Genomic DNA, 144179 nt, shown 5'->3' with positions numbered 1-144179 from the left:
GGGTGTTTCGGTGCTGACCGAAATAACGATGCTGCAGCGAGGCGGGACGCTCACTTGATCTTCGAGCACACTCAAGGCGTAATGACTACAAGGGCTCTCCGGCGGCATTGCCTTATCTTCCGACAGCGTTACTGACTTCGACTTCAGGTTGATGATTGCGCCGTGTTGGTCCAGGAAGTCCATACCGAGAATGACGTCGCGTGAACACTGTTGGAGGATAACGAAGGTGGCAGGGTAAGTCCGGTCATGAATGGTTATTCTTGCCGTGCAGATCCCAGTCGGCGTGATGAGGTGTCCTCCAGCGGTGCGAATCTGAGGGCCTTCCCATGCGGTCTTAACTTTCTTCAACTGGGCGGCGATGTGTCCACTCATTACGGAGTAATCGGCCCCTGTGTCGACTAAGGCAGTGACTGCGTGGCCGTCGAGAAGCACGTCGAGGTCGGTTGTTCTTTGTCTGGCATTGCAGTTAGGTCTTGGCGTTGGATCCCGGCTGCGTCGTGTTGAACTGAGGTTGGAACGTCGCGTCGTCAAGTCGTCTTTCGTCGGTGTAGTTTTGGCTTCCAGACTTCGTCGGGACGGCGGCGTGTCGTTACGTCGTCGAGATGGTCTCTTCGTCGTCTTCGTCGGCGGCGGAGGATCTTCGTCAGTTCGACGAACAGCAACCGCACCTCCATCGGTTGCTGCTTTTAGTTTTCCGGGTATGGGCTCGCAGAGCGGCCCCGGGCTGGGCCAGTGTATGGACGGCCCTGCGGCGACAGGTAGCGGCCTGGTGACGGCGAACGGGACGGTCGTCGAGAGTTCCACTGAGTGGCGGCTAGGTAATCGGCAATGTCACGTGGGCGCTCCCCAAGCTGTGGACGCGGCGCGTTGACGGCGAACCCTCTCAGTCCCATGTCGCGGTATGGGCATCGGCGGTACACATGGCCGGCTTCTCCGCAGTGATAGCAGAGCGGGCGGTGGTCGGGGGCTCGCCAAATGTCCGTCTTCCTCGTATAGGTGCGCTGGGCGACGGGTGGGCGCGCTGGCGGCGGCGGTGGTGGACGACGGAATTGCGGTGTTGCAGGACCTTGGCGCGGTCGCGCAGGGGGGCCTTGACGGCGGGCGACGGCGGCGGCGTAGGTCATTGCTTCCGGCTGCGGTGGTTCTGGTTGCACCTCAGAAACTCCAAGGGATCGGTGCACCTCTTCCTTCACGATGTCGGCGATAGAGGCCACTTGAGGCTGCGACGAAGGCAGGACCTTGCGCAGTTCTTCGCGCACAATGGCCCTGATGGTCTCTTGAAGGTCGTCCGAACCTAGTCCTTGGATGGCATACTGCGGCGTGTGCCCCTGGCGGTTATATTGCCGGGTGCGCATCTCCAGAGTTTTCTCGATCGTCGATGCCTCTGCAGAAAACTCAGCCACAGTCTTCGGTGGGTTACGAATAAGTCCGGCAAAAAGGTCTTGCTTGACGCCGCGCATCAGGAAGCGAACTTTTTTCTCCTCCGACATTTCCGGGTCGGCGTGCCGGAAAAGACGGGCCATCTCCTCCGTGAAGATTGCGATCGTCTCGTTTGGCAGCTGTACTCTGGTTTCTAGTAGAGCTTGGGCTCGCTCTTTTCGCACGACGCTTGTAAACGTGTGCAAGAAGCCGCTTCGGAAAAGGTCCCACGTCGTTAAGGTGGCTTCCCGATTCTCGAACCACGTCCTGGCGGCGTCTTCCAATGCGAAATAGACATGCCGCAGCTTGTCGTCGCTGTCCCAACTGTTAAACTTAGCGACCCTCTCATACGTTTCGAGCCAGGTTTCGGGGTCCTCGAATGTTGATCCGCGGAACGTCGGAGGTTCCCTGGGCTGCTGCAGCACGATGGGGGATGCTGGGGCTGCCATTGGGGTTGCCTTGTCCACAATCTTCTTGGTCTTCTCAGGTAGAAGTCCGTGCTCCGGGGGCAGCTGTTGAAGACGGCGGCTTGCTCGATGTTCCGGGACGGCGCTGGTGTTGTCTTTGCGGTCCGGACTTGTATTACGGCTTGTCGGGGGCGTCCGGTACATGGACGTAAAGCACCTCCACCAGATGTCACGTGGTAGTGACGGCGAAGAAAGAAGCAGTACGGTGGAATACAAAACTAGCTTTTATTGGGCGAACCTGTGCCCACAAAACAGGCTACACTTATAGCACAACGAAAGCGGCGAACACAGTCGGCGATCGTCGAAAATCTCATCAGCGGGTCAAGCGCGTCGGCTTTTATACAGCAGTGATCGAATGTTCCAGATTAATCGTTGGGACCCGCATGCCTTCTACAAAGTTCTACACCATTCGTGTCAAGCGATGAAATCAGATAACACAACGTTCGGCGACAACAGACAGCGGATAGAAGCATCGATAACTTTCCAGAAACTTTGGATACATGCAGGCGCGTCCCGCGCTGTGCGATAACATTTGTTAGGCGACAAAACTTGTCGCCCGATAAAGACAAGTACACGTGTCAATATATTTACCCAGGCAGCAAAACTTCCCCTATCTGCACTAGATTGGTTCCCTGCGCCGATAGAGAGCAGCGATGAAGGACTTCTTACTTTTCGGCGTACTAAGATGTGCTCGTAGAATGCTGTCGACAATGTCATAGTAGGCCCAGATAGGCTTTGGCTTTGCCGTCTTTCCTAGGAGCTACACTTTAGCAGACATTCTTTTTCTCATGTGATATCTTGAGCCAGCGGTCACGAAAATTCTTAAATTTCACCACTGCTTGCTCGCGCCCATGGTATGTATAATCACATCTACACGCCAGCACATGTTCTGGCAACAAAGCATATGTTCCTTGAACGCGCAGAACATGCAGAACATTTCATGTATTACTCACATGTCATGTCAGATTGTTGTCCTATAATGTTCCATTGGTTGGCGCGCAACTCCTTGTCCTAGGAATCGACGTTGCATGTCTCATATATACAAGCACACATACCCGCGGACGGTCTCTAAAAACGCTTTCATTGCGAAGCCAATTCTGTCTCGATGGCGGTATGAGAACGCTTAGGAAAAGATATAACCTCTGAGATCTTACGGCGTGCCTGTCACTCCTCGATCTCATAGGGCTTCATTTTGGTTATTTACTTGTGAGACAGGTGGCGCCACAACTGCACTGCTCGCTTCTGATTGGCGTTCGTTTTGCTGCTGCTGCGAAAAATGGGTCTCGCACCCATTCGAAGAATTGCCGCGCATTGCTGTCGCCTTTCGTGAATTTTGCGGTCACGACAGTGTCGTTGGCCGCGCGCGCCGTGTCGCGCGCGTTTTGTTGCTAATGTGGACGTACCTTCACAGGACTGCCTCGCCGACGACAAGCCGTTCTACCGCGCCCCGCAGCGTCGGGTCGCCACATATAAAACCCCTTAAACTTCGTAAAGTAGCGACACTCTCCTGCTCCACCTTCACTCCTCTTCGTTTCTCCTCTCTTTCACGCTCGCTCCACGACCAGGGCGCCGCCTACACTGCTCGAGCTTAGCAACGGCGATACGCTCCTTGCCACTCCGTAGACGCTTCACGAACGAAAATGGCGCTAAAGCACGGCGCGAGGGCCACGTGATGCTATTAGACCAATAGCTACGTGGCGTCGGCCTCTGCCAGAGCACGCGAGGAGGACGCGGCATTCTTCAAAGCGTGACAATATGAAGTTTAAGGGACTTTAGCCGCATCTGCTCCTTGTTGGCGAGCACTGACGTGGCGTCGCGGCGATCCCTTCTCTCTACACGCAACACGCTATCGTGAGCTCTGCTCCATCGAGGCACGCCCTTGATGTGGCGTCACAGTGAATAGAAATTTAGGTGCTCTTTCGCGGCTACAGACGCCAGCTTTCTCGCTCATTTTGCCATTTTATATTTTCGCATAAATAAACGAGTTGCGTAGGCAATGTAATGCGTAGGAGAAATATTGGGTGGTCTATTACAGTTACATAACGCATGCCAAGTGAAGAGAAACACAGCTGGAGTACAGCAGAACGTAGGAGCTGATTTTATGAAATAAAAAACGTTTCAGACATGACATGGATCAGCTGGTTTAAGACAGGGATACCTGGAGAAAGTGGGGTGACGCTTTCAACCTGCAGTGGAAATAAAAATAAGCTGATGATGATTGCCCTGTTGCTCCACGAGATGGTATCCAGCTGGTCTGTCATGACTGAATGACTGAATAACTGAACTGAACTGACTGAACTGAATGACTTGCGTGTAATATTGATGTGGTCATTGCCTATCGAACACGTGCCTGATACCTGCTATGGAGGGTTGGCCAAAGAATAAATGGATCATTCCAACATATAGATAAAATAAAATTTTCCTCTTTCCCTCTCCTCCTCTTCCTCCTCCTGCTCGACGAGCACTGAAGGATATCAGTTCTTCAAGAGAAAACATGGATGGATGAAGCCGGCAGACGACAAAGGATTACATTTCCCAGAAACTACAACTAGTGAGCAATTTGTGTACTTAGCCGTGGTAACATAACCCGAAGTCGCCATTGAACTTCTCAACACTTCGTGTCGATACATCATGTCACTTCTTTTCTTCTGAACAACAGATAAATTTCAATCACCATTGAAGCCACCGGCACGTTTTCGCGCGCCGCTCTCGACACAGCCAGCTGTCGTCTCCGCTGCAACGAACCTCGCTGCTCCTCTCGAAGATTTACGCCCTACACGGGGGGACGCTAGGGGGCGCGATGTAGCGAAGTCGCCCTCACATCGAGCTCTGACGTAAATGTCCATATCCTCGGAAGTTTGAGTCCTACAGCGAAAATTCAAAAAGGAGAAGAACCGCGAACACCAAGGGATCACGGAACTACTGCCATCACCACGGTAGGACCACTTCTCTAATCTCTTCAAGAGTTTGCATTTTCGAGGCAATAACGCCGCCAGCTAAGCTTAGCACCGAGGGAACGCAACGGCGTAGCAGCTCGCATACCTGCTCCGCCGACGCAAGCATGATGCAACCACGGACAGCGGTTGCAGCGTCGGCGGAGACGCCGGCAGAAGAAATAAACGCCAAAGGAACGCAACGGCGTAGCATCCCGCGCAGCATACAGCGCAGCTGCTGCGCCGGCCCAAGCATGAGGCAGCCACGGGCAGTGGTTGCAACGTCGGTGGAGATGCCAGCGGAGGAGCGAAGAAGCGGAGCCGCAACAGCTACGGCAACTGCCGGAGGGAATGTGCAGCCAACGTCCTCGGATAGAAATATGCAGAAAGACCTCACCACCCTGGAGAGCAGGAAGGAGAAAAGATGGACATTGGCGCTTTCGCTGATACAGAAGAAACCCAAGAGAGCTGGTGCTGCTCCATAGGCGGCAGAATACGCCCCGGAATAGAAGGTGGAAGGAGTATTAGAAGAAGAAGGGCACGAAAACTCTCAACCCTGAAGAAAAACAACGCCAGGGCAGAGGGGACGGTAAACAAGCTTCAAGTTCGCCTGCCATCGGGCACAGAGAAGGTTATCATCCGACCAGCAGGAGGATTCGACAGCATAAAGAAGAAGGTAGGGGTTCTCGCCGGAAACGTCATCCTTGAGGCGGCCGGGCTACCTCCCCCCCCCCTGGTAATGAGGACATTATCTTCAACAAAAACAACCAAACGGTCCGAATATCAACCCCGAACAAAGAAAGGGCAGAAGCTTTCGCCAAAATCAAGAACATCCGAGCCGGAGAAGAAGATATCGAAATGACTGCCCAGCTGTCGATGCCGGAAGGGGGCAAAGGCGTCATCTACGGGATTAACCTGGAGCTGACGGAAGAACAAACACACAAGGCGTTGGATAACACACGGAACCCAACGTATGTGGCAGTAAGAAGACGAGGAAGAACATCCGAATCTGTCATCATTAAGTTCAAGGATCTGAAAGTACCGAAGGTCGTAAAACTTTTCAGTCAATGGATTCCGTGTCACCTGCATAAGAAAAATTTGAGGACGCTTAAGCTTCGCCTTCAAGAGTGGGACGCGACAGCGTTCCCGTCGACCCGCCAAGGGGTATAAGACAATGCGCTACGGCACAGCAATCACTTACGATGCGCCCCGCATCGGACTTAGCGCCCACCTATCACGCGGTGAACGTCGAGCAACGCAGCGTTCGGCGCGACAACGAAACGTGCGCCTGAGCGAACGAAACGAACCAAAGAACTCGGTGTCTCGGAGGGGAAACGATCTACGCCAGCCAAACGTCGTGATCGGCACGGGCAGAGAGATAGATAGTAATCTAAACCGGGAGCACGGCGAAGCGTCGTCAGGGGAGAGGGAGTCCCGCGACGCGCCTGGCAGCGGTCCCAATGCGCGCGCGGCGCGCCTCCTGTCGGGGCAGCGCCTTACATTGAGAGGAGGGGGTCTTCTGTGTTTGCCGCAAGATGGCTCTGCGTGTGCGGAAAGCGCAAAAGAAATGCAGCGGAAACGCACTTCGCAACTCGTGTAATTGTGACTTCTGTACGTTACATGTTCATAATTACCGATATACACCGCAGTATAACTTTCCACGGCTGGTTTCGAAGGCAACACCGCATTCACTAGAGGCGCGTTTGCACCGCTTGGAAGCATCGAACTCGTGGCTGAGTGGTAGCGTCTCCGTCTCACACTCCGGAGACCCGGGTTCGATTCCCACCGGGCCAATCTTGGAAGTTGCTTTTTATTTATGAAGCGCCTGCCGTGATTTATCGCTCACGGTCAACGCCGCCGACGCCGACACCCGACGACACCGGCTTTTCTGCGACACGAGCTCCTTAACGCTATCGCGTAAAATTACGATTGTGCTACGCAGCGGCAAGATTGGATACAGGCAAGACGTTTGCGCGGGTCCAAGAAGCACCCGCTACAGAGGCTGCGAGCTAAGAAATCAGGCGGAGGAGCACGCCTGCGAGCCGAGGTCTCTCCTCTGCGGGAAGAAGCACCAGTTAGGGGACCGGACATGCAGGGAACTCTACAGGAAGCCCCACTGAGTTAAACAAGGCGAAGCGGACCGGCCGAGTCCAGGGCCGAACAAGACAAGCGAGGAGAGACCGTGGATGGAAGCAGGCCGACAACGAGGGTCACGCTACCGCCTACGGCCAAAAAGCAGCGATCCGAGTCCAGGGACGGACGTGCATCCAAAGGCGCGATAACGTAACTCTATTCCAAACAAAAAGTATTCCAAACTCCGGACGTCAAAATGACGCGACAGTTTCTGCGTATGGGGGCGGGAACCAGCGACGTTTTTCAATCTGCCCGATCAGCAGCCTCCATCGTTGCCGGAAGCATGTTTTGCTTGTTTTTTATTTGCGGAGGGACCGTATAGCAAGTGACATTTAGATATAAACGTCTGATAAAAGAACAATTGCGTGTCGCTGAGAGTGAAAGTGTTTTGTAATCTTTTAACGCAAGAGAAGTTGAAGCGCGCTTGAAAGGAAACACAAATATTTTAATTTTTCGAGTCATAGCCACAAATGTGCCAATTCCGCATCCAATCCATTTTGCTACGCACACTTAAGATGGCGGCTACGTGAAAACAGCTGATCGGTTCTGTGGGCCGCTCTTGGTGTATTTTTATCCGTAACGCTGCCTGATTAGATGAAATCTCGGCGTACGAGGTACTTTCGCCCGAGAAGAATTCTGGAAGCTGTGAACATCATGAAGACTGAAAGCGTAGTGCTCGGTGAGTAAACACATCATTCTTTCTTCTGCTTAGTGACTGAGCAGTAGCATCTGAACATCTGCGGTGATCGCATGGTGTTCACTTTTGCTTTTATTCGCATAGCATACAGAAGAATCGATGAAGGTTGGAAGGCATCTCAACAGATAGCTGGTAAGTAAACGTTTTCTATAAACGATCGCAACAATCTCCGAATGTAGGTCCTGATTTAAATCGAGGGTAGTCTGTAACAGAGGCTCATTTTCTTTTTCTTTGCCACACACTGCTGCGCAGTGATCCCTTCCCCCGTGCGGGCGGTACAGATACTTCTGCTGGATATAACTTGCTCGAGAAAAGTTTTTTTGTTGTTGTTTTTCACTTGTGTTAAATTTAACGTGACATTTATGGCGTGATAAAGTAATAACACATTAAATGAATGTAACCATTATGTTTTAACGGCATAGTGATACCTGAAACGGTACGATTTCGTGGTATTAATTTGCAGCGGTCCGGCGAAAATTGAGCGCGAAGAAGAAATGGCGGATCAACGAAAAAGCGCGCGCGTTTCGGCCGCGCAGGCCGCTATGTTGGTTCAGTTCATAGAGCAGCATCCATACTTGGCGAGAGGCGCCACAAGCTTCTCGCCAAGTATGAGTGCTGCTCAGAAAAATACACTGTGGGAGGAGATTGCCGCTGCTTTAAACGCGATCGGACCGGCAGTCAAGGCAGCCCGGCGCTGGCGCCTCTATTGGGCCCAGCTGTGCTATGGCTGCCGGAAGGTCGCGGCGCAGGTCGGCGCCGAGAAGAGGTGAGCCCGCGACTAGCAACATCTTCGGAACGTATAAGCTGACGGTGTTCATGCATTTGCAGGAAGACGGGAGGCGGGAAGCTGGGCGGCCTGGAGGGCCGCGTGCTCGCCGTGCTTGGCCGAACCGGCCCAGCTTCCGCTCCTGTGGAGTTTGTCCGCGACGACTCCGAGGTGAGTAGCAATGTTCATTGCTATGTGTACCGATGTCGGGAAGTTACACCGTGGTGAATATTTTGCCGTTGTGTGCTTGTGTGTGTTTGCTTACAATTCAACACACATGCCAGCACATGATATCCGTACTTTGCAAGAACGGAAATGCTGCCCCACTGCTGTTAAGAAACACCTTGTGGTGGATTTCATGGCTCGTTAATCCGAAAAGCATTAGCAACGAGTTGTGAAAGCTCCAAGTCACTAGTATGTCGCATGCTGGATTAAGAATTTTCTTATTTAAAAACTATAAATGAAATAGACATCGCAACCAGTTGATGGACCTTAATCACATTATGTCCTGTACTTTACTGTTCCAGCAAGACACTTCCAGTGAGGAGGAGCCTGCACCTCGGACCCCTGCCCCACCAGCAGCTGCCCGCGTGTCTGTAGGGACGGAGCCGGGAACAAGTGGCACTGCACGTAAGGCACTTCAGCAGCTATTGCAATACGAACACATCACTCAAAGCTACAAAGCAGTATCTGTCAAGACCTTTCAAACAGAAATTGTGTATTTATATTATATACATGGCAAAGAAAAAGTGCCTGCCTAAATATCGCTGCAAAATGGAACAATAACCTGTTTGACTATTAACACCATTTGTAATGCAGCTTGTGCAGCATACAAGCTGAAAGTACTATCAATGTAGTATTTTATGATGGTGTAGTGCCTTTGTGTTTATGCAAATTTACTGTTCATTTTGTGAACGGTGTGTTGCTGGAATTATTTTTCTGGGCTCCCACCTGATAATGAACCAGTAAAATGTCTACGCAGGATGGAGCGAAATTTTTTGTTTAACCTGTTTACTGATTTTATTTTTACGGGCCATCAGCTCGGCAGCAGCCGCGCAGGCCACCCCGCCAACAGCTGCTGGAGGACGCGGCCTGCAGTACAGCCACCGAGTATGCGCGGCAGGGGCAGCAAGCCGTGGCGGCAAATGCGGAGGCCGCGAACTTCCATCAGCTGTTGCTGCAGCAAAATAGGCAAGTGCGTACAACTTGGCCGGGTCATTTTTTGAAGAGGTGATTAGTGCACATGGTCATAATGTACATTACAACCATGTTACACATGAGAGGCATCTATAGTCATTTGGCTCATTGGCTCATGCACGTTTATACATTTCCTTTGAGGTGTTCTTTAACACATAGCAACTTACAAAACATTTCCATGGTTGCATGTATCACCACAGCATGATCATCATTTCTTTAACAATTCAACTAGTCACCAATACTGCCTTCTGAGAGGCAGAGGCAGGTTGGTAGGATTTGCTACGTTTCACACGTTTTTAACATAACAGACCATGTACGTTTGCACTGCTATTTGTCATGTCATATGTAAATGATCTCGCTGCCCTGAAGAGTAACCTTGCTGAAACTTCAACACTTGCAAACAGTGCAAATCGAGCATTTACATTGCATAACCTGTAGCTAACTAAGTGAATTTGTTTCGCAGCTGGTGGAAGAACAGAGGGCGACGCGGCAGGTCCTGCAGCAGCTGGTAGCCGAGATGCGTGGTTCGCGAGAGGCGACTACTCTCATCGCAACCACGCTGCGCCAGCTGCTGGCTGCCCTCACTCACCTGCGCGAGCCGCCTCAGCCATAAGGGACAGCTTTTTTTTTTGCCATATCATCCTTCAGTGCTGTGTAGGTACAAGTGTTGCCGATCTTTCCGTTCAAATCACCGCTGCAGCATTTGGTGGTGGTGCCCATACGTCCTCACAAGCCCTTGTGCTGCCAAGTTGTAGCCAGTCTTGTGAACTGATGTGCAGGTCATGCGTGACCATGGCAGCGAAGACTGACAGTGCTATGATGTCACTTGAAACACGAATGCATGTTTTTTTTTTGTATGTAGCACTAAAGGATGATATGGCTATTTTCCGTACATTTCTGTCCCTAATCATATTTTTTTTGCAAGGTAATTTCTCTTATGTTTATTTTCATTTGTAGTGCAAGTTTGCCCAAGTGAGGCATTATATAACTTATATGTAGAACTTTTGCGTTTCTGTTCGTAACCGTATTTTTTCCCCAAGTTCATTCCTTTTCGTGTGTACTATTATTTGTCCAAGTGAGACGGTATAACTTATATGTACAATTTTTGCCATATTTTTGCGTTTCTGTTCCTAACCATATTTTTTCCCCAAGTTCATTCATTTTCGTGTGTATTATTATTTGACCAAGTGAGACGGTATAACTTATATTTACAATTTTTGCCATATTTTCGCATCTCTGTTCCTAACCGTATTTTTCCCCCAAGTTCATTTCATTTCGTGTGTATTTTTATTTGTCCAAGTGAGACGGTATAACTTATATGTACAATTTTTGCCATGTTTTTGCGTTTCTGTTCCTAACCGTATTTTTTCCCCTAGTTCATTCCTTTGCGTGTGTATTATTATTTGACCAAGTGAGACGGTATAACTTTTATTTACAATTTTTGCCATATTTTCGTTAGGTGTTGTTCAGTTTTGTTTTGCTGTTACTGATATCTTTCAATGTGCGCCGTTCTTCCACGGAAGATACACTATGCAATCACGTTTACGGCAACTAAGACATTGTCTCGCACACATACAGGTGCACTTATTAACTACAATGCTGTGATAACTGGAAATCAATTTTCATGCCATATGTATGTCATGTTTGCAATGTCAAACCATTCGTGCCTACGCAAAGGGGCCGAATTGGTATTTTTGTTGACACCAAGTGTGGACAGCCGAGCAGCAGGAAACGAAAGAGCGCTTTATTGCGAGAAGCATGTGTGTTTATACACAGGCAGGCCAGGCTTGCGCGTGCGTATCAAGATATTCTTGATGACGTAGCCACTGGTCACATCTTCCTTCCTTTGAGGAAAAAAAAGAAAAAAGGCAAGATTGTACGAAAGATTGCACAACCAACTAATAGGTCAATTTGCACAGCTTCCACTGAACTGTCTATGCGTGGCGTTCTGGGAGAGGATACCGTTGCGGCTCTCTACGCTGTCGTGTGCTTCTACGTAGCGCCTCCTGAGGTGCTTGTTGCTCGGTGTTGCTCGGCTGAGGGGAGGACTGAGGGGTCGTTGTTGTACACTCGTTCTGCGGGGGGAAAGCTTGCCCTTCTGTTGATCTCAGGTGCTCCCTCGTGCGTCGTAGACGCTGCCCATTCTCTGTTGCAACGAAATAAGAGCGCGGTATACTTGCCGGGCCTATGACAACTGCTGGTGCCCATGTCATGTGTGTCGTATCATAAACAGTGACCTTGGAGCCCCTGTGAATATCTGGGTAGACTTCGCCTTGTTCTGTTGTAGAATACACGTTGTTTGCGCCTTATTATGCGAACCATATTACTAGAGCTCAACCCAGCTCCGCGGAGGTGTCGCCTTCAATACCACGTGACACCGTGACGTCACGACAGAGGAGAAACGGGGCTCCAACTCGCGCCGTCGCCTTCAAGGCTGACCACGTGACACCGTGACGTCACGACAGAGGAGAAACGGGGCTCCAACTCGCGGCGTCGCGGCGGTATTGGCGGCGAGGAGTTACGGAGTCGCCATCTGTCGGAAGCGCCTCGCTGGCGTAGTATGAGGGATCACGTGGCGCGCTCCTCGTAGGTTTTGCTGTGAGCGCTCACTGAAAACACCACGCGCGAGCTCTCCCGGACATTTCTTTATAAGTACTTTCGAAACGAGAGAAGTTTCTTACTGTCTAAATAATAATCTTGGGCAAACTGAAAGCACACAATCGTTTACAGACTCTATCTCTTTACCGAATACGTACAGTGAACGCCACTGCGCGTGGTCGCCGCGATGGAGTCTCCCGAACCGGCTTCTTGCGTGAAAGGTAGGTAAACGCCGAGAGCAAACTATGTGAAATATGTTCTTATAGCGTTAGTATAACTAAATGGAGTGTAATAGAACGAAGCCTCAATGCAGCGATCGCGCAGATTCGCAGCGACCGACTGCGCGTCTGCATGCTTGTGCGCGCTGTTTCGCTTTCCCCGCGCGCGCTTGCGTTTTCACACCGTGCCATGAGCTTTAGGCCGCAGAATATGAGCATTTGACAGTATACAAGCAACCATTGTTGCGTGGGCGCTATCACAGCTGTTCAAAAATAATTTCATTGTAGAGACTACAACGCCTACGGGGACTGTGATGTGCCGTCGCGACGATTCAATCTTTTTTTTTCTTCTAAATTCTTTGACCTTTCAATACTATTTCTCGAGTTGCGTCGCACTGTATGTTTATCGGTGTTCTCAGCGTGCAATTTCCCGCTGCTCCTTTTTTGTAATCCAGTGCATTCATTCATAACACAAACATTAGCATATGCCATGCTTTGTTTAAATGTGCTTCTTACCGCTGCCTTTCCACTCCACTGAACTTACCAGTATCTATAGCATCGACAAGTTCATAGACCAAACTGTCACGACATTAGTCGGGCAGCGGACTCGGGCGAGCGTCTCTGTGCGCGTTTTCAGAACATCGCAGACCGGGCGCCATAGCAGAAATCTTCCTCGCGTCTGCTTGCTGCATACCCGAGTTGTAGCCGATGACTGTTTGCCGGTTTTATGTTTCGCGAGCCAAGCTTCACGCAGTTTCTTGTCCTGCGGCTACGTGTGAATAAGGCTGACACCAGCCTCCGTTACGTGCGTCCGGCCCTGCGGCACCGAGCACTAGCCTACCATGTTGCGAGCCTTCAAAGGCAGCCACTACATATTGTAGTGCTTTCAAGCGTTGTAAAGGAGACACTCAAAGCGGGAAAATTTCGCCACTAAATGAGGACCGCAGCGTACGAGGGAATTTAAACTCGTTTTCAGCTTGCTTCGGCGCGCCCGAAGCAGCCGACGCGGCCGCTATGTCCACATGATCTCTCCTACACGTCACGCCGACGGTGGCGCCAGCTTTTCCAGTGGTGGAGCTCGAGGCCAATATAAGCAGCTGCGCTTGCCTCTGCTAGACACTCACGAGGTGAGATGCCTCCTGGAGGCTGAGCTGCTCGTAGGAATGAGAAGCGAAGGTTGCGGCGCGCTACAGAGACTGTTTCTAGGTGGCTTTGCTACGGCGCAGCGACTACGCGCCCCGCATCGGACGCGGTGAGCGTCGAGCAACGCAGCGTTCGGCGCCTGAGCAAGCGCCGCACGCCTGAGCCGACACCGGCTTTTCTGCGACACGAGCTCCTTAACGCTGTCGCGTTAAAATAAAGGCTAGTATGCTTCGCATCCTGGGGACGTATTCTGAAACGTTCGCCGCGGCGAACGTCACATTCGATAAGCCGACCGCTTGCTCACTCGTGACATCAGCGCGCACTACCAGCGCGCGCTCTCGAACGCTTCACATCGCGCGAGAGATTGCGCCCGGCGAGTGTAGAACGACTCGGGTGTGTCGTAATCGAGTGCAGTGGTTCTGGGCACTGGCCACGGTTGGCTCCGGTCGCTTTATGTAAAGGAAATGAGAGAAAAAAGTGAGAAATGTTATATTTCAATGAATAAATTGTGCTACACCTGACAGTTGGGAAGCAACGTTTGGGTGATATCATAAACCGACGGTTTTTGTTTCTACGTGTGTATGTCAGTCATCAAGCACCGCCAGAGGGGCGTCGTGTCAACATGGCGCCCTATTTTGAAAATGGGTAGAGCTGAGCAAACACGAAAGGAACCGGCGTAGCGCGTGTGCGAGTTTTATTGTGGCTGTTTCATTTTGAGAATGGGTGTGTGCAATGTTTTCGCGCACCGCCAAGGTCATGCAAAGAATGGCAAAGCTTCAGCGGAGCCCTCGAAGAAGACGCGCGGGACCCCGCTGTATAGTCGTCTGCTGGCCTTCTGCTGCCGTCCGAAAATTTGGTAAGTGTGCGTTGCAAGCGTTGAGTTGTGAACAGACGGCAGTGTGCAAGAGCGTTGTTTTTCTACGAAATTGCAGGTTTCGAAAGAAGAAATAGAAGGAGGCTAATTATTTGTCGGAAATAAAGGCTACCATCCCAGAAAATGTGTTCATTTACTTGGCGGTCTTGCTCGCGCAGACGGCCAGTTTGCCTGTGTTTGTACATGAACGAAGATCATCACAGCCATGCCTGCGCGTCAAATTACCATTCGGCAGGAGGAAATTATAGTAAATTTTATGGAAAGTAACCCCCGGCTTGCTAGTAGGTCGGGGGAATTCGGTGGGGAATTTTAGGCCGCAAAAATGCAGGATTTGTGGAAGCAACTGGCGGCACTTCTCAGTGCAGAAGGGCCGCCAGTTAAGACAGAGTGAGAGTGGAGGCTGTGGTGGTGCAAGTTTGTGTACAGATGCAGGCGTGACGCGGGGAATCTTTCGGCCGAGCAAAGGTGAGTGAAAAGTAGGCTTTAATGAATGCGGTTCGTATTCTTACGAGCGCACTGTTTCCTTGCAGGGCAACTGGCGGCGGCCGACTGGGCGGCATCCGCGGCCGCGTCCTTCAGCTTGTTGGGAGCGGTGCCACCAGAGGCCTTGCAGAGCCCTTCTTCATGTCGACCAGCAGCTCGGAGGTGAGGATACTATTTTGCAGGTGTACTCTTGCGTTTTGCTTTTCGATGGTGATGCCAGTGCCTAGAAGGTCAGAGAAGTGCACCGTGGTTGCACTTAGCAGGAAATACACAGGAGCCTGAGGTGTGCACATTATGCCATCGTGGTGGACAACACATGCCCTGCGTAGTGCCGTTTAGATCCTCTTAACTATTCGACCAATGAAGTGGTAGTGCAGGGTGAAGCAACTCGACCCTGTGTTGAAATTGAAATTGTGTTGTGTGTAGCTGTACACTTTCCAAGAGAGGGTGCTGGTGTTACACAGTGCAAAGTAGTAGCATATCGCATCTGAAAGGCAGTATACAGTTGTTATAATGTCTCCTTCCTTATGTTGGCATATTACTAGGCCAGCCAAACACCACTCGTGGCGCCGGTGAGCACAGCTGTAGAGCCGCAGCCGGGCCCCAGTGGGGCTACAGGGAGGCGTGCCTCATCAAGACCCGCCCGGCCACGAAGGTCGAGGCCCAGCGAGGGTAAGCCACTATACGTATCACTTGTGGACACATGCAATGAGCACAACAAGCGTAGGTGTCGTATGCATTTTTTTTTGCCAGGCCACGCCGTAGGGTGCGGTTTCGCGAGAGGAGAGCTTATGGTGATGTCCGCACAATGCGTTACACCAAATGTACGCACAGTGTCGTGCATGCTCCAGCAGTGCTTGATGCCGGCAGGCACGACTAACAGCTGCATTGTTTGGAGGAAAAGCCTGAAAGGGTAGTGATGTTGAGGAAGTTAAAATGATGCAAAAAGTTTTGCTTTAGCAATATGTCTAGTTGTTGACCACTGTCCAAGTTGAGGTAGGTGCAAACCGAAGAGTGCACACAAAGTATAAATTGGAAGCGTTTAAAAGAATGGACATTGCATCCAAAGGCTCATACTGGTGCCGCTCACATCGTGATAATCTGCTAAATGCAAAAAATGAAGTCTTGTATAGTGTACATTGTGTAGCGTGGAACTGGTGTCTTCAGAAACGCTTCAATATTACACACTGTTAATTGCAACAACGCAGACAGTCTATGGAGGAGTAACTGTCGGAGTTACCTGAGCCTCGTTAGCTTTGCACAACCACCACTTAATGAAAGAACCTGTGTAGCAGTGCAGATGACACAATTTTCTGGATACGGAGCAATGTGCAGGAACTGCCGCTGTTGATTACATTTTCGCTTTCCGACCGCCTGGACAGGCTAGAAAGAACTGAGCCGAGGCACAAAATGATTCGCTGGTGTCGCGCTTGCAGTAGAAGTACACTGTAAAAAAAGTGTGTAAAATTACAGGCGTTTTTGCAGAAATTTACTGTTGCCGCACGGAAAAAATCTGTTACTGGAAAAAACAGAAAGGTGATCAAGCAAAAAAACAGACATTTTCTGCTTTTGACCGCCGTGGTCTAGTCACGTGCGTCTCTATTAAGAAGTAAGCTACGAATAATGCACCTGAAAACCTTAAAAACATCCGTTTATTTTTTAAAGCCTAGAGTGTAGTAAACTAAATTTTTCGCACTACTAGTACTATGTGGTTGCTTTTGATGCGGAGCTGCACTTCGCAAGATGGCTTCCGCATGAAGAGAGGCTTGGTGTCTTCGTGCGTCGTTTTATTCGTTTCATTTGGACAGGTGAGTGAAAAAACAATCTTTGCCGCTTGATACAGACAGTGTGATTTGCTTTGTGTCACCGGTGGAAATCTCTAAACTATATTGTAGATGCGGCGTGCGATGGCGGTGGATTACTGTAGCGAAATATTAAGGCATGGGCACAGAGCTCGGATCTCACTAAATAGCGAGAAAGCCCGAGCCCTGTGTAACTTTTATCCACCGCCTTGCGGTTTCAAGCTGCCTACGCTCCGTAAACTGTTCATGGTGAAGGTGCAGCTTTGACACGCAGTTAAAAGTTAAAACGAACAGGGCGAGCGCTCACGCGCGAATCACTTGCCGCCGCCGCCGTAGCGGCAAGCGTCTTGTGTCTGTTCCATATTTCCATTGTGCTAGCTTCTAAATCGTGCCGCGGCCTCGCTACCGCAACCACGCAGCTTTTGATTTTCATCGCATTCACGATTGCCTCTAAAGGCTATTTGAAATCTTTGCAACGTGTTTTAACGCGGTGTGTGCATTAAATTTGAGATCTGCCAGGGCTCGGGTTCCCGCTTGAGCTTGGACTCGCGGCATTGGCCGCCGCGCCGACTGTCGTCATGCGGCCGGCGCACCGGTCACTCGCGTGAGCCGAACTAGTCCCTTGCCTAGCTGTCGACAAGCAACGTCGACCCGGAGGTGGATCGTTCGCTTCCCAGTTTGCGGTAGCTGCGCGGCCTGCGCTCCCCCGTGTATTGCGGTGGAGCATGTCTTCGCCTCGGTAGGCTCGGCGGCCTGGTCGCCGCCGCTGTATCGGTATAAGCGTCAAATAGATTCCACACGGCTTTTGCTATGGCTGTGAAATATAATCTGAAAATTGTAATGTTGAATATGCTGTTTGATCTGTTTGTCGGCTAATGAGACTACCATATTGGACTATATCACGTATTACGGACAGTTCTGGACGGTGAGATGCATGTTATGCGGGGAACGGGCCGTCGGTCACCCGCACGTGTCAGTTCTCTTCGGAGGCTGGCGCAGAATTGCAAACGGCGTAGATGCTTGACAGCATGCTTAAATTACGCGCAGATTGGGGGCACAGGTTACTAGACTTCTTATTAAGGGCTAAGCTTGGGCTTCGAGCGAACGCGGATCTGTGCTGACGTAGTCCCTCACGTCACCTGTCGCCGACGCTTGCATGCAACCTGGTGCGAGTTAACGGCGCTTGCATTAATAAAACTGAAAAAAAAATTCTTCAGCACACAGTTCAGTAGTCTTGACTTGGGGTCATTAGATTACGCCACAGTATCTTACGCTGCTCGTGTGCTGCTCTAGCTGTTCCCAAATAAAACTGTCGTTTCCAGGACAGATGGCATTGCGTTTTAGGTGCGCCCGTTGCGTACGCAAAGCTTTTGTGGGCGCACACCTGTAGCTGTTTGTTACCAGAGCCTTCAAGCTATTGAAAGCGTCTACTATCACGTATTGGACGAGCGGCTGCGTTTCAAGTTCATGCATGTGTGAAATCACGTCCTGACCAGTTGTCAGTGGCTTATAGGATTATGACACTCTCCTCCACGTGGCGCTTTCCTCCTCGTTTCCCCTCGCACGCCGGCTCCCAACGCTGCACACAGCACGCTTTTTGGCCAGGCAGCCGTAGGCCATCCGCGGCATTGAATTCTGGCGCGTGTTTTGGGGCTGGCGGGGGCCTCACTGAGTTAACTAATCGTCATAGATGGTGGTAAAAGCAGTGGTAATGCTGAAAGTGATTTTGTGGGTAGTTTTGGTTTTTTGCATCCAAAAATATTCGAGGCATTGAGCGAAGCTGGCCATTTCTGTTTCAGGCAAAGCACCTGACCAACCACGTAAACATCTTGCTAGGCTCGAATGTTGCACAGACTTTTGATGACCGACTAAAGACTGTTGGACGGCAAGTTTTTCGTTACGCACACAGCCAAGTAAAAAAAGAATGTGTGAAGTCTTGTCTCCAAGAAATAGAAGCTGCCAAAACTAACAGGAAGTCAATGGCAGTTGAATACGAAGCCATGCCACTACTACTGCTCGCAATCTTCGGAGAAGACAAAGAGCTGTTCCACAAGCTAACAGAGGTAAAAACTGACAAATGTAGTTTGCATTATTTCCTTGCAGTCGTCGCACGTTAATGCACAATGTGAAGTGTCCCATTAATTTATTCTTCCCAATAACCAAGTCAGCACTGCCTTTTATAACAGTAGTGCAGTGATTGTTTTAATCCCACGTCTCTAACATTTGTACAGAGATAACAGAAAAATCTGGAAGTTTTATGTCAACCTTGCCCATAAACAAAAATTTATCCTCAAAGCCAGCAGACTTGCTGCGGTGTGTTTTAGCGTGCGACGCAATGGTAGTAACTCATATTAAGTGAAATGGCGTCTGTGTTGAGGACTTAAGGAAACATTTTTCTTTTATTACATCCCATTGACCGATCCTAACGCTAAAGCACATGTGAATTGTATTTTTCATGTAAGGAGACGGCCAGCGACGATGACTTGGGGGATCTGCCAAGCTGTCCTTTCATCTGCGCGAAAGGTAAGATTCTGATGACTGACTAAAGAGGCAGTTCATAAAAAAATTGCTGAAAAATGCACTAAATGGTGCTACCTTGTTCGAAATGCAAATCTTTATTATATTAGACAAATGTATGCATTTTATTAAAAGACACTTCCCCCTGATTGAAATGCTTAATGAGTATTGTTGGCTCGATGTGCCTATCATGTGTAGGCCAATGCAATCTTCGTCGTTATACCTTCCTCGTTTTTCACTTATCTTCCTAAACCTAATGGTGATGGACCCACCCCTCTGAATAAAGAGACTGTACGCGTAACTGAAAGACATAATGGAAACAGAAGGACAAAGCGAATAATAATTCTTCCTTCCAACTCTTTTCCAGGATGGACTTTTCTCCCTGCTAATTCATGCATCGCATGCACTTCATGCATCGAAGCCAGACGAGGCCTTCAAGCTGCTGTTCTTCGCCCACTTTGCTTTTAACATCCAGTACCAGAAGGAGACGAGCCTGTGCTTGGAATTCACACAGCGGTAAGAACTGAAGCCAATGTTCACTCACTTGTACACTTGCCTGACGTAACAGCACGCCCTGCGCAAATTCATACTGCAGTCCGCCAATCTTCCTAAACCTTATTTAGAAAAGTGGTTACTACGCTGCTAAACTGGCAGTATGCGAAGAAAATGCAGTTCAACTGAAAAGCTTTTTGAACAGTGTGCGTGTTCATCGAGAATATCATACTGTCAATGAAGTTTGCTTATAGAGGTGAAAGTTGGCATTTCTTCAGTTTGGCATTGAACTATCACTGGGACGCAGTAACGCTAAAGATATTTGTTAGTGTGCTGTAGTATAGGAGCAGCACCGAAGAAAATTTGCTTTAAGGTAGGGAGTTTTAGCAACATTGTACTACAAGAAATTAATAATTGATTTACCATTGACTGACGTAATAACATGCCCTCATTATGCAGTCTCATTTTTGAAAATATGTGTCAAACAGCGAGACATCATAAAGAAACCTTTTGTGTCTTTAGTTAACAGTACAGCAGCAGCTAGGGATCACGCCTGTGTGCGGTCTATTAGTTCTGCTGGGAGGCTAATGCAAGAGCATACAGTCAAGGATGCATTCTAGTAAACGTGAAGGTCTGAGATCAGGTACTTTGTTGTTTTGTTATAATAAAGCGCAACACCAAAAACAAAGCAAGTGACAAGCATGGAACTGTATTATAAACGTTCATTTTTTTAACCTTTGCAGCCTTCTATTTTAATAAGTGTGGGAAATGCGCCGATGCTTTCTATTGTGCTGGATTGTACTGCAAAATGGACATTATGTGCCTCATAAGGATGAATAATTAGACGATTCATCGGCTTAAATTAGGTAACAAACTTTACTATTTCTGCTTTAAAGGGAAGGTTGTATCGCAAAATTTATCTGTCAACGTCGAAGGTTAGGCTTATTTTTAAATTTTGTTACTCGGCAATATATTTCGAAGTATCGAAGGAAAGCTTGTTCAATTGGATGGCCCACTTTACTTAACTATACAATGCCGTAACTGCTCATCGTATTCCCGCCGAAATCTAGTTAACTTATTCATCATAAAAATACACTAACTGCGTCTGTACTTGCTGCATGTATTAGAAGTGCGAGAAGCGATTTTTCTATGAATATGCAATGGTGGAAAGCTGACTCAACGAGCTTTCACATGTGTATTTTTGTTGGTCGATGTCTCGAATGATACTGCCATTTAGGAATATTTAAAACAGCTCATATTCAAAGTTGACGACCATCAATTTTGCAACATAACCTACCTTGCTTCTGAGATGAAAAACAGAAAAGTCAGTCAAAGTAATTATGTAACTACAGATACATTTGAGGTACCTAATGTCTGCCTTGCTGTACAGTCCAGCTCGACCACACCGACGTAGCTAAGTATTTAAAACAAATATCTTCAAAAGTGACAAAAATCACCCTGTATATAAAATATCAATCGGACGAAAAAAATGTCTCTCCCGCTCTTTTTCTGCCGCATTTCACACATACACACTTAAGGTAATGGAATCGGGGTACGGATTCCAGGCTGTTTTTTATGGGAGAGGGGTGCGTTCTGACATGGCAAACCGTTGTAGCAAGGTAAGCAAAAGAGACCTAATGTTTTATTAAAGCACGTTTCTCCTTGTTTTATCCGTTCACGCCTCCTCATTCATAAGGCCACATGTACTGTAGTGGCTATGAGTTCCTAGGGCGCATAAGCTACGAACGAGTCCGACACTTTTATCATTACCCACTGGATCAAATCCTCACTTGTGGACATGAAAATCGATCTCAAGTGATTTAATATGTGGTAGTAAAATGAAGTGATCACTGAGAAGCAAGGTACTTAAATGACTTCACTAGCATCCTAGATACTTCTGTTTCCAGTGGCATCTGTATGACCGGAAACTCCAACACATGCCTCGTAAACAATGACATTGTAGAAGCATCGTATGCTCTTTCCGCCTAGCAGTGCCTGTGAGTCATGCTGATGTGCGGTTGTTGATAAAACGAATCTTGCTGCTTTATCGCTATGAGGAGCTTGACAAGAAGGTTTGAGCAGCAAAGTGACGCCTCACAAAGCTAGAGTTTTATTTCTGGGTGGGAACAGGTAAGATATTAGTGCTTTTCTTACTTAGCCTTTACCCCTCAGAACGTAGCGGATCATATATGAGACCTGATTTCTTTAACACATCCGCCCTTGTCAGAATGGTTGTGCAAGTGTAGAACGAATATATTTTTGTCTTTCAACTATAAAAATTGTTTTTGTGCCTGGTCGTTAGTGATAGCTCGTGGCTCTTTGTTTCAGGGCTATTGCAGGTATTAATCCTGCAAGAGGAACAAAGGTGCAAAAGAATGGCGGGAAGCAGCACTGCCTGTCACCAAGAGTGGCTGCACTCGTAACGGCTTTGAAAGACTGACTTTTAGATTTTTAGTTTCCGTTGCTTGTGTTGTATAACATTTTATTATGTTGAGCTCAGAAATAGTTTTCGAGCTATAGAAGACTGCTGATGTGACTTTCGTTTTAATAAAGTGTTCATTCATATCAAGCTGCTTGGCTTTTGGTTCTCGGGCAATGCTATACTGATGAAAATCAGTGTGTTGTGCAGACGTTTCATATTTAGATATTCTTAAATTACTACAGGCAACTTCCCTCGAGCAACGAATTATGTAATATCACACTTTCATTGGTCTAAACGATGCAAAGATCGTATTTGTATTTTAATGAGCCCTTGTGCTTGCACAGAAACCGTATTTTGTGCGGGGAAAAAAATTGGAATAAAAGGAAAACAAATAGGAAACAGAACTTCGCAGGAATTTCAAATATATTTTCTGCAAACCAAAAAGAAAATTGTGTGTAAATTAACAGGGCAGCCAAAAACAGACAACTAAACTCACTTTGCATTCACAGATTTTCTGTACATGATAGAAAAGAAACATTGTAAAATAACAGAATAACTGAAAACAGAAAAGTGAATTTCACAGATTTTCTGTACATGACAGAAAAGAAACACTGTAAAATAACACAATCACTGAAAACAGAAAAGTGAATTTCACAGACATTTTACAAGCTTTCAGTAAATAATGAGAAAGGAAAACCTGAAAATCACAGACTTGCTTCGAAACAGAAAATGAAATTTCACAGAAATTTTACAGGGATTTTCGGTAAATGATAAAAAACTAACGTTGTAAAATAACCGAAAAACTGAAAAACGGAAAACAGAACTGTACAGACTTTTTCTGGCAGGACAGCTGCCAGAAAATGTCTGTTTTTTTTCGAAAAAATTTTTTACAGTGTAATGCACATCGACAGTTGGAAGGATTATATGTCCTGTCACTGTGCGAGCCTGTGATGTGCCACGCATGCTCATTCTCCCTGTATTTGCAAGCATTCACCACATGTTTCACCATTTCTTTAAAGCAGCTGGTGCACGGAGCAGGCCACCGCGCTCCGAGGGCGAGCTGCTCGAGCAGGCAGTGCTGGATGGTGAGCGGACTGTGCATGTTGCGCAGAGCCAAGCCACCATCCAGCGCGAATTGCTTGCAGAGTCGAGAAAGGTATGCACTTCTCATGACTAATGGTTCATTCAGTATAGTCAGCCATCATAAGCAGTGCTTTCGTTGGGTGCCTGCCTTGGGCACAATTCTTTAAGGGAATGTGTGCTGGAAGGAGGATGGCAGTGTAGTGGTTGGTAATGAGCAGTAGTAGTGCCGTAAAGATTGGTAGCTGGTGCGACCAATAGGTTGTAGTGGCATTCGGCAAGTGAAAGGCCACAGGGACAGCAGTAAGATGTGCTCTCATCGTGCAGTGTTTAGCGGATCTGTGAGGTTAGTGAAATTGCAGGCACCGAAGTATGTGCGTGGATGAGAGGTTGGATGGCTGGATGTGCTGCAGTGTGAGGACGACACTGTTATTTTGCTGCATGGAATGAATGCATAAGGCAGTTAGTTGCACTGCACGATGAGCTTGTATTGCTGTTTTATGCTTCCCACAAGCCGTACACTTGTGAGCACGTTATGTAGACTGCAGGATACATCTGAGGGCAGCGCCTGAATGAGTTTGTATTGTTGTGGTAGAGTGGGGTTGGTATGTGCGATTCACATTTGGACGAACGCTGTTGTTGCAAACGAAACAATAACATGACATATAATTCTGTACTAGCGCTCCTTTGATATGCAGGTCCCCCATATAACCAGAACTACTGGCCGAAGTGTGCCAGACATGTTGAGCAACTTACATTGGCAGGTGTGGTCCTAGACGCAACTAGCTCAGTGAAATATTGCGATGCGGGTCTGTAAATGTGGCACGAATAAATTTTGTGTTAACCTGCTACCTTAACCTGCGTACCGCTTAGGAGAACGCACTGATATCCATACAGCAAAAACATGTCACTGAACGTTCACACTGGCATTTCCAGAAGTACACCCACTACGACACGTGTAACATAAATGTGAGGCTGCAAGAGGGAACAGTGCAAGTTGGTTGTGTGTGAATGCAACAAATCGGACAAGGGTGACTTCAAAGTGCATGACGTAACATTACATACGTTCTGCAAACCAAACGAACACAGCAGTGAACCCGCGTGAGGACACACCGTATGTGAAGTGCCTTCTTTCCCCCCTCCTCTCACAGCAAACCGCCGCGATGGAGCGCATCGCAGAATCACTGGACAGACTGGGCAACATCCTGGGGCGGCAGGAAAGTCACCTCCAAGTGCTCCAGGAGCAGCTCGCCCCAGTGACCACGCTCGCTGCGGCACTGACGGTTTTCCTGCGGCAACAGAACCTGCCGCAGGGGAACCAGCCGCAGCAGCCCCAGTGATTTTTTTTCCGTTGATTCCTCCTGCGTCAGCAGGACCTGACGCAGGAGGCCATTTATTTATTTATTTGCTTTATTTATTTATTTGCCATTTATGTGCCAATTCTTGTAACCATTGTATCGAAGCGCTTTGTTATGTATTTATTGATTGCTTATTTTTTGTATTCGTTCCGTGTTACTTGTTCCTTGTTCATTGCTTGCGTGTTCGTTCGTTCGTTCATGTACCACATCGAATAGGCCTGTACTGTTTCTATTGTTGGAAAGACGTTAGTGTTTGTTCTTTACTATAAAGTGCTTGGATGAGTCTTTTCGCTGCACAACAGCGGTGTGTGTACGCAGCAGTGCAACATATAAAACCGATGATGCCCTGCCCAAAGACAAATGCACTTGTCGAAATGTTGGCTTCCACTTTCAACATATGTGTACTGGAAGAAATTGCTGTGGCTTAGCTAAGGTTAAGCCCAGGATGCGAAGCATACTAGCCTTTATTTTAACGCGACAGCGTTAAGGAGGTCGTGTCGCAGAAAAGCCGGTGTCGTCGGCTCAGGCGTGCGTCGCTTGCTCAGGCGCACATTTCGTTGTCGCGCCGAACGCTGCGTTGCTCGACGCTCACCGCGTCCGATGCGGGGCGCGTAGTCGCTGCGCCGTAGCCCATTGTCTTACACCCCTTGGCGGGTCGACGGGAACGCTGTCGCGTTCCACTCTTGAAGGCGGAACTTAAGCGTCCGCTTTGCAGCTGTTATGACGTCATATGGTAGCTACGCGGCCGTGCGCGGCGCAGCAAGGAAGAGCGTGGTTGTGCGGCTAGTATGCTTCGCATAAAAGACGTGGCCACTTGCCAAAATGTTGCCTCCTGTGCTCACCTTGTTCTCATTATGCTCATTGAAATGAATGTCCATGTCTCGCGCTGACCCTGTTTTTGTCATGTTAGTGTGACAGCATTACGAGATTTCCGTATAGAGGTATGCAGATTCGTAATGAATTGTAAATGCACAGACACGCCATATTCGCGGCCAAGAGGGTCTGCGATGTGTCATGCCATGTAACGCTTCATTTATTGCGTGTGCACATTTTTTGTGGAGGCACATTTTTTGTGGAGGCACAGCAGTGGAAACGTTTCGTGCTGCAGGAACATGTCTTTCGTACCGTGCGCAACGTTTGGTGTGTATGTTTTTTTTTTTTGCAATGTACACACTGCTCAATGACATTGCATTACTGCACAACAAGAACGTGTTAACGTGTATCGCTGGTAGGCGTTGTTCTGCAGTGCGCCGCAGAAATGCAATTATTTCTTTGTGAATGGAATCAGCCTTCACCTTACAAGCACGTGTGTGTGTAGCATCTGCACGGGACGCTTTGGAGCACTTCGCTGCACTTTGTAATTATTTAGTGAAATTTCCATCCATTAGCGCCCACTATTACACACTGTGCGTACTGCTTTTAACCCTTGCATTTCTTATCGACACTATGCATCAATGCAAACCACGGTGCCTATACTTGTGCTGCAGTGAACACATATGCACACATATTCACATGTCGCAGGAGGTAGCAATTTTGCTTCGGCAGCATTTTGAAGTCAGACGTTCGCTTACCACGTAAGTGCACAGATGCATGCAAGCAGTGGGGGTGGCAGGATAAAAGCAGCATAATGTCACCTTGATTGGCCCCACCTCCCCGTAAACAGCGCGGCAAGGTGGGAGCAGTCATACATCATCTCCTTTGTGCGTTTCGCATGACCGGTGGACGTTTCTGGTTGCATTAAGGACGGGTTTGCGTCTTGTTTTGCAATGACCGACAACCATAAAAATTTCCTTCTCTGTCCTGCTTGGACAGCTGTATCCTGTTGCATGCACGTATGCAGGGCGCGCCATGTCCATGTGTGTTTACATGAAGCTGCACCACCTCTGAACATGTTGATGATCGCTCTCCGTTAACACAGACTAATGAGGTTTCATTGGCAATGTCATGCATCCTGACCATTGTTCTGTCCCGTTCGCATAACACATAACATCATGATACGTTATCCTTGTGTGATCCATATGCATCGACACTGTACGGTTTCGCAATGAACGGGTGGTGGTCTCCGTTGCCAAGCAATGGTAACTGCATATCAGATGAACTGCTGTCGATAACTGTGTACATCTCTCTCAACTTCTTCAAGGCAGGTCTATTGTGGCTAAATGTGTAATGCCTATGTGCAATTGTGTTTTAGTTTTGTGAAGCGTTTCCTTAACAGCCGAGTGTGTGAGTTAGTGCGAGTACTGCAATCATTAACAGAGCGTTCCACATATGCACAAATCCGTGTAACTTGTGTCATGCCATTGTCCAATATGAATTATTAGTCATGCAGACAATGCGACGCATGATTTGGGATTATTGTGGGTGCATTGCGAACGCAGCGTGTACGATGCAGTGTGCATACACATCGATGTGGTGAACTGTTTTGTTCGAAATGTGCCTTATTCCTCGATCATTTGAAGTAGTGCATATTGAGGTAGCGTGCTTACTGTGACAATGAGGTGAACGGCAACTCATGACTCGATGTGTTTAAGCATTTGTACTCAAGTAAACACGTGTGTCCGCAGGAGGTGCTGCAAGCACAACAAAACTTACATCATTTGAACACTGCACACATGATTACGTGCGGGAGGCAAGGTTAACTTATTGTGGTCGTGTTGGTATCAGCAGAACGAGTAACAGTTCTACATATGCGCGCATGCACAGGCCATAATAAAGAAGCAATAACGTAAAAGACGCACCACAAAAACACAACACTTGCCACATGCACGAGTACAAGGGCATAACACACGGCACTCCAGCAAACAGCACAGAAAACAACAAAATCAGAAAAACACAATGTCTTGGCATTATCCTGAAATTGACACTGCTCAGCAGTGCATCGATCCTCAGCTCACCTGCGTGGCTTTACCACACGACAGATAGAATTGTGCGCCACTGTTGGAAACGTACTAAATGAAATATATTGAATAGAAATGCCACAGTCCCAAGCAAAATATATGTGTACACAGAGAGGCACTGCACGTGTGATATTGAATTATATCACGGTGAAAGTGACATTCTGCGAGACAGCAAGCAACATAGCCGGTACGAAATGCAATGTGGCCATTCGGAGTGTGCGAACCCCATTAATGACAAAGGCGTTACGAGAAATGCGGAATCTTGCACACTGGGATGCGAAAATGCGAAGTGTGTTACGTTGCTGAACACTTGTAAACGGAAGGCATGTACCTGGGTCAATGTTTAACATTCCGCATCATTGCCACTTGAATGTGCCGAATGATGTGAGACTGTTTACAGGCTGTGCTGTAACTGCACTGTGTAGCTGTGACATCAAAGGAATGCCTATCGGCTTTCCATGTGCCGGATAAGCTAGTTATTTGAGAACACTTACACCTATAGCCGCAGACTGCTGCATGCTCATGAAAACTATGTATGCATGTGGCAATTCGTTGGTCGACCACCTATCAAGGAAAAGGCGGTCACAGCTCAAAAATGGAAGTGTACAGAGTTTGACGCAGAAAACGAAACGCCATGCAGTCCTCCTCACCGTGGCTGCATACCGCAGCAACTGGGAAATTGCTACCTCCCTGAATGGAGCGAAGTCTCGCTTGGAAGGTTCGGACAGAAGTGTGTGTCATTACAATGGTGCGGCATTTGCGGCTAAAAGAAAAAGCACAGAGAGTGGTCAGACCCTGCCAGAACCACGGATTCCCTCTGGCGGCTGCAAGTTATCGCGAGTGACCACCCAGGGAAGAAGATGCAAGACACTGCAAAGGAACTCCAGGTGGCACAGTCGACTGCCAGGCTCGCTGTGCACGACAGCATGCGGTACCATTTATATGCGATGATGAGGGGGCAACTTACGTCCATTAAGACTCGGGAGGGTCACCTACTCGGCTGTGTTCCTAACGATTGCTGATCAAGCTGGAGAGGCCCGAGTAGCCGCAAATGCTGCGGTATTTATTTTCCGATGAAAAGAACTTTGAGCACGACCGAAAACTTTCCTGCCGTAATGGCAGGTCGCTTTGCGCAAGTTCCAATGAGTTAGCTGCAGTGTTCTACACGGAATTTCCATCATCCACAACAACGGTAACACAATGCCGGCACGCTGATTTGCAGAAGGTGTCCGCGTTAATGCTGCCGCGTACGCAGAGGTGCTCATCACTGCAACGCCCTGGACAGAGACTGTTTCTAGAGGAAAATGTTACGACGGTCAGCAACACCAAGCCCTCGCTCACACCGCCTGCATTACACAGGAGTGGTTTGCCGACAGCTTCCATGACCCTGTCATTTTCAACTGGAGACTTCGTACCTCTCCACATCTCTATCCACTCGACTAGCTCATCTGAGGCGGCATTGCGAGAGGTGCCAAGAAACAGCCAAATAATACGAAACGCTCGCTGAGGGCTGCCATAGCTGCGTGAATGCGAACATTTGTAATGGCCCCTTAACCCCTTCACGCTGCCACGTGCGCAGTTGAATGTGTCGTTGCTGAGGACGGTGAATCCATTGACCAATTGTGGGAATAAAGCATTACGGAAGTATTGCCCACAATTTCGTAAAAAAAATCTGTGTTTTGCTATAGATGCTCTCCTGTGCGTGAAGGCTAAAGTGTGCTCTCAAATACCTCGCGAACCCGGTACATATACATGCTGTTGAAAACGTTGCATACTTGAAGACGTGCATGCGCGGAAGGGTGGCACAATCGGGGAAAATAGTATGTTTTCAGAGGATAACAATCACATATGTTTTTAGGTACTGCTTGTAAACTTAGCAAATTGTGAAGACTGCAATGTTGTGCATCACGTGCATGCAGCAAATGTGAATGTGTAGAGCATGCAACACTACAACAGAGTGTTTGCACATTGCTTGTAATTGGTGTTGTCTGATCTGACAGACTGAAAATGGATAACAAAGTGCTATGGTCATTTCTTATGCACGTGCTCATTGTGTGTACCTCATTGTGGTCACATCAGGTTCTTGCGCTTCATTGCATGTTGAGACCCATCATGACATTGCTTTGTGCCTGTACTGTGATTGCACTGCCACGTGTTCGGGGCGCATTTTAGGTTCCGTTAAGTGCTCCTCCACACGTGGTGTAGATGCTGGGTAGGAATGGAACCTGCCGAGAAGTCAAGAGACTGCAGCTGTGGCGGGGTGATGGCGCGCTCCGGTCGCGTGAAGAGGGGTCGGCTGTGGGTTCGCTTTCAAAGGTGTCCGGCGCCATTCGCAGAAATTCGTGGTCGGCAAGGCGCTAGCACATGCATATAATATCAGCAATGCAGGTAGGATCCTTGGTGGCCAACACATTCAAGGCTGCAGTCACAATGCCTTTGAGTACAAGGCGTACTCTGTCGGTTTCCATCATCGAAGCGTTGACATGTCGGCGAAATGAGAGGACATCATCTACATGCGAGGTGTAGGACTTGCATAGTTGCTGCTTTCGAGTGCGCAACAAACTGCCGGAGGACGAAAACCTTCTTCAAAGAATTCCAGTCGGGGAAGTCGATCTTGTGGTTGAATGAAGAAGCCTTCGCTACGCCCTTGAGTTAGAAGTTTGTGCGGCATAGCCTAATCGCCTTGCCCCACCGGTTGCGTGAACTTACCCGGGCGCAGTTGTCAAGCCAATCCTGCACATCTTCACTGTGAAGGCCAGCGAGCAGACGGGGATCATGCAAGGGCCCAGAGATGATCCAAGGAGAGCATGTGGCAGACGTAGCCGAGATTGTAGATGTCGATGTGTGTGATGGAGCGTCTTGCAGCTTGAGGGCGATTAGCTGGCACAAACGGCTACCTGAGCGAAGCTCCAGGACGTAGAGCAGGCCAGAAGGCGTTCCGGACCATAGGAGCAATCTCCACCACGTGTGACGTAGCAGTTAACACGACCTTGAACACGGCCCGAACACGTTGCAGCACAATGAATGTATTGCCAAGTTTGCATTGCGAGGTTTTCAGATGCGATATGAACTGTGATCATGAGCTGCCATGTGTGCTCGGCCCCAACGTTACGTTGGACTCCTACTGTAAGGCATGCAATGTGCAGCTCGGTGTGGTGGCCACTTTGTGTGGCTGCAACGCGCAACTTCATGCATCTTCTTAAATTGCAAACGTGCAAGCTAAGTACCATTGATCTGTTCGCGTGACACATTCGTCTGAACCATGGAATGCCTATTGGAAAATTGTGATCACAACCCAGGGCAGGTCCTGTCACGCATGCAAACTGAGAACTGTTCGATGCATGCTGACAAAGTGGCAGTGCTGTAGTGGGAAAGCTATTAAACATAATTTGTTACACATCAAAGCACCGTGTGATCTACATGTGCGGCGTGTTTCACACATGTGTATAATACATGGCGTGAAGTGATTTTTGTATCACTGTACCCTTCAGTTTACTCGTTAGACATTTGGTGCACAAAGTGAACTTGATTGGGTCGTTTCGTGCCACATGCACGTGCATCACAACGTCGACTCAGAGTTAAGTCAGCTGCCAAGTGAGATTCAAAATGTGGTGGTCCTCACGATGTCGCAATACATGTAGCATCATCGTTACACAAAACAGGAAGTTTTGGTCTATGCGAACTGCATTGCCTCACCATTCACATGCATGGTGAAGTAAATTGCATGTAAATACCTTGCTGGGATCACATTTGCAGCTGTCCTTGTGCTTCATGCTTTTCATCTTCGTACCTTGCAATCGAGCTTGTTGCAACATTTCTCATGGAGGCGCAGACGGAGTTAAACATTTCTTTTCAAGCGTCCTTGCTCTACATTGCACCACCTTCCCAAGTGAATCACTTCAGATGACCACTGCATGATACGTGTAGCGAATTGTCTGCAGTATGAGTTGCGGTCCGCTTGTAATGCCACACGTGTTGCCCTATCGCACCTATGGCACAATGGTTCGACTCATGTTGCTTCACACAATTGTCCATCTTAACTGGCAAGGGTCATCCGCCACTGTATGACGATGGCCATACGTACTTCGAGTGGGTAATGCGTACTTCTTTGTCTGCACATCAATACCTCCCGATTATTTCGTAGAGCACTGCTTCGTGCCACATGGCACAGAATATGGCACGTAATCTGAAGCACAGTTCACTTTTGCGTTTGCGCCACAGACAAGAAAGCGCGCCTCAATGGGGCCTAGCCTATTTTCAGAAAGCCGAAAGGCCCCATTCTGAGAGTGCATCACTAAGCATTGGCCCCTTCACAGGGCAATGGCGCTCGCTCTTAAAGTGTGCCATACTCCTCTTCGTATTATGTGGTCAGAAATGCTGCGGCATCTCCTCACAACAAAAATTACCTCAATGGGCCGCAAGCACTTGCGCACCTTTATTGCAGTCACGTTTCTGTACCCACATCGTGGTGTAGGAGTTCATACAAGAATGTCACATACAAGATATGTGCCAAAATGATCTTTAAATGAGCTTCCAGTCTCCTACAACTTTGTCGTTTCCTACTAGGCCATCAGGGCTTGCAGCCAAGTAACAGTGCGCAGGGTGGACAAACAAACCGAACTTTTGCACCTGGACCCCCAGATGCTCCTCCAGCTCCTGAATGGCTAGTGCTTCGTCTTGTCGGCCGAAGCGCATTGGTCAGTATCAACAGAACTATACAAGAGCGCGCGCACGGTCTTCTCGCAGCTGGTGTGCTCTCTCATTTTGCATACCCTGCCAAAAGAAGAAGCGGTGAGGCGCTTCCTTCGCTCCTGGAACCACACTGGGCTCTCGGCCTGTCCTCTCGTGTCTCGTTCGAGTTGTTCTCGTTGCTCTTCCGACAGCTCGAGGGTCTCCAGAAAGGTCTCGCATGCCTGTGCGAAGCGGTCTTCTTCGATTTCGGGTCTCTGTGCGTTCGGCCCGTAATCATGATCCGCGTTCGCATTTTTATGCGGCAGCGGGTCCTCTCCGTGGCTACTCCGTGCCCTTGATCTTGCGGCGATTTTGTGACCAAGAGTTCTGGTCAGTCGCGCTTCCTTGCTCTTTACGTTGGCTTTTGTCCATCGCCCTGGGCTGCTTTTGTACATGCTCTTATGTAGCACACGGTGATAGCCTCCTCGAGCATTGAAGGATACTGCCGCATCGAGCCATCTTGTGTTGTACGAACGCCTCTGGCAGAAGTTTACGCGCTTGCCTCCGACTAACTTTGCAACCACCGAGTTGAAGTGTTCCGCGGCATTGTTGTCCACGTCGCGTATCAGGCTGAACGAGTTGTCAGCCACTCGGTTCATTGCTACGAGTATTTCTTCATACACGCCCGTGGACCGCAGCTCGGGAACTTGGTTAAATTCGTCATTTTTTGGGCCGGAACAGAAGTAAGTCGCACAGTGCTGGTGCTCGCCGAACACGTGGCTTGGTCCGTTTCTTACGTCGGCCTCGAGTTGTCTAATTTTCTGATGCACAGGACCGTCCTGCGAACTGCGATATCTTATTGCAGAGGCGACGCCAATGCGCAGCCGCACTGCTGCCTGAAGCAGGAGCACCTTTTGGGAGGATGGCAGCCTTTGCGGTCTTTTTCGCTGGGCAATATCTCTGATGCAGCCTGAGTAGTTCCACAGGACATGATTGCGGCATTCCACCTTCTGCACAAAGTGGTGGCCATACGGCGCTGCTTCTAGTACGCACTTGTAAGTGCTAGAGTCACCGTCGGCAATCAGCCTAGTGTATTTTAGGCCGTGGATGTCCAGGCTGCGACGAAAGCCTTCGACAATTATGTCGCGCTCCATGCTCGTCGAGCTACCACGCCAATTTCGGTAGCAAGTGTGCTCCCTCGGTCCTCCAATGACCTTTGCCCTTGCACAAAACGTGCAAAATTTATTTCGCGCGCCTACGAAAAGGACCTTTTTCGTCCGGAATCCGATGATGGCAGCCTGGGCAAAAAAGGAAGGGTAGTGACTATCAACCATTTTATATTGTGTGAAAAACGAGCGATCCTTCCAATTTGGGCATCTGCGACCGGAAGTACAGGAAATGAAAAAAAAAACATGTACCTTATTATGGGTAACCGCTTGCATGAACGAGTTCTTCGGAGTACCCTCAACGGATAGGGGCGCCACCGAATATGACCATGCCAGTTTCTGGCGGCTGCAGTTACTATCGACTTACAACCCGAAAATAAAAGCAACATTTCTTCAAGATGACGTTGTGCAATAGGTGGAAACTGTGCAAGAAGAAATAAGAACAGCCTCATCCCGTTTCAATCCTCCATGGGGAGACGTGAAATTATGCACGAATTCAGGGCAGGTTACCCTGATGCAACAAATGCGCATTTCCTAGATGTTGTAATGCATTTACATCATCACTGTTATTGTTAGACGAAAGGAAAATCTGATGCACCACGAAAAGAAGCAGCACAATAAATGGTATTTGAAATCTGTCTAGAGAAATGTCCTTTTAATAGCAATAAAGCTTTGTCACTTGAGCTACCTCGTTATGGAAATGTGCACGTTCCCTTCATTTTTCAACATGTATGGAGTTGTAGATCTTGCAAGTGAAAAGTAAACAACTTTGCGAAAATTTACGCTGTATGCGTACGCTCACCGATGCACGTTCTGCGTGGCTTATGCTTTTGAAACTTAATTGGTGCATGTGCTTCCAGTACTGCATTTCTCATCTTTTTCAATTCTTTGCCTAACAAAGTGATGCAGGGGTTTCTCATCCTTTTTTCTCTTTCATACAACAAGATTTGTCGAACAGCACGACTACGCAACATTGCTTTAATGCAGCGCAATGACGGAGTTTTTTTTTTGTTGGTAGTCACTATTGGGGAAGATGGAATTACTCCTAATTTGCATACGTCACCAAGTATACTGACGTTCAAGTGCTGTTCACTCTTACGGCGCGCTTTACTGTGATCGTTTGAAGGTCGGCACGAGTGGCATGACCTAAATTTCCCTCTTCTCGTCATAGAGGAACTTTTGCGACCACCACAGTTCTTTGCGCTTGCAATCGAACAAATTTTTGAATGCGTCGCCGAAAAGGTCGCATCAATTGCACGTTAAATATTGTGCATTGCGATCATAGTGCAGTCAGTAACACTTAATCGAAAATATGTTAGCATTGTCTGAGTTATGCACATTACAATAACTTTGATTCTACAAAAGACTTGGAATACGAAAGAAGTGCGCAATTTGACGCTGCACCGCTGAAGCCTTCAGGGAGAGTGCGAACAGCAAAAAGAAAAAAAAAGACGGTTTACACGCTTCTTTGGAACCGTCGTTTAATAGCCCGCCGACCTTCTGTGCGCCTGCTTAATTTTCTACTATTCTCCCGCTCGATGTTCTTATATTTCACTTAACGCAGAACCTTCTAGCTCATCTTTCACCGCAAACTTGTTCGGAATATCTTAGTTTCTTTCTTAGCAAATTAATAATAGTTACTCGTTGTGATGGTTCAAGCTGGGTTCAGTGCAGCGACTAAATTTGCACAACATATGGAAAGTTCGCTCGTACAGAGGTTACATTAATTATTTATTGTATGCTTTGCGCACCTGCACACCTACATTCATGTTCTTACGAAGCCCAAATGTTCAACATGACTGCAAGTTCGTGTGGCATTATTACTATTATTAGCCATGGAAACATACAAACACACAGAGGAAACAAGAGTGGCGGAAGTTGACAGCTGACACCGAGAGGGCCACAACGCCTGCCTACTTTTTTGGGACGAAGCATCACTATACGCTTTCCGATCGCAAGTACTTAATACAGTTCAAGCCGGTGTAAACGGGAAATAAATAAAATAAAAATTAATTTACGGCAATGGCTACCAATGCTGCTGAATGCATACTTTCACTGAAACCTACAACCCACATTCATACTGCAGTATTACCGAACACGTTCGCTAGAACAATGTCATACAAGAAGTCTCGGCATGACGACTTGTTCGGGAGCAGTCGGGGCCCCGACCGCTCTACTGCCCCTGATACACGCTTACCCCACTCCGGGCACCACTACAAAACATATACGCACCGCTGCATACCCTCCACGATGACTTGTGCAAATCTTTAAAAAATTATGCTACTGTGCTCTGGGCTCTGACATACATACAATTTGCGTTTAAAATGCGTAGCTATGAACACAGGGGCCTGTATTCGGCATTAATTATTGCGGCATCCGATAAGTGCAATGCAAACTCACTACTCCGGATGAGGCATCGTAGTGGTTCTTGTATGACCTCTTGAACCAGGCGCCGTCAGCAACAACTGTGATCGTCGGTACCCCGTCCTCGTCCACGTCTCCACACTCGCGGGCTAGGCGTGCTTCCTCGACGCCAGCCGCTTTCATCATGTCCCATGCAGCTATCTCGATGGTGTCGGTGACTTTATCCTGGCACTTGGAGAAAGTTGCTGATGACAACGTTGGAACATTTAGCGTGCCCAGAAGTTCGGAGAGGTTCGTGTAACCGACGCCAATGGCCACAGCTCCCGTCGTCGCTGCCGTGTTTGCGTCCATCTTAGCCGGATTTTCCTTTGACGGCGGCTCTGTGGTGATGACGTCTTCCCTGTTGCACATTCTGCATTTGAAGGTGAACGCGCTGATCAGCCCTTGCCGGCGCTCCTTCATAAACTGCATGTCCGGAAAGGAGCAATCGAAAGGCTCGTGCCTCGACAGTGCCTGGCAAGAGGCAATGAAATGGTTGATGTCGACCAGCCGCCTCCCTTCCAGTATTTCGCCGACGTTGTCTTGTGTGCCTTCATTCGCCAACGATGCGGAGACTTGCAAAGGTGCTGACTGTGCTAGTTGCTGAGAAGTGTCATCATCCTCACCAAATAGCACTTCTGAAGCAACGTTTTCCATTGGTGAACTTGCCATTTGCCCAGCACCAGACGTCGAGGACGTAGCGAAGCGGCGAAACTTGCGCATATTTAGATGAATGCGCTTTCTCTTCTTACCGAACTTCTGGCTACGCTTCCGTGTCATGGCTTACTTTAGCGTGCGAGAAACTGCCGAACTCAACTTCACACAACGAAGTGACCACTTTCTCACGTACAGCAGCACTAACAGCAACTGACCACTCTTTTTCGCGTCCAGATAGCCCGCGCTAAAGCCGTCTGCTCCGGGGATTGTTGAGAGTATGCTAGGCGCAGCTTCGTATTTCTTGTGCGTTGAAATTACATGCTTAAGTTATGCGCACGCAGAAAATTGACGCCAACTGAGCGTTAGCTAACTAAAACATGTAGATAAATCCACACTGCGTCTCGGGGCCGTTACTTTGGCCCATGCTATGCAGAAGGACATGTCAAACAAGCACACCCTTTAGTGTCGTCTGCTATTGCTCCGTGCCAATGTACGTAATCGACGCGCTTACTTTGGTGCCCTTTTGTTTTCTACGCTTGCACCTCAGCACATGTAATTTACTATTTAAGTTATCATTAAAGCGACTGAAAACCCTTTTTAAACGATCATTTCTATTGAATATATCATACGGCAAATCGGCTGAAAGTAACAACACTAAACAACGTCTTGTGTAGCAATGGCGCCGTAGTGGAGTACATCGAGTACATGGTGCACCATGCACAACTGCAGTACCTTACGTCGGTTACTACATTTCACGCGTTCCTGCCGTACCATGCGGGTACGCAGCAATACGTGCGCCATTTGTCGTCATTCCGTCAGTCTCTCTTTACCTTCGTTCCAGTGAATACATCTGGTGTGACGCAAAGAACGCGTGAGGCATGAAGCGGACTGCACGTTTTCTCACGTAAGTTGCTGTTTTCATGTCGTTATGGCTATGGCTGTTATTACAGTTTATATTTTCTTGCTGCGTACCACAACCTCATGAGTTACCGCGTGCTGGGGTTTCTACCCCCAGAGCAGCGGTACGGCTACATCTCAGGTACTAAATAACTTCATGAACCGACGGGGGAGAGAAACATGTTCCCCATTATCGCTCAGTAAACAATAAAAATTCATGAACCGAACATGCCACAGGAACATCGGGTGGGATGATGATAGAAACATCTTTATTGACAGCAAAGGAGAAGTCGTGAAGGCGCTGCTTGTCACGGAGTCTGCGGCGACGGCCCGTGCCTCTAGGATCAGTGCCCGTCGGTACTTGCACGCGCCGTCGGGAAGGCCGCCCTCCCACTGCTCTCGGGTGCAGGACGTAAAAAGCAGCCGACCGCCACAATTGATCGTACGATTTCCTGCACGTTTGCCACAACCAAAAAAATGTTACTTATTTAGGGCGCTTATGATATACAACTTCGCATGAAACGTGCCATTTGAGCCAATATGCCGTCTGCTTACAACACTTCTTCTTTACAGATAACATAGCAGCCCAAAAATTACCTTATCGGTTGCTTTGGAGGTGCCACCGTGCTTGCCGTTCATATCGAAAGGTGGCCTTGGAGTGTGACACGTGACACACAGGTGATTGGGTATGTTTGCTATACCCCTGCTAGGTGTCACCCATACACTAACAACAATGTCATGTGTTCAACAATGAAAATTCATTGCAAGCTGAAGGCCACAAGCCCTTAATGGTATTATGGGACAATGTTACCATGAAATAAAAGGATGGTTATGGGCACCCTCCCTCTACTGCTGTGCGAATGAAACATACCTGTACCTCTTCCTTTTTCCTTTCATGCTGCCATCCCCCTCTTCCCCGTGCAGGGCAGCAAAGCAAACCTCCGCCCAGTCATGCTTCCTGCTTTTACTTTCTCCTCTCTTTTTCTAATGTTATTGTTTCTCTGGAAGAGGCTTGCATCATTCTTAATAACACCCTGCTTGTGCTTCGTGGTGTACCTTGGTCATATAAGACGTGTTGACCTAGCAATGTGAGGTGTAGTCCTGATTAAAACATTTCAGATACATACACATAGTTCAACTCACACAACGATGTTTATTGAATAATACGGTTGCAACATGTATGGTGTCATGCATTACATGTGCCTTGATCATGTCACATTAATCTGGTTATTTACAATTGCTATGACAACATAAACATGTTGTTCGGCAACCATCTCTTTGCACGTGACACATGGACAATAACATATGCTGTAACAGTGTAAACGAGGCATCCAGAGAAATTAAATGCATGCATTAATCACGCCATACTTCTCTGTTACACAGCGTTAGGTTGTATACATCATCACTTGACATACACCATCACAAACAATTGCTATGTTAGACTGTGTTACATTGTACAAACTGCAGTGTTGCGACATCCTTCATTTCTGGATGTTCTCGAAATGGAACGTGTTGTTTAACTCTTTCAAATAACTGCAATTCGCATGCATTTAAACACAATTTGAACCTGTACTTGCAAACTAACACAGCATGTTGATGTGCATGCGCATTTTTATGTATGTTTCTGCACATCGTTACCTGGAACACAGTATGGCAACATTTACTTTATTCTCTGCATCACTTTGTCCTATGGCTGCACCATACCACATCCATCTTCACATTTACAGCCTCACTGCCACAAGCCATAGCAGCTGATGGTGACAAGGCATCCGTTACAGTTCGTAAGATCAACAGACATGTAGAAGAGGCTGTAGCATCAGTTTGTGCTCACACTGCCACAAGCACAACCGTGCTGTGTAAGCGTGTGGTGATAGAAACCCGTTGCAATTGTGCTCTTCTTCTGTCTGTCTAATTTTCTATCTCTTCACTTACATGCCCTGTTGGCTACTGTGGGTTATCAAACAGGATTTTACTTACTGTTTAACTTCACCTGTAATTCCCTTTCTTCTGTCTCACTTTAACTGCACTTGACTGGTTGTCAAATGTACATTTATTGTTCAGTAGGACTCAGGTGAGAGTTCATGATTTTGTTTCCTCCTGTTCCTTCTCTTTCTTCTCGTTTTCTTCGCACTGGTCAAAGTTTGCTTCAAAAGCATTCATTGTCTTTTTCCTGGGTACAATTTGCTACAGATTGTCTTTTGTTACATTAATGTTTGCCGCTAAGAAAACATATGCTCCCACATGCCACTCTAAACATCTCGTGGTCCTGTACATTCATTTCACGTTTTGCACATTCCACCACACACAAGATGCAGGGACACAGGCACACAACTGTCACACTGTGTGTTTTGTGTGCCCTAAAATGTTACACTGGCATACCGACATGCCCAAACTTGCATTCTTTCTTTTCGCTGAATCTGTACAGAAATGCAGAAATTGATGATGGCAAGCTTGGAGAAACATAGGTTAGATATAGTGCGTGACAGTCCAGTGCCATACACGCTCCTTTTGGATGCCTGCTACATGTGCTGTGTACAGAAATAAAACTATCGTGACTATTGCACATGCACACTACTGACCGCTGCATATGCAATACCTGTATTGTTTACATCGTTTCCTTTTCCAGGTTATTTCCATGTGCTAGATGAAATCTTCTACTATGACTATTCAAACCATTTGCAGCACGAATAACGCCTACTTAATTACCTTGCAATGACACACCCCACCATGACCGTTGGGAAGACTGTCCATTGCCTGTCGCTGGTGCACGAGGCTACGTCTTCACCTGTTGGTACTCGCTAATTGTGTTGCAGCTTGTCTTTTGGCTCATCAGCACTAAGAATAAAAGCTATGTTTTAAAATCAATAACGCTGCAACTTCTGAATGGCTCGACCTAATTCTCACAGCATACTGACCCCACGCGACATCTAAACGTTGCGAATGCTAATCCTGTATAGTTTGTTTTTGTCAAATTATTGACATCCTACATAAAATATCATGTTTCGAGTATACACACGCCTATGCATTTCATATCTCAAAATCGGTGACATCCATAGTGTGTCTCTTACTATGATATTACTTTTCACCCTTACTTCAGGTACACATTTTTTCCCATGTCATGTATGCTCACACGGCTGTGTTCAAAGTCAGGTTTCTTCATGTGCGTGCTCGCAGCACAATAGTTTTATGGCACCCACGTTTGTTTGCTGCGACATGCCATAGCCTCATTGGGGTGTCCCTCTCCATGGTAACCTTTACAAGCACATCAGGCACTCGTCACATTTCAAATGGGGTGAGCAAGACAAGAAATGGTGCATTTTTCAATCCGCACTAGCTACAAATTTTGTGCAGTCACGCATAGTGCATTGCAGGGCTTCCTAAGGCTAATGCTGTGAGACTCTACAAAGCAGGTGTGATACAAAAACATAGTGCGGTTTCTACCTCGCTGCATCTTCCCGCTGTCTGATTATCCTGAATTTGTGCACTGTTGCTCTTCGACTCCTCCCTTCAATATGTATCGCTTGCCAAGGCACCTCTGCTTTGTAGTTGCTACATATTCAATGAAAGTCTATCTTCATTTGGAAAGGATTGCCTCTCTAGAAGGACACACGAAACACTTGGCAGGGCATTAGCAGCAAAAAAAGTGACACTTAACCGCCATGCTAAACTAGCACACGAGTGTTAGCTGGCACCTTATTGAAATAACTAGATTCCCTTTTGCACAGTTACCCCGATATGCAAGGAAAGCTCCCTATATCCTGAGACCTACACATGCAGCAATTCGTTTGACCTTCCAGTTTTAAAAAATGTATGAGGCGTGCTTGGACACGCTGCCTTCAGAGAAATTCGTTTAGCACTTTGGCCTCTGCTCTCGGCAGCGTGATCAAATACTCAACATGCAGCCAAAACAAGCAAACAAAAATGATATGAAAAAAAAATTGAAACAAACTTGCACATGATCACACACCACTCGACGCCTTCTTCAGCTAGCCGAGCAGGTAAGGCTGTAAAATTAGTCGCGTACGCGCTGGCGCAGGTACACAAAACCTGGATGTGTAATAATCTATGCGCAAGCAAATGCCATTAGTAATGCGGAAAGCTTCTTTATTACGCCTACGCAGGTTAAACGTACTATTGCGCTCAATACGAGTTGCGATACGGCATACACTAGTAAATTATACTAATAAAACTGCAACTTCCCTTGTTAACACGGTGCGTACAGTGCCGTTGTCATATGACACTATTATCATCGCTCTTCAGTATTTATTTGTGTGTGTGTTCGAGTGCGCGCGCGCGTTGGCGCAGCCACGCGCCGTGCCTGCGCCCTCATAGAAAAAGAAAAGAAACAAAAACGGACGCTCGCGTTGCGACTCGCAGTGAGCGTGACAATATTTGGCAAAATGTGTACGCAGGTGCGCCCATTGCATATTTAGGCAAGGTCACTTGAGGAATGAACGTACTCCGAACGCGCGCAGGCAGCTTCTTATTGCAAATCACCCTTACATATTCCGTGCGGCAGCGTTCACACTAGTGTACCTGTAAGTTTCAAAAGCTTGCAGAAATCGAAACAAATCAAGCGATAACAGTTGCAAAAACACACTGCGCAGAACAAGCGCAGATCACTATGTTGAACGACGCGGGTTTCTCACGGGCAGTTTTTTAGTTATGCTTACATAGTACAACCAAGGTAAATATACCTGGTAGCGAAGCTTCCATAGGGGCCCATACGTTCAAAACATGGCGGTCCATCGGCGGTCCATGGGGCTTAGCGCCATCTGTATGTGGTGGGAATACTTCCGGCGGAAGAAAAAATAATGTGACGCCATGACCGTTAAAAGCAGAAGTGACGTCATTTTGTTTTGTTCTTCCTTTGGAGCTATATATTCTAATACCCCGCCATTCGATTTGATGGGCGTTTCGAGCTTTCTGCGTGGGAAGCGATGCAGGAAAAGGCCAGCCGTACGGTTGTCGAAATCGCATCCCTGTACAGAACATACTTTCTTTGGAGGCCGACGAGAGCTTTAGGTGTAGAGTGCTGATCCTATTGTAGGATGCCAAGCCCGTCGGCCAGCGCAGTCGAACGAAAACAACTCCAAAATTATCTGGCGGTTGTAACTCACTACTTTTGACTGAACAGATTAAAAAGCAATGAAGCTACCCGCGTCACCAAATTCAGACAAACTTCGACAAGCAAGAAAGCACAAACTGTGAGGGGGGCGTATTTCAACACGTGATACGAGTGCGCCTTTCTGCCCATTTCAAGCCGTGCATTGCATTGCGAGTGATAGTGGCGTCAACGTCCCCTGTAGCGATGGGCGCTGAAAAGAAATGCATTTATTAATAATAATAAAATTAAACGAGTATTTTCCTAACTCGTCAAGAATATATAAAATTGACTAGGAATTTTATTTTCGTTGAATGAATCAAACTGTGTCTCGTTTGAATTAAAAAACGCGTTTTTCTTTCCCAATGTTTGTTCTCTCCAAACATAGTCGCGCTTCGATCGCTGCTCCCATAACCCCCCATGCTGATGTCGGTGACAATCTGTACTGAACCGCTTTTCGCCCGAAGCTTCGCGACCTATTTGAATCGACCTTGGTACAACTGTGCGGTGGTGAGCGCTCAGTATTTCGCGCAAGAGCACCTTACCTGAGTGTGCCAATATTATTTCCCTATCGACAGAATAACTGCACACGCCACAGCTTTTTCATGGACTCGCAACTTACAGCCACATCGAAATTATGCGGATCATTTAGTTTAGAGACATTACGAAACGCAACCAATTTCTTCATCCTTCTCACATTCCATTTTTGCTCGCCAGCAGTTTCAATCAGACCACGAGCTCCCGACTCAGGACGTCGTTCACATGGCCTTCCCATGTGCTTTCGATCCGGCATACCGGCTGCTGTCACATATGTTACGCTACCTGCTAGTGCGTACAATGCTCTAGCGTTCCTAAATGAACACTGCACAAAATCGACACTGCCACTCGCGTACACAAATATCATGGCGAAATCCTACAGGTACGACACCGCAACACAAAACACGTGTCTTCTTGCCTCGACAATGCTATTTCCCAGACGGCAAAAAGTAGTCCTCACGAAAACAACACAAAAAAGTGTACCATTCCGCGTGTGCAGCTTCCGAGATTCCGGCTGTTAAACGAGAGGCGGCAATTTTGACAGCATTCTCAAAGGTCATACAATACGTAGAATAGTTTTAGTTTATTCTGAGAGGTGGCAGCACATAATAGAGTGTCTTTGAGGCCCTCGTTTGTTTGTTGCTACAGGCTTTAGGAAAATTAGTTTTACCAATCACATGCATCACGTATGATGCCACCAGCGGTCTTAAATTTGTACTCTAAGATTGATCTAGTGACTGTTGGTCTTAGTTTTTTCGTTTTGGCCTTCTGTTCCGACATATTCAGTTGTAAATTCGACGGTCGGAAAAACGTGACTTTTAATCACATTTCGGTACTTTTTAATAAAAAATTGACGACCTAACTCGAAAATTCGAAACCAACAGTCACTAGCTTTTGATTTTTTCTTGTAAATGCAACAAACCTCGTCAAATTCGATGCGGTGATTGCCGAGAAAAACGAATTCCCCTTTTATATGTATTTAGATTGGAGCCCCCGAGCTAAAGCTTCCTCTTAAGCTAAGCTCCGAACGCCTCACACTCGAGCGTGCTCCTTTGGAGTTCGGAGCGCGCTAACTTAACGCGCCCAATGATTCACACGCATGCGCAGCGGCGCCGCTTGCAGACGACGCTCCGATGTGTTTCGCCGGGGCGCGTTTGAGGTGTGTCGCCCTCGTTTGCGGAAGAGTCGGTAGTCTCGTAATCCACAAGTGGTGACACACGATCGCAAGCTCGCGACTCGCGAGAGGCTGGTTGTCTGTTTTTATGCGAAGCATATTACGAGGGCTCAACCCAGCTCCTCAGGCGCGGCGGTGACCATGAAATCACGTGACACCGTGACGTCACGACAGAGGAGAAGTGGCTTTGGCTCAACGCTTGCAAGACGGGCTGGGTGGGAATCGAACCAGGGTCTCCGGAGTGTGGGACGGAGACGCTACCACTGAGCCACGAGTACAACGCTTCAAAGCGGTACAAAAGCGCCTCTAGTGAATGCGGTGTTGCCTTAGAAACGCGCTGTTTCTAAGGCGTGCGTCTCTTGCTCAGGCGCACATTTCGTTGCCGCGCCGAACGCTGCTTTGCTCGACGCTCACCGCGTCCAATGCGGGGCGCGTAGTCGCTGCCCTGTAGCCCATTGTCTTACACCCCTTGGCGGGTCGACGGGAACGCTGTCGCGTTCCACTCTTGAAGGCGAAGAAGTAATGCATGAGTTGTTTCTTCGTCTAGCCGAACCAAATATAGCCAAGCAACAGCAGTTCACCAGGCTAAACAGTGGTTCAACAACTAAAATAAAGGCTAGTATGCTTCGCATCCTGGGCTTAACCTTACCTAAGCCACAGCCATTTTTTTAGAGCGCAGCTCTTTGGCGTCCGTTCCTGGGTTTCGCGTCGTCGTCGGCCTCGTAACCAGCTCCGCCCCCCTTTCATCCTCCCAGCGCTAGCAGCGACCGACTGATACCGCTGGATGCCGCTGACGCCGCTAGAGAGTCAAGATAACGTGACTGCATAGAACACCGTCGCCGCCATGCAGAAAGAGGAGGAAAGGGTCCCCCCCCCCCTGTTCTCATGTGGCGGATAGGGTGCTCTTCAGTTGCCGACGCGCCGGTTATTTCACGTAGGCCCCGGCACGTCGACGAATACGTGACCACCTTCCCACGGCTAGACCTGGTTCTTAGCGCTGCGGAAGCGAGGGTATCATATTGTTTGTGTCGGCATCGGCGGCGTTGTCCCTGAAACCAACTCCGCAGCTGGGGTTGACTCACTATCGGCGTCAGCGGCATCAGTCAGTCGCTGCTATCTCTTCCCTCCTCCCTTTATCGTGTTGTCCGCTTGCTGCGCGCGCTTCTGCCCCCATCGTTTGCCGCTGGGTGTACACGCCGCCCCCCTCCCGCCTCTTCCTGCGAGTCTCCGGTTGTCAAAGCGCCGGCTCGAACTTAATTCCTTTCTTCGCTCCTCCTCCAATGCAACCCCTGTGCGGTGGCAATCAGAGAGCCAGATCGGTGGCGGCGGATCTGTATATGTGCACCGCCCGAGCCGAAATTGCCGCTGCCGTTCGCCACTGCGAAATTATCTGCCAGTTCTTTCTGAGCCATGAGCGAGACGACCGATGGAAGTCCTCCGTCTGCTGCTGCTGCTAAACGAGCTGCCAGAGCAGATGCCCAGCGCCGTCGCCGTCAGAATCCAGAGGTGCGTGCCGCCGAAGCAGGAGCTTACCGTCGCCGCCGTCGAGATGATCCAGGAGTACGCGTCGCCGAAGCAGAGGCTAAGCGCCGCCGCCGAGAAGACCCTGCCGTTCGCACCGCCGAAGCGGAGGCTCATCGCCGCCGTCGAGAGCAACCAGCAGTAGCGAGGCTGAAGCAGAAGCTCATCGCCGTCGCAGAGAAGACTCCACCGTTCGCGCGGCCGAGGCCAAACGCAAACAAAGGCTCGCAAACAGTCAGGGTGCAACAAATGCTTTCCGGCGACAGTTTACAGACAATCCGTTTGGAAGTGTGTGTTCAGTGTGTGATCGGCTCTGGTTCCAAAATGACGTGAAACCGCTTCCGGATACGTGCCGTGAGAATCTCCGGTGTGCGTTTCCCAACTCGGACTTGTGTCAATTCAGACTGTGTTCTTCATGCATGCAAAATCTATCGAAAAGGTGAAAGAGCTTATTTGCTGCGCTCAAATTTCGCATTAGGAAGTAACGTAATCGTCGGTAATTTTTTTTTTCCTTCCGTTCCCCTTCTTTCCAGGCCGTCGGCGAGCCGGACATGGCCGGACGGCGTGCGGGAGCGCGGGGAGAGGGTTCGCCGAGCGTTGCTCGCACGATGCTGTCCTCCTCGCACGGAGGGGTGGAGGGAGGCGGGTTATGTTCGTTGCCAAGGCTCTCAGTGGAACCGGCGGAATCCGGTACCGCGGCAGCGGCTCGCTCAGGGTGGCTGTCTGTGGAGACGGCGCCAACAGGCGCTCTGGTTGGCGCTTCGGCTGCTTCTGGCGTGTCAGACGCAGGGGCGGGCAGACTCCGAGTGTTGTCATGGCAACGGGGGAGGTCGGCGGAATCCGGCTCGTGCACGATCGCTTGTACAGGGGCGCGTTCGGTATGCGGGAGCAGGGTGACGTCCGTTGCGGGGTCAGTCGACTTCCTGTCAGCGGGAGATCGGGGGGAGGTCGCGGGGGGCGAGGCGCAATCAGCGCCCGCAGATGTCTCGCTGGAGGAGGTGTTTGTTGTAGTGGGAGACGAAGCTTCACTACAAGTGTTCGAGGATGGCGTAGAGGCACGATCCGATTTGGCTGGGCTGTCGGCAAGCGAGCTAGCACAGCTGTTGTCCGTTGCAGACAGGGACGGAGAGGTGGCTTCGGAGGTGCTGTCGCTGCCTGATACCGCATGCGCGATATCCTTGTCAACGGTCGGCGGCGTTTGGCAGCTGGCAGGTGGTGCGTTCAGCTTCACAGGTGAAACAAAGTAAAAGTGCAGCACTGGAGTGTCCATAGCTGCAGATGGGTCAGGGGCGGGAGAACTGGGGCCGGCCGGAGATGTGGACAAGGGCGGGCGGGTGTCGTCGTCAGTTGGCGAGAGTCGGCCGGCTCTGCGTGTCCTGCGGCTGGTGAGCCTCGTTGTAGGCGAAAGACGCCTCGGTGGGTTGTGTAGGATTCTTCCTGCTTCCCTGAGAAGCAGGTCTAGGCCACGGGAGTGGCCTTGTGGAGTACCGGTACGGTACAGCGCCGCAGTATCCTGGCTATCACCCATGAGGGCGAGGTTCGACAGGTGTGGCGGCTCAAAAACCCATGGCTGCTCGCCCGAGAGCCCTGACAAGGGCTGGACGCAGCGGCAGCGATGGGGCGAAGGGCGTCTAAAGCGGCTAAGAAAAAGCGCGCGAAACTAGAGCAATTAACAGCGTGACCTCTCAAGCGAGAGGCCCCAGGAAAAAAGGGGAAAGGTAAGTTATAAGCGCATAGCACGTCCATTTTCTGAGATCTTTCGGCGATTCTGACGCCCGTACGCTAACGAGACGCGTCCACATGGCAACAGCAGGATGGTTGTTAATGGACCATCTCGGCTTGATACGTTTGGCACGAGGCACCAGATGGCGTCCTCTTTTATAACGTTTGCGTTTCCGTAAGGTAAACTAAGACTTCAAAGGACACGCACCGTAATGGCCCGCAACGCTGCTTATACGTTTAACGTACGTAAGGGGACAAACGCTGTTCCAAAACTGTCTAATGACTCGTACTTGGAAATCTGCGGCGTTTTATATGAGGCCAAACATTATTGTAACATATTTCGGTAGTTTTTGGGCACGCTTGTCGCACTGGGCTATGCGACGCGGTTACAACATGCAGCTTGACCGTGGTGACGGTTTCGCGTGTACTGAAATTTACTGGGACAAGTTCGTGACGTTTTCCATGACCCCCAACATTATTGTATTTCGCTACTTCTGGGGATACTCCTGAGGTACTCGCGCCGCGCCTGGCGTAGCGCCACAGTTAGCGAAAAGCAGCTCGGCTGTGTGCCGTAGTTTCGCGTGTGCTGAATCTTACTGGGACAAGTTCGTGACGCTTTCTCTGACCCCCAAAATTATTGTATTTATTCTTAGCTTTCTGGAATACTTTTGAGGCATGCTAGGCGTGCCTGGAGTTGTGAAGCAGTTAGCTAAGCAAGCCGGCCGTGGTGACAGTTAGTTTGGCCTGTACTGAATTTTAGTGGGACAAGTTTGTGACGCCTTTTGTTCCCTCCAAGAACATATGGATACCTTTTTCCAATACTCACGCTTGTCGAAAACGCAACGACCGATCGCCAAGAGTGATAACACGGGAGTGCATTGCTACGCTGACAGGACGCATAAAACATAACGCCAACGAGCTCAAAAACCAGGAATTTGACAGTCTGCCTTCTGAGCGACTGAAAATAGGCTTTGCACACACGAATTTGTATTGAGTGCAACTAGCAGGCATGCTGCGAGCACGTAATATTGTCTGGCTGAGAACCAGTGTTGTGGTCTCTGTGTGTTTGGCGTACCATCACGTCGACTAAGGGCAAGTTGTTCTGGAAACGCGCAGTCACCCGTGTGTTTGTGATCTTAATGTGCAGGCAATAATGCCCGGGAAGCGAGGGATGCTTCATAATCAGATGTTTTCTTCATATTTTATGGCGTTGTTTGTGAGGGGTCTATTTGGCACGAGATATATTTAAAAGTGAATTTATCTGTAATGCCACCCATCCACCCCTCACGCACGTTTCGCCTCTATAGGCAATATTCCTTTTGGGTCAATGTACTAAAATAATACATGCTTGTAATTTACCTTTTTTCAGCTGATAGCATCCGATGGAGCTTCGTACGGCGACGACTTCTGCTTACCTAGTGCCACAACTTTCGATGAATGCACAAAACGCCCGGAACGAGCATTTATATATTGAGCAGAATAAACGTTTTATCATTTCAGAAGATGCCTTGCGTTTACTTTATGAAATTGCACGTGGCACAGATTCGGTGCAGGCCTGGCAAGATCGTTCGCAATCATATTTACTAAATAACAAAATGATTCGGAGCCAAGGCCGTGCGTGGTTCAGTAGTAGAAGCGAAAGAAAATGCCGCGCCGATCAGTGCAGCTGACGCGGCATTTACCAGCTGGCGTTCAAAACGCGCGCGCCCGAAACCGAAACCGGAAGGTGTTAATCCCATGCGCTTGGTGCGCTACAGGCAATTCGGCCGCTGTGCTCTATGGTAATGTCTTGGCAGTGTCTATGTCTATGGCAGTGTCTATGGTAGTGGCTGCGCTCTTGTTAAATCTATTTTCTATATGACCAAACGCTGTAAGTGTACCTGCTGCGTTTTCTCTCCCTGGGATAAAGTCATTTCTTTGTCTGGTCCCCGACACAGGCAGTCCGGCTTGCGACGCTTCGCGCCAGGCCGTTCGGCCTCATGCCGTGGATCCTGCGCCCGGCCGCCCGTCGAAGCGACTACAGTGAAGTTGCGCATGCCGACGGGCACCTTGTTCGCGGCGTTCGAACAGTACTGATAGATCTAACCCTCGATCTCACACAGTCGCGCCTGGACTCGCAAACAGAAGTCTGACGCAAGCGCGCGAGCCGCCACCAAGACCAAGGACATCGCTTCGTCCTCTCGCCATCTGCCGCCCGCTGACTTGTCCGTTGCCTCCGACTCCACCTGCAACGCTGCCGCGACGCGGATGTCGTCGCCGTCATCGGAAAAATGCAATTTCGGCGACACACCCGTGCTCGCGTTCGCCGTCGAGGACGGCGAGATGTTCACCTTGCTTGTACTGGGAATGGCCCGCTCAAAGGGTATGAGCCATGGCCGCGTTAGGCCCCGTCTCCGCCCGCAACAAGGGCTCGCAAAAAAGAAAATACCACTTTTTGGCCCTGGCCCGCGCGTCGAATTAGGTCCCTGTAATATCTTTTGCGGGCTTCCAGTTTCGGTTTCGCATCGTTTACGTCAGGGCGCCACTCAGCGCCAAACGCTGTAAGTATACGTGCTGCGTTTGCGCTCTCTGGAGCAAACGCGTTCTTTGCCTGATCGCCGACTCGAGAAGTCTGGCTCTTTGGCCGCGTCTCGCGACCAGGCCGTTCGGCCTCACGCCGTAGGTCCCGCGTCCAGCCGCCTCGTCGTAGCTACTACAATCTGGCGACGAGGATCAACGCTGCCATGCCGTTTTGCTGCCGCAGACGCCGGTTCCTGCCCGCACGCACCTAGCGTTTCTCTTGTGCAACGTCCAGCTGCGCAGCGCGTTCCGTCATTATTCGCGCACTAAACTGTCGACGAGGTAAGCCGTGCTTTTGCCTGTTGCCTCTGCCGTTCCATTCCTGCTTCAGACATGCAAGACGCGGCAACTACGTCTGCTTCTCTGTCCACAGCAACTTCTCCGCCTTTGTGCTCTGTGGCCTGCATGGCGTTTGAACCATCCATACCGCCTTTGCTTGCGCTACCCGGTACTATTCCGGTACCGTGGCCCACGTGGAAGCGTCCTTTTCGCAAGTTTCTCCAGCCGACCGGATGCGAGGCACTACAACACAAGAGGAAGCAAGCCATTTTACTCGGTAACTGAGGCTTCGAGGGCCATCTACTCTACTACAACCTGGCGTCGCAAATATACCTGACAACTGCAACTTTCCAAGACATTCTGCGCCTCTTCTACCGATATTATGAGGTAAGCACCAATCCCCTGGTGGATCGTATTACATTCAGGGATAGAAAGCAACGACCCGGGGAAACCTTTCAGGACTTCAACACCGCGTTACAAATGCTAGCGCCTGCTTGTGCGTTCGCCGCTTGGTACGACTAGTCCCTTCGTCACCAAATGTTGCATGGCGTTGCATCAGCAAGAATACGAGAAAAGTTACTGTACGAAGGATCGTTCCGCACGCTGAAGAAAGCCGAAGAAATCGGACGAAGCGTGGAGCAAGTCCACAAGGAATTTCAAATGTTCAAAAACTCGTTTGTCCAACGCGTCTCGACGCAACGCCAAGATTGCGTCGACAGCCATTACCTTCCTCACCCGGGCGCGCAAGATGGCGGTCCCCGCCATCCTTCTCCCTCGACCTGGCGGCTTCAGTATGGCGCTCGACGGCATGGCGGAACGACGCAACCTGGGGAGGCCGGCCAACATGGCGCCCGGCCCGAGCTCCGTGAGTCCAGTCGAAACATTGCAGTCCATTGTTACCGATGTGGTTCACCTCAGCACATCGCGACCGATACAAGCTGTCTGACCAAGTGCGTTACCTGCCGTGCGTGCTGAAAAGTGGGACATTACGCTTCAGTTTGCTGTTCGAGAAACAAAACACAGCGAGACTCTCCTGCTGGAACGCAGTTTGTTTCCGCTACCGCCGACAGAATCGCCCACTACAGTCATGTCTGTGCTCGCAATTCAAGCACCGAATTTCCGTCCGGCAACAGTTTGCACCGAAGTCCTCATTGTGAGTACTACACTCAAGTTGCTCGTAGATACAGGAGTTACGGTGTCGCTGACGAGCAGCTCCCTGTACGAAGAACATTTCAAGGTTCTTGTTCTTTCCTTATCTCCTTCGAGTCTTCGACTCAAGAATTATTCGCAGCAAGAAATTTTGCATTCAGGACAATTCTCTGTGCTCGTCAAGTACCGCAACAGTGCTGCAGTAGTGACAGTTCACATCACGAACCAAGGCACTTCTCTTCTGGGCTTAGACGCCATTCAAGCTTTGTGCATTGACTTTCAGTATCAGGACTTCCAGCTGACCCAAGCGTTCAGCTTTCGTCTCCTCCGCACAACGCTCCAACAGAGTTCGTCCATGTGTTCTCAGGACGATTGGGACTTGTAAAGGGCTTCATTCACGACGCTCCTCTTCGAGCTTCAGTGCAACCAGTCTCAGTGAAACTGGGTCCTCTATCCTTGGTTCTCCGTGAGGAAGTCTCCGCTCAACTGCAACGGCTAGAATCAGCTGACATCATTGAACGAGTGTGGGTGTCCGAATGGATTTATCTGCTCGTCGTGGTTCGGAAGGACAATTCCATTCGACCTTGCGTCGATCTTAGAGAACCCAACAAGGCTATTGTCACTGACGCCTTTTCCACTACCGAGGGCTGACGAACTGTTGCATCGACCTGCTGGTGCTACTGTCTTCAGTAAGTTGAACTTACAGTCAGCTTATCAAGTTTTATTTTACGAGAAAAGCCGTGAGCTTACTACAATCATCACTCATGACGGTCTCTTTCGCTGTAAGCGTGTGGTTTTCGGATTGGCATCTGTGCCTTCCGCTGTTCAGCAGACAATGGCATCTCTTTTAAAAGACTGTCCAGGTACCTTGTGCTGTCTGAGTGATGTTTTGATTCGGGGCCGCACACAAGCTGAGCATGATAAAAATCTGCAAACTGCGCTTTCCCGAATCCCAGCTGCTGGCATAGAGCTAAATGCAAAGTGTTTATACAGTGTCTCAGAGCTCACTATTCTTGGACATAGGTTCAGTTCAAACGGCATTTCGCCGGTGGAAAACAAAGTTAAGTCAATTGTTGATGCACCGCAGCCAACTGACATGAAGTCGCTGCATTCATTTCTTGGTCTCTCGCGGTACTATGCTAAACTAATCCCGCAGTACGCTGAATTGGTAGAACCGCTTAGGAAACTGCTAAAGCAAGGACAACTTTTTTCTGTGATCAGGATCCTGAATACAGCTTCCAGACTATTAAGTGGTTGCATGCGAATTCGGCTCATACGCCAAAAATGTCCAGACGTACGTGGACCGTCGTCGCGCAACAAAATGCCCTCAATTTTGTCCAGGAGATCTTCTCTGAGTACGTACCTCGAGAACGTCTGGTCCTAAGTACTCAGGTTCATTTAAGACTTACTGTAGGGTAGGTCACAATACTTTCAATCTTGAAAATGGCAAATGTTGAAATTCGTCGAAACTTGTGAAATGCCCTGAGCGACAGGATTGTCTTGAAACCTTAACTGAGAGGAGTCATTCCAGTGACTACGCATTTCCTGATGATGCTTTCCCACCTTCCAGTTCCTACTGGTATAGGGGATACATTTCTTGTAGCGTAATCATGCATCACCACGGTACTGACTGTTATACAAATTCGTCTTTTTATGCCAAAAATATGTTGCATATTACTTAGGCCCTGCAGTATCTTGGAGTGTAAAGTGCTTTATGCACACAATCTTCAATCCATGACAGCCACAAGGCTGTCTCGAGTCAGGCTCAGAGCGAATGAGCCACCCATCAGTACTGTCCCAGGGGACACACGCACGTTCGCATTTTCTACTTCTTGCGCTCGGTGAACTCTTTATCACGTGTGATCTGTGTAGGCAAGTGTGCATGTCGTCGTTGTCTTCCCAAGGCGGGAACTCTTCAGAACTGTAGTGCTATCATGTTCATTTTCAGTCATGTTGTGTGTTGCTCGTAAAATGGGGAAGCCAAAGATGTCCGCCTAGAAAAACAAGTCTGTGATAGGTACATCCAGGGGCGTAGCCAGGGGGGGGGGAGGGGGGGGCTTATGGGGCTACAGCCCCCCCCCCCCCGAAATTTTTTCGTGCTGTCCATGCACCGCCGACCAAAGCGACCCCCGGCGCCGGAAATCACTCTGGATTTTGTCTAGAATGTCTTTTTGACGTTTGAACATACATTTAACCGCGAAGATTGCAAACTCAGGGTGCATTTCGTGGCAACGCCCATACACCGGGAGTCACATAACGCCAAGCAGCCCCATCCGAGCACAAAGTTTCAAGGGCGCTTTGATGGTGAGCGGGCTCGCCGCGGCATCCCACTGAGGCCACGGAATCTATGCCGCGCATGGATATCAAGTGCGAAACTTTATGGGTATAAATCTCATAAGCTCTTGATGTGAAAGGTGCATTGACATTTCCAAAGTTGTGCTTTAGATTTTCAATTGCGGAACTTTGTGGATTTAATGTTGTTATAAACATTTGACGCCAAAGGTCTATTGACTTTTCTAAAGTCTTACATCGCAACATACAACGAGACAAGCCAAATCAACACACTAGCAGACGAGTTGACAAAGCAGGCAGCGAGGTCCAATGAGACGAAGCGTTGGGGTGGTTCATTTGTGCCGTCATCTCACATAAAAAAAATATCAACATTTTTTTTTAACCTACGCTAGAAAATCCATGTCAAGACACTTAAGACAGCCAAAGTGACTACGTTCTGATTTATTTTTCCTACTTTGACTTTTATTCGCAAGGACATATTGAGCCTCTTCAATTTTTTTTTTTTTTTGTTCTCACTACCTTACCCGCGGGCTGCCAGAGCCAGCCAGAGCGCATACGTTTTTCTCGTATGGCCCCGACCACCGTGCGATGCACTTCGGTGCGCGTTCGGTTTGCTCTGGCCGAGTGGATTTTCACCTGACAGTTTTGGACGCCTTCTGGCTAGCAGACGAGAAAAAAAAATGGTCGCTCGCCGCCATCACTGTGGGGACTCGAAAGATTGCACCGCATTCCTTGAGCGGAACCTTTCCGGAAAGTCTTGTTTCGCCGCTGTAGGATACTGAGCAGTATGCGTATGGTTCTCAGTCGACCAAGCGTCTCATGTTTTCTTCGGTATTCCTTCCGTAGCCCCATTAGGTGCCCGAAATAGGCATTCGATTCTGGCCAGCATACTTTCCTATGCGTTTTTTTTTTTCATTTCGGTGCCTCCGCCTCACAGAAAAAAATACATTATTGCGGCGCAGGGAATTGTCGCATGGTGAAAGTTCGATTTTGATACTTCTTTTGCGGAATGTAATGGGCGACGGGACGCTTCAGTTGCCGGATCCGTTTATTATATAATTGCGAAAGTAATTATTTGGACACTCCAGGCGCATTCCTGCCGTCGCCGTCGCCCTCATGTTTCGTATAAAGTCCAAGGGTGATAACATTGTCACCACGCGCAGCATGCTTTATGTGCGAGTGAAAGCGTAGGAGGGGAGGTGGAATGGGTGAGCCGACGATGGTGGCTCAGTCTTGTGTGCGCAAAGGACAAAAGCGGGGAGCAAGCGCGCCGCCTTCCGTCGCGCGCAATACATCGGGGGGAGTGGATGGAATGGGTGTGGAATCTAGGATTCTGTGAATCTATGATTGTGCAACATGTTTATTTGCCTTTTTTGACGCATTATATACAGTTACTTCTTCTTACATACATAGACTGATTGGAGACTTATACGCATAACTAAATATCTTGTTGCGAGGTTTTGTGTATACATGCAGTGAACTTTGTTTCCAGTGACACTTTTGGTCCTTTATCAAGCCGTATTTTCGCATTTGTATATCTCATTGTATCTTTGCATTTCTAATGTATGAGGGCGAGTCAAATGAAAGTGAGCCTACCCTAACCGCGCAATAATGGTTCGGTTCATTATCTGCGAGGCATGCGCGTAGGAGAACCGCATGTCTCATTTACAAAAGTGACACGCAGGTGTGAAGATAAATGTTCTTTAATGCACTCATACACTGGGTTCAATATGGTTGCGTCACATAACGGACACTTCAAAAGTTTAACAGCTCGGTGCCGCGAAGTTTTTGACAGCTGAAGGTGTTTCCAAAACAGAAATTATTCACCATATGACTGCCGTGTACGTTGAACACTTCATTTCATTGACCACTGTGAAGCGTTGGAGCAAACGGTTCAAAGGACGTTGCAAAGGCATTCCGAGACCGGGCCAAAACCATCGTGCAATCACCCCCTGAAACACGACGGCAAAGCTTACAGTGGAAACATTCGAATTTACCACGCCCAAAGAACGTAAAGGCCATCATTTCCGCTGGAAAAGTGTTGTTGACTTTTTTTTTTTTTTGATCGACAGGGTCCATTACTGATAGAATTTGCTAAATTTTGAGAGGCTATCAATTGTTTCCGATATTGTGAAACGCCAGAATGGCAGCGTGTCGCAATCAAGAACGAACAACGCGGAACATTGACGAATGGGGTCATCTTCTTCCACGACAATGCCTGTCCCCATGTCGCTTATGTGGTTAATACAAAACTGGCAAAGTTCAAGTGGGAAACGCTGCAACATCCGCCATACAGCTCAGACCTGTCACCTTGCGACTTCTACATTTTGGGGCAACCGAAAAAACAGCTCAAGGGAACCAGATACAGACTTTTTGAAACAGCAATCCAAGGAGTTTTATAAGACGGCAATCACGCGACTCGCTAGTCAATATTAGAAATGTCTAAATGCTCATGAAGACTACTTTTAAATAAAGTACCCCGTTGTTGGCTCATTCATTTGACTTGCCTTCATATATCTTGCAGAACTCCTGCTTATTATACGTGCTCTCTGTCGCGACTATAACTTCGGTGCAATTACTCACGTACACGACAAGCGACAGCTACTCGTGCGTAATACATTGGAACAAACGACAGCGTCACTGAGATTTTTCACTGGCCATTGCATATATACAAGAATGTAAGCACGGCTCTTGAATGACAAAGTTTCATTAACATATTTGTCCTCAACTTGTTCAGTTCATCGCTTTTTAATTTGTCATATCAGCGGCATGCACTGTTTTCCTGGTTTCGAAATGATATAATTCTAAAGTTCGTGTGATATTTTCTTTACTTAATAAATAGACAAAAAACATGGAAGCATTGACGTCAGTTATGTTGGGCACAATTTTTGGCACATACGAGTATAATTTTTGTATAAAAAATACAAATTTTACTTGTATTTACAATGCGTAGCTTTGAAGAATTCGTTTGCAGCATCTTTGGCAATGACAATGCAGTTATTATTCATATGTTTGATCCCACGATAAATTGTTTAAGAGGAAGCTTTAGCTCGGGCCCAATCCGACGCGGCCTATTCAAATACTTGTAAAACACAGAAATGCTTTTCTGAGATAATCCTGCTAATCGCTTTTATTTAAATTGGTTGCATTTGAGAGAGAAAGTGAAATCCTAGTGTCTGTTGGAAAGAGAACTTCGATTTAGGGCCTGAATTTTGTTTAAAATATATTGAAAAATTGGAAAGTTTGAAAAAATAGAAGCACGACGTTTACAAACTAATAGCTATGCATGAAGAACAGATATTGTGGTTCTGTAAACGGCATTTATTATAACAGTCAAAGCGGACAAGTTTGTTATGTCAATTTGTATCCTACGAGAATTGGTTACGTTGTGTACAAGGGTTCTGCAAAAGCCGTATTTCCACAATACTGAATTTTTTTTAGATTCATGTGTAGCATATCTATTTTGTCCGCTGTAGATGTACTGTTAGATCCAATTCACAGAACTGTGATATCATTTTTCATTGTTGAGTCACGGAGTTTTAAACTTGATAGTTTCGTTTTCTGAAGATTTTCAATTTTGGCCAATTTTTAATAAATAATTGACCACCGAAATGAAAAATTCCAAACCAGTAGTCACTAGAATTAAACTTTTTCTTTTAAATGCAACAAACGTCCTCAAATTTGGTGAAGTGGTTGCAGGGAAAAACGAATTCCCCTTCTACATGTACTTAAATAGGAGCACCCGAGCTAAAGCTTCCTCTTAAGGAGGAGGCTGAGCTGCAATGTGCAGCTATATACATATATAGGGCCAGTGGCGTAGCCCCCCCCCCCCGAACAATATTTCTGGCTACGCCACTGGGTACATGTACCTGAATTTTCTATTCTATAAAGATTTCATCACCAAACAAGGGTGTTAAACGGCTAACGTGTTCTTTAGTCAACTCAGTTGAAGTTAATAACATGGCATGTAGTGAGCAGCATTTCCACTGCGATTATTTTACATTTGGCCAACGCCAACTAACATGTGTAGATGATGCATGTCCATAACTGATACTAGTAGAAAATCCTATTCATTGCATAATCATAAGTGATGACATGTCCAAAACATACACTGGGAAATCTTCATTGTGTAACGCTTAGACTTCTCTGTGTTCTTCTGTAACTTATGACTTGCTTTTGTTGCGAGGAGAGCGAGTGGCGCATTTTCATTCAAGGGAGAAGTAATGGAATGTCCTGTATCTGCTTCCAGTTTCGGTTTCGAATCGTTTACATCAGGGCGCCACTCAGCGCCAAAAGCTGTAAGTATGCCTGCTGCGTTTCCCCTCGCTGGCATAAAGGGATTCCAGCCGCCGCACACTCTCAAGTTCAACAAATAGCCACAGAGGGCGAAAAAATCAACCGCGTGCTGCTGCTAACAAAACCAGCATAGTAAAATCACTTCGGGATGCTTACGTTAGTTCCAACATTTCCCGCTAGAGGCACCGTAATAGGCGCAATTTGATTTTACAAACTTTCTCTTACAATTACCGAAGCATTTTTATTACATAAGAAATAGGGCAAAATTATTGTTGCTGTTAGATGTTGTACTGTTTGTTAGTAAGAATATTGATTCTTTGACATAATAAACGCACATAGCGTTCAGCATCATCGATCTTTCACGTGACCTCTGGCCTAAATTTTAAAATTTTACCGGTATTTTTGAGTGCACGGCGGCACGGATTCATTCGTTCGTACACTCACTGCTTTCTTCTCTGCTGCTAAAACTAGTTTATTGCGATTCAATGTCTCGCGTTATTTACTTTGGGGTGGAGTGACGTGTTTGCACGTGGACATGTAAGCCCGAAAGTTCGGTTTCGGTCGTCAGCCATTCGGAACAAGCCTGCATCGAAACGGGAGCTGGAATCTGCTGCGACTGACAACGGCAATAATGGTGAGTCGTTTAACACCGCTGCTTTAATCGTTATATAATACCCGTCTTATTAGCTTGCAGGCGGGGACAAGTTAACCTACTAGATCCAGCATTACATGTGGGCAGTCAGGATACTCAGTTAATTGCTGTTTCCTAACGGAACCTTTGCTTGCGAAGCTGTCTTTATACAGACACAATCAGGAAATAGAGAGCGATATCGGAACGCGCGTGTCATTTTCCATCTTATTGTAGCCGTGGCCACAGATGACTGAGTAGCCTTATCAATATGCATATAAAGCTTTTTTTTCGAATCCGCCGGCAACTTCTTTCGTCCACAAAACGGAATAATGCTTTGGTAAAATTAAGTGAAAGTACAAAATTTAATGTACTGAACAGTTGCAAGCATGATAATTCAGCCATATTTCGTACTTGTTGGTTCCAAATGTTCCTGCTGTTCAGTTTGGTTTACCGTAGGGCCTTTATTTTTGCAATAGTGAAGTGGTGCATCACGTTCGTACAGAAAAATAATCAATTAGTTCTAATATCTTCATGACTTTCATCCATTTGCTTGTAGAACCAGCAATCTGATCTCTTCTAGTGTATAAATGATCGCACAAATGCTCTCATTTGTGATCTTAATAATAAGTACTTAAGCTTTGACATGCATTATAGTTAGCGAGACATCAATTTTATGGACAATAGCAAAATTTATTTAACTTGCTTCTTTAGCACCCTAGAACAGACAGTGTACATTCGCATGTGTTCTGTAGTCGCAAACCATTATAATATATGTCACACTTTCTTGCATTTCATATTGCAAAATCGTGCCTTTTCAATTTTTGATTCAGTCAATATTTCTGTTACAGACATGCAGTAATGAGGACGGCACCAGTATAAAGCAACATACCCCACGCACTAAACAGAAGCTGCTGCCTGCTACAACAAGGCCATTGTGTAGACGTTGGCTGCTACTACAAGGTAAACAACACGTGGTTCAGAAATAAATATGCTTGATATATGCCGTATTGGCTTGCTAGTTTTGAGATACATTTCATTTGTTTGCAGCAGTTATGAATGTTTGTTCATATTTATGGTTCAGTATAATTGGTTCGAACATAAAATAAACGCACATGAGTTTGACTAATTTGTGCTGTATCTCATGTGCCACTGTTCTGCCCCAACAGAGCCTATGCCTAGCACATGTTGGTCATCACAGGATCCTATCTACACCAACAGGAAGGCGCTGGAGACGAATTTACAAGGCTTTTACACCACAAACAAAGAAGCGCATGCAGAAGAATTCGTATGAGATATCAAGTCTGCAGAGGTCTGTGTCAAGAATGAAAAGAGCTTCAGCCTCCATTCCACCAGCACGGACATTTGGCTGAGTCATCCAGGTAACCCAGAAGGGACTTTCTAGAAATTCTTCCTCTTCAGATGCACCTGCAACTTCTGCCCAAGCACGGACGACTCTGGGCAAAAGAGTTCCGTCAGTTTGCCCTTAATCAGCTCCCTGGCCATGACAATTCGATTTATGCCAAGTGTAATTTTTCTTCTATACAAGTTTTTCACTGCGCATTATTGTTAGCGATCATTGATCCTCATCCAAATTTAAAGGTCAACCGATTCTTTGCTGATACTTAATACCAGTCACTGTCTAGTAGCCTAACATATCTGTAGCAGTATCTTGTAGTGTATGTTGTCATGCACAATTCCTCTCCTGAAATAGCTGATGCTGCATCGGCATGTGTATCGCATTATCCTGCGCACCGTGTGCTATGAATAATCTTACTTTTCTTGATGTTTTTAGCCTTCAATGCTTCTAGAGCAGAGTGGCTTCTCTCTTGAATGCCAGCTTTCTCATTTTCCCTATTCCTAGTCTCGTTGATGATGGCTCTTCTTCCTCGATAGCCTGGGTGTTAGCGCAAGCTACACGGAAGTGATCGATTGCAAAATCTGGTTTTGCTGCCCCACTTGGTTGTGGTAGCCGTGTTACGTTTCTCGGATGCGGGGGCCTGGTCAAATGCATTGGTAAGCAGTATCTCACGGTAAGTGTTTGCTGCTGCAGTCCGCGCAGCGACACAGCCTCCTAGTATACACGCACCGTGACTGGTGCTCCCCGTTCGTTCTCTCCTGCTGCTGCAGCCATGGGTAAATTGTGCTTGTGGCCTACCTGGGCCATGATTTGCTGAAAATGGAGACCAGCATATGTGCTTACATGGTTCGAAGTGTATGAAGTTGATAGCAGTATGGGTGGAAAGGCCCGCAAAAATGGCTGCCGAAGTTGATGCCCACGAAAGCGACTTGTCCATATTGAGACAAAGTGGGACACCAAGTGTGAGCCCCAAATTAACGGCCCTCGAAAAAAAAAGAAACGTGCAGGTTGGACAGGAGTTAATGATAAAATACCGTGTAGTCCATGTCGCTGTGTTGGTTGTGGCAGCAGATGCCTGCGTCACCACAGTGCTTCGCAATGGAAGTTGCTAATCTTCCACGGCAACTGTCAGTTCAAACAGGTGCGACGCTCCGTCCAAGCTATTTGTTCTTCCGGTTGTCGCTCGTTACCAGACCACCACATGCGACGAAGGCAAGTATTATGCCCGTAATTAGACGGCTGAATGTATCCTAAGGGACCCGTGTATGCGAATGCTCACTGTTGCCATATGGTTCTTAGCGAATGTATACTGTATTTCTGAACCCTATGTGGCGATTGATTGCTGTTTAATTTTGCTGTTATCTTATAGGTTGCGGTCGCCGTGTTATGCTTCTCGGATGTGGCAGCCTCCTAAGTTGCATTAGAAGGCAGTCTCCCGAAGTAAGCATTTGCTCCTGCAGTCTGCACAGCCACATAGACCCCCAATTTACACACACGGTGATTCGTGCTCCGCATTCATCCTTTCCTACTGCAGCCATGGGCAAATTGTGCTTATGGCCTTTCTCGGCTGCGATTAAGCACGAGCGTAGACCAGCATACGTGCTTACATGGTCCGACGTGTATGAAGTTGATAGCCACATGGGTGGAAAGGCCCGCAAAAGTGGCTGATGAAGGGGATGCCCACGAAAGCGACTTGTTCATATTGTCACGTGGTAGTGACGTTAAAGAACGCAGTAGTAGTACTGCGAAAGACAAACTATCTTTTATTGGGCGAACCTGTGCCCACAAAACAGGCTACACTTAAAGCACAACGATAGCGGCGAACACAGTCGGCGATCGTCGAAAATCTGATCAGCGGGTCAGGCGCGTCGGCTTTTATACTGCAGTCGTCGAATGTTCCAGACTAATCGTTCGGACCCGCGTGCCTTCCACAAAGTTCTACACCATTCGCGTCACGCGAAGAAATCAGATAAGACAGGGTTCGGCGACAACAGACAGCCGGATGGAAGCATCGATAACTTTCCAGAAACTTCGGATGCATGCGCGTCCCTCGCTGTGCGATTACATTTGTTAGGCGGCGAAACGTGGTCGCCCGGTAAAGGTAAGTACACGTGTCAATACCCCCCTCTTAAAAAGCATCGACCCGATGCTGCAAACAAACGAAGGCAATAAACAAAAGCACTCGTAGCAAAGAAAAGAACAAAAAAATGGCGAAGTTTGTCAGCGTCCGTAAAAGGGTTTAAGGCGCACCACGTGGACCACTTCAGATCGTGCGCGGCGCCGCTGTGAATGCGAAATGCCGTCTGGCACGACCTCATAGTCCAGAGCGCCAATACGTCGGATGACCTTGTAGGGTCCGAAATAGCGTCGGAGTAGTTTCTCACTGAGTCCTCGTCGGCGTATCGGGGTCCAGACCCAAACACGGTCGCCAGGTTGGTACTCGACAAAGCGTCGTCGGAGGTTGTAGTGTCGACTGTCGGTCCTCTGCTGGCTCTTGATTCGCAGGCGGGCGAGCTGTCGGGCTTCCTCGGCGCGCTGGAGATAGCTAGCAACGTCAACATTCTCTTCGTCAGTTACGTGCGGCAGCATGGCGTCAAGCGTCGTCGTCGGGTTCCTGCCGTAAACCAGATTAAACGGCGTGATCTGTGTTGTTTCTTGCACCGCCGTGTTGTACGCAAAGGTTACGTACGGCAGGACCGCGTCCCACGTCTTGTGTTCGACGTCGACGTACATTGCTAGCATATCGGCGAGGGTCTTGTTCAGGCGCTCCGTGAGACCATTCGTCTGCGGATGGTAGGCAGTTGTCCTCCTGTGGCTTGTATGGCTGTACTGCAGAATGGCTTGGGTGAGCTCTGCTGTAAAAGCCGTTCCTCTGTCTGTGATGAGGACTTCTGGGGCACCATGTCGCAGCAGGATGTTCTCGACGAAAAATTTCGCCACTTCGGCTGCGCTGCCTTTTGGTAGAGCTTTAGTTTCAGCAAAACGGGTAAGATAATCCGTCGCCACGACGATCCACTTATTCCCGGATGTTGATATCGGAAACGGCCCCAACAAATCCATCCCAATCTGCTGGAATGGTCGGCGAGGAGGTTCGATCGGCTGTAGTAATCCTGCTGGCCTTGTCGGTGGTGTCTTGCGTCGTTGGCAGTCTCGGCATGTCTTGACGTAACGGGCGACGTCGGCGGTCAGACGCGGCCAGTAATACCTTTCCTGTATTCTCGACAGCGTCCGGGAGAATCCGAGGTGCCCAGCGGTTGGGTCGTCGTGTAGGGCGTGCAATATTTCTGGACGCAGCGCTGACGGTACAACAAGAAGGTAGCTGGCGCGGACTGGCGAGAAGTTCTTCTTCACGAGCAGGTTGTTTTGTAGCGTTAACGAAGACAACGCGCGCTTAAATACCCTAGGGACAACGTCGGTGTTCCCTTCCAAATACTCGACGAGACCTTTTAGCTCCGGGTCGGCTCGTTGCTGTTTAGTGAAGTCTTCCGCGCTTATTATCCCAAGGAAGGCATCGTCGTCCTCGTCGTCTTGCGGCGGGGGATCGATGGGGGCGCGCGATAAGCAGTCGGCGTCGGAGTGTTTTCGTCCGGACTTGTAGATCACCGTGACGTCATATTCTTGCAGTCTGAGGCTCCACCTCGCCAGCCGTCCTGAAGGGTCCTTTAAGTTAGCTAGCCAACACAACGCGTGATGGTCGCTGACGACTTTGAATGGCCTGCCATATAGATATGGGCGGAATTTTGCTGTAGCCCAAATGATGGCGAGGCATTCCTTTTCAGTCGTAGAATAATTGCCTTCCGCTTTTGACAGCGACCGGCTAGCATAAGATATCACCCGTTCATGCCCGTCTTTCTTCTGGACTAGGACGGCACCGAGGCCTAGGCTACTGGCGTCAGTGTGGATTTCGGTATCGGCGTCTTCGTCGAAATGTGCGAGTACCGGCGGTGACTGCATGCGTCGTTTTAGTTCTTGAAATGCGTCGGCCTGCGCCGTTTGCCATTTGAACTCGACATCAGATTTGGTTAGATGCGTTAGCGGCTCAGCGATGCGTGAAAAGTCCTTGACAAAGCGCCTGTAGTAGGCACACATGCCAAGGAATCTACGCACTGCCTTCTTGTCAATGGGCTGCGGGAACTTTGCGATGGCAGCTGTTTTCTGCGGGTCGGGGCGTACTCCGGATTTGCTGATGACGTGGCCTAGGAACAGAAGCTCGTCGTAAGCGAAGCGGCACTTTTCTGGCTTCAGAGTTAGCCCTGATGATTTGATGGCCTCTAGTACTGTTGCAAGCCGCCTAAGGTGATCGTCAAAATTTCCGGCGAGGACGACGACGTCATCCAAGTAAACGAGACAGGTCTGCCACTTCAATCCTGCTAAAACCGTGTCCATGACGCGCTGGAACGTTGCAGGCGCCGAGCACAGTCCGAATGGCATAACCTTGAACTCGTAGAGGCCGTCTGGGGTGATGAAGGCGGTCTTTTCGCGATCTCTTTCGTCGACTTCTATTTGCCAGTAGCCAGACTTGAGATCCATCGACGAGAAGTATTTAGCGTTGCAGAACCGATCCAATGCGTCGTCTATTCGTGGGAGGGGGTATACGTCCTTCTTCGTGATCTTGTTCAGACGACGGTAATCGACGCAGAAACGCAGGGTTCCGTCCTTTTTCTTTACCAGGACCACAGGGGATGCCCACGGGCTTTTCGACGGCTGGATGATGTCGTCGCGGAGCATTTCGTCGACTTGTTGCCTAATAGCTTCACGTTCTCGCGTCGAAACTCGGTAAGGGCTCTGGCGGAGTGGTTGAGCGCACTCTTCGGTTATTACGCGATGCTTTGCAACTGGTGTTTGTCGAATCTTTGATGAAGTCGAAAAGCAGTCCTTGTATCGTCGGAGAAGACTTCTGAGCTCTTGCTGCTTGCTTATGGGGAGACTTGGATTTACGTCGAAGTCTGGTTCGGGGACAATTGTCGGCGGAGTAGATGCGGCAGAATCTGTGAGGACTAAGGCATTGCTCGTTTGCATAATTTCATCGATGTACGCGATTGTCATGCCCTTGCTGATGTGCTTGAACTCTTGGCTGAAGTTGGTTAGCATCACTTCCGTTTTCCCTCCGTGGAGTCGAGCGATCCCTCTTGCGACGCAAATTTCACGGTCTAGCAGTAGACGTTGGTCGCCTTCGATGACACCTTCTACGTCAGCGGGTATTTCGGTGCCGACCGAAATAACAATGCTGGAGCGAGGCGGGATGCTCACTTGATCTTCGAGCACACTCAAGGCGTGGTGACTACGAGGGCTCTCCGGCGGTATCGCTTGATCTTCAGACAGGGTTATCGACTTCGACTTCAAGTCGATGACTGCGCCATGTTGGTTTAGGAAGTCCATGCCGAGAATGACGTCGCGTGAACACTGTTGGAGGATAACGAAGGTGGCAGGGTAAGTCCGGTCATGAACGGTAATTCTTGCCGTGCAGATTCCAGTCGGCGTAATCAGGTGTCCTCCAGCGGTCCGAATTTGAGGGCCTTCCCATACAGTCTTAACCTTCTTCAACTGGGCGGCGATGTGTCCACTCATGACGGAGTAATCAGCACCGGTGTCCACTAAGGCGGTAACTGCGTGGCCGTCGAGAAGCACGTCGAGGTCGGTGGTTCTTTGTCTGGCGTTGCAGTTAGGTCTTGGCGTCGGATCACGGCTGCGTCGTGTTGAACTTAAACTGGAACGTCGCGTCGTCAAGTAGTCTTTCGTCGGTGTAGTCTTGGTTTGCTGACTTCGTCGGGACTGCGGCGTGTCTTCATTAGGTCGTCGAGATAGTTTCTTCGTCGTTTTCGTCGGCGGCGGAGGATCTTCGTCAGTTCGACGAACAGCAACCGCACCTCCATCGGTTGCTGCTTTTAGTTTTCCGGATATGGGCTCGCAGAGCGGCCCCGGGCTGGGCCGCTGTATGGTCGGCGCTGCGGTGACAGGTAGGGGCCTGGTGACGGCGAACGGGATGGTCGTCGAGGGTTCCACTGAGTGGCGGCGAGGTAGTCGGCGATATCGCGAGGGCGTTCACCTTGCTGCGGGCGCGGAGCGTTGACGGCGAAACCTTGCAGTCCCATCTCCCGGTATGGGCATCGTCGGTAGACGTGGCCGGCTTCGCCGCAGTGGTAGCAGAGCGGGCGGTGGTCGGGGGTGCGCCAAATGTTCGTCTTCCTCGCGTAGGTGCGCTGGGCGACGGGTGGTCGTGCTGGCGGCGGCGGCGGCGGCGGACGACGGAACTGCGGCGTGACAGGGCCCTGGCGCGGTCGCGGCGGGGGCCCTTGACGGCGTGCGACGGCGGCGTAGGTCATCGCTTCTGGCTGGGGCTGCGGTAATTCAGGTTGCACCTCAGGAGCTCCCAGTGATCGCTGAACCTCATCTTTCACGATGTCAGCAATCGAGGCTACTTGAGGCTGCGACGAATTCAAGACCTTGCGGAGTTCTTCGCGCACAATGACCCTTATGGTCTCTTGGAGATCAACGGAGCCCAGCGCTTGGACGGCGCACTGAGGCGTGAGCACTTGGCGGTTATATTGCCTAGTGCGCATTTCTAACGTTTTCTCAATCGTCGTAGCCTCTGTCACGAACTCGGGTACGGTCTTCGGTGGGTTTCGGATTAGTCCGGCGAAAAGTTCTTGCTTTACGCCTCGCATCAAGAAACGCACTTTTTTCTCTTCGGACATTTCCGGGTCGGCATGCCGGAAAAGACGGGTCATCTCTTCTGTAAAGATAGCGATGGTCTCATTAGGTAGTTGGCCTCGGGTTTCCAGCAGAACTTCGGCCCTTTCTTTTCGGACAACGCTCGTGAACGTCCTCAGGAAGTTACTGCGGAACAGGTCCCATGTTGCTAGGGTGGACTCCCGGTTCTCGAACCAAGTCCTCGCGGCATCTTCCAAGGAGAAGTACACGTGTCGTAGCTTATCTTCAGAGGTCCAGCTATTGAAGGTCGAGATCCTTTCGAAGGTTTCGAGCCAGGTTTCAGGATCCTCCGACGTAGCTCCACGGAAGGTAGGGGGCTCTCTGGGTCGTTGAAGTACGATGGGTGAGACTGGGGCAGCCATTGTGGTTGTCTTGGCCACAATCTTCTTGGTCTTCTCAGGCAGAAGTCCGTGCTCCGGGGGCAGCTGTTGTAGACGACGGCTTACTCGATGGTCCGTGACTACGTTGGTGCTCTCTTTACGGTCCGGGCTTGGATCACGGCTTGTCGGGGGCGTGCGGTACATGGACCAAAAGCACCTCCACCAGATGTCACGTGGTAGTGACGTTAAAGAACGCAGTAGTAGTACTGCGAAAGACAAACTAGCTTTTATTGGGCGAACCTGTGCCCACAAAACAGGCTACACTTAAAGCACAACGATAGCGGCGAACACAGTCGGCGATCGTCGAAAATCTGATCAGCGGGTCAGGCGCGTCGGCTTTTATACTGCAGTCGTCGAATGTTCCAGACTAATCGTTCGGACCCGCGTGCCTTCCACAAAGTTCTACACCATTCGCGTCACGCGAAGAAATCAGATAAGACAGGGTTCGGCGACAACAGACAGCCGGATGGAAGCATCGATAACTTTCCAGAAACTTCGGATGCATGCGCGTCCCTCGCTGTGCGATTACATTTGTTAGGCGGCGAAACGTGGTCGCCCGGTAAAGGTAAGTACACGTGTCAATATTGAGATAATGTGGGACACCAAGTGTTATAATAATATTTGGGATTTTACGTGCCAAAACCACTTTCTGATTATGAGGCACGCCGTAGTGGAGGACTCCGGAAATTTTGACCACCTGGGGTTCTTTAACGTGCACCTAAATCTAAGCACACGGGTGTTTTCGCATTTCGCCCCCATCGAAATGCGGCCGCCGTGGCCGGGATTCGATCCCGCGACCTCGTGCTCAGCAGCCCAACACCATAGCCACTGAGCAACCACGGCGGGTACACCAAGTGTTAGCCACACATTAGCGGCCTCCAAAAGAAACGTGCAGGATGGAAAGGCGTCAACGCTAAAATGCCGGGTAATCCATGTCGCTATATTGCCTGTGGCAGCAGATGCCTGCAGCACCCGATAGCATCGTAATGCAAGTTGCTCATCTTTACCGCCGACTGCCACTGCAAACAGGTGGGACACTCTGTTTAATCTGCTTGCGGCGCTGGTTGCCGCTCGTTACCAGACCGCCATGTGCGACGACGACGGTGAGCCGTTTACGAGCTCGAGTCAGTGATTCAGCGTATCTCGACATGCAAATTTTATTTCTGCTGTTGCACGAGCAATTGCACGAGCAATTATGCTATTATACACTGCTTGTCTTCTGCCAATAAAGTCGCACGTTCTGTTCACTCGTGGCTTGTTTATATAAGCGTCAGCAGAGGCTTTTTGGTCTCCTAGCAATTAGAAAGCACCAGCTATGAGGCAGCCAAGCCATTGAGGCACGCCGCATAGCCGGCAGGACAAGCACGGCACGTACCAGCGTACGCTACCGGCAAAAAGCAGCCATATTGGGTTTTGCTCTAAGGAAGACTTTCGCTTCTGGTTTGAGCAGCGCCATCTGACGTGCACCTAAGTAAGTTCCATGCGCTGCCGCTGCTTATTTTGGAACCACTGTGGAAGATGCTGTTTCCCTACTCTAAAGTTGATTCTTTATCTATGGGGATTCTGTGTCTGGTCCCGGACTCGAGCTGACCGGCTCCGCTTTTGCGGCGCTTCGTGCCCCGGCCGTTAGGCCTCATGTCGTAGGTCCCACGTCCGGCCAGCTCATGGAAGCTACTACAGTCCCTATACTTTTAAAAACAACCCACAGCTAATCTTTGAGACTCGGAATATAAATCACCTTTAAAATCGGTTGAAACGCCGGAGAGCGAAATGCAGGTTCAACCGTCCAGTTGCACATTCAGCGCGGGCGGCCGCGGGGCCTAACGGGGCCATAGCTTATAACCTTCGAGCTGTCCGTGCCCAACACACGTAAGGTGCATAACATCTCGCCGTCCCCGACGGACAACCTGAGCGTGAGTTCGTCGCCGAAATCGGATCTTTCCGATGACGGCGACATCTACGCCACCGCGGCGTTGCAGGTGAAGTCGGAGGCAACGGACAAGACTTAATGGCGGCAGATGGCGACGAGGACCAAGCGATGTCCTCGGTCTCGTAGGCGACCGCGGTGGCTGCTCCCGCGCGTGCAGGAGACCTCCGCGGGCGAGTCCAAGAGCGACGGTTCTAGGTCGAGGGCGAGATCTATCAGTAGTGTTCGAACGCCGCCAACAAAGTGCCCGTCGCCGCGCACAACTTCATCAGGAGTCGGATCTACGGGATCATGGCCCTGTGTGCGGACCTCAGTGCCGACGCGGCGTGGCCCACGCCATGCAGGGCCAGCTAGTTGAGGCGCACCGGGAGACCGCGGGACTGGAAAGGAGAGCCATCGTCGCCGAGGGAAGGCTCGACGGATCCATCGTCGTGGCGCCTGGTAACGAGTGCGCGATCCTGGCGAGCGTGCGGTCGGGGTCGCTGCGCCCGCGGTGTACCGGGTGTAAGGATGGGCTGCGCGGGCGCGCGGACCACGCACGCCCTTCGCTCGCGAAGCGCGGGTACGCGTGGTGGGTGCCGGAGGAGGAGACGATGTCGGAGCACCGGTATGTGCATCTCACCATAGACACCGGTGATAGGGCGAAGGGCACGCGATCACTAGATTCGGGAGGAGGCAGTGTATCGCGGCCCTCCGAGAAACGCGATGGTTCCCGAGCGTGAGCAGTGCGGACGTCGCTTCGTCGGGTGCTCTGGACGCGATCCGCGCGAAGTTCTATGACATCGTGGCAAAAGAATGCGGGAGACAGCTCCGTCCTGCGCGGGAGAAGGGAAGCAACGGCAAGTCGTGGTGGACCTCCTGAGAAGAGTGGTCAACGCGATCAGGCGTAGGTTCCAGCGACGCCGTTGTGACGAATTGCGGGCGCTGTTCTGTTACGACTACAGCCGGGCACTTGCAGTGTACACAAAAGAGGTAGATCGCGCCAATGAACCCCCAGACGGGGAGTTCTACAATCAATGCAGTAACAAAAACCGTTTCAAGTGCCATTCCGTCTGGCGTTTGGAAATATCCACACGCACGTCATGCTACCGCCGCTGACGAGGCCAAACGGCAGCCAGACAGAAAGCATCTTAGAGTAGGCGTCGCTGCTCCTGCAACACTTCATAGCTTGCGACAAGCCAGAATCGGACACCCCGGATCACGCATTGATTCGCGCGGCGGTTGGCCAACCGTACGATACAAAAGAAAAAGGAAGGCGGTTCTCGCTGGGCCAAGGTTGATGTGGTATACTTCGCAAGATGTCGGTCGGCTGCGCTGACAGGCCGGACGGTCTGACGACGTACGTGGTACGACGCATTTTCGCCGCGCACCCGCGTTTAGTGGCCTTGCTGCTGAATGCGGCGCTGAGGCTTGGTTACTTCCCAAGGACTTGGAGAAAGGGCAGGATCACATTCATATACAAACCAGGTAGGCCGGCGGATTCGCCGAGCGCGTACAGCCCAATATGCATTAACTCAATCCTGGGGAAAGTGCTCGAGCGGCTCCGGTAGGGCCGCCTGTACCACTTCATGGTTTCGCGGGGACACGTACGCCGGAACCAGTGCGGCTTCACCCACGGCAAGAGCGCGGTGATGGCGCTGCACGCGTTGAGCAGCGTCCTTAGGCAGCACAAAGAGGAGCACATGCCAGTGGTGCTGATTTCTCTAGATTTTCAGGGGGCATTCGACAACGTCTGGAACCCTTTGGTGTTGAAATATTTCAGGGACCGCGAATGCCCTTGAAATCTGGGGAAGCTGTTCGACACTTTCCTGGTGGAACGATCCGTGGAATATGCGTTGAATGCCGGCTCCGTGTCAACGAAGGCTTCGCTAGGCAGTCCCCAGGTGTCGCCTCTTTCTCCACTATTGTTGAACGTCATCATTGGTAGTTTGCTCCTCTTGCCGATGCCGAACGGAGGGCGCGTCCAAGCGTACGCGGACGACACGGTAGTGCCAGTGCCGGGCAGTAATATCACATATATCATAGCGGCAGCAACGGACGCAACCCAAAGGATAGAAAAATGGACCACGGCAAACAAGGTCAACAGAATTCGTTCTGCGTCCTGTTTTCCCTCGGGAAAGGAGGAATGGAAAAGAGCAACCCCACCGTCAGAACGTCCGGTAGCAAGAAGGGGCTTACGTTCCAGACATCAATCAAGCTCCTGGGAGTGGTGATGGACACATGTTTGTCATTGTTTGAACACGCCGAATACTTCCAGCAGAAAGCGGAGACGCTTGTCATGAAGTCGCTGACATTCCTGAGATTGTATACCTTAGTGGGCTCGCCGATGAGACGCCGTCTCTGTAGGCAAGTGCTATTGCTGACGGTAATCTATGCGTACCCGATCTGGTGATCGGAGTCACCGTACTGCAGGCTCAAAGCCCGCATGGTTCGGTACAGCGGACCATGTTCCTGGCCGTCACCGGCGCTTATCGCACGACGAGAACGGCCGCATTACAAATGCTTGCCAACCAGCCACCCATCGGGCTGGAGCTGGACAGGTTCAATGCAGAGTTCGCGCTGTTCGAGATGAGAAGAGTGGTGACGTGCTAAGCACACACATTCACACCCGACGAGACGCTCTATCCATACGACGCATGGACGGCTCACCCTTCGGAGGCACGCGGTTTTCCGTTGAGGAGAGTCGACGTGTCCGAAAGAAACAGGGGGTTGTCGGAGTCGAGGACGCACGTCTTCACAGACGGATCGTTTACATCGACGTCCGCGCTGTTGCGTTTATTGTACTGAAGCTCATAGGAACAGTCTATGCGGTGCAGACGTTCAGGTTGACGATGGCCTCGAGCGCACATTGCAACGAGGTCGTGGCCATGACTGGAGCCCTCAACTACCTGAGCACGCATGAGTACGCCCAGCTAGTGTTTGTTTATGCAGACAGCTTATTGCTGCTCACCGCAGTTTCGCACGTGGATACCGGTAATACGCGAATCGCGAAGCTAAAGGAAACGCTGGCTCGGCTGCAAAAGTCGAACACCGACAGCTGTATCACGCGCCCGCTCATCGAGGCATCTTCGGCAATCAGCTGGGGGCAGCAAATGCCGCGCGTACGTCAGATATTGACAGACGGTCCCACCGGTCGTTCAGGTTGGTGGGCACCGAGTTTTCAGCGGTTTTGCGCGTGCGCTGGGCTATTGCGTGGCGCGAAGATCATACGGACACCGAGCTGTACAAGTTGGTGCATGACGTCGCGAACAACTTCCCGCAACTTCCCGCCGCCGCTGAAATTGACGTCTCGCATTACGGCACACGGCCGTTTTCCGTACAATTTTCATCGATACCGCCTTGCGCCGGACCAGAGATGCCCCTGCGCAGAAATTTGTAAGGACGTGCAGCACTTTTACGATCATTGCGGTGTAGCGAAGTGACGCAGCTATTAGTGTTGTGACGCATCAGCTCACTAGGGAGACGGCAATAAGGGAGGATGAGCTGCGGCAGGGGCAAGTCCAGGTCCGCAGGTACGAAGACAAGGAGAAGTGCCATTCCAATAACTGGGTTTATTACTTTGGTGTTTAGATTTATATTGTACACATATGAAATACAAAACGACGACATACCGGTCGTTGACGGACTGCCTGACCAGCCTTACATCCCGATGTGAAGTGGCCCCGTGTGCTGCTGTCCCCATGCTCTCCTCAACTACTCAGGCCATACCTTAACTAATTTTCTGCAGCATTCAAGGGACCCGCGGACCGGCGGGAGGAGCAGGCTTCTCCAACAATGGCCTATATCGACCAGTCAGGCAGGCCGACAGTGAAGGTCGTGGCATTTGCTCGACCCTCCCGTAAGGCACCCGGCAATCCAACGCGATGTAACGTAGAATGAAAGAAAATAAAGTGAAAAGAAGTAAGAGCAGAAAAATTAAATTTGAAAATAAATGTCGCGTATGACACTTTGTCTTAGTGACATCGACCGCGTCGCTTCGACGTACGTCGTCTCGACGTGATGAGCGGCCTCTGGATGCACGACCGGGCCGGGGCCCGTGTACATCTGCTGTTGAGTCAGTCCGCTGGCCTCTACTAGGTGGCTGGGCACAGTCTTTCATCCATGAGGCCAAGCGGATTTATGCGCGTTATGTCTTAATTAGATAAAACAAAACTGAAAAAGGAAATCCTAAAAAGAAAGCACTGAAAACACTGAAAAGTAAATAAAATTGCACGAGACGCAGTTCACGTGCAGAGCGGTCTCGCATACATCTTTCGTCCGTGTGTATTATTGTTCGGCGATTCACACCTCTCGCACGTCGAAATCAACTCCGTTGTCGACGATCGTCGTCATCGGTCGCGTCCATGCATGGTCAGGCGATTCCGTCGCCGTGCTCATACTGCGACCCACGTCTTCGGGACAGGTCGACCGCGCTCACCGACAACTATACTCGCGCGACGCCCTTGATCAGGTTCGGGCGCACCGCGGCTTGCTCGCTCGCGCGGCAGTCAACAAAACAAATAGGCGAGCACGTCATTTCTGAAGGTCTGACGGACCCCGACGAGCGGCATGCGCCTATCATCACGCAGGGCGCACCTCGGCGCAGCCGATGGCGAGGCGGCAGCAGCGAGCCAACATTCCGTGACGCCTGGGGCGTTTCCTGCAGCTCGAACAGCTTGGCCGAGTTACGGTCGTCCATAGGCGCATCGGGCGCTCCCTGGCTACGTCAGTGTCGCGGCGGAACCAATCAGTCATATGGGAAAACCCCCGGAAACCTCTCCCAATGCGCGACCAATCCGTGTGACGTCTCGTCACACAAGGATACAGAACTGTACAAGTGGGTCCCGACGACGTCCCGCATCCCGCGCTTTTTTCCGCCGTCGCGCCAAGTGGCCACACTAGTTAACGGCGCACGGAAGATTTCCGTATTGCTTCGCACGATTTGGATTACAGAGCGAACCGAAATGTCCCTGCGGGAGGACGTGCGAAAGCGCCGCACACTTCCTAAACGAGTGTGAATTAACACGCGAAGTGATGACGCAACAACTCGCGCCGCAAGTGTATCCTTCATTATTACAAAACGCGCGAATGCGGGCACTGCTGGAAAGGAGTTGCACGAGAGCGCGTGCGACTGGGCCTGCGCTTCGAGCTCCTGCATTTTTCTCAAAAATCAGGTATCTTCGATTCGGTCGTTCAAAATTTTAGTTGGGGGTTATTTTTAAACGTATAGGGACCCTATTCGGCGCAAGAACCGGAGAAAAAAGGGGTTTAATTAGCGATGTCGAGTCACCTTTTGCTGCCGGCCGTTGGCGCAATGGCCTGGGCTCATACCTCCTGAGCCCCAGCCATGCCTAACACGCGGAAGGCGAAGAACGCCTCGCCGGCCCAGTCCCCTCCGCGGCCTCCGGCTGCCGAGGAGTCTCCGCACTCGCGGGGGTCCGACTTCTCGGAGGATGGGGACGCGGTGGTCGCGCGTTTTTGTGTTCTTATAGATCAGTTGCCGGCTGCGGAGGGGAACCAGCCGCGGGCTGCCGGTGGAGTCGGCCAACCGGGTCTCCGTGGAGGCGCGGAATTTTTACATGACCAAGGTCTTTGAGCTGGTCGCCCTTTGCTCGGACCTGAGGGCGGAGGCGGCCAGGGAGTGTGGCGCGGCCCTCGCGTTGCAGGGCCAACTCATCGAGGCGCGGAGGGAGGCGGCCGAGATGCGGAGACGCCTAGCGGTCGCGGAGGCCGGGCTGGTCGGGCCCGCGGTCGCGACGACTCGTCCCGGGCTTGTCGGTCGCGGTCCTGCCGCACCTGCGGGTGTGATCGCCGCGGCCTCGTGCGCTGGCGGCGCGGGTGGCTCGGCGGGCCTGCCCGCCGGCCGCATGGATTACGCGGCCGCGTTGAAGGCGGGCATTGCGCCCGCTGCCGGCGCGGCCTGTGGCGGACCCGGTGGTACTGCGGCGGCGGGCGCTGAGGCGGGGAGGCCCGGCACGCAACACAAGCACGTCGCCTTTTTGACGCCGGTGGCGACGACCCAGACGCCGGCTCGAGACGTGCTCCGACTTCACAAGACAAATGTGGACCCGACCGACATTTGAGACGTCACCCTGCGTCACACGAGGTACGGGTTGACCGTATTCACCGACAACAGGCAGTCTTTAGAGAACTTAGAAAAGGCGATAGGCGGCAACGCGGCGACGCGCGCGGCCATAATCATGCGAGTCGCAGAACGGCGCAAACCCCACGTTAAATTCTCGGGAGTTGGTCCTGACATTGGCCCCGACGAGTTTATGAAACTTTTAAACGAACGAAACAAGGGGCTTGAGTTAGACCTCGAGCAGTGTAAGGTCCGCGTGACGTTCCGCGAGAGGGCGAGCACGCGCGCGTATGTGGCAGAGGTAGACCCGGAGGGTTTTCGCATGTCGCGGCCGTGCCTATCTGTCGGCTGGATGTCGGTTCGCACGAGAGAGGACCTGCACGTGCTGACGTGCACCTATTGCGCGACATACGGACACGGGCGCACGACGTGCCCGCACAAGGCGGACCCGGCCAAGGCGCAATGTATGAAGTGCGGCGGTAATCATCTGGCCGTAACCTGTAAGGTGAAGATGGGTGACGTCGCGGTATGTTGTTCGGAGTGTGGCAGGGCTGGCCGCAGCGACAAGAACCACCGCACCGGATTCCTTGATTGCCCGGTTCTCCTAGAGAAGGTGGCCCGCCTCCGAGCGCGCACCCAGTACGGCGAACCCAAGTAAAAAGAGCGCCGAGGGATGGGGGGGGGGGAACGATGAGAGCGACGCAACAGAGAACAGACGGGCGTCGCGGACACACCTGCTCGAGCGTCGACATAATACAACCGGAAGCGGCGGTCTTAATGCAGCTCAACTTGGACCACGCGAAGCGCGCGCCGGCTGCCGCGACGCGTCGGACGCAGGAACTTAACATCTCCATCACGGCCACTAACGACCCGCCGTGTACGAAAAAAGCGAGACCGCAACTGCCGCCGGATTTCGCCTATTTTGAAGCGAGAGAGGAGCCGCTGAGCGCAGTTTTGGTGCGCCGCCCGGACTTCGACGTCTTCCCGGTGTACGTCTCCCGGCGGGTGGTCGCGGTGCGATGCACTAAAAAGGAGCGCGAGTGGCTGCTGATCGCAGCGAACGCGCCGCTGTACTGCTCCATAGAGCCCATCCTCGATGAAATGTCGGCGTCTTTAGACGGACAAAAAACGCAAGAATTCCTTGTCATGGGCGACCTTAACGCTAAATACGCCATGTGGGACCCGCGAGCCAACGATAACCGCGGCTCTTGCCTAATCGATTTTGCGGCGGCGCGAGAGTTAGTCGTCCTGAACGACGCGGCGTCCCCCCCCCCCCCACCTATTCCAACATGTATACGGCCAGCTGGATAGATGTGACGCTGGCGACCCCCGCGCTCGTCCGCCGAGGATACAAATGGCGCGTGTCGTCGGACGAGACGTTCTCCGAGCACCGAGCGATCGACATGGTGCTGCACAATGACAACGTGCGAGGGAGACGTTTGACCAAGTGCGGCGCGAAAAACTTCGTCGCCGCATTGCGAGAGCTCCGGTGGTTTGAGCGGGCGCGTGGCGCGAACATCAGATCGGCGCAGGCGCTCGACATGATGCTCGCTAAAATTGAGGAGATTACTGACAAAACGTGCCGCAAATACCTAAGGCCGGTCCTCCCGCACAAACCGGGCAAAAGTTGGTGGACTCCGGAGCTCGAAAACACAAGAACGCGGGCCTTGCGGCGCAGGTTTCAGAGATGTCGCGACGACGCGCTTCGGCCGATCCCCCGACAACGGTATTGGCCTCGAGCTCCACCACTGGAAAAGCTGGCGCCACCGTCGGCGTGACGTGCTAGGAGGGATCACGTGGGCATAGCGGCCGCGTCGGCTGCTTCGGGCGCGCCGAAGCGAGCTGAAAACGAGCTTAAATTCCCTCGTACGCTGCGGTTTTCATTTAGTGGCGAAATTTTCCCGCTTCGAGTGTCTCCTTTACAACGCTTGAAAGCACTACAATAGGTAGTGGCTGCCTTTGAAGGCGCGCGACATGGTAGGCTACTGCTCGGTGCCGCAGGGCCGGACGCACGTAACGGAGGCCGGTGTCAGCCTTATTCGCACGTAGCCGCAGGACAAGCTGGGTGAAGCTTGGCTCGCGAAACATAAAACCGGTAAACAGTCATCGGCTACAACTCGGGTATGCAGCAAGCACAGACGCGAGGAAGATTTCTGCTACGGCGCCCGGTCCGCGACGTTCTGAAAACGCGAACTGAGACGCTCGCGCGAGTCCGCTGCCCGACTAATGTCATGACGGTTTAGTCTATGAACTTGTGATATTATAGATACTGGCAAGTTCAGTGGAGTGGAAAGGCAGCGGTAAGAAGCACATTTAAAGAAAGCATGGTATATGGTCATGTTTGTGTTATGAATTAATGCACTGGATTACAAAAAAGGAGCAGCGGGAAATTGCGCACTGAGAACACCGATAAACATACAGAATTTAGAAGATTAAAGAATTTAGAAGAAAAAAAAGATTGAATCGTCGCGACGGCACATCACAGTCCCGTAGGCGTCAAGTCTCTACAATGAAATTATTTTTGAACAGCTTTGATAGCGCCCACGCAACAATGGTTGCTTGTATACTGTCAAATGTTCATATTCTGCGGCCTTAAGCTCATGGCACGGTGCGAAAACGCGCGCGCGGTGAAAGCGAAACAGTGCGCGGACAAGCATGCAGACGCGCAGTCGGTCGCGGCGAATCTGCGCGATCGCTGCATTGAGGCTTCATTCTATTACGCTCCATTTAGTTATACAAACACTATAAGAAAATATTTCACATAGTTTGCTCTCAGCGTTTACCTACCTTTTACGCAAGAAGCCGGTTCGGGAGACTCCATCGCGGCGACCGCGCGCAGTGGCGTTCACTGTACGTATTCGGTAAAGAGATCGCGGCTGTAAACGATTGTGTGCTTTCAGTTTGCCAAAGATTATTATTTAGACAGTAAGAAACTTCTCTCGTTTCGGAAGTACTTACAGAAATGGCCGGGAGAGCTCGCGCGTGGTGTTTTCAGTGAGCGCTGACAGCAAAACCTATGAGGAGCGCGCCACGTGATCCCTCATACTACGCCAGCGAGGCGCTTCCGATAGAGGGCGACTCCGTAACTCCTCGCCGCCAATACAGCGAGGCGCTCGCGAAATTTCGCCGCGGGATCGAGAACGCGAAGGAAAAACACGCGTGCGAGCGGTGCGAAGACTGCAGCCGAAAATCTTTATTTTCCAAACCGTTCCGTGCGGCCTTCGGCAAAGGCAAAGGACGACTGCTTTTGCCGCCGTTGCAAAGACCAGATGGCGGTCGTACGGAAAGCGTTCTGCAGTCGGCCGAAATGCTTTTAAACACCTTGATTGCCAAAGACGACGCCGACTAGGACCTGCCAACACGCAGAGCAATCCGCGAGCAGCGCGCACGGCCCTACGTATCGCAAGAGCGGGACCATCAATTCACCGCCGGCGAGATCGAAGCGACGCTCGGCAAACTAGTGAACGGCTCGGCGCCGGGTCCGGACGGCTTGACGACAGACGTAGTGGTAGCGCTCTGCAGGTCCCACCGGCGATTGATGTTAAACATTTTGAACACGGCGCTTACCCTGGGCTACTTCCCCAAGACATGGCGGAAAGTCAGGGGCATATTTATAGCAAAACCCGGCAAGGCCACCCGACACGCCGCAAGCATACCGCCCCATCTGCATGTCTTCCATTCTTGGGAGAGTACTGGAGCGCTTGATGTACGGCCGACTGTACTACTTTCTCCTCGCGGGAAATTACGTGCACCCGAACCAGTTCGGTTTGACGCATGGTCGAAGTGCAGTCATGGCGCTACAATCTCTGTGCCAATTCATCGGCGACTACAGAGCGAGGGGCAGGCCTGTCACGATGATCTCCCTGGATCTCCAGGGGGCATTTGACAGCGTGTGACACCCCCTCGTCTTGAAATACTTTCGACAGCGCCAGTGCCCCAGCAACCTGGTGGGTCTACTGCGGATATTTCTCAGCGACCGCACGGTGCAGTTCAAGAGTCACTCGGGCGTCGTAGCGACGCATGCGACCTTAGCCAGGCCTGAGGTGGTAGCTGTCCGCCAGGTACATGTCTGTCTTATTGACAAGTTACATCGTCGTCGCACCGCCGGGCGAAAGGGAAAGAGGACTGCCAGCAGTATGCAGAGCGCAATCGAAAGTCAGTGGTTCGATTCCCACCGCGACCACTGTTTTTTTTAAAATTAATTTTCCATTTTCTTTTCTGTTACATGACACAAACACACTAGTTGGACGGCACGCCCTTGCCCCTACTGCATGCTGGGCCTTTTGACCAGATATGGAGAGGCTTCGCCTCGCTCGTATGCCGGGGGTAAGTGGCGTATAGGTCCACAATAGCAAATATTAGATTGTTGAACTGTACCCGTACGTGCGTGTACGAAGAGGACGGCGACTTTCACGGCGAATTAAAAATAGGGCAAACTCAGCACTTAACCTGTCCAGCTCTAAATCAATCGGTGGCTGGTCGAGCAAGACCTGAAGCGCCTCTGTGCGTGTCGTGCGGTACGCCACGGTAAGCGCAAGGAACAACGTGCGCTGCACGGTATTTACCCAGGCCTTAAGGCGACAGTCGGGCCCCTCCGTCCACCACACGGGCGATGCATACGTCACGGCGGGCAGTAGAACTTCCCGATATAATTGGCGCTTGTTTTTGGGAGTGAGCGCTGCGTGCATTTCTAGGTATGACGTGGCTTTTAACGCCAATGTCTCGGCCTTGCGTTGAAGATGGTCGGCATGGTCGAAAAATGATAATTGGCGGTCGCTCATCACGCCCAGTAACATTACGGCATTATGGAACTTCAAGCCTTTGTTCTCTCGGTCTATCTTTATGGTAGGCAAGCTCTTCTCCATTGCGCCCTTGCCGAAAGGAAAAAAGGACGCAAATGGACTTATCATGGTTCAAGTTCAATTTTGCCATTTGCGACCATTCCTTCCCAGTAAACTTTATTTCTGTCGGCCTCTCGTGAGCTATATACGGTGAACTGGACGCGGCAACGCTTTTGAGACCTTAGTCGGGTCACGCACTCTAATAAAACGCCATACGAAAATCGTTTTTCGAACACGCCTTCGCCTTTATCTCTGCCACTTCAAACATGAAAAATATCCAGCACTGAAGTTTCCGCTGCGTTTGTTGGCCTCAGCTTGCACTGGCGCTATTCAATTATGATGTGGCGGTAGTACCGCCTGAGTAAACTTTACTTCTTTTGGTCTCTAGTTAGCCATACACGGCGAACTGGACGCGGCAGCACTTTTCACACCGCAGTCCGGTCACGCACTTTAATAAAACGCCATACGAAAATTCATTTTGGAACCCGTCCTCGCGTTTGCCTCTGCCCCTTCAAACAAGAAAAATATCCAGGACTGAAGTTTCCGCCTTGTTTGTTACGCCGAGCTTGCCTTGGCGCCATCGAATTAGTATGTGGCGGGTGTACCGCCCCATTAAACTTTATTTCTGTTCGCCTTTAGTGAGCCATATACAGTCTAAGCCGAAAACGGGGAAAAGGGGACTAACGGCAGCCGTTGGACCTTTGGATCAACGGTTAATCCACCGTGCGTCCCGTGTGAAGAGGCGAAGTGTCGTGCGCCAATTTGAGGGACTAAATGTTCGTCCTTGCAAGGTAACGGTCGACGGTGGGGATCAACGGCACAATTTAGTGCTCTGACTCACTCTCCTCCCTGCCTGGACGGGGTGGCAGCGGGTCATAAGGGCCCGTACATGGTCGCTCCGCCCGTCCGTTCCGCCCTCGTCCGGTCGCGTGTGGAAGCCCGAAAGGCGGAAGGTGTCGCAAAATTCGATGCACGCTCAATCCGCACGAGCGGAACGCACGCGCACTCCTATTGGGCGACGCGGCCTGTTGACAGCTGGCAACCGTTCGGCGGAGCAAAGGTGTTCAGGGTTGGCAACGACCTTTGACAGCAGACGACACTGGCATATTTTTGCAGTTGTGATTTCAAGTTTCTGCGTTCCGGTGAAAATGCGACTCTAGGCTGCCACATTCTGTTCTGCAGCCGTATGTGTTGCATTGGCACCGTCATCCTTCTTCGAAACATTCCACAGTCGTCTTATCTGCGCCACCTTTTACAGATGTATTGCAATCGCATCACGTCGCAGCGCGCGACGTATTCTCGGATGGTTACTTTCAGTGCGCGCTGCCTTGGCTGGTTGAACAAAACCTCTCTAATTATCCAACGTGCTGCGTTCTGCGTCACGCGAAACTGATAGTGTCGCCGGAAGCGTGGTGGCGCGGTTTCTGTAGTGCTAGTGACAGCTTGCAAGAATACGGAACACACGCACATCTGTCGCGGAATGCATTTGCGTAGGTCGCCAAGACGCACCTTTCTACCACTGAGCACGCGTGTGAGGCTCCGAGTACAGCTTGCTGATACGCTTGCTCGTGCTTTTTTTTTCCACTCTGCCAATTTTAAGAGAGTGCTTAAAGCAGTTGGATTCATGGAATGCCTTTTCCTTAAATTATTTGCTCAGCGATGACTGAAGTTCTCACCGTGTGCAAAAAAAAAAAGTTATGCGTAAGTGGTTAACTTCATGCAGCAAGGAATTGAAGGTTAAGCAGTGAATCTACAATTCATTATGACTGGCTTAAAGCAATATGTATGTATAGCGGTGACCTTATGCAGATATATGCATACTCATGAGATATGTTTCCAAGGGGAGTACTTATTTGAAAGCATATAATTTACATTGCTGATAGGAAAACTTATTTTGAGTGAAATCAAACAATTGCATTCTTTCTTGCCAGCCTGGTTACCCAATATGTTGCCACCTTACTACTTAACATACCTAATTTAACATTTCAACAATGTACAAACATTACCAAAGCGCACAAAATTAAGCAGTACCTTGACAGGCATGCTCCCTCTCTCACCCATGGCACCAAACAAGGATGTTCGACTTGAGATTGTTTGATACTGTCGGCATCATACATGCGTGTTCTATTTTGATTACTCTACATATAAAAAATAAGCTCTAATCAGGTTATATGAGTTAGTTGGGCATGGGCTGCATGTTGTTTATGTATTTATGTAGTAACAACCTTGCTAGCTCATGCACAGCCATATTTTAGGAAAATGAAAAATGCATAGCATAACACAAACAGCTGGCCAGTGCCTGTATTTATTTGAAAGCAAACCGACATTATCAAGTGTAGCTTAGCAGTGAGCTCAGTGACCTCTTGTGGTGTGAAAAGGTTGATGTAGTTAGTAGTTTTGTGTTTGTCTTTCTTACTTAGTTGCTGTTTTAACATGCACATGACAATGAAATGAAGGTGCGTAGGGCAGAAGACAGGGTCACACAAAAAGCGAGGAAACATTCATTGTCATTTTTTTATTTCCATAACAAACCAGCGAATAGTTCCTTAGGTTCAGTTTTGTGAATAATGCACAAGGTGTTCTGCGTAAAACTGAAAGATTGTAGTGCTCTATTATCTATACACTATTTGGGTAGCCAAATGAACGATAGTCCCATTAGCACTGTGAGAGCACAGAAATTTGCAGTCAAGAGGCCGCAGTGGCTGAGCCTCTGTGCCAAATGTAAAATTGTTCCAAAAGAAAACATGCATACTGGTGAATTGGGTATGCATTCACATCTGCTATTCAAATCCACACATCACAAGTAATCTTTCATTCCTTGGCACATTTCTCGCCATTGTACATACTTTGTTTCAGCGCTCTGTGTGGGCAGTAATATAACTTGGTAAATCAAAGCTGCGGTTATTCAGTACACTGAAAGCAACTTTGCGTGTGAGTAAGATAAAATAATGCTCCTACATATGGGTCAGCTTAGTATTATCAGCCGCTTTGTTTACTAGTTCACTATTACGCCTGAACTATACGGTGCCACTGGACAATGCTGTATCCGTGCAGGCGCACTAGAACAGCTTGGATATGCACAAACAATCCTTTACATCGCACTTAAATTAAGGTGGTGTAGATTTCCTGTCACAATGTGCTTGTAAGCATAACTGCTGAGCATTCAAAAAAGTGTTTGAAATGTAAGGGTGGATGCTCAGGTTTGCAGGTGTGACATTTTACTTTTATAGTGCAAGGACACACCGATGAACAGGAAGGATACCACACAAATCCTCGTGTTGTGACCTCGCAGTCACAATACAAGTAGTTTTCAGTGGTGTTTAGCTATAAACATGTGAAGCAATCTGTAAATTCAAAACTGTATTAAGTAAACTGAGACACCATGAAAAGCAACATAACACTACGGTGTACACATTTTTTTGTCACATCAGCTCTTTGCGGTGCAGGTCAAATATGTATACAAGCTATTTGTAGGAAGTAGGAAGCCTATCCAATATAAACAAAAAACTTGCAGGCAAGGTAATCACAACAAACCAGCCGAGACTGTGGTACTATTCTACTTGTTTTTGTTTGTGATAGCACAAGTGTTCCCACTTGTGCTGCTGGATGGTTGCGACTGATATGCTCGCGAAGGTTTGGGTCATTCACATTTCAAGGGATGAGTAACTGTCACATACGTAAATCATCTCCCTCTGCATGCAGCCGCTGTGGCTGGCAGTCGATCCCGTAGCCTCATGCTTAGCAGCCCAACACCACAACCACTAAGCAATCACGTCTGGTAACTGCTCCTCAGGTTGTGCAATCTGTGTGGCTGTATCAAAGCACTGATGTAACACATGTTTCAGTGGGGTCTAACTACCGCACAGAAGTTGTGGTGCAGCACTTCCTAATGGCAACATATGTTGCAGCTGGGATACAGAGTTCAGCCTTTGTATCCGATGAGCATATGGTAAGTGGAAACTTTGTTTCCACTGCTAAAAATTTTTGAGTATGTTCTAAATGACATGAGCCAATGTTGTAATGCTATTTTAATTTTTAAAATAGCTGTACACGTTTGTGTACATAAAGTACACCATGAAATAACAGTCATCGGGGTATGCTTGAAAGGCACCTTCAGCATCTGCACTTCAAACCGCAGCCATGTCGTAGCCATTGTAGGTGAAACAGCAGTAGTCAACGCTAAATTGACCGCCACTTTAGCAGTTTGCATGCAAACACACATACATGTGGTGGCAATGTTTATTTTGGTTACCTGGCCCAGGCAAGTAATGCGAATAAGAGAACAATTATCAAACATCATTAGCTTAGTGAGGCCCAAAATACTGATTCGGGTAACTATTATTAGCAGTAGTCGAGGGCACGCTTGAAAGGCACCATTAGCAGTCTGCCCGTCAAAGCGCAGTCAAGTCGTCGCCACTGTTGGTGAAACGGCAGCACTCAATGCGAAAATGACAGCCACTGTTGGCAGCTTGCATGCAAACACACATTCATGTGGTGGCATTGTTTATTTTGGTTACCTGGCCGAGGCAAGTAATGCGAATAGAACAATTATCAAACATCATTAGCTTAGTGAGGCCCAAAATACTGATTCGGGTAACTATTAATAGCAGTAGTCGAGGGCACGCTTGAAAGGCACCATTAGCAGTCTGCACGTCAAAGCGCAGTCAAGTCGTCGCCACTGTTGGTGAAACGGCAGCACTCAATGCGAAAATGACAGCCACTGTTGGCAGCTTGCATGCAAACACACATTCATGTGGTGGCATTGTTTATTTTGGTTACCTGGCCGAGGCAAGTAATGCGAATAGGAGAACAATTATCAAACATCATTAGCTTAGTTAGGCCCAAAATACTCAGTTGGGTAACTATTAATAGCAGTAGTCGAGGGCACGCTTGAAAGGCACCATTAGCAGTCTGCGCGTCAAAGCGCAGTGAAGTCGTTGCCGCTGTTGGTGAAACAGCAGCACTCAACGCGAAAATGACAGCCACTGTTGGCAGCTTGCATGCAAACACACATTCATGTGGTGGCATTGTTTATTTTGGTTACCTGGCCGAGGCAAGTAATGCGAATAGGAGAACAATTATCAAACATCATTAGCTTAGTTAGGCCCAAAATACTCAGTTGGGTAACTATTAATAGCAGTAGTCGAGGGCACGCTTGAAAGGCACCATTAGCAGTCTGCACGTCAAAGCGCAGTGAAGTCGTTGCCACTGTTGGTGAAACGGCAGCACTCAATGCGAAAATGACAGCCACTGTTGGCAGCTTGCATGCAAACACACATTCATGTGGTGGCATTGTTTATTTTGGTTACCTGGCCGAGGCAAGTAATGCGAATAGGAGAACAATTATCAAACATCATTAGCTTAGTTAGGCTCAAAATACTCAGTCGGGTAACTATTAATAGCAGTAGTCGAGGGCACGCTTGAAAGGCACCATTAGCAGTCTGCACGTCAAAGCGCAGTGAAGTCGTTGCCGCTGTTGGTGAAACAGCAGCACTCAACGCGAAAATGACAGCCACTGTTGGCAGCTTGCATGCAAACACACATTCATGTGGTGGCATTGTTTATTTTGGTTACCTGGCCGAGGCAAGTAATGCGAATAGGAGAACAATTATCAAACATCATTAGCTTAGTTAGGCCCAAAATACTCAGTCGGGTAACTATTAAAAGCAGTAGTCGAGGGCACGCTTGAAAGGCACCATTAGCAGTCTGCACGTCAAAGCGCAGTCAAGTCGTCGCCACTGTTGGTGAAACGGCAGCACTCAATGCGAAAATGACAGCCACTGTTGGCAGCTTGCATGCAAACACACATTCATGTGGTGGCATTGTTTATTTTGTTTACCTGGCCGAGGCAAGTAATGCGAATAGGAGAACAATTATCAAACATCATTAGCTTAGTTAGGCCCAAAATACTCAGTCGGGTAACTATTAAAAGCAGTAGTCGAGGGCACGCTTGAAAGGCACCATTAGCAGTCTGCACGTCAAAGCGCAGTCAAGTCGTCGCCACTGTTGGTGAAACGGCAGCACTCAACGCGAAAATGACAGCCACTGTTGGCAGCTTGCATGCAAACACACATTCATGTGGTGGCATTGTTTATTTTGTTTACCTGGCCGAGGCAAGTAATGCGAATAGGAGAACAATTATCAAACATCATTAGCTTAGTTAGGCTCAAAATACTCAGTCGGGTAACTATTAATAGCAGTAGTCGAGGGCACGCTTGAAAGGCACCATTAGCAGTCTGCACGTCAAAGCGCAGTGAAGTCGTTGCCGCTGTTGGTGAAACAGCAGCACTCAACGCGAAAATGACAGCCACTGTTGGCAGCTTGCATGCAAACACACATTCATGTGGTGGCATTGTTTATTTTGGTTACCTGGCCGAGGCAAGTAATGCGAATAGGAGAACAATTATCAAACATCATTAGCTTAGTTAGGCTCAAAATACTCAGTCGGGTAACTATTAATAGCAGTAGTCGAGGGCACGCTTGAAAGGCACCATTAGCAGTCTGCACGTCAAAGCGCAGTGAAGTCGTCGCCACTGTTGGTGAAACAGCAGCACTCAACGCGAAAATGACAGCCACTGTTGGCAGCTTGCATGCAAACACACATTCATGTGGTGGCATTGTTTATGTTGGTTACCTGGCCGAGGCAAGTAATGCGAATAGAACAATTATCAAACATCATTAGCTTAGTTAGGCCCAAAATACTCAGTCGGGTAACTATTAATAGCAGTAGTCGAGGGCACGCTTGAAAGGCACCATTAGCAGTCTGCACGTCAAAGCGCAGTGAAGTCGTCGCCGCTGTTGGTGAAACAGCAGCACTCAACGCGAAAATGACAGCCACTGTTGGCAGCTTGCATGCAAACACACATTCATGTGGTGGCATTGTTTATTTTGGTTACCTGGCCGAGGCAAGTAATGCGAATAGGAGAACAATTATCAAACATCATTAGCTTAGTTAGGCCCAAAATACTCAGTCGGGTAACTATTAAAAGCAGTAGTCGAGGGCACGCTTGAAAGGCACCATTAGCAGTCTGCACGTCAAAGCGCAGTCAAGTCGTCGCCACTGTTGGTGAAACAGCAGCACTCAACGCGAAAATGACAGCCACTGTTGGCAGCTTGCATGCAAACACACATTCATGTGGTGGCATTGTTTTGTTTATTTTGGTTACCTGGCCGAGGCAAGTAATGCGAATAGGAGAACAATTATCAAACATGATTAGCTTAGTTAGGCCCAAAATACTCAGTCGGGTAACTATTAATAGCAGTAGTCGAGGGCACGCTTGAAAGGCACCATTAGCAGTCTGCACGTCAAAGCGCAGTGAAGTCGTTGCCGCTGTTGGTGAAACAGCAGCACTCAACGCGAAAATGACAGCCACTGTTGGCACCTTGCATGCAAACACACATTCATGTGGTGGCATTGTTTATTTTGTTTACCTGGCCGAGGCAAGTAATGCGAATAGGAGAACAATTATCAAACATCATTAGCTTAGTTAGGCCCAAAATACTCAGTCGGGTAACTATTAAAAGCAGTAGTCGAGGGCACGCTTGAAAGGCACCATTAGCAGTCTGCACGTCAAAGCGCAGTCAAGTCGTCGCCACTGTTGGTGAAACAGCAGCACTCAACGCGAAAATGACAGCCACTGTTGGCAGCTTGCATGCAAACACACATTCATGTGGTGGCATTGTTTATTTTGGTTACCTGGCCGAGGCAAGTAATGCGAATAGGAGAACAATTATCAAACCTGATTAGCTTAGTTAGGCCCAAAATACTCAGTCGGGTAACTATTAATAGCAGTAGTCGAGGGCACGCTTGAAAGGCACCATTAGCAGTCTGCACGTCAAAGCGCAGTGAAGTCGTTGCCGCTGTTGGTGAAACAGCAGCACTCAACGCGAAAATGACAGCCACTGTTGGCAGCTTGCATGCAAACACACATTCATGTGGTGGCATTGTTTATTTTGGTTACCTGGCCGAGGCAAGTAATGCGAATAGGAGAACAATTATCAAACATCATTAGCTTAGTTAGGCCCAAAATACTCAGTCGGGTAACTATTAAAAGCAGTAGTCGAGGGCACGCTTGAAAGGCACCATTAGCAGTCTGCACGTCAAAGCGCAGTCAAGTCGTCGCCACTGTTGGTGAAACGGCAGCACTCAATGCGAAAATGACAGCCACTGTTGGCAGCTTGCATGCAAACACACCTTCATGTGGTGGCATTGTTTATTTTGTTTACCTGGCCGAGGCAAGTAATGCGAATAGGAGAACAATTATCAAACATCATTAGCTTAGTTAGGCCCAAAATACTCAGTCGGGTAACTATTAAAAGCAGTAGTCGAGGGCACGCTGAAAGGCACCATTAGCAGTCTGCACGTCAAAGCGCAGTCAAGTCGGCGCCACTGTTGGTGAAACGGCAGCACTCAATGCGAAAATGACAGCCACTGTTGGCAGCTTGCATGCAAACACACATTCATGTGGTGGCATTGTTTATTTTGTTTACCTGGCCGAGGCAAGTAATGCGAATAGGAGAACAATTATCAAACATCATTAGCTTACTTAGGCTCAAAATACTCAGTCGGGTAACTATTAATAGCAGTAGTCGAGGGCACGCTTGAAAGGCACCATTAGCAGTCTGCACGTCAAAGCGCAGTGAAGTCGTTGCCGCTGTTGGTGAAACAGCAGCACTCAACGCGAAAATGACAGCCACTGTTGGCAGCTTGCATGCAAACACACATTCATGTGGTGGCATTGTTTATTTTGGTTACCTGGCCGAGGCAAGTAATGCGAATAGGAGAACAATTATCAAACATCATTAGCTTAGTTAGGCCCAAAATACTCAGTCGGGTAACTATTAAAAGCAGTAGTCGAGGGCACGCTTGAAAGGCACCATTAGCAGTCTGCACGTCAAAGCGCAGTCAAGTCGTCGCCACTGTTGGTGAAACAGCAGCACTCAACGCGAAAATGACAGCCACTGTTGGCAGCTTGCATGCAAACACACATTCATGTGGTGGCATTGTTTATTTTGTTTACCTGGCCGAGGCAAGTAATGCGAATAGGAGAACAATTATCAAATATCATTAGCTTAGTTAGGCCCAAAATACTCAGTCGGGTAACTATTAATAGCAGTAGTCGAGGGCACGCTTGAAAGGCACCATTAGCAGTCTGCACGTCAAAGCGCAGTCAAGTCGTCGCCACTGTTGGTGAAACAGCAGCACTCAACGCGAAAATGACAGCCACTGTTGGCAGCTTGCATGCAAACACACATTCATGTGGTGGCATTGTTTATTTTGTTTACCTGGCCGAGGCAAGTAATGCGAATAGGAGAACAATTATCAAACATCATTAGCTTAGTTAGGCCCAAAATACTCAGTCGGGTAACTATTAATAGCAGTAGTCGAGGGCACGCTTGAAAGGCACCATTAGCAGTCTGCACGTCAAAGCGCAGTGAAGTCGTTGCCGCTGTTGGTGAAACAGCAGCACTCAACGCGAAAATGACAGCCACTGTTGGCAGCTTGCATGCAAACACACATTCATGTGGTGGCATTGTTTATTTTGTTTACCTGGCCGAGGCAAGTAATGCGAATAGGAGAACAATTATCAAACATCATTAGCTTAGTTAGGCCCAAAATACTCAGTTGGGTAACTATTAATAGCAGTAGTCGAGGGCACGCTTGAAAGGCACCATTAGCAGTCTGCACGTCAAAGCGCAGTGAAGTCGTTGCCACTGTTGGTGAAACGGCAGCACTCAATGCGAAAATGACAGCCACTGTTGGCAGCTTGCATGCAAACACACATTCATGTGGTGGCATTGTTTATTTTGGTTACCTGGCCGAGGCAAGTAATGCGAATAGGAGAACAATTATCAAACATCATTAGCTTAGTTAGGCTCAAAATACTCAGTCGGGTAACTATTAATAGCAGTAGTCGAGGGCACGCTTGAAAGGCACCATTAGCAGTCTGCACGTCAAAGCGCAGTGAAGTCGTTGCCGCTGTTGGTGAAACAGCAGCACTCAACGCGAAAATGACAGCCACTGTTGGCAGCTTGCATGCAAACACACATTCATGTGGTGGCATTGTTTATTTTGGTTACCTGGCCGAGGCAAGTAATGCGAATAGGAGAACAATTATCAAACATCATTAGCTTAGTTAGGCCCAAAATACTCAGTCGGGTAACTATTAAAAGCAGTAGTCGAGGGCACGCTTGAAAGGCACCATTAGCAGTCTGCACGTCAAAGCGCAGTCAAGTCGTCGCCACTGTTGGTGAAACGGCAGCACTCAATGCGAAAATGACAGCCACTGTTGGCAGCTTGCATGCAAACACACATTCATGTGGTGGCATTGTTTATTTTGTTTACCTGGCCGAGGCAAGTAATGCGAATAGGAGAACAATTATCAAACATCATTAGCTTAGTTAGGCCCAAAATACTCAGTCGGGTAACTATTAAAAGCAGTAGTCGAGGGCACGCTTGAAAGGCACCATTAGCAGTCTGCACGTCAAAGCGCAGTCAAGTCGTCGCCACTGTTGGTGAAACGGCAGCACTCAACGCGAAAATGACAGCCACTGTTGGCAGCTTGCATGCAAACACACATTCATGTGGTGGCATTGTTTATTTTGTTTACCTGGCCGAGGCAAGTAATGCGAATAGGAGAACAATTATCAAACATCATTAGCTTAGTTAGGCTCAAAATACTCAGTCGGGTAACTATTAATAGCAGTAGTCGAGGGCACGCTTGAAAGGCACCATTAGCAGTCTGCACGTCAAAGCGCAGTGAAGTCGTTGCCGCTGTTGGTGAAACAGCAGCACTCAACGCGAAAATGACAGCCACTGTTGGCAGCTTGCATGCAAACACACATTCATGTGGTGGCATTGTTTATTTTGGTTACCTGGCCGAGGCAAGTAATGCGAATAGGAGAACAATTATCAAACATCATTAGCTTAGTTAGGCTCAAAATACTCAGTCGGGTAACTATTAATAGCAGTAGTCGAGGGCACGCTTGAAAGGCACCATTAGCAGTCTGCACGTCAAAGCGCAGTGAAGTCGTCGCCACTGTTGGTGAAACAGCAGCACTCAACGCGAAAATGACAGCCACTGTTGGCAGCTTGCATGCAAACACACATTCATGTGGTGGCATTGTTTATGTTGGTTACCTGGCCGAGGCAAGTAATGCGAATAGAACAATTATCAAACATCATTAGCTTAGTTAGGCCCAAAATACTCAGTCGGGTAACTATTAATAGCAGTAGTCGAGGGCACGCTCGAAAGGCACCATTAGCAGTCTGCACGTCAAAGCGCAGTGAAGTCGTCGCCGCTGTTGGTGAAACAGCAGCACTCAACGCGAAAATGACAGCCACTGTTGGCAGCTTGCATGCAAACACACATTCATGTGGTGGCATTGTTTATTTTGGTTACCTGGCCGAGGCAAGTAATGCGAATAGGAGAACAATTATCAAACATCATTAGCTTAGTTAGGCCCAAAATACTCAGTCGGGTAACTATTAAAAGCAGTAGTCGAGGGCACGCTTGAAAGGCACCATTAGCAGTCTGCACGTCAAAGCGCAGTCAAGTCGTCGCCACTGTTGGTGAAACAGCAGCACTCAACGCGAAAATGACAGCCACTGTTGGCAGCTTGCATGCAAACACACATTCATGTGGTGGCATTGTTTATTTTGGTTACCTGGCCGAGGCAAGTAATGCGAATAGGAGAACAATTATCAAACATCATTAGCTTAGTTAGGCTCAAAATACTCAGTCGAGTAACTATTAATAGCAGTAGTCGAGGGCACGCTTGAAAGGCACCATTAGCAGTCTGCACGTCAAAGCGCAGTGAAGTCGTTGCCGCTGTTGGTGAAACAGCAGCACTCAACGCGAAAATGACAGCCACTGTTGGCAGCTTGCATGCAAACACACATTCATGTGGTGGCATTGTTTATTTTGGTTACCTGGCCGAGGCAAGTAATGCGAATAGGAGAACAATTATCAAACATCATTAGCTTAGTTAGGCCCAAAATACTCAGTCGGGTAACTATTAAAAGCAGTAGTCGAGGGCACGCTTGAAAGGCACCATTAGCAGTCTGCACGTCAAAGCGCAGTCAAGTCGTCGCCACTGTTGGTGAAACAGCAGCACTCAACGCGAAAATGACAGCCACTGTTGGCAGCTTGCATGCAAACACACATTCATGTGGTGGCATTGTTTTGTTTATTTTGGTTACCTGGCCGAGGCAAGTAATGCGAATAGGAGAACAATTATCAAACATGATTAGCTTAGTTAGGCCCAAAATACTCAGTCGGGTAACTATTAATAGCAGTAGTCGAGGGCACGCTTGAAAGGCACCATTAGCAGTCTGCACGTCAAAGCGCAGTGAAGTCGTTGCCGCTGTTGGTGAAACAGCAGCACTCAACGCGAAAATGACAGCCACTGTTGGCAGCTTGCATGCAAACACACATTCATGTGGTGGCATTGTTTATTTTGGTTACCTGGCCGAGGCAAGTAATGCGAATAGGAGAACAATTATCAAACATCATTAGCTTAGTTAGGCCCAAAATACTCAGTCGGGTAACTATTAAAAGCAGTAGTCGAGGGCACGCTCGAAAGGCACCATTAGCAGTCTGCACGTCAAAGCGCAGTCAAGTCGTCGCCACTGTTGGTGAAACGGCAGCACTCAACGCGAAAATGACAGCCACTGTTGGCACCTTGCATGCAAACACACATTCATGTGGTGGCATTGTTTATTTTGTTTACCTGGCCGAGGCAAGTAATGCGAATAGGAGAACAATTATCAAACATCATTAGCTTAGTTAGGCCCAAAATACTCAGTCGGGTAACTATTAAAAGCAGTAGTCGAGGGCACGCTTGAAAGGCACCATTAGCAGTCTGCACGTCAAAGCGCAGTCAAGTCGTCGCCACTGTTGGTGAAACAGCAGCACTCAACGCGAAAATGACAGCCACTGTTGGCAGCTTGCATGCAAACACACATTCATGTGGTGGCATTGTTTATTTTGGTTACCTGGCCGAGGCAAGTAATGCGAATAGGAGAACAATTATCAAACATGATTAGCTTAGTTAGGCCCAAAATACTCAGTCGGGTAACTATTAATAGCAGTAGTCGAGGGCACGCTTGAAAGGCACCATTAGCAGTCTGCACGTCAAAGCGCAGTGAAGTCGTTGCCGCTGTTGGTGAAACAGCAGCACTCAACGCGAAAATGACAGCCACTGTTGGCAGCTTGCATGCAAACACACATTCATGTGGTGGCATTGTTTATTTTGGTTACCTGGCCGAGGCAAGTAATGCGAATAGGAGAACAATTATCAAACATCATTAGCTTAGTTAGGCCCAAAATACTCAGTCGGGTAACTATTAAAAGCAGTAGTCGAGGGCACGCTTGAAAGGCACCATTAGCAGTCTGCACGTCAAAGCGCAGTCAAGTCGTCGCCACTGTTGGTGAAACGGCAGCACTCAATGCGAAAATGACAGCCACTGTTGGCAGCTTGCATGCAAACACACCTTCATGTGGTGGCATTGTTTATTTTGTTTACCTGGCCGAGGCAAGTAATGCGAATAGGAGAACAATTATCAAACATCATTAGCTTAGTTAGGCCCAAAATACTCAGTCGGGTAACTATTAAAAGCAGTAGTCGAGGGCACGCTGAAAGGCACCATTAGCAGTCTGCACGTCAAAGCGCAGTCAAGTCGTCGCCACTGTTGGTGAAACGGCAGCACTCAATGCGAAAATGACAGCCACTGTTGGCAGCTTGCATGCAAACACACATTCATGTGGTGGCATTGTTTATTTTGTTTACCTGGCCGAGGCAAGTAATGCGAATAGGAGAACAATTATCAAACATCATTAGCTTACTTAGGCTCAAAATACTCAGTCGGGTAACTATTAATAGCAGTAGTCGAGGGCACGCTTGAAAGGCACCATTAGCAGTCTGCACGTCAAAGCGCAGTGAAGTCGTTGCCGCTGTTGGTGAAACAGCAGCACTCAACGCGAAAATGACCGCCACTGTTGGCAGCTTGCATGCAAACACACATTCATGTGGTGGCATTGTTTATTTTGGTTACCTGGCCGAGGCAAGTAATGCGAATAGGAGAACAATTATCAAACATCATTAGCTTAGTTAGGCCCAAAATACTCAGTCGGGTAACTATTAAAAGCAGTAGTCGAGGGCACGCTTGAAAGGCACCATTAGCAGTCTGCACGTCAAAGCGCAGTCAAGTCGTCGCCACTGTTGGTGAAACAGCAGCACTCAACGCGAAAATGACAGCCACTGTTGGCAGCTTGCATGCAAACACACATTCATGTGGTGGCATTGTTTATTTTGTTTACCTGGCCGAGGCAAGTAATGCGAATAGGAGAACAATTATCAAACATCATTAGCTTAGTTAGGCCCAAAATACTCAGTCGGGTAACTATTAATAGCAGTAGTCGAGGGCACGCTTGAAAGGCACCATTAGCAGTCTGCACGTCAAAGCGCAGTCAAGTCGTCGCCACTGTTGGTGAAACAGCAGCACTCAACGCGAAAATGACAGCCACTGTTGGCAGCTTGCATGCAAACACACATTCATGTGGTGGCATTGTTTATTTTGTTTACCTGGCCGAGGCAAGTAATGCGAATAGGAGAACAATTATCAAACATCATTAGCTTAGTTAGGCCCAAAATACTCAGTCGGGTAACTATTAATAGCAGTAGTCGAGGGCACGCTTGAAAGGCACCATTAGCAGTCTGCACGTCAAAGCGCAGTGAAGTCGTTGCCGCTGTTGGTGAAACAGCAGCACTCAACGCGAAAATGACAGCCACTGTTGGCAGCTTGCATGCAAACACACATTCATGTGGTGGCATTGTTTATTTTGTTTACCTGGCCGAGGCAAGTAATGCGAATAGGAGAACAATTATCAAACATCATTAGCTTAGTTAGGCCCAAAATACTCAGTTGGGTAACTATTAAAAGCAGTAGTCGAGGGCACGCTTGAAAGGCACCATTAGCAGTCTGCACGTCAAAGCGCAGTCAAGTCGTCGCCACTGTTGGTGAAACGGCAGCACTCAATGCGAAAATGACAGCCACTGTTGGCAGCTTGCATGCAAACACACATTCATGTGGTGGCATTGTTTATTTTGTTTACCTGGCCGAGGCAAGTAATGCGAATAGGAGAACAATTATCAAACATCATTAGCTTACTTAGGCTCAAAATACTCAGTCGGGTAACTATTAATAGCAGTAGTCGAGGGCACGCTTGAAAGGCACCATTAGCAGTCTGCACGTCAAAGCGCAGTGAAGTCGTTGCCGCTGTTGGTGAAACAGCAGCACTCAACGCGAAAATGACAGCCACTGTTGGCAGCTTGCATGCAAACACACATTCATGTGGTGGCATTGTTTATTTTGGTTACCTGGCCGAGGCAAGTAATGCGAATAGGAGAACAATTATCAAACATCATTAGCTTAGTTAGGCCCAAAATACTCAGTCGGGTAACTATTAAAAGCAGTAGTCGAGGGCACGCTTGAAAGGCACCATTAGCAGTCTGCACGTCAAAGCGCAGTCAAGTCGTCGCCACTGTTGGTGAAACAGCAGCACTCAACGCGAAAATGACAGCCACTGTTGGCAGCTTGCATGCAAACACACATTCATGTGGTGGCATTGTTTATTTTGTTTACCTGGCCGAGGCAAGTAATGCGAATAGGAGAACAATTATCAAACATCATTAGCTTAGTTAGGCCCAAAATACTCAGTTGGGTAACTATTAAAAGCAGTAGTCGAGGGCACGCTTGAAAGGCACCATTGCAGTTGTGCAAAAGTGCTTTGAATGAGATTGGTTAATGAAAATGTGTAATGACTTTGCTGAAAGAAAACTAGCAAAAGCAAATGCTAATATAATATAAAAGGACAGAAATAATGGTAAGCGAAAGCACGCATGGAAGCAGGCACGTATTCACACACAAATGCGAGAACTAAGAAAAATTCCAACGTAAAGAAATGTGGGAAATAGAAAAAAAAATGACAAACGCAAGAAAACATACATTTACAAACAGACGCGAGTCGAGGTATTATAGGAGCGGGTTCACAAGCTGCTGTGCTTACCTTCTCATATGTTTTCTTTTTTAACCGTTCTCTTAACACTGCCTTGGGAATTTTTAATTGCATTCATGACATTAGTGCTCCCAGGCGCGTCCACATTTCACGACAGCGCTGAACGTCTTGACGTATGCAATTATAATGTTGTTCCCTAATTTCCCCCCACCGATAGAAGCATCTTTAACCGTGCAGTAACAACTTTTGATACAAACGATAGATGTACGAAGCAGAAAAGGCCGGTCTGATAGGGCTTCTCTATCGGGCTACTACATAAGAAAACGCAATCGGCAACACTTATGCTCAGCTCATTTCTGAGCACACGAACATCGCGTAGTACGACCACTTCTACACCCAGTAACGCTGCAACACATCGCACATATATATCACGATTTGTAGCTCGCAAACGCACTTCATAACAGCAAGAGCACAGCTCGAACGTCGCGGTCACCACGGCGCATCGCAGCCGGAAAAAGGACTCACACGTTGAATGGCAACGATAACGAGGCAATAAGAACTTATCGCTACTGATCGTATCATTACGTCTGAAAGCCGCGAGGGCTGGCGTTCACCACTTCGCGGCAACGATCCGCATACGCAGAACAGAAACCAATCGTGTTCGCTGGGTGCGCTAATCGGACGCTACTTATTTCGCTACGCCTTGAACATGTGTGCTGCTCAGAATACATGTGTATGTGATGGAGTTCTCGTCTGCGACGCACACGCGAAGCATGGCACAAGAAATCACGAAGTCGACGGCTTGAAATATTTCTTCCGACGCTCTCGTAAACACAACACACACTTCCTGCGCTCCGTCTGTTTCTGTTGGCGATCGCACGCACTGATGAGGTCTGGAAGCGTACACCGGCTTGCTTCTTCCGATGACTATCTCCGTGGGTGCCACATATGTCTGGTAAAAATCACAAAAAGGAGAAAAAAATAGACTGTTTCTGACGCGGCTGTCGCCTAGGCCTTGCGTCCCTGCTTCGCTTCGCTTCGAGCACGCGCCATGTTTGCTGTGACGACAGCCGAACTATCCGCCTCGGACCAGCCAATGAGAGACGAGCAGGCGGCCGGACGGGAAACTTGCGTCCGCTCCTCGCTCACCAGTAGAGAGCCATACGCACGCGGGCGGAACGGACGGGCGGACTGACCATGTACGGGCCCTAAAACATTGTCGCTCTGCTGTCATCCCGCCCACGTGAAGGTCAACAGGCTTTCGCCATTGGCTAACATTTTGGCGGGATTCGGGCCCTGCTTGCGTGCACTCCGGGTAAGCGCGCCCAAGTCGGGTCCCGGGGAGACCACATCGGGGCGTCTGAAGGTGCGTACGTGTTCCTCTCTGCCGGCGGCGGCCCCCTTTGTCCGCCGCCGGCCGATGGCTACTTCGGCTCGTCGGGGTCCCGGCATCGGCGGGCGCGCGCGCACTCTTCCGTCATCTCGATGTCCTGAGGCAGCGTCTGCCGATCGTGCCCCCGTCTGTTAGTCTGTCGTTTCTTTCTATTTCCCTTTTCTCTGCTGTGGGGCGCGCGATGGCAGGCGCTGACCGAAGGATAGGCAACTTCTTACTGCTGGGGTTCTTTTTTCTTTGTTCCTCGTTTCTTTGTTCTCTCTCTGTCCCGGTGCGCCGTTAGTGGGCACCGGCGACCATTCGGCCATGTTTTGTGTAACTAGCTTCAGATTCGGACGGGACGTTAAAATTGATGTTTGTATTGACCCCCAGTTTAATAAATGTACTTTCTGGCTTCTCGAGAGCTTTGCCTAGGTTCTCCCTTGCTGCGCGCGCGGTCTCGCCTTCCCCCTAAGCTGGGGCCGGCGGGGCGCGTACGCGCGCAGCTGCGCGTCGGCACACGGAGCGGGCCGGAGCAGGCGCGGACGCGGTGCCCTGCACGCATGGCGCCTCGTAGTGCTCGAACCCGCGGTGGTCGTCCGGCGCGCGCGGAATCGGAGCGTGCGCGCCGTGAGCGTAGCGAGGAGACCAGAAATTTTTCTTTTGTTCTTTCTGGAGGTGACGACATGATAGGTTTTGTGACCGCATGCGGCAATGAAAGTGACAAAAAAGAAAAGAAGAAAAAATAACATTGTGCTTTGGAGGCGTCTGGGAGCTTGTCTGTGGTTTTGTCGACAGCGTCTCTTTCATGTGCGCCGCGGTGCTTTGGTGGTATATGGTGGCCGAGTCAATGGAAAATAGCAACAGAAAAGGCAGAGGGCCAACTGTACAGTTTTTTTGGATGGCTCACACAGTCAAAACATACACACTTATGGCTTGATGCACGGAATTGTTAATTCTGGGGCTTTTGCTATAATGACCTTTCATATTAACGAGCAATTTATTGTAGTCGCCTGAAGTTTATTATATTAAGATTTCACTGTAGGATCATTTTCAGTATACCTGAATGGCACTTTGGTTGGCCACCTAGCACCCTGCTGCTGAAGTGACACTCAACGAAGTAAATTAAATTCACTCAAAGTGCCCTAAGTTTGCGCATCTGACCAGGATATTAAAGAGACACTAAATCCCCGAATGCAGAGATCTAACTTGGATCGGGCTTGGACTTGACTTGACGAAGTCGGCCCGAAGCAAGAGGCGGACTTCAAAACGCCCAAGTCGGCTTTCGCGTTTCATAGACGCTCAAGCTGACTTGCTTCGTCAAGTCAAGACTGTGCTTCAATACAAAAGCAGGTTCGTCGTCTGTGTTCGAGGTAAACAATAAATTTATTAGTGTAAGGCACGTTGTACAGCAAAAAAGTATGTATCTTTCCAAATTTCCACCAGGGCATAAGTGCTGAAGTTTAGTTTGCGTAAACTTATTCCATCTGGCTACGTCCGCTGCTGCGATGGGTAGTGTTGCTTGCGGAACGCGCGCGTTCCCGGCGGATTTAAGTGGTCTTCAAATTTCGGTGTTTTGGCGCGCTTTTTGAGTTGCAGGTTTCACCATCTTTTCAAGTCGCCGCTACACTTTTAGGCGACAGTGTATTTGAGTGCAAATTAATTTTATCGTCACATTTATTTTGGTTTTAGTTTATCTTTAACTCAGAGGTCTTGTTGCATGCTTGTTGCCGTAGAGAAGCGTACGAAATGGTTGGTTCGTATGGTGGTCTTTAAACGGCTTTTGTTCTCGATTGCCGCAAGGCGTTCATGCGCCGTCTGGGCCGGCAACCGGATACAAGAGGCCGAGACGAGGCACGGTCGGTTTCTGAGGGAGCTCGCGCGTCCCTTTTCGCCTATGGGCATTCCAGGAGGAAGGCGACGGCCCGTGTTCTGCTCGGGCTACATGGCCCTTTGAAGAAAAAGCCAACCTATTCGAACGCACTAGGCCGGAGTCACAAACAAGAGAAAAACTGCAACATGTGCTGCGAACGAAGAGTACCGAGCGCCGTTGAGTCCCCTACCCGGACGCGTATTTGGAATATCCAGAAAGTACAACGCATGGCAACCGCAGCACCACGCTATTGGCTTACGAGCCTGCGGGACGCCGTGATGTCACTCCTAGCAACGGCGCCAAGCGATGACTCTCGTTCCCGGTGCTCTCCGTATAAAAAATCGCTCACGTGACCTGATCGTAGGTGCCTATGGATAGGATCGTTTAGGGATTTTTGAGAAGGCATGATGGTGGCGCCGAGTGACACCGTGGCGTGTTCGTTCTCGGCGTGATCGTTCTCCGGCTCGCGCGGACGGTGCGTTGTTCAGCGTTGCTTATGTGATCGTGCTTGCGTTGCTTGTGTGTTGGTGTTAGGTTCTGTGTTACTTGGCGGAAAGCCGCGAGTAGTGGTGGTGCGGCAGTGCGACTTTCGCCTCGGTGAGCTCTGGCAGTACAGAATCTGCGTTGTGTGACCCGTGCTTCCTTGACAATTGAAATGTCGAACTGTCCTAGCGCCTCGGCAGCGAAGTTCTACGAACCGCGATGTGGCGTCGCCGTGTCCGACTTTGCTTAACGGACATCGAGGGATGTGCTGCTCGCTACAAGTCATGTAAATGCGACTGCGTCGACCGCCCATGCACTGTTCAGCGCTGAATGTGTGTTAGGTGTGCTGTGCTTGAAACGAGTGGTACAGCCGTGCAGCGGGGGGTGGTGGAAGAGCAGAGTGGCTTAGGGGTCTCCATTTGCACGTTCACAGATATGTGCCCCCGTTTTGGTCTCATTAGCGGCTGTCGCGGCATTGTGGTGTGCTCCTTGCCTAGTATGAAGTTTACGATGCTAACACACAGCATGTTCACGTTTTTCCGTGCTATATGTCATTTGCATGACGACCGAGTTGAAAACAAGGCATGTCGGTGTTGTTTGCATTTGTGTGTTGTAAATTACTTCCTATTGTGGAAGTTCTGGCAGTCTTATGACGCAAGAAGTGCGAACGTAAACATAAACATATTTCTGTGTGTCTGAAATTTTGAATTTCCCATAATAGCCATTACGACTGATAAGCGGGCTACACAGCCTGTCTGAATCAGTTACCTTTTGTTGCGACCCTCTTCCATGTGGTAGACTGATGCATGGTGCGCGTATATTTCTGTACTGTTGTAAAAACCATTTGTTTATTCACCCAATACAAATGTACTGCTTCTTCGCCGCAGTACATTTTAGTTACGCGCTGAAGGATACTAAAAGTCGGAGGGGACCGCTATCACCCAGCATAGTATGTCCACTCAGGCGACCTGAGAGGCGGCGGTTGCGCGAGTGTATTATTAAAGAACTCTTTTTATGTCCAGTGACAGTGAGTGGCCCCTTTCCACTTTTAGTATGCTTCACCGCATTACACAGGTGTATTGCGAAAAAGGTAATCTTAAAAAGCTCAATTATGCAACGTTTCTTTCATAGCTTGCTACACTGCAATACAGGGGTGTAGCATCGTGCAGTAAAGCATACTAAGAGTGGAAAGTGCACATAGGTTAACTCATTATTTTCAATTGTGATTTAATTTGCAAGTGCATCTGTGCTCTCGGTTAGCTTTATTGACAATTCTTTGTACATTACAAATTCATATTGCCGGGAAGCTTACTAAGGCACATTCGCCATTTTGTAATGCATTATTCACCTTCAATGCAGGAGAACAATGCAGATTCATGCCTATGCTCCTGGCTGGACTGCACGCGCTCTTTGAGAATTGATTCGCTGTTCATAAGTGCACTGGTACTTACTCTAAACTGGAGGCCTGAAGTTGATACGGAAGCACAATTTTTATTAAGGGGACAAGATGTTGCCAAGGTGGTTGTAGCACAGTTTTTTTCTTCCAGGTACCTTTTCTACTAGAAGCTTCCATTGCAGTGTTTCGAGCCTCTTTGGGCCAGCACATAGTGTATATAAAAATCGGACACCGATTGGGTACATCACCTATGCTCTCTGCACTAAGCTGCGCTCAGGATAAGTTCATGCCTATCTATAGAAAAAAATGTAGCATGACCTGACAAAATAAAAGGGGATGGGCTGCAGCAATACTAAGTGTTAAATGGTGCCTTATCCTTTCTGTTGAGTTTTCTGTTTTGTGCTTTTTATTATGGATCCTCCACAGTAACCATTAGATTGCCGAACGTGAGCTTGTTGGTCTCAGATCTCATGGTTGTTACTAACAAAAGTGTGATAAATAAACAAGGGCTTGGAGGCATCCTGTCACCTTGCTTATCTCATGGTGTTGCTTCAGGAGCACCGTGAGCCTCCAGACCAACTTGGAAGGGAAATTTGTTGCAATCACTTCAGAACTGTATTGCAACCAAACGAACAGTGCTCTCAATGACAACTTTTGGACAGTAGAATGCTTGCACCCAGCAAAGTCTAAGAAGAAAGGATTCAGGATGTGCAAGTGGGCCTTTTGAAGCTGGCATCATTGCTGAAGGGGCTTTGCCTGCTGCCCTCTTTGTGGATACACAAAGATGATTTCCTCTTTCAGAGGGATTGTTTCAGATGTCGTTACATGGCAACAATGCTGGGTGTATAGTAGCAGAGAAGCTTGTCTTTGCCCACTGTCAATAATATGTTCCTTTTCCAGTGCCCCTGTGGAAGTGCCTACTTTTTGGACACAAAGTGCTCTCCATGCATGCATTTTTAGCTTGTAAAGATGTCTATTATCCTTTGCCTCAAGCTGGTCCTTGATGTCACCCAAGAAGGCATTGCGGAGTATGGCGATGCGCACTTACATATCAGTGTTAATGCCAGTGAAACCAGATTAATAGAGCTGCCGTTTATTTCTGTCCACTCCATCTTCATCCAGTTACAATGAACAGTTCTTTGTCCAAACAGAAGGCATATGTAGTTGGCCTTGCATAGTGTTGGCGTGCCTGAGAACCTTAGCAGTGTCTATATGCAAAAACATTCTGATGGGTTGATGACTTTCTTCTCTTTATCACACTTTGCCTGATGAAGCCAGCAACTTGGTCAATTAGATGTTCAACAGGCTTCCCATTAGTTTTCCCAGCGTATCCTTTACCAGGATGCTGCTCATAGGTATCTGTTTTCTTGACCTCGTACAGCAGCAGAGTGGAATCACCTTCCCGCACTGACAGCCACCATCAAAGATTACCAGCTTTTCAAGAACGCCTTAGCTAACATTGTATAAACAGACACACTTGTTAACTTTTATTGCAATACTTCTCTTCCTTGTATCACATTTCCTATTTTTTCTTGTTTTGTATGCTTGTAACCACTCCCCTCTCCAATGCCAATGGCCGTGAGGGTACACGAAATAAATAAATAAACTATGATAGCCATTCCTAATCTGAGATGCAACAAAAGAACTAATATAGGCAACAAGTTATAATTCAAAAAGACAACCTGTGCACAGGACAAGTGACAGACTTCCTTTTATTGAACAAAAGTCACATGAGTCACACGTCACCAGCAGTGGGTAGCGAACTTGCAAGCTTGGGTGACAGAGGCAAAACTTAGCAAAATGCTACACTTATACTCAAATGTAAAACGTCCTATGACACAATAAACGACATTATATTGTACTGAATGAAAGGGCAAGATTCCATCCAAGAACACATTATGGCACCACATGGTTGACATGGTGTAAAAGATGTTGACGCGCCCTCCCCATAAAAAAAGAAACACTGAAAACATGCCTTAAAAGTCAATGTGCAGCGTCTGAAAGCAAGAAAAACAACCCAAAAACGGTTTAGCTAAGTCTTTCAACGATTAAATTATTCAAACTGTCTTGTCACTTCTTAATGAATCTGCATTGTGTACTAGGGTGTTCTGATAAGGCAGTTTCAGCAAGTGTATTGGAAAGCAGTGTTCCCAGTCTGTGTCCAATATTTGGAATTTAAAGAGGGTCAGGCTGCCTTTCAAAGATGTACATTTTAGTTTATAAAACAGAAAAAGGCAAGCAAAATTGCTGTGCTTTAGAAATTCACTTAAAGCAGTGCTCTTAAAGTATTAGCTCGCACAATGCCGTTATAACAGCTTTCCACCTCTAACATTATTTATCCCAGTTGTAAAAAGATGGGAATTTCTTTTTGAACAGAACTTTTTAAACTATATTTAACAGGCGAACCAAATACGTCATAAAAGTGGCATTTCGCATCTGCAGCAACTTCAACGTACTTGAAATTCAGCATTTTGGGACATGGAGGCAGCCATAAAAATGCAATAACGGCCCGAGAGAGTTCTCTGCAATTAGGTGAAGAAATTGGCACATACCTGCAACATTTATTGATATCTAGAGTGAATTTCCAACACAATATGGGCTCTTTAGGGATTGTTCATAACGTTTTGTGCCAGCGCACGTACGTTAAAAAACTACTCAGTGCTTTCACGCCGTGTCGATGTATGCCGAATTGCATTAACAGGACGTGAGCAGCACAGTAATCGCAAGGGCGGCCCCCCGCTCTATCGCGGGGGGCCGTAGTTGGTGCGGGCCCTGAGGCGAGCCAGTAACTCCATCCGGATGGGGCACTCGGGGAATCCTGCGGGGTGGGACGCCTCGCGGCCGGCCTTCCTGCATTTGTTGCAGCAGACTTCCGGCTGCCCCATCTTCACGTGACACGTCACGGCCAGGTGGTTGCCGCAACGCTTCATGCAGACCGTCTTCATGGCGTCCGCCTTGTGCGGGCACGTCGTTCTACCGTGCCCGTAGGAGGCGCAGAACGTGCACATTGGCACGTGCAAATCCTCCACCGCCCGCACCGCCGTCCAGCCTACAGACAACCGGGACCGCTTCACGATGCGCTCGAACGCGGGCGGGTCCACCTCCGCGACGTAAGCGCACGTACCCGACCGCTCTCTGTACGTCACGCGCACCTTGCACGCGTCGACGTCCAGGTCGAGGCCCGGGTTCCTCTCGTTGAGAACGCGAATAAATTCATCCGGCGCGACGTCCGGGTCGACGCCGCTAAATTTAACATGCGGGTTTCGCTTCTCGCCGACGCGAACTAGCAACGAGGAGCGCGTGACCGAATTATCCCGCGATGGCCGCCTTCAGGTTGTCGATAGATTCGCGCGCGTGCAAAAAAACCGTCAGGCCGTACCTCGTGTGCCGCAGCGTGACCTCCCCGATGTTCTTGGCGGCCGGGTCGATGTTGGTCTTGAGCAAGCGGAGGCCGTCCCGCCCCGGTGTTGTCGTCGGAACCGTGGGCGTAAGGAACGCCACGTGCTCGAATGTTGGCACCGCCCGCGCGCTCCCGCCGCCCGCCGCCGCGGCCGGAACACCAGGGCCCGAGCCGGCAGCCGCCGCGGACGCGCCGAGATAGCGTCCCGCACCTCCCGGACCGGGCGCCATGACGATGGAGCCGTCGAGGCGGCCCTCGGCGACGATGGCCCGCCGCTGCAGCGCCGCCACCTCCCTGCGCGCCTCGACCAACTCGCCACGCAGAGCAACGGCCGCGCCCCGCTCCGCCGACACGTCCGACCGCAGGTCCGAGTACAGGCGCACGATCTCGCCGAGCCGGGTCGTGATGAAGGCGCGCGCCGCGACGGGTACCTTGTTCGCGGCGTTCCCTAAGTAGAGCATGATCTCGTCCTCGATCTCCTGCAGGCGAGCCTGCCCCCGCTCGCCGCGGTCACCCGCGAGCGCGGGAGACGCCATCGCGGTCGTCTGGGACACCGAGGACAGTCGGTCTTCTTCGTCACCCGCCGCAGGCGGCGCGGTCCGGTCCGTGGGCTCCTCCTGGAACGCTATGGCCGCGAGGATGTCGTCGCCGGCATCGGAAAAAAACGATTTCGGCGACGCAACCGCGCTGGCCGTTGCGGGCGGGGACGGCGAGACCTTATGGTCTCGGGCGGTAGTAGACATGGCCAGGCTCAGGCTCAAAGGGTATGAGCCTTGGCCATCTTGTGCCCGATGGCCGGCCGAGCAAGGAATCACTCCAAATTCGAAAATAAAACCCTTCCCCGCCCGGTTTTCGCGACGAATGAAGTCCCTATACCTTTGAAAACAACCCCTGCTAAAATTTGGATGTGCCGAATGCAAATTACCTTGGTTTTGGAGCAAAAAGCAGGAGCCCGATTCCGCCGGCCAGCCAGACACTTGCACGAGCGCTCGCAGCAATGACAGAGAGGACACATTTGCGCTTGTCGGGTTATTCCATTGGGCGCCCGACGCAAGGAAGGGCGCGATGCTCGTAGGTTTAGGCAGAGCAACACAACCGAGCCGCGAACGTCGCCTCGATGTCATTTACATTGTGGCAGGGCCAATCAGCCACGCGACGATTCTCGGGGGGGGGGGGGGGGAGGGGGCGTTTTCCTTGGCGCGAGCAATTCAAACTAGCGAATGCCTATCCGTCGACGCGTTTGACGCGTCCTGGCTCGCTCGGCAGCGTCAGCGATCGAGCCGGCGCCCCTGCAACGCTCGCCATAACCCCGACGCGGCGCCGTTCTCGATGTGACTCGTGGTTCCTCCCCGGCGCGAAGTGGAACTCCGCGTCGGGTGGTGAGCTTATTCCTCCGCTCTGCTTCGTCCCCCATCCCGGAAGCCCCGCCGCGCGGCGCTGCGACTACGCCGATTCGCCGTAATTGGTGCGCGCTCTTAGGCGCGCCACTCTTCCCACAAGCACGGGACAATCGGGAAATCCTGTCGGATGGGGCTCGCCGCTGAGGCCCGCCCTGGCACATTCTGAGCATCGCACCTCGGCATCGCCCATTTTTACTTTGCAAGTGGCGGCTAGATGGTTGCAGCCGCACTTCGTGCATCGCGCTTTGGTCGCGTCCGCTTTGTGAGGGCACGTCATGCGCCCGTGCCCATACGTCGCGCAATACGTACACACGGGCACGTGCAGGTCTTCGCGGGCGCGCACCGCCGTCCATCCTACTGTCAACCGCGGTCGCGTCATGACTTTCGTGAACCCCTCCGGGTCCATTTCCGCCACGTAAGTCCGCGTACCCGCCCTCTCTCCAAACGTGACTCGGACCCTACAACTATCGAGATCGAGGTCAAGGCCCTCGTTGCGCTCGTTCAGCTCGCGCATGAAGTCGTCTAGGCCGATGTCGGGATCCACTCCGGTAAATTTAATGCAAGGATTACGTGGTTCAGCATATCGCATTATGATTGATCTTTGCGTGACCGGATTGCTGCTTATCGCTACCCCTAGGTTAGTTAAAGACTGGCCGTTGTTAGTGAATGCGGTCAATCCGTACCTCGTTTGACGGAACGTCACGTCTCTGATGTTCTTGGCTTTGGGGTTTATGTTGTTCTTTAACAGGCGGAGCACGTCCCGCGCCGGCGTCTCGGTCTGCGACAGCGGTGTCAAGAAAGCGACGCACTTGTGCCGCACGCCGAGGGTCCCGGCGCCCGTCGTCGCAGCGCCAGCGGGTCCGCCGCGGGCCGCGCCGGTCGAGGGCGCTAGGCCCGCCCGCAGAGCGGACGCGTAGTCCATTCGTCCGGCGGGCGCCCCCACCGAGCCGCCGGCGCCCGAGGGCGCGGGAACTGAACCCGCGGACGCGGCAGGGCCGCAACCAGCAGGCCCCGGGCCGGCCATCGAAAGCGCCAGCCGGGCCTCGGTGGCCGCCAGTCGCCCATGCAGCTCGGCCGCCTCCCGCCGCGCCTCGGCGAGTTGTTCCCGCTATTCGCGGGCCCTGCCTCCCTCCTTGGCCGCCTCGTTCCGCACCGCCGCGCAGGCTGCGGTCGCCTGCAAGATCTTGGTTGTTAAGAAGCACCTTGACTCCACCGAGACCCGGTTGGACGGCCGGTTGATCCACTCGAGGGCCTCTCGCTCGATCACGTACATGCGGGCCATCGCCTTGGTCGCGTCGTCGTCCTCTGGAAGCGCCGCCGCCACTGCCGTGACAGCGGACTTCTCGGAAGCCGTGGACATCGCCTCGTCCTTGTCTGTACCGGCGGCCCGGGGTTGGTCTTCGTTCGCGGGCGGCAACTGATCGACGAGTGCACAGAAACGCGCGAGAGCCGCGTCGCCGTCCTCCGAAAGAACCGGATCCCGCGAGCGGGGCGACTCCCCGGCGGCTGAGGGCCGCGGGGGGGAGTGGGACGGCGACGCGTTCTTGCCTCTGCGCGTCGTGGGCATGGCCAGGCTCAAAAGGTATGAGCCATGGCCATCTTGTGCCCGATGGCTGGCCGAACAAGAAAACGCTTAGAATTCGAGAAAGAAACCCTTGCCCGCCCGGTTTTCGTAGCGAATGAGGACCCTAGTTGTTAAAAAGCAACCCATGCTATAATGTAGCCATGACCAATCGGAAATACCTTATTTTTGGAGAAAATACCAGGAGCCCGATTCCGCCGGCCAGCCAGACACTTGCACGCGCGCTCGTGCAAGTGCAAGTGCAAGTGCAAATGTGTGGCGGGTGTACCGCCCCGGCCGACTGCTTCCCCGCTTATTCCCGAAATCAAAGCAAAAATAAAAGGTGGGGAAAAACCTGTACCTGCAGAAATGCATACCAGGTTTAAGCCAATTAAAAATAAATGAAAAGGGGTTGTGAAGTAATACCCAAAGCGCATGTTTTTGTGGAGAAAAGCCAATTGGAAAAATAAAAGTGTACGGATAAGTAACGCGTTGGTGTCCTAAAGCGTCTCAGCGAGCTCAGAAGCCCTCGCGGCGGGCTTTTTAATGATGATGAAAGAAGAGGCAGAGACGGGTTGGCATGGGCATGCCGTAAACGAAGAGAAAGAAGATGCCCCCCTTTTCCCCAACACAATGAAATAAAATGTTCAAATGGGAAATAAAGAAAAGGGGGAAGGAAAGTACAGTCAAGATGGGAGAACACAGGCATGAAATGAAGAGAAAAAGCAAAAGAAAATGGAAAAGAGAACGGAACGGAACACAGACGCGGCTGGCAGTACTGTTCGCAAGTGTCCTGACCAGTCGCGTTCGGTGCCACGGGGCGTCACTCCTGTGCGACACTATCCACAGTCCCACCGAGGGTCACAGTCGGCGGAAGGACGTGGTTGTTGCGCGACCCGTCCGGGAAGGACGCGACAATTAGACGCACGCGTTGCACACGAAGTCTGTGTGGCAGCAAGCGCTGCTGATTGGACAACAGCAGCGCAACAGGACGGACAGCCTTTGGCAACAGGCCGTGACGAGCAACAGCCTCAGGACGCACGAGATACCGGAAGGCCGCTGAGATCGGCTGAAAGCGGTGGTCACAGCCTCGGCTGGGTGACTGTCCGAGGTCCCGCATCCCGGAGGCTCAGCAAAACGGACGCGCGGTTGAGCAGACACACTGAAAGTTAAAGAAAATAAAGAGAACAAAAGAAAGGAAAGCAAGAAAGAATCCAACGACACACACGACACTCACAGAGCACGCTTGCGGGGCCGTCTCGGCCCGGCATACAGTCCAAAATTAAGAATAGAAACTACACACATAACCCGCGCAAAGTGGTCTTGTGGTGACATCTCGTCCACGCACATTGTCCGGCGAGGCACACCACCGGCGCGGCGAAGTCCGCGATGTCGACGACGATCCACTTTAGTAGGTGTCGCCACGCACAGGCTGTCCCGGGCGACGCACTCGTCGGACGACCGGCAAGTGCGGGACGGGCTGACCGTGTTTACCGACCGTTGAGCTCACGTGAATCCCGCCGCCACGATCGATCACGCGACGCGTGGTGTGCGCCTCGAAGCCCAAGGCGCGGTACGCACCGATGAGGTCGGAGGGCGGCCAACAGAATGGGAATATCCCCGTGAACGCTATCTCGTATTGGCGTCCGGTGCGCCCCATCGCCAGCAGCTGCGCGGCAAAAACCAACCCGCGACTAGGTAGGGCGGCGTAGGCGGTAACCCGACCGGTGGGCAGGCAGTCCAAGGTCCACCCGCAACGTGATACGATGCTGGAGGCGTGGCGCATCACGCTAGCGGTTCGAGGGAGTCCAGACGCCGTTAGCAACATGCGAGGCGTGTTTCGACGCCACCTACTGCGCGTCGGAGCCAATAATCGAGCCGCCAGTGTGGAAGAGCCTGACACAAGTCCCAAGTAGAACAAATGAGCCATGGCCGATCGTCACGTGCGTGCCACGTCAGGCATGTGGGCGCTAATGATGTCGACAAGTCGTTCTAAGAGCGCCCGTATACGCGCGTTTCGTAGCAGCAGAGGAAACACCTGCGGCGTTAGTGGTTGCGCGGCACACTGTTTTATCTCATCCGTGACTTCGCGCGTCAAGAGACACTCAGTGAGGAAGTGTGCGACGCTCTCGCACTTCCTTCCGCAGGGACAAGTCGGTGCGCTCTGCAGTCCAAAGCGGGCGAAGTAATACGGAAATCGTCCGTGCGCTGTCAACAGAGTAGTCAATTGACGCGACGGCGGAAAGAAACGCGGGATGCAGAACGTCACAGGGACCCACAGAAATAACGCCGTATCCCTGTGATCAGCCGACCAACGAGCGTTCCATCGCGCCGTCGTCTCTCTGTGGAACGAGGAACGCACGACGCGAAACGTGAACTGCGTGCGCCTCAAGATACCTCGTGATGCCGCCGCGTTCGCCGCCATGTCGGCCAGTTCGTTGCCATACACGCCCCTGTGGGCGGGGACGTGATGTAGAACGAACGGGGCGCGTATCTCCAGGCGCAGAAGCTTCTGTTTGATGGCGTGGATCCGGGTGTCCTTGGTGGTAGGGCGCTCGAGTGTCGCGAGCAAAGACAGGCTGTCCGAGTAGACATAAAACGGGGGCGCCGGATCATGCGAAAGGATGTAGTCAAGCGCCTCTTGAAAGGCGAGTACTTCAGCACAGTACGCGCTTGCCGCGACGCTCAGCCGGTACCGCCGCACGGCGACTATCCTCTCACGCGGCGTCAACACTACCACTGCGGCTCCGGCCGACCGGGACGTGAACGTCGCGTCCGTGTAAAGGTGGGTGCCCGGACGTCTGGCGGCGCTCGCCGCCTCGTGTGCTTGTAAGCGCTCGAAGCCGAAGCCTCGCGCCTCCGAAGGGTGGTCGCGCCAACAGTTCGCGGGCACAACACTTCGGCCGGGGCGTAACTGGAACGGCCAAAAGTGACGGGTCGTCGCCGTTGGAAGAGGTCGAACTCGGTGTTTAATCGATCTAGTTCGAGCTCCTGTGGTGGTTGGTCTAAGAGGACTTGCAGCGCCTCCATGCGCGTGGTGCGGTACGCCCCAGTAAGCGCCAGCAGAAGCGTGCGCTGCACCGTGTTAACGCGCGCTCGGAGACGACAGTCGGGTTGCCCACTCCACCACACGGGCGAAGCATACGTGACGGCCGGCAACAGGAGCTGGCGGTAGAGGTGCCGGCGGATCTTGGCATCGAGGGACGCGTGCATGCGGATGAAGGTGAGAGGCTTCATCGCGAGCGTCTCGGCCTTGCGTTGCAGATATTCCGCGTGGTCGAAAAACGATAATCGTCGGTCGACCAAAACGCCGAGAATCTTGACAGAATTCTTGAATTTAAGACACTTCTTACTATCGTCAATCTTGATGGTCGGTTTGCTCTTTTCCATGCCCCCCCTGCCGAATGAAAAGAGGACACACTCGGTCTTGTCATGGTTGAGGCGGACCTTGGTGGTGGTTGTCCATGCCTTGATTGAGGTCAGGGCGGCCGCGGCTTTCGCCATGGTGTCGAGGCGGTTTTTCGCCGGGACTAGGACCACGGTGTCGTCCGCGTACGCCTGAATGCGGACTCCCTCCGGCATTTCCAAGCGCAGCAGGCCGTCCACGACAACATTCCAAAGCAGGGGGGACAGTGGCGACCCTTGGGGACTGCCCAGTGTCGCGTCCGTCACGACGACTCCCGAGTGGCAGTGAAATGCCACCGAGCGATCGCCGAGGAACGTCCGCAGCAGGTCCACCAAGTTGTGAGGGCACTGGCGCTCCCTGAAGTACTGTAACACGAGGGGGTGCCACACGCTATCAAACGCCCCCTGAAAATCCAGAGAGATTAGCGTGACTGGCGTGCCCCGCGCTCTGTACTCGCCGATGTATTGGCAGAGAGATGTCATCGCCTGAACCGCACTAAGGCCGTGTATGAATCCAAATTGATTGGGATGCAAGTAATTTCCCGTGAGGAGAAAGTGGTAAAGGCGCCCGAACAGCAGGCGCTCCAGCACCTTCCCAAGAATAGACGTCACGCATATGAGGCGGTAAGCCTGCGGCGTGCCCAGTAGTTTGCCAGGTTTCGCAATGAATATGCCCCTGCCTTTCCGCCACACCTTGGGGAAGTGGCCCAGGGTTAGTGCGGTATTAAAAATGTTTAGTACAAAACGCCGGTGGAACGAGCAGAGGGCGACGACCACGTCTGTCGTTAAACCGTCCGGACCTGGGGCCGAGCCGTGGACAAGCTTGGCAAGCGTGGCAGCGAGCTCCCCGGCGGTGAAAGGGCGGTCCCGCACACGTGACACGCTGGGCCGCGCGCTTTGCTCGCGTATCGCTGCATGCTCTGGCAGGTCCGTGCGAGCGTCGTCCTTGGCTATCAAGGAGTTTAAGAGCAGGGCAGCCGACTGCAGGACGCTTTCCGTCCGACCGCCGTCAGGTGTTATCAACGGCGGCAAATGCAGCTGCCAAAGGCCGCCCCTTACCAAAGGCCGCCCGGAACGGCGCCGAGAACAGCGACTTGCGGCTGCAATCGTCGCATCTCTCGCGTGCATCCGACGCCTTCGCGTGTTCAATCCTGCGTCCGAACTTATCCAGGGCCTCGCTGTATCGTAGGCGGTGAAGTGGCCGCAGTGCGTCGTCCCGACACCGTTGGAAACGACGCCGCAGGGCTCTCGTTCGGCTCTTCTCTATCTGCAGGTCCGGCGTCCACCAACTCTTGCCACGCTTGTGCGGGAGGACCGGTCTGAGATGTTTGCGGCGCACGTTCTCGATTACCGTATACATGCGGCTGAGCATCGCTTCAAGCGCCTCCGGCGAGCTGATGTTCGCTCCGCCGGCCCGCTCAAACCACTGGTGGTCGCGCAATTCGGCGATGAAATGTAGCCGGCCGCACTTTGTCAGGCGTCGCTCGCGCTCGCATCCGCTGTACAGCACGAGATCGATCGCGCGGTGCTCCGAGAATGTGACGCCAGACGACACGCTCCACTTGTATCCACGACGGACGAGCGCGGGGGTCGCCAACGTCACATCAATCCAACTGTCCGTGTAAATGTTGCAGTAGGTGGGGGGGGGGGGGGGACGCCGCGTCGTTCAGGACGACCAACTCCCGTGCCGCCGCAAACTCGATCACGCGGGAACCGCGGTTGTCGTGGGCACGCGGGCCCCACATGCCGTGCTTCGCGTTGAGGTCGCCCATGATCAGGATCTCGTGCAGGTTATTGGTGTCCAAGCACGCCGAGAGTTCGTCCAGGGTCGGCTCGATGGAGCAGTGCGGCGGCGCGTACGCCGCGACGAACAGCCACTTGCGCTGTGCTGTACACTCTAAAAACTAGGAAGGGTATCGCAGGAGTGAAGCGGCCGGTTCACTCTTCAAAGCGTCGTTTTACTCTCGCAAAATGTCGAGGAGAGTGAAATGCATTGTTCACTCTCTCACCAAGGAGAGAATGAAATGTGCTTTTCACTCTCCCCCTTCAGAGAGAGAGAGTAGTTCTACTCTTGCGGCAATAGAGAACAAAACGTAGCGTGATCTTCTGCTTCAACTGTAGGTGGCTGGCCCCGAACATGGCAATGTATCATTCATGCACGCTGAGCAAAGAACACATCGTTTTGCTTCTAAGAGAACAGGCCACCGCAGTTCAAAGGAACGCGTAGCGAGCGCTCTACTTTTTCACTCGGAGTTCTCCACCGCGCGCGCGGGCGCTCAAGATCGCGGAACAACACAGCACCGGAGAAAGGTGATCTTTTATTGTGTATGTAGCTCTCAATTTACTCATCACGGCTTTTCTTTGAATGCCTCAACCGTTGAGCTTCCTGCTTCTGCTTCTCCAAGTACATTTGTCGCCGGTTCCATGTGCCTAAAACTGGTATCTGCAGCTCCTTTGTAATTTGAACTTTAAGGATGTCGCTTTCCTTCTATTACCTCCACAGACAATTCTCTGTGACATGCGAAGAATGTCACAGAAGGGAAGAAAAAAAAACACTTGGCAATGTCTGCTATGTCTAGCCAAGTGTACAAATTTAAGGACTTTCCAGTACTTCTAAAAATTCCAGGCTTTTCAATGCCTTGAAAATGGCATTTTAGAAATAAAGGGTTTTCAAGGATCGCTACAAACCCTGGTTTCTAGCACCTAAATAATTTTACAAGCTTATTTTGGCATGGAGTTCGGAAATTCGTGCTTTTTAGCTAACGCTGCATCATCTCTGTACATTGAAACCACGTGAGCGCAACCATTTTGGAGTAAAGAAAAATACTGAAAGCTTTTAATACCACTCTTTTTCTATGGAGCTTCGTGTTGCCTAGTTAGGTTTACGAATGTGCCTGGATTTGGTGGGCGTTTCTTCGACATTTTCTGTGAGAAGTAGATAACTAACCCCCGTATTCAGAAATGTATATTAATACAAAGCCCATGCTTGACTTTATATAAACGACGCCTGGTGCGAACGTCCCCCAGACGCTCACTGCCTTTCTTTTGGTGCGTTCACGACTTGCGTCATTTAGATCAAGTCAAGCATGGGCTTCAAGTTATGATGCATTTCTTTATATGAGGGTAATCGTGCGCAATTCCGGGCAACGCATTGTGCCATTGACACTGAGAGGAAACGGGGAAAACAAAGTTAACGCCCTATGCTCCTAAACTTTCGCGTACCTGTGGTGTGCGTGTATCGTGGAAGAAGAAACAGCGCTAACACCAGGACGAAAAAAAGCATCGACCACACCAGCGCTTCGTGGTGTTGTCCATGTTTTTGAGTCGTCCTTGTGCTGCGCTGTTTCTTCTAAAATGCTCAACCAACTAGCCGGCAAGTCTATCCTGTGCATATATATTGAACACACGTATGAATGTAGATGGTCTTCGAAGCTTTTAGAACGAGCACTGCCACAGGATACGAGCAGTGCACGCGTAACAAGTGGACAACTTACTCATTTAAACATGCGTGCCAATGCATGTGACGCGGCTATCGGCATAAGCAGTCTCCAAATGCTGGAATGCGTGCTCTTCAAAACGCTAACGATCCGCTGCTAATGCAGGACAACAGCTCACAGCGGACTGAACCAAACTCTAAACTAATACACCTGAAAAGAACGCCTACACGGCAGCGTGAGGCACGTCGAAATGCCTGGTACTGGCATCGCAGTTGACCACATACGAATGGAACTGGCGGAACAAATAAACAGAAATGCTCACCAGTATACGCGCGACTTAAATTCACATACGTGGATGGTTGGCACGATACTTTGTATCCGCGTAATTTCGGAGAACATATAATGCATGGACTGGAAAAGCACTCGATCGTGAGCTGAACGGCACATTTGTTATTTTCGTGGGGTGACGACAAGCCGTGAATAGTTCTCACGTCGTCGTCTACGTTGTATTCCTCCGTTAGTCGTAGCAAGGAATGGAAATGATGCAAACGCAAACGTATTCCAGTACACAACAGCACAGCACACTGCAGAGAAACTCCAACCACCGCAGCCGATTCCTCAAATACATTTGTTATGTATATAAGCTCTAAAACAACACGACTGAGCGTGGTGGCTTTGTGGTGTAATGGTTAGGATGTGTGCTTTGAATTGTATAGATGCGAGTGTACGTGGGTTCGAATCCACGTGATGTATAGAGCAATGTGGTTTTCCGTAAGTGTGTGATTCCGTCGACTATTGTGTTCTAATTAGATTATGTGTCTCCTGATTGTGAAATATGCGAAAATATTTGCGGATTAAATGTGAATTAGCTTTTTTTTCTCCGCAGTGGCGTTCGGGACACATACGCATAGGCCGATTACGAGCCGTCACGACTCATGGTAGGCAGCAAATAGCCAGGAAAAATGACTTTAAAATCCTGCATAACATTGCTCACGCCTATTCTGAAGGCCGCTTGGAATTTGGCCATTGACTCTGAGGAGCCGCCTAGGGAACGGTGTATCAGCGACCCTAATTTGATCTGATTTCCTGCCTGCATGCGTGGCCAGGACTTCGCTAAGAGGGTATTGGGAAGAGTAGTTGCACTCTGTTTGGGGGAGTAGAAGTACTCGGTCTGGTGGAGTGCCATTACCCCTACGGTGAGAGTATTACCACTCTGCGGAAGAGTACTAGCACTCCCTGTGGGAAGAGTATTATCACTCTGCAGAAGAGTACTAGCAATCCCTTGCGGCGGAGTAACAAAACTCTGTCAACAGGAGTTGACCTACTCTCTCTCAAAGAGGGTCGATCTACTCTCGAAAAGAGAGTGAAATATGGGACAAGCCGCTACTCCCTCAAAGGGAGTGAGTGCCCGGCACTCTCTTAGTTTTTAGAGTGTAGTGCATGGTACCGCGACCACCTGCCGGGAAACGTACATCGGGAAAACGTCAAAGCGCGGGCGGCGAACAAGGACTGCGCTTAGCGGCTCCTCTTCCACTCCAAAATAAGCGAAGTCCGGCGGCAGTTGCGGCTTCGTTTTGCCGGTACAGGGCGGGTCGTTGATTGCCGCGATGGTGATGTCAAGGTCCTGCATCCGACGCGTCGCGGCCGCCAGCGCGCACTTCGCATGGTCCAGGTTGAGTTGCATCACGGCGACCGTTTCCGGTGGTGACATGTTGACGCTCGAACGTGTGTGTCCGGCACGACCGCCAGCCCGCCGCCGCGCCGCGCCGCTCGCACCCACCCACCCCTCGGCGCTCTCCTCACTGGGGCTCGCCATACTGGGTGCGCGCTCGGAGGCGGGCCACCCCCTCTACAAGAATCGGGCATTCCGGAAAACCGGTAGGGTGGCTCTTATCACTGCAGCCCGCCCTGCCGCATTCTGAGCAGCACACCGCAACGTCACCCATCTTTATCTTGCACGTGACTGCCAGATGATTGCCACCGCATTTCATACACTGCGCCTTTGCCGGGTCTGTCTGGTGCGGGCACGTCGTGCGCCCGTGGCCGTAAGTCGCGCAGTAGGTGCACGTGGGGACGTGTAAGTCTTGGCGCGCGCGCACCGACGTCCAGCCGACAGACAGGCGCGGTCGCGGCATGAGCTTTCGAAAGCTCGCCGAGTCCACCTCAGCCACGTATGCGCGCGTGCCCGCCCTTTCGCGAAACGCGACACGGACCTTGCGCTGCTCAAGATCTAAGTCGAGCCCCTTGTTCCGTTCGTTTAATAGCTTTAGAAACTCGTCGGGGCCGACATCAGGGTCGACCCCCGAGAACTTGACGTGAGGTTTTCTCCTCTCCGCGACACGCACGATGATGGCCGCGCGTGACTGCATTGTCGCTTATGGCCTGTTCGAGGTTCTTGAGCGATTGCCCATTATCGGTAAACACGGTCAGCCCGTACCTCGTTTGACGTAGGGTGACGTCCCGAATGTCCTTGGCCGTCGGGTCCACGTTGGTCTTGAGGAGCCGGAGCACGTCGCGAGCCGGCGTCTGGGTCGTCGCCACGGGTGTCAGGAACGCGACGTGCTTGTGCTGCGCGACGGGCCCCGCCACCTCGGCGCCCGCCGCCACAGCACCACCGGGTCCGGCGCGGGCCGCGTCGGCAGCAGGCGCCAGCCCGCCCGCAACGCGGCCGCGTAGTCCATGCGGCCCGCGGGCGCGCCCGCCGGGCCGCCAGCGCCCGAGAGCGCGGCCGCCGCACCCGCAGACGCGGCGGGACCGCGACGAGCGGGCCCCGGGCCAGTCGTCATAGCCGCAGGAACGCCCAGGCCGGCCTCGAGAACCACCAGGCGCCGCCGCGACTCGGCGGCCTCGCGACGCGCCTCGACGAGCTGGCCCCGCAACGCGAGGGCCGCGCCGCGCTCCGTGGCCGTCTCCGCTCGCAGTTCCGTCTTCCATTCGGCACAGAGGCCGGCCATCTCAAAGAGCCGCGTCAGGAAAAAGGTGCGCGCCTCCACGGGCACGCGGTTGGCCGGGAGGTGGCAGATCGCGACGGCCTCGTCGATGATCTCGCACAGCCGACCCCGCGTCCAGGAACCGGGGTCGCCGGGAACCGCCGCCGCCACGGCCGTGCCCTCCGACACGGATGAGAGGGCCTCCTCCTCCTCGCCATCACCCGCCGGTAGCCGGGCCTCGTCCTCGGTGGTTGGGAGCTGGTCGACCAGCTCACTGAAACGCGCGAGAACCGCGTCGCCGTCCTCTGAAAAATCAGAGCCGCGCGAGCGGGGCGACCCCCCGGCGGCCGGGGCCGCGGGGGGGAGCGGGGCGGCGACGCGGTCTTCCCCTTGCGCGAACTCGGCATGGCCGGGCTCAGGCTCAAAGGGTATGAGCCCTGGCCATTTTGTGCGCGGTGGCCGGCCAAGCAAGGAATCACCCAAAAATCGAAAATAAAGCCCTTCCCCGCCCGGTTTTTGCGCCGAATCGAGTCCCTGCACGTTTAAAAATAACCCCTGCTAAAATTTAGAGATGCCGAAAGTGAAATACCTTGTTTTTGCAGCGAAAATCAAGAGCCCGATGGAACCGGCCGGCCAGACACTTGCACGCGCGCTCGTGCAATAAACTTTATTTCTGTTGGCCTCTAGTGAGCGACATACGGCGAACTGGACGTGGCAACCCTTTTGACGCCTTAGTCCGGTCACGCATTCTAATAAAAGGCCATACAAAAATTATTTATGGAACGCGTCCTCGCGTTTAACTCTGCCCCTTCAAACAAGAAAAATGTCTAGGACTGAAGTTTCCGCCTTGTTTGTTGGGCTGAGGTTGCCCTGGCGCTATCCAATTGTCATGTGGCGGGTGTTCCGCCCCAGTACACTTTTTCTGTTGGCCTCTAGTGAGCCATATACGGTGAACTGGACGTGGCAACCCTTTTGACCCCTTAGTCCAGTCACGCACTCTCACAAAACGCCATACAAAAATGCTTCTTGGAACCCGTCCTCGCATTTACCTCAGCCCCTTCAAACAAGAAAATATCCGGGACTGAGGTTTCCGCCTTGTTTGTTGCAAGGAGCTTGCGCTGGCGCTATTGAATTATCATGTGGCGGATGTACCGCCCCGGATTTCGTCTGTTCCCCGAAGATCAAAACGAACTAAAGAAAAGTGGGGAGACCCGTACCTAATAGGAGCAATAACGGGTTTAAAGCCAATTAAAATTAAAAAATGAGGGGTGGTAACCCAAGATACGTATGTGGAGGGAAAAGCCAATTGGAAAAATAAAAGGTGGGCACGGCAACTGCAGATGGCCTATAAGACTCCTTCAGCGAGGACAGAAAACCCCGCATAAAGCGTTTATTCATGGAAGGTGTAGATGGTGACTAGGATGAGGAGAGAACAGAGACCAAGTGCCCGATGTGCTGGTAGCTTGGGTCGGCCTGGTACTTCCAAATGCAGCAAAGGCGAGATGCCGGGGCTCAGGAAAAACACTGCAAAACTTGAAAAAGAGTGAGTCAAAGGGAATTCTACTGGTCCAATAAGTATGGACCAGCAGAATAGGCGATAGACGAGCAAAGGAAGGAGCAATGATGATACAAGGCAGAGTAATGTGAAATCGAATATGAATGCAAGAGTTTGTACCCAAAATAAAAGAAGAACAATGGTGCCTGCGGAATGCATGGGCCACTGGGTTATGGGCGTCCCTTTCGGTGCGGATGACTGCCCCTCCCATCCACACACACACCGTCTGGGAAGCAGGGTGCGAGTTACTGTACAGATTTTGTGCCGTGTCTCGTTTGTTTTCCGAGGGAATGTGAGGTGTGGATTAGCCTAGCCAATAGACAGCGAGCTAGGTACCTGCTGTAAGTCCCACCCATGTGTGTGCCGGGAGAACAGCAGCCGCCCCTCCCATCCACAGCCTAAAAAGGGAGGCAGAAATCCGCGGCATCCAACCGTTGTTTGACAATAGAATGAAAGTAAAGAACAAAACAAAAGAGGAATGGAAAGAAGCACGGAACTTCTGGGGTGACACACGGTTAAGTGATCCGAAAAAACACGGGTGAAGTACGGGCATACTGTGGGCTGAGAAGTTAGCCAATACGGATCAAACTTTGTATAATACAATGAAACCTTCACGCTGGTGAGGGAGGACCGCGAGGCCTCTGCACAGCCCTACGGCACCGCGAATAGTCCGAAGGGCCACCCCCGCGGGACGCGCACCAAAGAAACAGGCAGATTACTACCGGCTGCTGAAGGTAGGAACAGAGGCTAGGCTACGCAAAACGTATAAGAACGTACATGTTGCGTATTGAAGCGGTTGGCTGTCGCCCTTGTGAGGATGCCTTTCCGGTTGCCTGCGGATGTCCGCCGGGAAAGCGCGCAACGCGGACGCGACGGCGCGCTCGCTGCCCGCGCACACGAATTGATTGGGCTCGACACGTGCTCTAGATGGTAGCAGCTAAGGCCAATAGGCCCTGCAAAATAAAGGTAAGGCGCCTGTCCGAGCGCAGTCTGGGCATGCAGTGCCAAAATGCTTGTATGACGGAGAGCAGGCAGGACCCTTACCTGCGACGCTGCCACCGTAAAGATTCAAAATGCATTCGGATCGTTGTTCATCACACGTGTGGGTGATCCTGGGTGAGATTACTGGCCCCCGCAGGGGCGTCTGCGTCAGCAGGCATTTGGTGTGTTGCGACACCACGGACCCGAGCACACGAGGGTTGGACCCTCCCGCGTGTAGCCATGCGCGGCTTAGCCGTGTCTGGGGAAAGGGGGATCCTGGAGGTTGAGCCGATGCTGGGTGTTTGGACCTTTAAGGCCCCCCGGCGGAGGCAACACACCTCTTTGGCCTCTGCTTCACATAGACGGCACCCCCGGACTGACCCACCCGGGGGAAATCGGTAGTTGCCTTTTCCTGTCTCTCTCTCCCTATTACCTTCGTCTTTCTCTTACTTTCCACCTTTCCTGTCTCCTCCTCTCTTCTTTTTACTTCTTTTTTCCTGGCGGCAAGGGTTAACCCTGTGTAGATAGCCAACCTTGGTTATTTCATATTTGGTTATAGTAGTAATGTACAGCTGGCGTTTGCAGGCCGTGTTTCACAGGTCCTGCAGCGTCCCCTTGTAGGACTCCACGGTGGGTGGCTGGCGTTACTGCCGAAATCTCACATATGTTTATGGCTACCTCCTTCCCTCCACTCCCTGATCGCCCTCACAAAAGAGGGCGCACCGATGAAGTATTCAAATTTTTTGGTCGGCAAAAAGATTCTTTCCCTCGTTTCCACGTTATCCATTCTGAAACACCAGCTAAACCAGTGCGAACAATTTCTCCATTTCTTGTATCGAAGTCCCTTACCGAAGTTTTTGGTCCAGGATATAAGGCATCGAGGATGGCTAGCGGTGACCTCCTCCTGGAGCTCCGTGATCACAAACAATTTGAGAAACTGCCTAAACTTGTATCATTTGGGGAGACCCAAATAGTAGTAACCCCGCACCGCACGATGAATACCTCCCGCGGCGTTGTCTCGGACGATGATTTGCTGCAGCTCTCTGAGGCTGAACTCTTGGAGGGCTTCAGTGAACAAAATGTTATAAATGTCAAAAGAATCAAGATGAGGCGAGATGCTAAGGAACTTGCGACCAAACGCCTAATACTCACCTTCAATTCAAGTGTCTTGCCCGAGTCAATTGAGGCCGGGTACATCAAGCTCCGTGTAAGACCGTATATCCCAAATCCCCTCCGATGTTTCAAGTGCCAGCGTTTTGGCCACAGTTCGCAGAGCTGCCGAGGCCGCCAAACTTGTGCGAAATGCAGCGCGCATGAACACTCCTCTGAAGCTTGTGGGAATGCTTTCCACTGTGTAAATTGTGATGGCGAGCATGCCGCATACTCGCGGTCATGCCCGTCTTGGAAGAAAGAAAAAGAAATAGTCACGATCAAAGTGAAAGAAAATATATCATTCAAGGAGGCACGTAGGCGGGTGGCATACCTGCCTAAGAACACATTTGCCGAAGTGGCGCGTCAGGGGGCAGCGCCACAACGGCCTCCGGCGGCTGTCCGACCCACACCCAGTGAGGCGGCAGTGACGCCATCCGCCCCCTCGGCGGCTGCAGCTAACGCTGCTACGCCAACACAGCAGACGGGGCCATCGACCCCGAAGGTGGGTGCAGCCGAGGCTGCCCCAACCTCCCCGGCCCCATCCAGCGCTGGCAACAGCCGGCGCAGCCATATCCATCAGGTAGCGCCATCGACCTCCGGGCTGGTGGGCGCAGGGATCTTGCCTTCCGAAGCAGGACCCTCACAGAAAACTCGCTCGCAAGAGCATGTGTCCAGCGCCTCCCAAGAGGCAATGGACACTACACATGTCCTCAGGGCGCGCCAAGCGCCTAAGGAGCGGCGAGGCTCACTCGAACGCTCCAGAAAGGGCAAAACCCCGATTACAGGGCCTCGAAAGAGCTCTGTAATCTAAGACATCTTTCAGTTTCCGTACACACAACACCAACTTACTTTAAAAATGGATACACAAATAATTCAGTGGAATGTCCGAGGTCTTCTTAGAAACTTAGATGATGTGCAGGAACTCATCCAAAAACACAATCCAAAAGTGCTGTGTTTACAGGAAACACACCTAAAATCCAAACACACAAATTTTCTCCGACAGTACATAACTTATCGCAGAGATCGCGATGATGCTGTCGCTTCATCGGGTGGTGTCGCCATTGTTATCCATAAGAGCATTGCGTGTCAACTTTTACAGCTAAAAACGCCTCTCGAAGCAGTGGCGGTTCGAGCTGTTCTTCTAAACAAACTCATCACTATTTGCTCTCTTTACATACCCCCACATTACCAATTAACGAAACATGAATTTCAATCTTATGTAAATCAATTGCCAGAACCTTATGTTGTTCTTGGCGATTTCAATGCACACAGCACCTTGTGGGGAGACTCTCGTATCAATGCGCGAGGTCGTCTCGTTGAACAGTTCCTTTTCTCTTTTGGTGCGTGCCTTCTGAATAAGAAGAAACCCACATATTACTGTCTTGCAAACAATACCTTTTCTTCAATTGATCTAAGCATAGTTTCTCCGTCCATACTGCCTGAACTAGAATGGGAAGTTACGAACGATCCTTACGGAAGCGACCACTTCCCCGTACTATTAAGAACACTTAAAGAAGACGAATATCCACCACAGGCTCCTAGGTGGAAGACTGAGACGGCAGACTGGGAGAAATTCCGGAACTTAACTAGTGTATCATGGGATGACATGTCCTCGTTAGGAATTGATGCTGCCGTGGAATATTTTACAGCCTTTATAATAGATGCCGCAACTAAATGTACTTCACAAGTAAATGGATTGGCATGCGAACGGCGAGTCCCGTGGTGGAACGACGATTGTAGGATCGCTCGTAAGAAACAAAACAAAGCGTGGGGGATGCTACGCGCCTCCCCCACTGCGGAGAATCTTATCAATTTTAAAAAAGTAAAATCCCAAGGCAGGCGAACCCGCCGACAAGCCAGAAGAGAGGGTTGGCAGGAGTTTTTATCTGGTATCAACTCCTATACAGATGAGGCCAAAGTCTGGAACAGGGTTAATAGGATAAAAGGGCGACAAACATATTCACTTCCTTTGGTGAACACACAAGGTGAAACACTGAAAGATCAGGCAGACACACTTGGAGAACACTTTCAGAGCGTGTCGAGTTCAAATCACTATTCGCAATCATTTTTGAAATAAAACAAATAGAAGAATGTAAGCCAATAATACAAAAATCCAGACAGAATGAACCATATAACCGGCCGTTCAGTATTGCAGAGTTGAGAGCTGCTTTGACCACATGCAAAAGCTCTGCACCGGGACCTGATAGAGTCATGTACGAAATGATCATAAATTTACACACTGACACCAAACTTACACTACTCACGCTTTTCAACGCTATTTGGGCTACGGGATGCCTCCCATCCGCATGGAAAGAAGCGATTGTGGTCCCTGTTCTTAAGCAGGGTAAAGACCCTTCCTTGGCGGCAAGCTACCGTCCGATAGCTCTTACAAATTGTCTTTGTAAGGTTTTTGAAAAAATGGTTAACCGCAGACTTGTACATTTCCTTGAACTTAACAATGTCCTCGATCCCTTTCAGTGTGGCTTCAGAGAAGGGAGCTCCACAACCGATCACCTTGTGCGCATTGAGGGAAACATTCGCGACGCCTTTCTACATAAACAATATTTCCTATCCGTATTCCTCGATATGGAGAAGGCGTACGACACTACGTGGCGCTATGGAATCTTGAGAGACTTGTCGGGAATTGGCATCCGTGGCAATATGCTCGTCCTAATAGAAAGCTATTTGTCCAACCGTACATTCCGCGTGAAAGTCGGCAATGTATTGTCGCGGCCTTTTATACAGGAAACTGGTGTACCTCAAGGAGGTGTACTTAGCTGCACGCTCTTCATCGTGAAAATGAACACCCTTCGTGCTTCATTACCGCCAGCCATTTTTTATTCTGTTTACGTAGACGACGTACAGATGGGTTTCAAATCCTGCAACCTTACTGTATGTGAGAGGCAAGTTCAACAGGGCTTGAACAAAGTGTCCAAATGGGCAGAAGAAAACGGATTTAAAGTTAACCCCAACAAAAGTTCTTGTGTGCGTTTCACAAGAAAAAAAGGGCTCATTGCAGAACCCACTATCGAAATGTATGGTCCGCGAATTCCTGTGAAAAAAGAACACAAGTTCTTAGGCATCATACTTGATTCCAAATTAACGTTTATTCCACACATAAAGTACCTCAAGGACAAATGCTTAAAAACAATGAACTTGCTTAAAGTGCTATCCCACACAACATGGGGCAGCGACAGAAAATGTTTAATGAATCTTTACAAGAGCCTCGTCCGATCACGGTTGGACTACGATACCGTGATCTATCATTCTGCAGCCCCGAGCGCGCTAAAGATGCTAGATCCGGTCCACCATCTAGGAATCCGACTGGCCACTGGAGCTTTCAGAACAAGTCCTATTGAAAGCTTATATGCAGAATCAAATGAGTGGTCACTTCATCTGGAGAGAACATACATCAGCCAAACATATTTTTTGAAAGTCCACTCTAATCCTCAACACCCGTGTTTTAATATCATTAACGATACGACATATGCTACACTATTTAATAATCGTCCTTCCGTAAGACAGCCTTTCTCGCTGCATGTGAGGGAACTTAGAGACGAAATGCGTGTCCCAATCCTCGAGCTTTGCCCAATGCATCCAGCCAAGCTGCTACCTCCTTGGGAGTGGCAGCTGATACAATGTGATATATCCTTCACGCAAGTTACAAAACATGCTCCAGAGATTGAAATCCAAATGCATTTCCGGGAACTCCAGCACAAATACACCTGCACGGAGTTATTCACAGACGCATCGAAGTCACACGACGGGGTGTCCTATGCAGCCGTCGGCCCATCCTTCTCTGAAACCGATGTACTGCATCCGGAAACTAGTATCTTTACGGCTGAGGCTTACGCACTGCTGTCGGTCGCAAAGCATATAAATAAGTCAAAACTCCAGAAATCAGTTATATATACGGACTCCCTTTGTGTTGTGAAGGCCTTGATGTCTTTCTGTAGCCACAAAAATCCGGTAATTAATCAACTCCACTCCGCACTGTGTAAAGCATATATATCTAACCAACATGTGATTATATGCTGGGTACCTGGTCATAGGGGCATTGAGGGAAACGTACTAGCTGACCAGATGGCCACATCCATTTCATTGCATGCAGTTAGTCCTACTGCTTCGGTCCCTGTCCCAGACCTGAAGCCTTTCCTAAGAAGAAAACTGCGAAACCACTGGCAACGTATGTGGGACGCAGAAGTAAATAATAAACTGCACGTAATAAAGCCACAGTTAGGTTCTTGGCCCTCCGTAACAAAATCGCGGCGAACAGATGTTCTATTCTGTCGCCTCAGAATAGGACACACATTTGGCACGCATAACTATTTACTCACTGAAAATAATCCTCCAACCTGTGGTAGATGCGGGGAGAGGCTGACCGTCCTCCACGTCCTCCTGGAGTGTCGGGCAGCCGAATCCGAAAGAAGGAAACATTTTTCGCTAGCATACCGGCAGCACATCCCCCTACATCTCGTAATGCTACTCGGCCCAGAACCTTTATTTGACACCAACGCAGTCCTAAGTTTCCTGAAAGATGTTGTCCTGCATGTTTTTAGCCCCACATGTTCGTAGCGGGTCCTCTCTTCAGAGGATGCCGCTGTGATAGCTCTTTAGTAATAGCACATGCCTCTAGGCCCTTGGGTTTCAAGGACTCTGGCGAGGCAGCAGTGCTCCAAGTAATTTTACCATCCTATATAATTTTATTTTGCATCATTCTTCTACGATAGATTTTAATGTTCATAGTATTCGTCATTAGTCATCGCCATAATTTTATAGTACATAGATTTTACGCATCTACAGCGACTATTTTTAGGCCTCTTTACAGCCAAGTCACATCTTCCATAATACATCGATAACACTACCACCTGTCATGGCGCTCTTTGGCCAAACCTGGCCCTTGCGCCACAAAACACCACACATCATCATCGAGATTACTGGCCGGGTGCAAGAAGAGTACGGTGTACGCGGAAAGGGCCTTCGACGTTGGCAGCCGAGTAGCACCACCCGCATGCCCCTCCAAGGCGCTGGAGTAAGGGTCCGCCACGACCCCCAGCCGTCCGGGTATACACGAATGACGGAAAGAGGCTGGCAACAGTAGATTCTGACCCATCCTTTGCCGGAGCAAAGTCGATGGCCGTCCCAGCCGCTGGATTCAGTGTCAGCGAAGACACTGGGCACGCACGTCTGGCCTGGCGTTAACACCCGAGATTTTACCGGCGTACATCGAAGGAAGGCATAGTGGGCCATCCAGAACAGGAGGCCATTACGTGTAGAACGAAGTACTGCAGCCCAACCGCGTTTATAACTGAAACGCCTTCGGTGGTATAGGGGAGGGAAAGTAGAAGGATGACAGAATGAGTGTGAGAAGCGCGGGGCAGAGAGCGCGACTTACGACGCATCCACCCGCGGGCTGCCGCGCGGATAATCCGGCAACAAAGCGCCAATAAGGTGGGATTGCCCGGTTGTGCTTGGGCCCCAAGAGAAGGTGGTACGCGGTCCCGCCAAGACGGCCCCCCGGCACGCCCGAGAGCTGCCTCGCGAGCGCGGCCGTAATATGGCATTCTGTCAGGTAATGTTCAAAAGAATCGCAGACCAGCCCACAGCTGCACAAATTATGGGGAGCGAGATTGAAGCGTTTAAGGTAATATGCGAAACGACCATGGCCAGTAATAATATGGGCGATGGATTTATGAGGGGGGAAAAAGGCTTGGATAGATTTGATTGTAGGTATCCACAAAAATCTTGCCGTACTGGCATGCTCAGTGGCCCATTCGCGTTGCCAATCACTTTCCATCTGCCTATAGAATTTGGTCCTGATAGAACGGATAGAGAGAGGAGCACGGCGCGATACGCCGTATCTTGCGGCACTCGCTGCCGCCTCATCAGCCAATTCATTGCCTAGGACGCCTGAATGACCCCGTACGTGGTATAATTTGATATCTGTAAAAGCTGATAAGTGACTGAGCACTTTCTTAATGTTGACTACACGGGTATCAACGGACCGCACTGCCGCGATCGCTGACAACAACGAGAGGCAATCAGAACACATACGAGCAGGCCTTAGGCCTCGAAACTGTCACATAATTAAGTGCCTCGAGGAACGCAATGGCCTCCGCGCAGTACGCGCCACCAGCATGTTCCACTTTAAATTTACCGATTTTTAAAAGTCTATTTCGAGGAGCCATTGCGACGTACGCAGCCCCTGCAGAAGTTTCGGAATATGAGCCGTCGGTGTAAATATGTAAAGCCTATTCAGTGGCAAGCCTGGCCACCTCCGCGCTGCTGAGTCGTTCAAAGGGACAGCGGTATCTATCGGCTGGGTGATCGAGCCAAGGATTGTAAGGAAAATCAACCATTTGAGGCACATAATATTCAGGACCATAGCAGGTGGGCCGTCGAAGCAGAAATAAGTGGAACTCGGCACGAAGCCGCTCCAACTCCAGAGGCAGGGGTGCCGCTCGCAATAAGACCTGTAAAGCCGATGTACGCGTTGTACGGTATGCGCCGGTCAGACTAATGAGGGGAACGCGGTGTAACGATATAATTTTGGCCTTTAAGAGGCTGTCAGGAAATTCTGGCCACCAGACCGGGGCCGCCTAGGTCATGAACGGAAGCACGACTTGTTTGTACAGAGTTCGAAGCGCTGTGGGAGTTATAGAATGATGCATGACGATGATGATGTGTGGTGCTTTATGGCGCAAGGGCCAGGTTTGGCCAAAGAGCGCCATGACAAAGATAATGTTAACAGTGCATGGTGAATGGTGTAGACAATGAATTATACAATGCATTCCTCATGGTATATGTGACATGGCTGTAAAAAGGCCTAAAATCTGTTGCCGTGGATGGCGTAAAATATACAGTTGTTAAAATAATGACACTGACCAAGTAGTGCTGTGAGCTATGGTAATGGGGTTTCGTTAAATGCATGATGTGATATAACATAACATAGATACGTTAGCTTCAAGGAAGCCTTTGAGTCCAGGGCTGGCATACGCGCGCTAAAAATTCCTTCGCCAAATGATTTCCAGCGTATCTGATTCAGCTAAAAACTCTAAAACTAGTTTCGGATTAAAAAGCGGTTCATTGCTAAGAAAAAATTTCGGGTGAAGAGGAATATTCTCTCGATATGCAGAAATGAAATACTTTTTCCTCTGTGCTTCTATTGCAGGGCATTGGATAAGGACGTGCAGCACGCTGAGATTTTGGCCGCACTTACTACAAGTAGGGGGATGCCCCCCAGTCAAGAGGTAAGAGTGAGTGCCGTAAGTGTGTCCTATTCTTAATCGGCAAAGAAGCACTTCGTTATATCGTGATGTTCTCTCCGATGCCCAATATCGTAATTTGGGTTTTATCAAGTGCAATTTATTTGATATCTGGGTACTCCACTGTTGCTGCCAGTGTACTTTCAGCTTGTGACGCAAGTATGCTTTAACATCTGTGGCTGGGATGGGTAGGTTTATGTCCGTGTCACTAAAAGCTACTGAAGTAGCTTTCTCGTCAGCAGCTTCGTTGCCCTTTATACCACAGTGGCCAGGTACCCAGCATAGGATGATCATTTGTTTAGTACTATAAGCTGAGCATAACAATGTATACAGTTCATTAAAGACAGTGTTTTTATGTATACGAACATTCATTAAGGCTCGGACTACACTCAATGAGTCTGTGAACACAATAGCCCTAGTCAGATTCGTTTGCTTGATGTGCTTTACTGCAGAGAGTATTGCATACGCTTCCGCTGTATAAATACTTGTATGTGGGTTCAATGTACCGGATAATAAAAATGCTGGTCCTAGTGCTGCGTAGGCAACACCAGAAGGGGACTTAGAGGCATCCGTGTAAAATTCAGCACAAGAATACTTCTCCTGAAGCTCAAGAAAATGTGAGCGTATGTGTGCCTCAGGTGCTCGTTTTGATATTTCTGCAAACGACACGTCACATTCGATAGTCTTCCACTCCCAGGGTGGTGGGAGGCCCGTAGTTGCCATTATAACATAATGCTTCCAATCGGAGGGACAGAGGAGGTCTAGTGCCTGGGCGGTTACGGAAAAGCCTAGCCGTAGACAGGTCATAAATAACTGAATGGCATGGATGATGGAAATCTGATTTCACTTTGAGGGCGTATGAGAGACTTAAATATGTTCTTTGAAGATGTAGGGACCATTCGTTAGATTCAGCATACAGGCTTTCCACGGGGCTAGTCCTGAACGCACCAGTAGCGATACGGATACCCAAGTGGTGGACGGAATCAAGCATTTTCAAAGCACTAGGCGTGGCAGAGTTATAAACAATGGCTCCGTAATCAAGGCGTGACCGTATTAGGCTTTTGTACAAGCTCAAGAGGCATCTTCTGTCACTTCCCCAAGATGTGCGGGACAAGAGTTTGAGTAGATTCATTGTCCTCAAGCACTTCAGTTTCAAGTATTTTAGGTGTGGGATAAAAGTTAGTTTGGAGTCTAAAATGAGGCCTAGAAATTTATGTTCATGACTCACAGATAGTCGTTCTCCATTAAGGTCAATAGCGGGGTCCGGTATTACGCCTCTCTTATTGGTGAAGAGAATGCATGTACTTTTGTCAAGGTTTAGTTTAAAACCGTTCTCTTCTGCCCACTTAGACAACTTATTCAGGCGAAGCTGCACTTGTCGCTCGCAGATATTAAGATTACATGACTTGTAACCTATTTGGATATCATCCACGTATACGGAGTAAAACATTGTACGTGGTATGATAGTATGGAGCGAATTCATTTTTATAAGGAATAAAGTACAGCTCAGCACTCCACCTTGTGGCACACCTGTTTCCTGAGTAAATAGACGAGATAGGACGTTACCAATCCGAACATGAAATGTGCGGTTGCACAGATAACTTTGAATCACCTTTAGTAAGTTGCCTCGGATGCCCATTCCAGCTAGATCACGAAGAATTCCGAAACGCCAAGTAGTATCATATGCTTTCTCCATGTCTAAAAATACCGATAAGAAAAATTGTTTGTGCACAAAGGCATCCCGGATATTTGTCTCAATACGGACGAGTTGATCTGTTGTAAGTAAGTAAGTTTATTTTCGACCATCACGTCATACATGATGATGCAGGGGGACCGAAGTAAAAGCTGTCTTTCAACAGCTTGACAGAGCAACGGCCCCCCTTATTTGGCAGTAGCATACAAAGTCATAAAAAAGAAGATACACAAAAAGAAACACTGCCCACGGCGGTCACATTACACCACATAGGAATATATAAACATATTACATAAAGGCTGCATCTGGTACATAACTTAAAAAAAGAATTAAGTCATGCTCACATGGCAAATAAAGAAATGAAGGCTTTTAATGGTTTACACAATGCAATGACATGGCAAAGGCACTTTAATAGAAAAAAAAAACAGGAATAACACCGAGTAACACCATACTTCTGTAAAGCGATTCGGCTTTCGTTGCATAAAGAAATAACAAGAAAAAGTTTAGGAAAGAAAGTAAGCCAAGAGTGTCCGAAATGTGGCATTTTGAAGTATTATATCCTGTCTCAATAGGTCATTAAGAAGTTGTGGAAGCCGGTGTTCTAACGTTTGTAGCCCATATGTTGTTCGAAATGTTTTAATTTCCCATATATCCTTATTTCTTGTGTTGTAGCTTTGTTCACGCCTTGTCAGGCCTGAAAGAGCTTGAATAAAAGATGTTTTGCTTAAATGTTCTTGTTTAAGTGTTCGGCTGAGGCGATAGTCGTAGATTTTTGTTACTGGAACTATTTTGTGTTCTAAAAATATTTCTCTTGTATGATGCAACGTCGGTAATTTCTTAACAATCCGCATTGCTTTTTTTTGTAATACAAGTAATTTGTTCAGGTTTGCCTGTGTTGTAGTTGCCCAGATAAGGCTACAATAGTTAAGGCGAGAATTAAATAAAGAGTAATAAACTAACATCATAACACAAGAGGGTAATATTTCACGGTTGCGATAGAGCAGACCAATTATTTGTGATAATTTGGAAGTAATGTGGGCCACATGATCGTCCCAGGACATCTGCTGGTTAAACACAACGCCCAGAGTTTTAAACTGGGGTACTATTTCTAGCGGACAAGATCTGAAGTATATTTCTTTTGTCAGAGTAACTTGTTTATTCTTGGCCCTAAAAACAACTGCTTTTGTTTTGCTCACATTAATTTGCAATGCATTATTTTGTGTCCATTTGTCTAGGTGTTTGAGCATGCAGTTTGCTGAATCTATTAGATTATTGGCATTTTCGCCGGATAAGAATATGCTCGTATCATCTGCGTATATGATAAATTTTGCGAGGGGAAATACGTTGACGATGTCATTGATATAAAGATTGAAAAGAAATGGACCGAGTATACTTCCTTGCGGAACACCGCAGCGGACAGGGAGAGTTTGTGAGATGAAGCCATTGACACTTACAGCTTGTCGGCGATATTCCAGATACGATTTGACTATGGATGCTGCGTGCCCGCGATAACCGTATCGTTCAAGCTTCCGGAGAATTAATTTATGATTTATAAGGTCAAACGCTTTTGTAAAATCAATGAAAATACCCAAGACTATACTGTTATGTTCAAATTGTTTTAGTATATATTCCTTCTGTTCTAAGAGTGCGAATTCTGTTGAAAGGTGCTTTCTAAACCCATATTGTGATTTGGTGAGTATATGATGGTTGGATTCAAATTCTGTAAACTGTTTGTGAAGAGCTTTTTCTAATACCTTTGAGAATATTGGAAGTATGGATATTGGGCGGTAATTGCCTAACTGGTTCCTGTCTCCCTTCTTGAAAAGTACAGAACAGCGCGCAACTTGCATTCCATGAGGAAATACAGCATTTGCAATACAGAGATTGATGATGTGAGTGATGTAGGGCAAAATAATATCCAGAATTGATTTTATGGGCCGTATTTGTAGTCCATCTATATCACGTGAGGTACTATTTTTGAGCTCTGTGAAAATTGTCATTACTTCAACTTCAGTCACAGGTTTAAGATATATCGTTTTGTCCAACAGTGGGATGTCATTTAAGTCGTTATCCACGTCTCTGTCACAAGAAAGACCAAGGAAATATTTATTAAACTCGTCCGCTAGATCTTGGTCGGACACATGTGTCCCATTTAATTTCAATGATGTAATTGCTCTAGGATTTGTATCATTAGTTATCAGGTTGTTTAGTTTTTTCCAAACAAGATCACTACGCCATCTAGTTGATTCGAAATCATTTATGAAATATTCATTCCTAACTTTCTTAAGTATCTTGTTCAGGCGGTTACGATAGGTTTTAAAGATATGCAAGTCGCCCATTTCCTTTGTTCTGATAAACTTATGGTAGAGTTTATTCTTTTTTCTTATCTTAAGCAGAAGATCAGGTGTGAGCCATGGTTTGCGGGTTTTTTTATTTCGCCTAAATGTCTTTATGGGAAAGCAAGCAGCGTAAATTGATTTCAGAATAGCAAGGAAGTCCTGATAAGCCAGGTTTGCGTCACGTTCCGAAAGAACAGTATCCCAGTGAGCTTCAGATGCACGCTGTCTAAAAGCGAGAAGGCTTTCCTCCGTGATCGCTTGATAAGAGAATGACTGTTTGTCTCTATTTTTGAGCTTTGCTTTCAAACACAAGAATATCGGCAGATGATCACTGATGTCTGAGATAATTACACCACATTTAGATAACTTATTCGCAACATTTGTTATGAACAGATCTATAAGGGACGATGATGTAGCTGTTATGCGCGTTGGTAGCTGAATCATGTTAGAAAGCCCGCTAGCCTTTAATAATAAGTCAAAATTTTTCTTTGAACTGTCATGAGCACACATATTTATGTTCATATCTCCACCACAGATCAGTGTAAGGTTTTTGTTGGAAACAAAAGAAAACAACGATTCAAGAAAGTCGAAAAAAATAGGATTGCAACCCTGAGGTGGACGATAACAGACAACGAAAAGATAGTTTTCTGCAAGTATTGATAGCACTTCATAATCTGCTGTGCTACGAGTAAACTGTGGTAAGAGCTCAGGTTCATGTTCACTATTAATTAACAAACAGACGCCACCACCACGACCTGTATCACGATTTAAGAAGAATGTTTGATAGTTAGGAAACCTAGGAACTTCTGAATCATCCGTAGCCCAGGTTTCTGTTAACATAATGACATTGAATGTCACGTCTAATTGTTGTAGCAGGTTAGTTAAACTAGGTATTTTGTTTCTAATTGACTGGGCATTGAGATGGAGGCATTTGAGAGACTTAAGAAAAGTTGTGCCAAGGTGACTCGTAAAGTCACTAGGGATAACATATGTATCTGAGACGGAAACCATTGTTAGCTAAAGGGTAGGAAATCTATGTTCCCTGAAGCCACACTGCAAGGGATCTAGTATCTTGTTACTTTCAAGAAAATGTATCAAGCGACGGTTAATAACCTTCTCGAAAAACTTACATAGGCAGCTCGTTAGGGCTATAGGCCTATAGCTGCTGGCCAAAGACGGGTCTTTGCCGTCTTTCAGAATAGGGATTATGATTGCTTTCTTCCAGGCTGACGGGATGTAGCTAGCAGAGAATATGGCGTTAAAAAGGGAGAGGAGTGTTTTGTGTGCTTCGGGATGCAGATGTTGAATCATCTCGTAAATTATTCGATCGCTTCCAGGAGCTGATTTATTGCAACTATGTAGTGCAGCCTGAAATTCAGCCATATTGAAAGGACGGTTGTAGGATTCATTGCTCTTTCCTTTTAGGTCCAGAGGCAGTCTCTCAGCGTGTTTCTGGTGTCTAAGGAATGCATCGGAGTAATGTAATGGGCTAGAAATGTTTTCAAAATGTGCCCCTAGAGAGTCCGCTTGGTCCTGAAGAGTATTTCCTTGCGTGTTTACTAACGGTAGAGGATGGGTTTGCCGACCTTTGATTTTATTCACTCTGTTCCAGGCTTTTCGTTCGTCAGTATAAGAGTTGATGCTAGAAATATATCTCTGCCAGCTTTCCTTTTGGCACGGCGCCGCGTTCTTCTACCCTCAGACTTTATTTTCTTGAAAATTATCAAGTTCTCTGTAGTTGGAGAGTCTCGAAGGTTGTTCCAAGCTTTATTTTGGTTTCTACGCGCTGTTTTGCAGTCGTCGTTCCACCATGGAACACGTCGCTTACAGGGCGATCCATTTGTTGCGGGGATACATATTGACGCCGCATCAACTATGAACGCCGTGAAATATGCCACTGCATCTTCGATAGAAAGATTACCGATATCGTTCCAAGTCAAATGTGTCAGCTCCCTGTATCGTGTCCAGTCGGCACAATCGACTTTCCACCGGGAGACATTTGGAGAGCACTCATCACCTTTTGTTAGTTTTATGACAATGGAGAAATGATCACTCCCGTAGGGGTTCTTAATTACGTTCCACTCCAGATGTGGCAAGAGTAAACTCGACGCGATGCTTAAATCGATAGATGAGAATGTTTTGTTTGCGATACTGTAAAATGTAGGTTCTTTCCCATTAAGCAAGCAAGCATCTGTAGTCAGGAGGAAGTTTTCAACTAAGCGTCCTCTGGCATCACAGCGACGGCTTCCCCAGAGGGTGTTGTGTGCATTAAAATCTCCAACGACAATGTATTGTTCGGGCAGTTCATAAATAAAGGTGTGAAATTCTGTTTTTGAAAGTTGGTAGTTCGGGGGGATGTATACAGAGGTAATTGTGATCAGTTTATTAAACAGTACCGCACGGACTGCAACTGCCTCTAGAGTTGTTTTAAGCTGTAGTTGCCGGCAAGCGACACCCTTATCTACTATTATTGCCACGCCGCCAGACGAGGTGAGGGAGTCGTTGCGGTCTTTTCGATAAACGGTATACTGCCGGAGAAAGTTCGTGCGTGAAGGATTAAGATGTGTTTCTTGGACACACAGCACCTTTGGGCTGTACTTATATAAACGTTCCTTAATGTCGTCTAGGTTGTGGAGTAAACCCCTGACGTTCCATTGTATTATTTGTGTATCCATAATGTATGTGTTTTGTGCTGTGTGTCTAAGAAATATGGATTAGATTATCTCACGAGACCTTTCCAGGCCCCGTGAAACGAGATATCTCTATCTTCCGGGCGCGCTCAAGTGAGCTGCGCCGTTCCTTCGGCGTCTGAGACGCCGGATTGGTATTTGTATCTATCACCTCGTCTGAGGCGGTGGAAAGTGCCTGCGCAGCGGGCACGTTCGCGGTGGTGGTGGGCCTATCTGCACCTGCAGTGGCCTTGGGTCCAACAGGCCCGAGGGTCTGCTGGTCCTCCTTTGTGGGGGCCGGTACAGCGCTGGCTGTTCCAGCCGGGGGGGCTGATGGCGTGACCGCCGTCACACTCCGTGTGACTTGGGTGGCCGCCGAAGGATGTAGCGCTGCCCCCCGGCGCGCCACATCGGTGTAGGATGGACTAGAGTGATTGATGGAGAAGCGTTTGCGCGCCTCTTGGAAGGAAAGGTTCATTTTTACTTTGATTTCGATGATTTGTTTTTCTTTTTTCCATGATGGACAAGAACGAGAGTATGCGGGGTGATCCCCTTCACAGTTAGCGCAACGTGCGGCGGAACTGCAAGTTTCGGACGAGTGCTCCTTTGATGCACATTTTGCACAAGTAGTGCGCCCTCGGCAACTTTGCGAACCGTGCCCGAACCGCTGACACTTAAAGCATCGGCGTGGGTTAGGAATGTACGGTCTTACCCGCAGTTTGCAGTATCCTGTTTCAATTGCATCTGGTAAGTTGCTAGTTCCAAAAGTGATGATTATATGCCTGGTTGGTATTTCTTTGTCATCTCGCCGTATTTTTATCCTTTGTACCTTGACGACGTTCTGCTCTTGCCATCCTTCTAATAATTCGCTTTCGGTGAGTTCGAGAAGGTCATCTGAGATGACACCGCGCACTGTGTTCATCGACCTGTGTGGGCCTACAGAAACGGGAATGTCCCCAAATGCTACAAGTTTTGAAAGTTTGTCGTACTGTGGCTTGTCGCGAACTTCGAGTAGAAGATCGCCACTTCCCATCTTCGTTACTTTATAACCTGGGCCTATTGCTTCAGTGATGGATTTTGCTACAAGAAATGGTGATATCATTCGGACTGTCTTCTTTTCGTGCTGACTGTGGACAACGTGGTATTTAGGGAAGGACACTTTCGGTTGCATAAAGAAGTTGAATTGTTCATCGGTGCGCCCCCTCTTCAGGGAGCGATCAGGTAATGGGGGAAAAGCTTCTGCCATAAAAAATTGGAAAATTCGGCGGCGATGGTGGCCACCCACCACCGAGCCCAACAAGGGGACGCTACAGGATTGGAAGCCTGAAGACGCCAGCCATGCATCGCCACTATAACCTACTATAAGATGCCCAAGTTTGGATAGTTACACCAGGTTAACCCTTGCCGCCAGGAAATACGGAAGTAAAAGAAGTGAAGAGAAGACAGGAAAGATGCAAAAGTGGGAGAGAAAGACGAAGATTGGAGAGGAGGACAGGAAAAGGCGACTGCCGATTTCCCCCAGGTGGGTCAGCCTGGAGGTGCCGTCTATGTGAAGCCGAGGCCGAAGAGGTGTGTTGCCTCCGCCGGGGGGCCTTAAAGGTCCAAACACCCAGCTTCGGCTCAACCCCCAGGATCCCCTTTTCCCCAGACACGGCTAAGCCGCGCACGGCTACACGCGGGAGGGGCCAACCCTCGTGTGCTCGGGTCCGTGGTGTCGCAACACACCAAACGCCTGCTGACGCAGACGCCCCTGCGGGGTATAGAATGATGCATGTGTGTGTATACATCAATACATGCATGTGCATGTATTGATGTATGTAGTAATTTTAGGAGCCATTAGTTCCAATTTCTCACGGATATAATCCGCATGTTCTTTGAAGCCTAATCGTGAATCGAATACAACGCCAAGAATTTTGAGCTTTTCTTTCCGCTGCAACCGGTCATCACCCACAGCCACGCGAAGAGCACCCGTCCTCATGGAGTTGCAGCCGTGGGGAAACGCTATGAAGAATGATTTGGCCGTGTTAACGTGGACGCGTGTCTCCTGCGCCCAGTCACTTACGGAAGTCAGAACCGCCTCCGCCAATCTTTCGATTACCGCCCTGTTCTTACCCGGAATGGTGATTACGATGTCATCCGCTTAGGCCTGTATTACGGCACCCTGTGGAACTGGAACGTCCAACAGGCCACGCACTACGATATTCCATAAGAGAGGGCTCAACGGGAAACCCTGAGGACTACACTGTAAACGGAAATAACTTCGAGGTGGGAGTATAACGCTTGTCCTATAGCGACCCCTCGGTTAGGAGTTCATTATGCTCCGTATGATCGGAGTAGAATTTTTACTCCGTGCAAGCGGAATTTTAACGTGAAATTTTGGGAGTTATGTTTTCTACCTTTTCTTTCTGTTTTGCTTTGCAATGGACGGAGTTTTTTCCAGGTGCAACGGGAGTATAAAAGGAGGCATCACGTGACTTTGCGCGAACATCTTTACATACAGAGGCTGCTGGTCAAATTTCGAAATATGCAAACGAGACCGCGTCAAATTCGACGCAACAAGTGAATGAAAGCACATATATCATGACATACATAAACATTTCAGAAACGCCCAATGCAGAAATTTGAAACACATCCCACGTACACGCGATACTCAAGAAGCGACGGTGCCAGTTTATATAGCCACGATACTGTGTGCCTCGTAACCGCCTAGGGAGCAGCCGTGCTGTTTTGAGAATTGCGACTCACATGCTCGTTCATACGAGATGTGCCTCTCTGATATTAACAGAATATCCTAATCAACACAAAACTGTTAATTCAGAATAGTGAGAGAAAAAAGTTACTGGCGTAAATTTTCACAATTAGCAAGCCATTCTATGAGTGCTGGAGCGACTTCGCACACTGCATGCGTTCGCGGCCAAAAAGTAGTGCGTTAGTTACAGTAAGCAAGAAAAATGTAAGCGCGTCAGCTTCATAGCAAAACTAAATTTTTGCGATATTGTGGTAGCGTAGCAACAAATTATTACGTGTGAGCATGACCCGCAGCAGCCGACGTAACACCGAAAAATGCGCAGTCATACATTTTATACACCGCACTACTTGCTCCCCGTCCGAGCAATATCTCTCGGTTGTGAAAAGGAGCTACATCGCTGATCTGTCGAGTGAATCCTTAAACTCGGAGCCAGCAGGCATGCGTCTAAATCAGTGTCTAGGATAGAGCGTAATGTTAATGCAATATCGGAAGCAACGACGTGACCAAAACCTACATGCGCGATAACAATTCGATGCAGATCGCTCAATAAGAAGCTTTACTTACAGTACGTATACTTATGCCCTACCGTTTTTCTTCGGGTGAGAATATCCGTTCGCAGATAAATAAAAACAGTTGCTTGCACTCCGATCTTTCTCACTGGCAACACAGCACCGCAATGAACTTCGGCTACGCCATTCATGTGCGACTAGCACGGATGTCGTCGCTCGAGCAGTGGCTGCTGTTGCCATTGATACGTGGTCCTTTCAAACATTGCACCGGACGTTGTCAGCATGTACCCAAAAGGGCATAAAAGTCGTATTTCGCGTAGTGAAGAACACAAGCCAGGGTCACGCAGCAAGAAAACACAGTCAGAACTTGAGCCGACATCATGAGCCAGTGAGCAGCTTCGAGGTATACATAAGCCTTTTTCTGCACTTGAAAACGTTGCTCTTGCATTCATCGTTGTCAGCAAAGTGATCCACGCTAACGTACTTGAAGCTGAAAATGAGCGAGCTGCAGGCATGCCTATAACACTTTCTGGAAGGAAATACGGCAAACAAATTGACGAAATGCTGTCACGGAACGACACTTCGCAAATGTAAACGAACCGTCAGCCATGAGCACTGCCGACTCCGCCGAATGCGCCCGGTCGCTGGCGAGGCGCACAGCCTCATGGGAAGCGCCACATGACCAAACTCTTTCGGCGGAGGGGAGTTTTTTAAAACTCCCTGTCGGAGTTTTACGGGAGAACGAGATTTTTAAGCGGAGTAAAATCGCGTCATGTCGCCCTAATACTCCCGCAGCTAGCCAGCGGAGTGAAACGAGGGAATGGCGCTGTTTTGCTCCAATACATCGGAGTAAATAGTGGAGGAGGGGAGGTTTTAGGGCACATCACCTGTTAAAAACTCCCAAGTGGGTTTATTTTCGTTTACAGTGTACCGAGCGTATGCGGCGTAGACACCTCGCCAGAGCGTGAGCGACAAACCACGAATCTATCGTGAAGGAAACTCTTTAACAAATTAAAAAGGTTACGTGGACATCCATGTTTTTGTAAAAAATAAAGCACCAGCGGATGCCACACTGAGTCAAAAGCACCCCTGAAATCAAGTGCCACGATCAGAGCGGGTGTCTTCTGCAGTTTAAAGTGTAAGAGCCGCTCTTTCAGGGCATACAGGGCCAAGACGGCACTCCTCCCATGTGTGAAACCGAATTGATTAGGATGGATGAGGTCGTGGGAATAGAGGAAAAGATAAATGCGATAATTGAGGAGCCGTTCTAGAATTTTGCCAAAAAGGGAATTCATGACGATGGGTCTGTAAGAGGAGGTCTGGTCGGTGGGCCGACCGGGTTTAGGAAGAAAGATAATACGGCCCTTCTTCCAAGAGTAAGGGAAACGTCCCAATTGCAGAGCCGAATTAAAGAGAAACAGGAAGAAAGTTGTATGAAATTGAAAAATATTTTTGATCATGGGAAGAGTGACGCCATCAAGACCGGGGGCGGAACCGTCCCTGCCCTGCGAAATCGCGTGTTCCATTTCAGGAAGAGTAAAGGCCCTGTCCTCCGTGCGACTAACCGCGGCGCCGCTAGCAACCAGTCGAATGGCCGCGTGGAGAGGATTATCCTGTAGCGTGTCGTCCGCCGGGAACTGGGCTTGGAGGAGCAGAGCCGCTGACTGAAGTATGTCCGTGGTCTTCGCACCGCTCGGGAGGGTAAGCGCAGGTAGATGTATTGGCGGCCGAAGTTTACGAAATGCGGTCTGAAAAGGTATGCCAAAGATATTCCTTTTCGAGCACTCTTGGCAATATCGCTTAACCGCACCCTCCTGTGCCTGGGCGATGTGTTTCCTGTATGTGCCCCGCGCCCGAGCAAACAGGGTCCGTAAATGGGCGCGCATGACCGGGTCACGTGCCTGCTGATAACGACGGCGCATGGCACGTACCTTATTTCTTTCCACACCAAGTTCCGTGGTCCACCAGGAGTTCTGGGTTCGTGGCCCGGATTTGGTAAATCGAGAGTTACGGCGGATCAGATTGTTGTAGATAGTATAAAATTTATTGATAATGAGCTTGAGGGCGTCACCGGTGCGGAGGGCGGCGCCCTGAACCTGCGAGAACCATATCATGTCCCGAAGGACCTGGAGGACACGGACGCGGCCTGCAAGCGTCAAACGCTTCAACGGAGGCGGCTGTTGCAAACTAAATCCTAATTCAATATGTTTGTGTTCTGCAAGGCTTTCTTCGGTACTAACGTCCCACTCATACTCTAAAAGTGCCATCGAAGAAGTCACCATGGTAAGGTAAATCCAACTGGCATTATAATGATTTTCAAATGTAGCTGCGGAGGTGGGGTCGTTTAATAGCTGTAACCCGTGCTGACACATCAGCTGAACCACGGCTGCGCCCCTACTGTCGCACCCGCCACGGCCCCAGAGGGTATGTTTGGCGTTAAAATCACCAGCTATTATTGCCATGCCCGAGCCAATCCGGACCAGGCATTTTTTTATGCTAAGTAGGGATCGATGTCGGTTTGCGGTGGTGCGTAGACTACGATAACTGTAAACGCGACGGAGTTACAGGAAAAGGTGACCGCTACTACGTGCGTGGAAATAGTTACTGGGAAACAATCATAGCCGTGTGCAGCGCATAATATAGTCATTTTAGGGTTATGGATTGCCTTGATTTGAAGAGTACTAGGAGGGACCCCAATAATTTCGTGCGCTCGTACATATGGGTCGCTAATTATTGCAAATGAGATATTCTTGGTTTCCATTGTCCGAATTAAAACCGCCATGGCGTGCTTTGTATGGTCCAGATTCGCCTGTATGGATTTGAGAGTTGGATTGAGGGCCATCATGAAAGGCGAAAGAAAACGGCGTGAACCTGTACAGGCGACAGCATGCACCCGCTGGAATTCCGGCGCGGTTCACCTCCCACACGTAGGCTGCCAACTCCTCTAAGATCCCATCGCCTCGACTGCAAAACGCAACCACCACACACTTGCCTTGGCATTGGACGGTTCCCCACGCACCGCCCCGCGGTGCGGTGCGCCCGGGAATAGCAATACGTTGCATCGCACAGGAGGGACGCGCAACGGGGCTCACGGAGGATGGTAAAGCATGCAGCTAGCTGAGCGAGAAACACGAGCGTACCACGTGCACCCTGCTCACACCCGGTAATGATGAATGAAACCTTTTGCAGACCGCGCCGACCGAGCGCGACCTGGGACGAAAGAAGCATGACCGTGAACCCCGCCGCGCCGCGAGCCATGCCCTCCCGTGCCGCCAACCCGGCTACGAGCCATATCGCCGGCCGGATGTCCCGCCGATTCCCGGCCCGCGTTCCGACATACCGCGCAGCGCACCGCAGCGTCCCCCATGCGCACAGTGCATGCCTGGGCCAGGTGTGGCTCAGCACACTTTGTACAGAGGGCTTTCGAAGCGTCCAGTTTGTCAGGGCAAAACCGCCGAGAATGCCCATATGTAGCGCAATATGTGCACAGGGGTGCATGAAGATCCTCGACCACGCGTGCTGACGTCCAGCCAATATTAACACGGCCGCGACGCATGAATATGTGGAAAAGCGCAGGGGAACATTCAAGAACATGCGACTTGTTACCACTACGGTCCGTGAAAGTAGTTTTAAGAGTGCACGTGGCTGGATCAATGTTTAGGTCCGGGTTACGGTCTTTGATTTCCTGAATAAGCTGGTCTGGCGCAATCTCAGCGTCCGAGCCAATGAGTTTGATATGAGGTTTTCTTTTCTCAGGAATACGCATTAGTATGCTTGATCTGGTAACCGTGCCCTGATCAATCGCCTGCCGAAGATTCTCAATGGAAGCTCTGTCTTTAGCGATCACCGTAACACCGAAGCGTGTATTGCGCAAGGTAACTGCCCCGATACCCGCTGCGCCCGGCTCTATGTTTGCCTTAAGAGTCCGAAGTACATCCTTTGCAGGCGTGCGAGACTCACAGACAGGCGATAGGAAGGCGATGTGTCCACGTAGGTATGGGTCCTCCGCGACCACCTCACCGCCAGACGAGTCCAGCGTGGAGGACGGGACGGCGGCCGCGCGGACACCGCCGCCTCCCGCCAACGGCCCCCGACCAGCGGGAACCTCCGCTCGCACCACCGCAGCAAAGGATTTCGCTAGAATAGCAGCTTGGGCTTGTTGGTTTTCCATCCTGCTAGTAACAGCGCAAAATATAGACAAGGGACGAGACAAGAAGACACCACAAGCGCTGCGGTGTCTTCTTGTCTCGCCCCTTGTCTATATTTTGCGCTGTTACTAGCAGCAAAGGATCGCGGCAGATCCCCCGGCAACCCCGAGGACGCCACCCGGAGATCAGCAGCCTCTCGCCTCGCCAGGTCCAACTGCCGACGTACACTCTAAGAAAAAAAGGACTAAAAGGGGTAGGGAGGTTAGTCCTTTTGGGGACTAACTGACGTCGGATGAACTGTTGCTCCCCATGCGCTTACTCCTTCGGGGACTAACAGTTGCCCCTGCCCGATGGTCCTCAAGGGAGTAACTGTAATTCGTTCCGATGTTCCGCAAAGGTGGAATTAATTAAATTAGGCATTTAAACCCTAATAAAAAAATTAGAGCTGGAAAAAAACGTGCCCGAGCAGGATTCGAACTCGCGTTCTCTCAGTCACAAGTCAGGTACTTTAACCACTGCACCACGCCGCTTGTTTTTTTTTCTTTATTACATGGAAAAGAAAACTGAAGGTGTATTACTGAGTGGACACAACTACACACTTAAAACTCAGGCAAACACACACATGCATCCAACAAGTGCATCCAGTCTGGCGGAGGTTCCTGCGCAGCGTAGACACTTCTTACATAAGCAACACTTTCGCGAAAGAAGGACTTTGTAGATCGCGGGCTTTCGGCATGGCGGTCACACAGTCTACTTCTCCATAGGCTATGTAAGCCAAGTACTATGAACATGTCATAGGGACGACCACCCGTAACCTTAAACGGTAGAAACCTAATTGTATATGGAGTCATGTCAATGTCCTTTTTGAGCGTCCGTTGGAGAATGTGCCAAAAGAATACAGCGTCCCTACAGTCTATGAAGCAGTGATCTATGGTTTCGGCACGTGGACAGAGCCGACAGTTTGTTGACCACGGCACAAAGCAACCCCTCGAATTCAACCAAGTTTTACCAGGGAGTGTTTCGGAATGTAATTTAAAGAAAAATGTTTTAACTCCAGGAGGTACATTCCAGTACCTCCTGGAGGTCCAGTAATGCCTCCTGGACCTCCTGGAGGTCCAGGAGGCATTTTTCGGACGCGCTTAAGTACATCCTGATAAGGTCGGCTTAAATAAGGCGCACGATACAAGGGATCTGGAAAAATAGAGTCCACCAGTGCCGCAGAAATTGCTTTTCGACTCGCAGTGAACACGTACTCCAGGCTGAATCTAACTTTCAAGAAAAGAAATGTGTCAACAACCTCCTTGAGAAAGCCCCAAGGAGCCTGTGGGACATCTTTGACATTTGATGACACTACTATGTTAGGAACATAATGAACTAAACGCAGTTGCAACATTTCACGCAAGAACGGATGGTCACTGTCTCGAAAGAAAAACAGGCGAGAAAGGAAGAAAGAGGAAAAAAAATTGGAGGACGCTTAAGCTTCGCCTTCAAGAGTGGGACGCGACAGCGTTCCCGTCGACCCGCCAAGGGGTATAAGACAATGCGCTACGCACAGCAATCACTTACGATGCGCCCCGCATCGGACTTAGCGCCCACCTATCACGCGGTGAACGTCGAGCAACGCAGCGTTCGGCGCGACAACGAAACGTGCGCCTGAGCGAACGAAACGAACCAAAGAACTCGGTGTCTCGGAGGGAAAACGATCTACGCGAACGATCACGCCAAACGTCGTGATCGGCACGGGCAGAGAGATAGTAATCTAAACCGGAAGCACGGCGAAGCGTCGTCAGGGGAGAGGGAGTCCCGCGACGCGCCTGGCAGCGGTCCCAATGCGCGCGCGGCGCGCCTCCTGTCGGGGCAGCGCCGTACATTGAGAGGAGGGGGTCTTCTGTGTTTGCCGCAAGATGGCTCTGCGTGTGCGGAAAGCGCAAAAGAAATGCAGCGGAAACGCACTTCGCAACTCGTGTAATTGTGACTTCTGTACGTTACATGTTCATAATTACCGATATACA

The 144179-nt window shown here is 49.7% G+C and overlaps 1 protein-coding gene and 1 long non-coding RNA gene across 3 annotated transcripts; one reads left to right on the top strand and one right to left on the bottom strand.

Annotated features, from left to right (window-relative positions):
• The first annotated feature begins 37081 nt into the window (after window positions 1-37081).
• Window positions 37082-40434, top strand: LOC135914149 (uncharacterized). Of its 2 annotated transcripts, none has more exons than XR_011509590.1 (3): window positions 37082-37297; window positions 37864-37968; window positions 39917-40434. It is a non-coding gene; the product is annotated as an uncharacterized lncRNA (long non-coding RNA). The 2 variants fall into 2 exon arrangements; XR_010568220.2 differs by having other exon boundaries at window positions 37864-37976.
• On the bottom strand, window positions 37429-105333 carry LOC139051867 (uncharacterized). Its single transcript, XM_070528900.1, has 2 exons — window positions 104354-105333; window positions 37429-37742 (listed from the first exon to the last, which is right to left on the bottom strand). Exons 1-2 carry the CDS (start codon window positions 105115-105117, stop codon window positions 37481-37483), a joined length of 1026 nt encoding a protein of 341 aa, XP_070385001.1. The 5' UTR covers window positions 105118-105333; the 3' UTR covers window positions 37429-37480.
• Window positions 105334-144179: the final 38846 nt, after the last annotated feature.

Source organism: Dermacentor albipictus, unplaced genomic scaffold (genome assembly GCF_038994185.2).
Source record: "Dermacentor albipictus isolate Rhodes 1998 colony unplaced genomic scaffold, USDA_Dalb.pri_finalv2 scaffold_15, whole genome shotgun sequence".
Classification (NCBI taxonomy): domain Eukaryota; kingdom Metazoa; phylum Arthropoda; class Arachnida; order Ixodida; family Ixodidae; genus Dermacentor; species Dermacentor albipictus.
Note: the sequence above shows the minus strand (reverse complement) of the source record. Positions and strands in the feature narration are given on the sequence as shown.

What these genes read in the sequence shown, in the direction of transcription:
- LOC139051867 (XM_070528900.1), bottom strand. Translation starts at nt 105,117, where the DNA reads ATGTCTACTACCGCCCGAGACCATAAGGTCTCGCCGTCCCCGCCCGCA. An exon ending in GTCACGCTGCGGCACACGAG is followed by an intron (nt 37,743 to 104,353) that starts GTACGGCCTGAC and finishes GCAAACGTGCAG; the next exon opens with GAAATCGTACGATCAATTGT.